The sequence below is a fragment of the Prionailurus viverrinus genome, chromosome D1 (genome assembly GCF_022837055.1).
Source record: "Prionailurus viverrinus isolate Anna chromosome D1, UM_Priviv_1.0, whole genome shotgun sequence".
In the NCBI taxonomy this organism is placed as follows: Eukaryota; Metazoa; Chordata; class Mammalia; order Carnivora; family Felidae; genus Prionailurus; species Prionailurus viverrinus.
The window spans coordinates 110,735,015-110,867,082 of record NC_062570.1 but is presented as its reverse complement, the minus strand read 5'-3'; the positions used below and the strand labels follow the sequence as shown (position 1 = coordinate 110,867,082).

The window sequence follows — 132,068 nt, the reverse complement described above, 5'->3', positions numbered from 1 at the left end:
AGGAACCTTCCCGCACGTGTGTGGGGACGGGCCAAAAGGGTCACGCACGTCAGGCGCTCAGCGCAGTACCCCGCGTGTTGGCGGCACTCAGTAGTCATGGCAACAGCGCCGTGTGCAGACAGCGGGCCCAGCGCTGCTAAGAGGACCATGTGGGCTCTATCACGGGATGCTCCCAATGGTAACGTGAGACGGGTACAGTTAGCATTCCCCTTCCACGGGTGAGGAGAGTGAGGCGTGCTGAGACGAAGCTACGTGCAGGAGGTCACAGATGGGAAGGGGCGGAACAAGCATCTGAAGGCCGGCCTTGGTCACCATATGCTCCAGTGCCTCGAAACAGGAACGCCATCACCAGTACCCCTCTGCTACTGACTTCTCGTCCTGGGCCTCGTCTTGGTCCGTGGAGGACTGACTGCTGGGCACACTTGGCAGAGATCCTCCCTTGGTTCCCGGGCCCCGGCTCTTGCAGAAATGACGTCATGGCCTCAGCAGCTCCAGCCTCAACCACCCGAGCCCTCCAAGCATGACAGGCGCAGTCTCCAGAGGATGGTTTGGAGAGACCCTTCTTTTGGACTTGGGGGACGGCCAGAGAGCGAGGCTCCAACTCTGCCCTGGTTTCGAGGGTTTTGCCCTTACCTCAAGCAGCGGGGAAGACGTCTGAAGCTTTCCGGAGCTTCCTGTCACTGTCTGTCCTCTTCCTCCAAGTTGGAGGCTGGCTCTGAGAGCAGGGTGTGGCTGGTGGGGAAGGCCACGAGAATCCCGTTTTAGGGGCCGAGACGAGCTGCCCACCCACACTGGCTCCAGGGCTTTCGCTAGGAAGACAGTGCTGGTTGCTAGTCAGGGGCTGGGACGCCAGGCCCCTGGTGAGCGGGACCCTCACCCTGTTCCCCTTGCCTCCCACCCCCCTCAGCAGGGGCCCGCAGAGGTGAGAAGTTCTCGTAGATGCTGCGCTAGATGATGTGTCTCTGGCTCAAGTAGAAAGAAGCAGCTGGTTTGGTCCAAAAAGGAAGCGATGCCCAGAAATTAATTTGAAAGATACACTGTAATGGTCTTCAGCACGGTGTGCATTAGCAAAATGTTCGGTAAAGCTACTGCCTGCCCTAACTTTAGAGGAAGCCCGCGTGCTTTCCAAGCTGACGACCCACGGAAAAGAGGTTGCAGAGCCAAAAACTAGTCATCTCTGTTGGCCGCTTTTGTGTGCGTTTGGTGAGGATTTACAAGGAAGGGATGAGCTCAGGAAAGAATTACCTTGTGTTCAAGAAGTAAGGAACGGAAGTGGAATCCGGAGATCCAGGGCCTTCCAGAGCTGATACATCTTCTATACCCTAAGTAGAAAAAGATGAGATGTAAGAAAAATCGGGGGCAACAAAAGCCCAGTAAAACTTCTCCCTTGGATAAAGTGACTCAGGACAGGACCGGACGAGGCCATGCCTCCTGTTATTATTCTGAATAGCTTCAAGATAGCCATTGAGGGGAGAAGGAATAGTAGGGAGAGTGAACCAGCAAAACAAGTTAGGTTCTAGAATTGTCTAGGAAAGGAGGAGCCAAGATAGCAGAACAGCATGGAAGTTTTTTGTGTGTCTCGCGTCCATGAAATAGAATTGTCTAGGAAAAGACTTTGGGGAGTGTGGCTACTGGCACACAGAACTGACTAGAAGCAAATGGGGTGGAAGCCAGCTAAGTCTGTGAGGGATTGTATTGCCCTTGGAACCATGAGTCGGGGCTCCCCTCCCCTCAAAAAATAAAAGTCCTTGAGACGCCTCAGTGGCTCAGTCAGTTAAGTGTCTGACTTCAGCTCGGGTCATGGTCTCACAGTTGATGAGTTTAAGCCCCGCATCGGTCTCTTCGCTACCCTGCTGACCTGCCTGCTTGAGATTCTCTCCTTTCCTCCCTCTCTGCCCCTTCCCTGCTCACGCTTTCTTTCTCTCTCAAAATAAATAAATAAAAAGAAAAGTCCGTGACAGTTTTGGGGCACCTGGGTGGCTGAGTCGGTTAAGCGTTCAACTCTTGGTTTTGGTTCAGGTCATGATCTCATGGTCCATGAGATCGAGTCCTGCATCAGGCTCTGCACTGGCAGCCCAGAGCCTGCTTGGGATTCTCTCTCTCTCCCTCTGTCTCTGCCCCTCCCCCCTGCTCTCTCTCTTTGAAAATAAATAAACATTAAAAAAATGTTCTTTAAAAAAGTCCTTGGGCCGCCTGGGTGGCTCAGTTGGTTAAGCATCCAACTTCAGCTCAGGTCATGATCTCGTGGTTCGTGGGTTCGAGCCCCCCAGTCGGGCTCTGTGCCAACAGCTCAGAGCCTGGGGCCTGTTTCAGATTCCGTGTCTCCTCTCTCTGCCCTTCCCCCACTCGCCCTCGATCTCTCTCTCAAAAATAGATAAACATTAAAAACAGATTTTTTTTTTAAATAATTAAAAAAAAGTCCTTGACAGTTTTCAGCGGGACGTCCAACCATCCATGGGCAGGAGGGAGAATGTGCAGCCCCCAAGGAGGACAGGCCTATGTCAGAGGTGGCCAGGGAGGATGGTGGCCAAGGAGGAAGTTCCCAGTGGAAGGAGCCGGACCAATGTGAGCAGGGGGCGGCTCTGCAAGGCAGAGCCAGTCGGGGAAGGAGTTTCCCTGCAGCGCCGTCTCGGCCCCACCACTGTGCGGGCAGGGCAAGGGGACAGCGGACCTGGCTTTTCAGTGCCAGGGGTCGTTGGCCCAGGAAGAGAAGAGGTTGCTGCACTGACGTCACCAGGGACGCTGGGCTTCGAGCCAGATGCAGGGACTGGGCGAGGCTCTGGGTGGTGTCCCTCGAGGAGAGCGTCCGTGGGGGCCACGTGGGAGCAGACACACCTTGCTGGTTTGGCGAACGGAAGGGCGGCTTGGGCAGGGACTACAGGATCTGCCCATCGCCCCGTTTCTTCCTCCTGAACGCCTAGAAGACCGCCAGCTCCCGGCCTCCCTTACGTAAGGGCAGTGCTGGGTGATCAGCACGGGCAGGTGGGACGTGGGCAAACATAATGAAGGCCACCTTCAGGCCTGGGCCCTTACGAACACCCCGAGTGACCTCAGGCCGCTGCCACCCGGCTGCAGATGTCCAAGACGCACGTTGGCGGTGGGGTGCCCACGCCAAGGAGGAAGGCCACCGAAACGCTCCCATGCTGCACGGATGAGATACAAGCCTTTACGGTGTCGAGTCAGGGCGGTTTTGTGCTTTATTGATTTCCTTTTCTACTCTGACCAGCACGTCTTGTTGTATCAGATACACAGCACAGCAGACCCCTGAACCACGCGGGGGTGGAGATGCACGCACGCTTTGACTCCCCGAAAACCCAGCTACGAATAGCCTACTGTGGACTGGAAGCCTTACCGATAACATGAACAGTCAATCAACACATCTTTTGGGTTGTGTATTATAGACTATGTTCTTACACAAAAGTAAGCTAGAAAGAAAAATGTTATTTTTTTAAAATGTTTATTTTTGAAGGAGAGAGAGACAGAGCCTGAGCAGGGGAGGGGCAGAGAGAGTGGGAGACAAGAATCCGAAGCAGGCTCCAGGCTCCGAGCTGTCAGCACAGAGCCTGACGCGGGGCTTGAACCCACAAACTGTGAGATCATGACCGGAGCTGAAGTTGGATGCTTGACTGACTGAGCCACCCAGGCGCCCCCAGAAAGAAAATGTTATAAAGAATATCATGGGGCGCCTGGGTGGCGCAGTCGGTTAAGCGTCCGACTTCAGCCAGGTCACGATCTCGCGGTCCGTGAGTTCGAGCCCCGCGTCGGGCTCTGGGCTGATGGCTCGGAGCCTGGAGCCTGTTTCCGATTCTGTGTCTCCCTCTCTCTCTGCCCCTCCCCCGTTCATGCTCTGTCTCTCTCTGTCCCAAAAATAAATAAACGTTGAAAAAAAAAATTTTTTTTAAAAATAAAAAAATAAAAATAAAAATAAAAAAAAAAAGAATATCATGGCGGGGGGCTGGCTGGCTCAGTTGGTTAAGCATCCAACTCTTGCTTTCAGATCAGGTCATGGTCTCATCGTTCCCCAGATTGAGCCCCGTGTCGGGCTCTGTGCTGGCAGCATGGATCCCACTTGGAACTCTGTCTCCCTCGCTCTCTGCCCCTCCCCTGCTTGCATGCGCCCCCCCCCAAATAAAAATTAAAAAATAATAATTAAAAGAATATCATAAGGTGGAGGGCTGGCTGGCTAGCTCAGCGGAGTGTGTGACTTAAAAAAAAATTTTTTTAACGTTTATTTATTTTTGACACAGAGACAGAGCATGAACGGGGGAGGGTCAGAGAGAGAGGGAGACACAGAATCCGAAGCAGGCTCCAGGCTCTGAGCTGCCAGCACAGAGCCTGACGCGGGGCTCGAACTGACAGACCGAGAGATCATGACCTGAGCCGGAAGTCAGACGCTTAACCCGCTTAACCAACAGACTGAGCCACCCAGGCACCCCAGCATGTGACTTTTTAACTGTTTATTTATTTTGAGAGAGAGAGCATGAGTGGGGAGGGGGACAGAAAGAGAGAGAGAGGGAGAGAAAGAATCCCAAGCAGGCTCTGCACTGTCAGTGCAGAGCCCGACTTGGGGTTTGAACTCACGAACTGTGAGACCATGACCTGAGCCAAAATCAAGAGTCGGATGCTTAATTGACTGAGCCACCCATGTGCCCCAGGAGCATGTGACTCTTAATCTCGGGGTCATGAGTTTGAGCGCCACGTTGGGTGTAGAAGTTATTTTTTAAAAAAGAATACCATAAGGAAGAGAGAATACATTTACAGTACTGCACTGTATTTATGGGGGAAAAATCCACGTATAAGTAGACCCACGTGGTTCAAACCTGTGCTGTTCAAGGATCCACTGTATATCACTGCCATTTCTTTTTTTTTTTTGTATTAAAAAAAATTTTTTTTTAACGTTTATTTATTTTTGAGACAGAGAGAGACACAGCATGAACGGGGGAGGGTCAGAGAGAGAGGGAGACACAGAATCTGAAACAGGCTCCAGGCTCTGAGCAGTCAGCACAGAGCCCGACGCGGGGCTCGAACTCACATACCGCGAGATCGTGACCTGAGCCGAAGTCGGACGCTTAACCGACTGAGCCACCCAGGCGCCCCAATCACTGCCATTTCTTGTATATCAGACCTCATCTTGGCCAGGCCCTCTCTGTTTTGGTGCTCCAGCCTTTAAGATGCTCCTTCAGCCTGTGCTCTCCACAGTCCCTCCCACCACGGGGCCTTTGCACATGCTATGTACGTTTGGCCAATCGGCCGTCTCACTCTCCACAATGACTGCGTCAAACCTACCCATCCTCAAACCTGTGACCTTTCACGTCCCTCCGTTCTCAGGAGACAACCTCACCGACTTCCTTCAGGGAAAACTGGAACCATCAGATGGGTACCCCCCTACCTTCCCATAGCTGCACACGCTGTTCTCCTGTTATAACACAAGAGCTGTCCCTCCTCCCACGTGCAGGTTCAGAGCCCATCCCAACCGTGTTCCATATCATCCAGCAGCAGCCCTTATACGCGCACGTATCTCTCTCCGCTGCATCCAGCTCGCAAGCCGGATCCTTTGTCTTTCCTCCCTTTGGCGGCCCACCTTCCCCAAAGGGTTGACTGCACACGTCTCCATTCCGTTCCTTATCTTCACCCGACTAGCTCTCCACTTTGCTGTGCTATGAGAGCGTCTCTCACCGGGGTCCCCTGGGACCTCCATGCTGCAGTGGGCATTATGCACCTGTGCCCAACAAGGGAAACCTCTCTGTCCCGTTTTCATGACTCAACGTTTCCTTGAGCCTCTCTAGCCACACCCCTGCCTCCGTAGAGGCGCATTTACCCTCTCTCCGGTCATCAGATTGGAAGGTCCTCATCGTGTTGTCCTGGGAGCACTCCTCTTTTCTCTTGATATGTCCTCTAGTGATCTCACCCACGCTGGGCTGTCCGGTACCAAGTGCGTGCGGGCAGTTGGCAAATCTGTGTCTCACACCTGTGCTTTCCTTTGAGCTCCAGCCTGAATATCTAACTGCCAGCTTGACTCCTCCAGTGAGTCTCAAAGGTCCTTCAAACTCAGCACGTCCAAAAGGGAACCAGGCTATTCCCCATCCCTGGTCCACCCCCCTGCCAACCTCCCTAGCTTTTCTCTGTAGTCTCTCAGTGAATGGAGTCAGCATCCGTCCAGTTGCTCGAGCTAGAAATTGTCCCAATGCTCCCCCCCACCCCCCATGACATCATCAAGGCCTATTGACTTACTTCCAAAATAGCTCTTGAATCCATTCACTTCTTTCCGTCTCCAGAGCCATCACCAGGGTCAAAGCTGCTCACACCCTGCAGCTGGACGACTAGTATGGCCGCTTGACACCCCCTTGAATCTGTTCTCCACCTGCGGCCCTGTATTCCGATACACTGTTCTGATCATGACTTCCACCTCCTTAAAACTCTTCCATGGCTGCCCACTGCTCTTCAAAAAAAGGGAGACCCTTAACAGGGTCCTCTACGACAACCCCTCCCACCACAGGGCCTTTGCACATGTAGTTCCTTCTGCCTAGAATGCTCTGGCCTCCGTTTCTTTCTTCACCCCTATCCTCTTTCAGATCTCAGCTCAGGTGCCACTTTCTCAGAGAAGCTTCCCTAGCCTCACCATTTTAAATCTGTCTGGTGATTTCTCTGATCAAGGACTGTCTCTTCACCAGATTGTAAGTTCCATGAGGACAAGGATTAGATCTATTTGTGCTCATCTTCTTATGCCTAGCGCCTGGCATATCGCTTGGCAAAGTGTTTCTAATTATTTTTTTTAATGTTTATTTATTTTTGAGAGAGACAGACCGTGAGTAGGGGAAGGGCAGAGAGAGGGGGAGACACAGAATTCGAAGCAGGCTCCGGGCTCTGAGCTGTCGGCACAGAACCGGACGCGGGGCTCGAACTCCCGAACCGTGAGATCATGACCGGAGCCGAAGTTGGATGCTTAACCAACTGAGCCACCCCAGTGCCCCAAGATGTTTCTAATTATTTAAGAAATCAAAAAAAAAAAAAAAATCTACGCGTCAGTCACATTGCAGAGCTCAAAACAAACCTTCCCAGCAGGGAGAGCTGGGGTTCCGCAGGGATCGCAGCCCTCTTGGGTGCACTGCAGTGATGACGTATTTTTTCCTCTCTCTAGTTCCAGTGGTTTTGTGTGCTTGAAGGATTGGTCCCCAGCTTCTTAGGTGGCTGGATGCCCTTGGACTGAGGAGAAGGGTTTCCATGAGTTAGATGGGTCTGTCTCACGGTGGAAAGCAGAAAGTTCTTGGTTCTCTGCCCAGGTCTCTGGAAGGAAGACCAGTCCCAAACCCAGACGTGCTTCCCAAACCCAGACGTGCTTCAGGAAGTAGATGCTGCACGGAGGGGGGCTGAAACCCGGGGCGCAGTGTGTGTGTGTGTGGGGGGGGGGGGTCCGTCCACCACCCGCTGAGGTGTGGGCGTTATTCCTGATACTTTTGCCAGATGGCGATGTTCCTTGCCTTTCTCGGAAGCAGGGAGGTCACTCAGCTGGGAAGCAGCAAGACAAGAGTTAAAGCCAGGTTTCCCTAGATCTTGGTGTGAACTTGTCCCGGACTTGCCCTGTTCACTCCTTGCCTTCACGAGCCTTGCCGAACCCATGCACCGTCTACACTAATACTTACGGTCTTCCTTAAGTCGAATGCCTTCTTTATTTAAACAAATTAATTTTCAGGAGCGCCTGGGTGGCTCAGTCGGTTAAGCGTCTGACTTTGGCTCAGGACATGATCTCACGGTTCGTGGGTTCAAACCCTCCGTCAGACTCTGTGCTGACAGCTCAGAGCCTGGAGCCTGCTTTTGATTCTGTGTCTCTGTCTCTCTCTGCCCCCCCCCCCAAAACTAAATGTTAAAAAAAAAAACAACAACAAATGAACTTTTAAAAGGAAACTTTACATCATAACCGTGAATGGGAAAAACCGTATCAATGGCGTCACTGGCCAAAACGAACAAGGTACCTATAAAAAATGCATAAAAGTTATGGATTTTTTCTAACATTTCATTCTAAAAAATTTCATATACACAGCAATGTTGAAAGAAGTCTTTTTTTTTAAATGTTTATTTTTGAGGCAGTGGGGTGGGGGGTGGCACAGAGAAGGGCACAGGGAGAGGGAGACAGAGGATCCCAAGCATGTTCTGCACCGACAGCCGATGCGGGCCTCGAACTCATGAAAGTGAGATCATGACCCGAGCCAAAGTCGGACGCTTAGCCAACTGAGCCACCCAGGTGCCCCGCGATGTCGAGAGGGTTTTACAGCGAACGCCTGTATATCCGCCACTTAGATTCTAGCATTAACTTTTTACGTACTCGGTTCATTGCCTGTCTGCCCATTTTCCCATTCCTCTCTGTCCGTTAATCCATCTACGTTCTGATTCACTTCAAAGAAAATCACAGCTATCAGAATGCTGCCCCTAAATACTGCAGGAAGCACATCATGAACTAGACATATATTTACTTGAAGTTGTTTCCTTTTGTTGTAGAATTTGCATCCAACGGAATGCCCACCCCTTAGGCGTCCATGCGCTGCATTTTGGCGGGTGCTTATGCCAAACTCCTACCAAGAAACAGGAATCACCATCACCCTAGAAAGTTCCCTCATGCTCTACCCCGGTCAGTCCCCAGGACACACCTCCCCACACCCCAGGCCACCATATCTGGTTTTTTTTTTTTTATTGTTGAGCCAAATGTGTCCCATGGGACAACTCGACCGCACTCGATCTGTCCGTTGAGTTCTTTCCAGGATTGGGCTACAGACAATTCCTTTTGTCAACAAATGCTTTTATTTCGCTTGGTGAATATCTAGAGGTAGAATTGCTGGGCCAGAGGTGGGCGAATGTCTAGCTGAAAAGCAAGTGCCAGAACGTTCTCCAGAGCAGAGGTGCCATTCTATACTCTCACGAACAACGTACGAGAGATCCAGCTGCCCCGTGTAACCTTGCCAGGATTTGGTGTCAGTCCTTCAAGATTTAGCCATTCTTCTGGCTAAGTACTGGTGCCTCACTGTGGGGTTTTATTATTATTATTATCTTTATTTAAAAAATATTTTTTTTTGTTTCTTCCTGGGAGGGCAAAAACTGGAGAAAGGCAGAGAGAGAGGGGGACAGAGGATCCGAAACGGGCTCCGCACTGACAGGCTGACAGCAGCGAGCCTGACGCGGGGCTCGAACCCATGAACCGTGAGATCCTGATCTGAGCCAAAGTCAGATGCTCAGCCCACTGAGCCACCCAGGTGCTCCTCACTGTGGGGTTTTTTAAATTTTTTTTTTTTTTCAAACGTTTATTTGTTTTTGGGATAGAGAGAGACAGAGCATGAACGGGGGAGGGGCAGAGAGAGAGGGAGACACAGAATCGGAAACTGGTTCCAGGCTCTGAGCCATCAGCCCAGAGCCTGACGCGGGGCTCGAACTCCCGGACCGCGAGATCGTGACCTGGCTGAAGTCGGACGCTTAACCGACTGCGCCACCCAGGCACCCCAACTGTGGGGTTTTTTAAAATTTCTTTTTACCATTTATTTGTTTTTGAGAGAAAGCATGCAACAGGAGAGGGGCAGAGAGAGAGGGAGACACAGAATCTGAAGCGGGCTTCAGGCTCCGAGCTGTCAGCACAGAGCCGGATGCATTTTTTTGTTTTTATAAACTGTGGGTTTTTTTTTTTCAACGTTTTTTATTTATTTTTGGGACAGAGAGAGACAGAGCATGAACGGGGGAGGGGCAGAGAGAGAGGGAGACACAGAATCGGAAACAGGCTCCAGGCTCTGAGCCATCAGCCCAGAGCCTGACGCGGGGCTCAAACTCACGGATCGCGAGATCGTGACCTGGCTGAAGTCGGACGCTTAACCGACTGCGCCACCCAGGTGCCCCTATAAACTGTGGGGTTTTAATTTGCATTTCCCTGATGATTAATGGTGTTGAATTTTTTTTTCACGTGCTCCTTGGCCCTCCATATATCTTCTTTTGTGGGGGGCCAGTTCAAGCCTTTCGCCCACATTTAAATTTGGCTGTTGTCAATTTGTTATCGAGTTGTAGGTATTCGTGATGCCTGCTCACCAGTCCTTTGTCGATATATGTTTGCAAATATTTTTTACCCAGTCTGTGAGTTGCCTGTTCATTTCCTTAAGTGTTTTTTGAAGAACCAAAGTTTTAAATTGTGATGGAGTCCAATTTGTCAGCTTCTCCTTTCATGGGTATTGCTTTTTGTGACCTGTTTCAGAAGCTTGCTTATCCCCAAGCCATGAAGGTGTATCTGTGTATCTTGAATGAATTTTTACGTGTGGCGTGAGGTAAGGTTTGAGGTCCTTTTTTTTTTACATATTGATACCCAGTTATTCCAACATCATTTATTAAAAAGGCTTCTTTTTTCAGCCTTTTTAAGCCTTTTTAAAAGGCTTGCTGTCGTATCTTTGTCCAAAACCACATCTGTAACTGTGAAAACCAACAAAACTATTTGTACATTATTTAAAAAAATTTTTTTTAATGTTTTTATTTATTTTTGAGACAGAGAGAGACACAACACGAGCAGGGGAGGGTCAGAGAGAGAGGGAGACACAGAATCCGAAGCAGGTTCCAGGATCTGAGCTGTTAGCACAGAGCCCGATGCGGGGCTCGAGCTCACGGAGCGCGAGATCGTGACCTGAGCTGAAGTCGGACGCCCAACCGACTGAGCCACCCAGGCGCCCCCACACTTTGTAAATAAAATGTTTACATGAAAAATAAATGTAGCTAAAAGTAGTCTCATTGAGTTACAAAAATTCATATTTGAAAATAAGTTCCTCACTGAGAAAAATGTGACCTGGTGAGGACTGGTCTATTGTAAAAGATTGCTTGGTTTAGAAGTATCATTTATATCTAAAATGAAAATAAAGTTCTCCATCAAAAAGCAATTCTCCTTTCAAATCTTTTTATTTATTTTTGAGTGAGAGAGCACAAGCAGGGGAGGGAGACAGAATCTGAAGGAGGCTCCGGGCCGTCAGTCCAGAGCCTAATGCAAGGCTCGAACTCACGAACCATGAGATCATGACCTGAGCCAAAGTTGGACGCTCAACCGACCGAGCCACCCAGGCGCCTCAGTAATTCTCCTTTTAAACCGTGATATTAACCAGCTTCGAGAATGCCAACAGCCCATATGTATGTAGGTGGAGAGAGCAGAAGCTTTTAACTGTCTTTTGTGATACACTTGTTTCTTGGTTTGTCGCATAAAAAATGGCTGTCCACGTCCAGGAGCGTTTGCTGTGGTGACACGTGTGTAAATCCAGCGCCGGAAAGCCCACACCGGTGATCGCCATCGCCTACGAGGCCCGTTGACCACGTGGCAGGAGGGGCACGTGGCCGCGTGGTCGGTGTCCCGGCCAGTGTCACGGGGACAGCCAAGACCACACGTCTTGTAGCTTTCTCCTGAGACTAACGACAGCGAGATGTAACTGTGTGAGGCGCGCCCCTGGGGCAGCTCACTTCCAGGGAGAGGTGGAGGCTCTCAGGCCATCCCGCTCTACCTGGGGATCGGAGGTGCAGAAAAGCCGAGCCGCTTGGCCAGGGCGGCTCCACTGGGGACCGGGAGATGTGGCGCGTAAAGCCGGGCAGCCCGGTTCCACGCCGGCCCTCCTCACCCCTCTGCGGTTTTGCCCTCTCGTAAGAACAGGGCTTGGCGTGCTGCCTGTATTTGCCGTTCCTGTCCCTCGGTCATTTCGGTTTATAAATTGTTAAAAACCTGTGTGCGCCATTGGGGAGTGTCCCCTCTGGGAACTCTGCACTGTCCCTTGGGTGCCCGCCGCCTCGATCTTGCTAAGCACCTCCCGGAAGCCACTGTGGGGGGTGCAGCGGCCACAGCACCCCGGTCTCTCTGCCGCCAGGCGGACAGCCCCCGCCTATACCACCCTAGCCTCGCTCTCCAGTTGTGACACCCGACACCACCTAGTGAGATGGCCTTCCTCGCTGCCAGCAAAGCCCTCTCGTTTAGCTTGAGGATGACCTCCCTGAAAGGTCTCTGAGAGCTATCTGAGAGATATAAACAGAGAAGGGACCTGTTCAGATCTGTGCTTTAGGTAGAGCACTGTGGCAGGGAAAAGCATTCCAGGCAGAGGGAACTGCATGGGCGAAGGAAGGAGCTGGCAGAGGGCAGGGCATGTTTGGAGAGTCTGGAAACGGCTCTTGTTTGAGGCTGGAAGCACAGGGCACCTGGGCGGTTAGACTATGATAGTAAATAAACCTCCAAATCGCAGCAGCTTTAACAAAGCGAGGTTTATTTCTCACTTGGGCCAAGTCCAGCGTGAATGGGGCAGTGTCTTCAGGGGGAGACTGGGTGATCCAGGCCCTGCCCTGTGGTCTCCACACATTGCTGGGGTTAGTGATGAGGCCTGGAAAGGAGGATGGCAGGTTTTTAAAAAAATATATATATATTTATTTTGAGAGAGAGCGAGAGAGAGCGGGGGAGGAACAGAGAGAGAGAGAGAGAGAATCCCAAGCAGGACGTGGGGCTCTATCTCACGAACCAGGAGATCATGACCTGAGCCAAAACCAAGTATTGCACCCTTTTTATTGTTTTAATTTTTTTTTTTTAATTTTTTTCCACGTTTTTATTTATTTTGGGGACAGAGAGAGACAGAGCATGAACGGGGGAGGGTCAGAGAGAGAGGGAGACACAGAATCGGAAACAGGCTCCAGGCTCCGAGCCATCAGCCCAGAGCCCAGAACTCACGGACTGCAAGATCGTGACCTGGCTGAAGTCAGACGCTTAACCGACTACGCCACCCAGGTGCCCCTGTTTTAATTTTTTAAACATTTATTTACTTTTGAGAGACAGAAAGAGACAGAACGTGAGCGGGGGAGGGGCAGAGAGAGAGAGGGAGACACAGAATCCGAAGCAGGCTCCAGGCTCCGAGCTGTCAGCACAGAGCCCCTCGTGGGGCTCGAACTCATGAACACGAGATCATGACCTGAGCCGAAGTCAGACGCTTAATGGACTGAGCCACCCAGGCGCCCCAACTGTGGTCTTTCCTGAATCCTCAGGCTCGCTGTATGACTTCTGCTGTGTGACCTCACCACTGTGACCTCATCACTCCAGCTAAGGAAACTTCTGCCCTTCGAGAAGTTAAGGGCATCTGACAGCACAGCCCTCGTAAAGACAGGGCTGCAGCTTTGAAGCCGGATCTCCGTGTATCCAGACCCCCTGCTCTCGACCCCTGCCCCGAGTCTCTTGCTGATCGCTGCCGGGAATATCTTCATCTCATTGGACGACTGGGACTGGGTTCTTATTTTCTGCTCCGTCTCATTTCATCTTTCCCGGGAGTCATGAATTTTTAAATTTTGTGCAAGATCAACCAGTGCAACCAGAGGAGACAGTAAAAGAACAGAACAGGCAGAACCAGAACAGCCATCAAATGAGCACGAGCTGGAGAGAGAATGCTCAGGTCGCCAAGGGAATTGTTGGCTTTTAGGAAAGACAGAGACAGAGAGAGAGAGAGAGAGCAGACTTAGGCCATCAGACTTGGGCCATTTCAGTTCCTGGTGGTGACTGCGTAGTGAGCAGAATACTCTAGAGCACTTCTTAAAGGGGAGGGTTTCAGGACCCCGTCCCCGGCAGCCCTCCCGTGTCCCCAGGGCAGTTCTCCTTCCGAGAGGCCACAGTCACAGCGCAGAGAAGCTGGAAACAGGCAAATAGTGGAAGCTGGGGCCCCCTGGCCTGCCCGCTGGCTCTCTGCCTGCACCCAGTCTTTGTACCCACGATCATCACAGCCCCATCTCTCGCTGTGCCCACTGTGTGGGTGCCACGCTGTGCCCCCTTCTTACTGCCCTCGGGTCATTCTCAAAATGGCCCAGGGAATAGCTAGCATCCTGCTGTCACAGAGAGGAAAGTGAGGCCCAAGGACACTGACCTTGACTGAGCTAGGATCTGAGTGCCGGTGGGTGAGGCCCCAAAGTCAGACCTAGTAGCCTCTGATCCCCAGCCTGGGCCATCCTCGGGGCTGCGGAGCCCTTGAGCGGGACGGCCCCCACCAGCCACCCTGCTACCCCCATCCTGTGGACAAGCGGGCCCTGTGGGCTTGGCCATTGCCCCCATCAGCCCTTCCTGCCATGATCCTCTTTATGCTGTGTCTCCAGCTTCAAATTACTCTACCCCAGGTCACTGAGATCCCAGTGATCCCACAGTGGGGGGCACCTGGCCTGGGTGGGGTGTGTCAGGTGGGCTCAGAAGCATCCTGATTCAGAAGCAGTGTTCCTGTCGGCAGAATGAGGGCTTTGGGGAGCTCGGTGCCACAGACCCCGTGGCCTCTGTGGCCACATCTCCGGGTCTGGGCCAGGAGAGATGGCCAGTAGGGGGTCCAGCTGGTCCCAAGGCGGGAGTGTGGGCGGAGCCGAGGCGGAGCCCCCACCGCCCTCCCCTGGAACAAGCGGAAGGACTTTGAAAGAGAATGGGCTGGGGTGCTGCTATCACACAGGGGAGGGCCTGGAGGAGGAGGTGCGGAGGTAGCTGTCATTTCCACGTCTGTTTGAAGAACGAGTTCTGAGGCCCTGAAGCCAAAGAAACAACACATCTCAAACTTAAGCAAATCTGTTCTGGCCCAGCGCCCTTTGATTCACAGGCAGCAAGACCAGAGAGGGTGATGAACTAAGGAAAGTCACACAGCACTATTTGTGCCACAGCTGGGCATCAAACCCAAGTTCTGGCAGAGGCTCAGAAAGGAGCAGGGATGCGACCTGGTCTCACCCAAGACATCAGCCTTCCTGCCCCGTCCTCTCCCACCTGAAGGGCTCAGCCCAGGCCTTCCCTGGGGGCAACACTGATCCAATCCCTCCTCCCCCACCACCCCCTGGTTTTAGTGCCAGCCCGAAGCCAGGCAACATTCCCTTTGGGGCCGCCCCAGCCTCTAGCACAGGGACTGCGAGAGCCGACTCTTGATTTCAGCTCCGGTCATGATCTCACAGTTGGTGGGGTGGAGCCCCACGTCAGGCTTGGGATTCTCTCTCCTTCTCTCTCTGCCCCTTGCCTGCTTGAATGCATGCACACATGCTCTCTCTGTCTCTGTCTCTCTCTCAAAAAAAAATTTTTTTTTAAGTTAAAACATTTAAAAATTGTGGTATGGGGCGCCTGGGTGGCGCAGTCGGTTAAGCGTCCGACTTCAGCCAGGTCACGATCTCGTGGTCCGTGAGTTCGAGCCCCGCGTCGGGCTCTGGGCTGATGGCTCAGAGCCTGGAGCCTGTTTCCGATTCTGTGTCTCCCTCTCTCTCTGCCCCTCCCCCGTTCATGCTCTGTCTCTCTCTGTCCCAAAAATAAATAAACGTTGAAAAAAAAATTAAAAAAAAAATTGTGGTAAAATATACATAACATAAAATTTACCATCTCAACCATTTTAAAGTGCACGGTTTAGGGGCGCCTGGGTGGCTCAGTCGGTTGAGCGCCCGACTTCAGCTCAGGTCGTGATCTCACGGTTCGTGAGGTCGAGCCCCGCGTCAGGATCTGTGCCGACAGCTCGGAGCCTGGAGCCCGCTTCGGATTCTGTGTCTTCCTCTCTCTCTCTGCCCCTCCCCTGCTCACACTCTGTCAATCTCTCTCTCAAAAAGTAAATAAAATAAACATATAAAAAAATGGCATTAAATACATCATAATATTCCACAACTCTCCCCACCACCCATCTTCAGAACCTTTTCATCTTCACCCTGTCGGTGCAAAGCCCAAAGGCTCGAACTCACGGACTGTGAGATCCTGACCTGAGCCGAAATCAAAAGTCGGAGGCTTAACCGACTGAGCCACCCAGGCGCCCCTTAGCACAATTTTTTCAAAAGGAGAACAAAGTCCCCTCTCCCTGCCACCCCCAGCCCCCCGCTCCGCTGCACCCCGGAGCCCTGCTTCCCACTTCTCAGTCATCGTGGCCAATTTGGATGATTTTAAGCCTTTCTTCTGTAGATTTTCACCCCGAGGCATCTAGCAGAGGCCAAGGAGCTGAGCGAGAGAGAGGGCAGGGGAGGCACGCGTCTTAGAAGAGAAAAACCGTCATCAAACCTGAAAACCCATTTTCAGATTTTGACAACAGCTTGGAGAACCTTCTAGTTCAACCCATGAGGCAAGAGCAAAGCAGCCGCCAGCATGGCCCTCAGAGGCAGGCTGTCTGCATTCAAACAGTAACTCTTCCCCCATTAGCTGGGTGACCCCGGACAAGTCACACAGGCTCTCTGGGCCTCAGTTTCTTCATTTATAAAATGCAGGTGCTGATGCTATCACTCCCACCCAGGAGCACATCTCACCGTGGCATGGTTCAAATGTGTTCATACATGCGAGGCACTTAGAACACTGCCTGATACCAAATAAAGCCCGAAAGAGAGTTTGCTATTATTGTCATCCAGATTCAGGTGAATTCAAACTTGAATGCCTTCTGGGATGGAGAACTCACTCCCCACCAGGACTACCTGTTCCCCCATTAGAAGGTTGGGTGTGTCAGGAAGTTTTTCCCTCCTTGAACTTCTCCTCCTGGTCCTGCCCTCTGAGACCTGTCATCAAGACACACGTCGATCCGGGGCGCCTGGGTGGCTCAGTCAGTTAAGCGCCCAACTCTTGATTTCTGCTCAGGTCATGATCTCACGGTTCATGAGATCGAGCCCCGCGTCGGGCTCTGTGCTGACAGTGTGGACCCCGCTTGGGCTTCTCTCTCTCCCTCTCTCTGTCCCTCCCCCCTCTCGAGTGCTCTTTCTCTCCGTCTCTCAAAATAAATAAACTTAAAAAAAAAAAGACACATGTCGATCAAAGACAAATGACACCTGCTTGGTGCTGTGCTGCCTCGTTCGCCTGAGTTAATCTTCCTTTGGGGACCCAAAGCCCACGCAGCCCAGAGCGCAGTGTGCAGATGTCTGTCCCCATTCAGGGCCTTCCCCTCATTGGTCCCAGCTAAGGAGTTCCGTGTGCCAGGGCCCCAAAATGTCCTCTAACTGGTTCCTGAGCCTCAACCTTCCAGGCTTCAGAGGGGAGGCAGCTGCTGGTGTCCAGGGCCAGCCCCAGTGTGTCTGTAGCTCTGCCTCCTCGAAGGAGGGAAACAGGGCTGAATCTTGCTGCTCAGGACCAGGCAGGCCTAGAAAGGAGAAAGAGGTGGCCCATCTGGCCGGGGCGGTCTGTCCCTTTGGGAGATCACAGAGCTCAGCCAAATGGTGGAGAGCCCACTGCTATAGTCCCAGCACCTGACAGAGAATTTCCAGCACATTCTAGCCGGCTTGGTGTGGATTCTGGGATCAAAGCTGGCTCTACCCCTTCCTGCCTACAAAGTGGGGATAATAATAACAGTTCCTGTCTTCTGGGGCCGGACTGAAGAGTGAAGAGACAACCCAGCTCTGCACCTGCACAGAAAATGCTCGATAAATGGGAACAGCATTGGGAAGATGGGCTGAGGCGGGCCCTGGATTTTCCCCACTTTAAATCTGGAAGGATCCTTTAGTCTGTTGCTTCCTCTTACAGATAGGAAGATGAAGGCGCGGGGTGCCTGAGCGCCTCAGTTTCTTAAGCGGTGAACACTCGATTTCGGCTGTGGTCGTGATCTCGTGGTTGGTGGGATCGAGCCCTGCGTGGGGCTCTGCGCTGAAAGAGAGGCGCCTCCTCGGGACGCTCTCTCTCTCTCTCTCTCTGCCCCTCCCCTGCGCATGCTCTCTCTCTGTCTCTCAAAATAAATAAATAAACTTAAAAAAGAAAAGAAAAGAAATACGGAGGACGCTCGCTGAGAGGTCCGAAAGTCGCACAGCAATTCGGTTACCACTGGGGAGCAGCACCTGGTAAACTGCCCGGAGGTTCCTGCTCCTTCTAGGCTCCGGCCCCTGCCCTCCCCGAGCGCTCCTTGCCAGGTCGGCCCCGTCTGTTCTGGAGGGCAGGGGAGGCAGGGTGGTGTGTGGCCGGGGCGATGGGGGCCCTGCACCCTCCTCAGGGCGCTCCAGGAGCCCCCTAGCCCTATGAGCCCTGCTGCACATCTTGCAGTTCCCTCTGGCGGCCGCCGGGTGTCGCCACACAGCAAAGAAACAAAAACAAAAAACAAAAAGGTCGCGGGCGCCCAGACCTAAGGGGAGTTGAGTCTGGGAGCAGACACCTCCCTGAATTCCTCCGCATCCTCTGTGGGCTCCAGCCCGGGCTGTCTCCGGCAGCTCTAGAGTTTCCCTCGCAGCGCTCTCGACTATTTCAAACCTCTCGCCACCTCCTCTGCCCCCGCCAGCTGCTAAAAGGAAAACCTGGGGCAGCCTCTCCCGGCCGAGCGCTTCCTCCCCACACAGTGCTCCGGCCACCAGGGACCCATCGCGGCTCCGAACATGCCAGTTCTACCCACCCTCGCCCTCGCGGGGCCATCCGGGTGGCGAGCCCTCCCTCCCCTCCACCTACGGCCTGCTAGACACTGCGCCTCGAGTATCTCAAGTGCTTCACAATGTACCACAACCCCATAGGCAGGTACCATTTTCCAGAAGGGGAAACTGAGGCACAAGTAACACGCATCGAATCTTAGTTATTATGTGGTAGAGCCAAGGGCTTATGCCATCAGGCGTCAGGGTCCGAGCTCTTCCTTGTAACCACTTTTCTATGCACACTTTGGGGAGGGCCACTGCATCCCTCCGTCCTGACGACGCATGGCGGTCTTCCTCTCCTTTGTGGTTCATGGGTAGAGCTCACCCGAGCCTCCGTCATCAGACTGGGAGAGCAGGGCTGTGCGCTTTCGCTTCTGGCCTCGCAGCTTCTGATCCCTGAACAGAGTTGTTCCTCTGGTGGGTCTCCCCTTGGCCCCGGGGCACCTCTGGGTCCAGGGCCTCTCTGTGGGGGTCAGGTGTGGTCACTTGAGGCTGAGTGCAGCCAGGGCACCTCCCGGGTGGGGAGGCCCCCTTTCCCTTGGCATTGTCTTCATTCACGCCTCGCTTTCCCCTAGCTGTCAGGGTGTTCTAGAGCCAATGCACCCCAGCTCGTGAGAGAGCAGAAGCCAAAACCTCCAGGAAATTTGTGAGCTGATTGCCGAACTCGGCCACTGTTAAAAATCCAATGATAGAAACTTACAATCGAATCAATTACATTAAAAACAAAGCAATACATATTCGACGTCATCACCTCCTTATTACGTTCCTACATTTGTCTGCCATTCGTGGTCTGGAGGCTACTTCGGTCTACTGGCTCTGGATGTGCAAGGCCTGTATAGTGGGGGCTGTGTAGGGGGTTGAGTATGACTTCCCATTTCCCTGCTTAGTGACATTGCCCTGGCAGTTGGAAAGCAGAAATGGGCAAATGCTACACATCAGGGCCCCCCACCCCCAGCACACCCCCAGAAATCAAGTTGTTAAACATTTGCAAGCCTGAAAGCACCTGTGGGGCAGATGGGCCGGCCCAGAGGGAGCAGGGACTTCGGAGTTGGCTGACGCCCGTCTTAATCCTTCGCCAACTCTGAGGCCTAGGCAATGTCCCTGGGCCTCACCTTTCCCATCTGCAAAACAGGCTGAGGGGCGCCTGGGTGGCTCAGTCGGTTAAGCGTCCAACTTCAGCTCAGGTCATGATCTCACAGTTTCTGATTTCGAGCCCCGCGTTGGGCTCTGTGCTGATGGCTCAGAGCCTGGAGCCTGCTTCGGATTCTGTGTCTCCCTCCCTCTCCTCCGCTCATTCTCTCTCTCTCTCTCTGTGTCTCTCAAAAAATAAACATTTAAAAATAGGCTGAGAATAGCAGCTTTGAAAAACTGAGCATCAACTGTCTTCCGGGAGCTGAATACATTAAGAGGATGGGCATCTCACAAAAGGTGACACGTCCGGTTTGAGCTCCACTCTCAGGGGCTGTGGCCTATTGGCTCTGTGATCATGGTGCCCAGTTCACAGGGTGGTTTGGGGGGGATTATCTGAGGTGACGTGTGTAAAAGAGCTTGGCACCGATCTGGCTCAAGTAATTCCCCGAGAGGCTTACGGGTGGGATCTGGACCCGCCCACGTTCGAGTCTCAATTCTTGGGTTCCTGAGATCTCTGGCCAGTCCAGGCACTGCTGTCTCGGCCTCATATTCCCCACGTGAAAAGAGGGATAATAATAGCTACCTTGAAGAGCCACTCAGAGCACTGAAGATAAAGGATGTAAAGCATCTGCCGAGGAGTGCATACCCAATAAGCGTGAGTGGTTGTTTGAGATTATCTTTAATTTCTTGTCACTCAGACAGCAACTCTGCCCAGCTCTGCCCAGGGAAGCCGGTGGTGGGGGTGGGGACCAAAGGAGGCAGGACCTTGCCTGGGCAGCGCCCCCCACCCCCCATCCTGGCCAGGTCAGCCTCTCTCAGTGGGCCCGGGGCCCTAGAAGGGCTTCCGAGGCGTGGGGACGCTGTTGCTAGGCACCGGTTGCTAGGCAACACACTGTTTCTCCTGGCCTGGCCACCTCCCAGAGGGCCTGGGCTTCTCTGGAGCAGCTCCTGCCTCCCGAAGCCTCTCTTGCCAGACCTCAGAGCCACAGCAGAGGGCAGGTGAGGGTGGGGCCAGCTGCGGTTGGGCCCCAGGAGGGCTGAGCCAACTTCCTCCAGCAAGGCCCGGGAGCCGGGGGAGAGACAAGGAGCCCGGGGCTGGGAGTGAGCTCTGGAGCCCGGGTGGCCAGGAATCCCCAGGTGGGAGGGTGTCTGTCCATTCAGTCCACAGAGGAGACCATGAGGGGATTGAGATCAGGAGCTGGCAGTCGGCCACCTATTATGAGCGAATTCTTCATCTTCTGGAAGCTCGGTTTCCTGGCTATACCCTGGGGAGATGACAACAAGGTGTGGGGAAGGTGAAACAAGTGCATATGAGTGAAGGGTTGACAACGAGGACTCTTTTCTTTGGGGTGCGGGTGTCGGTGGAGAGGGACAGGCCGAAGGGGAAGGCACTGGCTGGGTGGGGTTCGAGCTTCACCTCCATGGTCTCCGCAGCCCGGGGCCTGAGCCAGGCTCGGGGCCTTTGGGCTGCTGACCTGATGGGGCTCCTTGTGTGTCCTTCCTAGGTGCCCCCCCCTCGGGGCCCTGCCCCACAGCATCATGATGGGGAAACTCCCCTTGGGGGTTGTGTCCCCTTACGTAAAGATGAGTTCAGGAGGCTGCACGGATCCCCTGAAATTTTACGCCACCACTTACTGCACAGCCTATGGTGAGGACCCCTTTGGGCAGGAGCCCCCCCACCCCCCCTTCCCGGACCCGAGGCAGGATGGGAGGAGGCCCTCCCACTGGGAGAGGAGCAGCCTGTCCGGTCACCACTCGGAGCGACCCCAGCACGCCGAGGTTCCCCAAGGAACCTCCCAAGGACCGTGAGCCTCCCAAGGACTGTGTCCACACCTGTACTGTCGGGCTGGCTTTGCCCTGCTGCCCCCGTCCCCCTCTCCCCCCCCCCCATTCCATCCTGTGATTCTGCCACACTGACCTTGTCCCCACCTCGTCGTTTCTATTTCCTGCTGCCACGGTCTCGAAGGGCCAAGCTTTCACGGCTCCTGTCACACTTGTTCCAGCCCCTGGCTCTATGCCTTCTCCATCCCAAGGGGCCTGGGCCCCTGTGTGTGTGTGTGTGTGTGTGTGTGTGTGTGTGTGTGGAGGGGGGGGTGTTGCTGGGAGGCCCTGCTCACTGCTTTTCCACTCCGCTGACCCTTGGTCCTGTCTTCTCTCTCCCCCTCTGACAGGTCAGGAGGAGTTCAGGCCCCGCATGGGCGGTCACGAAGGCACAGGCTACAAATCAAATTACCGTCCTGTGGCCTCATACCAGGCCAATCTCGATGCCCTGGACAACCCGGCCATGGGGCACGGTCCATACAATCCCTTCTCACCCCCTGCTCCGCTGAGCCTTAGCTCTCAGGGCCATCGAAGCTCATCAGACCCACTGTAAGCTCCGTGCGCGGAGGCCCTGACCCTTGCCCGGCCTAGGTCTGGGACCCTGGGGCACTCGGGGCGCAGCGCCCAGCCTGGGGAGCAAAGGCAGGCGGACTCCTGCGGGAGGTTCGAGGGGAGTGGGAAGCTTCTAGAGATAAGCACGGCAGCCTCCATGTGGCCCTGGTGGTAATCGCTCCGGCTCCTGCCCCACCCTCAGGGAACAAGTCCGCCCCAATTTCCAGTCAGTGACTAGTCAGAGTTACCGCCCCCTGGAGGTGCCTGATGGCACATACCCGCTGCCCTGGAACATGCACCAGACCAGCTCTGGCTATTCTCGGGAGAAGCCCAGCGCGGCGACCCCTACTAAAGAGGTCAGTGCTGGGCGGGAGAGGGGGAGCCCAAGGCTGGGGTAGAGGAAGAGCCGAAGGGAAGAAAGGGTGAGGATCCCTCCGGCAGGGCGAACTGCACCACCAAGGGTTGGTCAAGGCTGAGATGACTGGGCACAGGGGAGCCACATGGGGGCTGGGAGTCGAATCACCTTTACCACCTTCGTTCATTCAACCAGTGTGTTCTGAACGTCTCTTCTATATATGAAGGCGCAAGTGCTGGGGGGGAAAAAGGCAAGGGGTGCAGCAGAAGTGAAGGGGTTGCAACGGCAAAGCAGGAGGGTCGGAAAAGAGCTTGCTATGGGGACGTGAGTCAAAGAGTCAAGGGAGGTTAGTGTGCCTCTAAATGCAGCGCTGTGAGAGATAGAGAGTTCCAGGCAGCGCAGACAGCACGTGCAAAGGCCCTGCGGTGCGAGTGTGTGATGTGACAAAGAACAGCAGGGAGGCAGATGGCTGCAGTCAAGTGAGGAGCCGAGGTCCTCGCGGGTGGCTGTCAGGCCATGGGATTCTACTCCCAGTGCAGTGGGAAGATTGCAGGGCTCTGAGCAAAGGAGGGACGTGACCCAACTTCATTATAAAGGGGCCCCTCGGGCTACAGATACTCCATAGGGGTCAAGGGCAGAATCAGAGTCGAGAAGTGACTGCCATCGCCTCACCTGGAGAGTGACTGGCCGCTTCTCCCTCCCAGGTCAGGAAGGTCCATTTCGACACCCAGGACTATGGGCCGCAGGCCATCACAGGGCTGGAACCCAGGGACATGCCCCTGCTCCACCAGCAGCAGGGCAAGGGCTCGCTGGAGTGGGAAAACTCCCGGCATGTGAGTGGGCAGCCCCCAGTAAGGGCTGTGCCCTGGGCAGAGGGGCCAGACCCACCCCCTTCCCCTCCCGGAGACATGTACCTGCTCTGACTCGCCCTGAAAGCCAGCTAAATAAAGGTGGACTCAGCATTCCTAGAAACAGTGGGGAGAGCCAAGGTCATTTGTTATTTCCAAGACAGCATCAGAGCGGTCCTCCCAGGCTTCCTTACTCGTGTCTTGGGATTTAACCCCAGGGGCCCCTTCCCTCCCCTCTCCCATGCAGACCTGTTCAGCCTTGGGTGGTGAATTGTGAAGTAAGCACCCATTTTTCTTCCCTCAGCCTCTCTCCTTGCTTTGAGCCCCCTCCTAGTCTGGGTCCCAGGGCTCTGGGCCCCCTGGTCATTCCTGGGAGTCCGGTGTGGGATGTGACAGTTGGCACTGCCACAGGGGAACCGTGTTCTCATGGTGGAATTTATGGGGCTCGGATGCCCCATCAGACACAGATTTGGGTCAGGAGCGCTGTGCTGGCCCTCCCCGCTCAGAACAGGCCACACAGGTCTACTCAGAGCACAGATAACTAAAGAGCCACCACTGCCACCAGCCGCCTCGTGGGCCCTGTTCTCTCTTACGTCCCCCCTCCGGCTCACCTTCTGTGTTCCAGGGCCCGCGCTTCTTGACTTCTGAGTACAATTCCAAGTATCTCAAGGAGACTTCAAACCAGCCAGGTAGGCACACGTCTGAGCTCATGCGTCTCTCCCACTATATTACCCTAACCTGAGCCCTAGGAGAGACACCAGGGGACCTGGATGAGCTGGCACAGGACAAAGAAGGCACCAGCGGGAGAAAAAAGGACACACAGGCAGCTTGGGGGAGACGTGCCTTAGTGCCAATCCCCCAAGGACACCTCACTCGCTTAGGAGGGCTGTTGAACCTGACCATAGCCGCCTCCTGGCCCATCAGCCCTGCCCTTCCTTCTCCTCTTCTCCTCTCCCCTCTCGCTGTCTATCTTGGACTCTGAAGTCTTCCAGATGCCCACGATTCTGTAGCTTGGGCCTCCAGACCTTTGGAGTCCGCTCTGTGCCTGCTGGCTGGGACACTGAGCCTCTGGAGGCCATGTGGGCAGGGCCAGGTGGCTGGGGTGGGGCTGGGGGCAGCACAGGGAGGATGTCTTTTGCAGATCTCTTGCAGAAGATATCAGTTGGCTCCAAGGAGGAGACTGGCTTCACCGAAGAGTCCACCAAGAACCCCATTGGCTTCCAGCCACCCTCCCAGACCGTCCCTGGGGACCCGGTAAGTCAGGCTGGTGCCCACTAGGACCTCAGGGTGACTTCTAGCTTCTTTAAAAGTGTGAGCTGCGGAACCCTTTGTTCAAACACAAGATGAACGAGTGTGGGTAAAAACCACCGCTTTGGTCCAGCCCCCCCACGGCCCCATTTTATGGATGAGGAGACTGAGGTCCAAAGAGGAGAAGGGGCAGAGAGCCAATGTTTGGACAAGAGTTCAGACCAGAGCCCTGCTGATTCCCGTTCAGCATTGTTCTCCCCAAACTCTTCCCTTTCCTCAGTTGCCCCAATGATACCCACTTGTGAGCCCTCCCCTGCACGCAGGACAAGGGGCCGCTGCTTATGTTCCTCTGGGGGCCTCTTTCCAGGTCCTCCACCCTGGCCGGAGTGTCACCAGGTCCGACTTTCTCCCCATGACCCACATTCGTGTAAGCTGAGCTGGTGGGGGTGAGGGCTGTCTGACCCACAGCCTGGGGTCCTTCTGTGGGGCCCTTAGGACACTACGTGGAAGGGTGTGGGGGGAGCAGGCACGCTGTGGCGCCAGTGGCTGCATTCCTGCCACAGGGGGATGAGTTCCTGCCTGTGCTGGCCAGAGGCTCCGAGCGGGAAACAGGCTACAGCCGAGTGAATGAGAGGTTGCTGAACCCCAGAGTGAGTGGCCTTTTGGGGGGGGAGGGGGGCTCCCTCAGAGCAGGAGCACTCTACGGGAGGAGGCAGGGAGTTCTCTTGGGCGCAGTGGCATTTGGGCACTAAAGAATGGGAAGAATCGGGATGTTTTGGACGTCCTGGTGGAGGAGTAAAGGCCTAGGAAGCCGGAAAGTGAGGCGTGTCTTTGTTTTTGTTTTTGTTTATTTTGAAAGAGAGAGAGAGAGAGGAACAGAGAGGGGGAGAGAGGGAGAGCATGAGCAGGGGCGAAGCAGAGACAGAGAGAGAGAGAATCCCAAGCAGGCTCTGCACTACCAGTGCAGAGCCCGACGCAAGGCTCGAACTCATGGCTCGTGAGCCGAAACCAAGAGTCGGATGTTCAACCGACTGAGCCACCCAGGCATCCCGAGGGGTGTCTTTCAAACCAGGAATTTGGTTTGTCTGGAGGGGGAAGGGCGAGGCCCCAGGGCCACATCTGTCTATGCTCCCTCTATCCTTGCTGCCTCGCCCTGGCCACCCGGCCACCTTTCTTGTGGCTCTGTCCTCTGCAGGTGCCCCCACCCAGCCCACGGCCTAGCAGCGTGAGCCACGGGCAATTCCAGCCCCCCCAGCGGGTGCAACAGACCAACGTTGCCCTGCTTGGCAGGGAGACTGTGGGAAACAAGGTGAGGCCGGGGTGCCCAGCCCCACTCCCGAATCTCCACCCCGTCCCGGCCTGACACGTCCCCTCTATACCTCTTGTGCAGGAGCCCACAGGGTTCAGCCTTAACAACCCCAGCTACATCCGGAGCCCCTATGACCCAGACATGGATAATCAGTACCTGATCACCTACAACCAAGGGTAAGCCCCCCTTCCCTGTGCAAATCGACGGCCGTGACGCCGACGTGCGGTTTGTAGACAGACACTGGGACAAGTCACGAGCTCACAAGTCTGTGAGGTAGACCAACACTGAATCAATGTGGGTTCCCCCAGAAGCAGCCCCGGAGCCAAGGATTTGAGTGCAAGCCTCTTACTGGGGAGTGTGGGGGAGTGGGAAAGTGGTATGGGGAGAGGAAGGCAGCCCCGAGCGAGTGTGGTATCAGCCAGATATCCCGCGGGAAGACTCCAGAAAACGGTGCACACAACCCGGGATCATCCCAGCCAAGCGGGGAGAGAGCTAGGGGGCTGATAGCTCCACACCCATCGGTCGTTAGTTAAGGGCTGTCCCCAGGGACCATACTAAGAATCCCCGGTACCTCCTTGCTCAGGCAAAGCGAGCTGTAGCAGCCCCTGGGACGCCTTCCTCTGCACTTCTCTCTGATGCAGTGCAGGCCATCGGTGCCCAGGCTGGTGGGCTCAAGGGGGCCCGGGTGGGACAATACCCCATCTGCTAAGATCCTACATCCAGTCCATGGCAGGCGGGCTCTGTGCTCCCCAGAAAGTAAGCTCTGTGCCGAGCATCAGGGAGGGCTTCCAGGAAGAAGTGGCCCTAGAGCCTTTGGGAAGGGCTCCTGGGGCCAGGACTGGATGGGGAGGGCATTACAGGGGTGGGATCAAGGAGGTGTAATTCTCTGGACAAAAGCCTCCTAGCACAACATCTGCCCTCTGTGTGTCCGCCTGTGTCCACACTGCCCCCCAATTCCTTGGTCTCCCAAGATGCCTCCCATCCTCGGGCTAACTCTCCTCTTTGGGATGTGGACTTTGAAGCTCAGAGGGGGGATGTGACGCGGGAGCCACACGGCAGAGCCGTGATCTGCTCCAGGTCCCACGGAGGGCGAGGGGGAGGGGCTGAGACTCACTCTGGGTTTTGGGGGACAACAGTGTCCCTGCAAATGCCCTCGTCCTGTAGCTCCTCTGGCAGAACCTCTGCCCCAGCCAGCTCTGCGGGGTCCTTCTCCCACCCCACCCCCCTCGGCTTTCCTGAGCTCCTGCCTGTAGTCAGGCACGCTGCCCTTCCCCAGGGGTGGTAACCACTGATTTTCCCACTTACCTGTCTGCACCCCTACTTTGTAAGCCCCAGGGCGGGGCCCACATCGTACTCCCGGCACTTTCAGAGCCTGGCCCAGTGCTCAGTGAATAGTAGCAAAACGGAAGCCAAGTGGACCCCTTGGAGAGAAACGATGGACGGACGGGGTCTCCACTCCCCACCCCTGAGGTGTTCACAGGCTGGGGAGGGAGGCGCACTTAAAGGGCCCTTTACATTCCCAAGTGCTGGCTCGGCATGGGGGGCTGCACAAAGGAGAGCCATCCAGCTCACGGCAGAGCCAGCGTCCCCCATGTGGGCAGGGGCTCAGGGAGTGCCCGGCAGAGGGCACAGCGTGGGCAAAGGTAAAGAAGCTGGAGGGATCGGAGGCAGTCTGCCCTGCTGGATTCAAGATTCCCGTCCCGGAAGCGCAGAGAGGCCGCAGAGGTGGGCAGAGGCCGACTTATAGCCAAGAACCCCCTCCCTGTGCTGCAGGTACTTTGAGAACATCCCTAAGGGTCTGGACCGAGAAGGCTGGACCCGAGGTGGCACCCAGCCCCAGAAGCCTGGAGGCTACGCCCTCAACCAGCCGGTCACCCGCATGGAGGCCACCCCCACCCCCACGGAGAGCCTACGGCGCCTGCACCCCCACGTGGGAAGGTAGCTGGCCCTCTCTCCCCCGCTTTGCCCTTTGCTGAATCCAGGCCTTTCCCCAGCTTCTGCCCTCCCTCACTCCCTCCCTCCATCCGTCTGTCTGTCTGAGAGGCCCCTTTCCTCTCTCAGGTTTGTTCACTGCCTTTCCTGGTACCCCCCTCTCCCCAGCGACCCCTCCCTCTGTGGGGGCTGCCCTCCACCCTCCTTGTTCCCATCCCCATCCCGGAGGCCAGCATCTGCTCCCTGCCTGGCTGCGTGGGGGGTGGGGACAAAGCTGAATGGACTGTGGTTCAGCCTCACTCTGACTCCTTTCGGCTCCGATCAGTTTCCCCCAAATTACATTTGTAAGACAATGGCCCAGAGTTGGTGGGCAAAGAGCGTTTGTGGCTTGGCCAACCGGGCTGAAAGCTGCCCCAGGGGAGGGGCAGGCAGAGCAGAAGGTCCCACCCGGCACCGCTCCCCCCTCCCCTGCAGAACCCTGATCGCGGAGGACCCCTTCTACCGAGCTGTGCCTCCCAGCAGCCACTTTGCCACGTCCAGCTGAGCCTGAGTCTGGGTAAGGGGCTTCCCTGCGGGGCCGGCCCCACTTCCCCAGCCCTGGGACAAGCAAGCCCTGATGGAGACCCTGTCCCAGAGTGGGGGGTGGGGGGTGGTGGGAGACTGGGGACCTCTCAGGGTGGAGGAGTGCCCAGAGCCACCCTGCAGCCGCTCAGGGGGCATCTCTGCTCCCCACAGGTTTGCCAACCCAGCTGGACAGGAGTGGATTCCCATCCCTTCCCCTGCTGGGACTCCCCTGGCTACTTTCCTAATGAAATAAAGAGGCTTGAAGCGGGCCAACATGTCTAGTCCCTGCCAGGGGAGCTGGGGAAGGATTGGGGAGGGCGCGGCCAGAGTGCTACAGTTGGGTGGCCGGGGCGGGGTCGGGGGGGGGGGGGGGCAGGCGGCAGGGCCAACTCTGGAGTCAGGGAGGTCGTGTTGGACTCACTGTGATGCTATGGACCCGGACACAGTTTCCTCTTCGGTCAAGGGGTCTCCTACAGCCTGTGCTGAGGGCTCAGTCAGTGTGGGGTGGGGGGAGGAAGCCCCAGGAGGGAGCAGGTGGGACAGAGTAGGGGGAGGCAGAGGGGGGACAGAGACGGGTCTAGGAAGAATATGTTTATAAAATGGGGCAGTGGGACCATAGTGGGGCAGGGGAATCTGAGCAGGACTTCCAGGGTCCTTCTGAGTCCCACACTGGATGGTTTAAAAGAGAAGGGAGGACTGAGGGGAAGGCAGTCATAGAGATCTCTTCCCAGAGACGGATGGAGAGAGGTCTGCAACTGGATGGACACCTGGACACTGGCACAGGAAGGAGTGGAGGCTGGTTGAAAAACCTGGTGCCTCAGGGCAGCCCTTTTGTGAGAATTAAAACGAGTGTCCCCCCCCCCCCCCCCCCCCGCCCCTCCGCCCACCACTCCTCAAGAGGGAACTTCTCTTGGGAAGTAAACGCCTTCCTTCCTCCAGAAGCTGTAGCCTAACACCGGGGCCGGCAAGGCAGAACCTGGGCTGCCTCTCAGTGCCTGTCCCCTCCGCCAGGTGCATTTGCACAGTGCACAACCATACAACTGTATGCTGTGGCCCCGCCAGCGCCATCTCCTCCTTATATAAAGGGGACTCTGGCCCAGAAAGAGTGCACGAGTGGCTTGAGGTCCCCAGGGTAGAGAGGCAGTGGCAGCCCCAGGCTTGGCTGTCCCCTGCACCTTTCAGGCTGGCCTGCGTGCAGAGGGGCAGACTCAGTGGTCTAGCAGCTGCCCCCTCCCCCACCGCTCAGTGGGTATCTGTGGAGCCATACTGCTGGCCCCCCCAGGCCTGGGTGTACCAGCAGTCTTGAGTGGCAGGCCCGGGGGGCTGTCCTCACTCGGCCTGGCTGGGGCTCCATGTGGGATGTGGGTGGCTCCAGCTGGCTCCAGCACTGGAGGAGGGGACTGGGGACAAAGAGTCTCTCAGCTACAAACCCAGCCAGACTCAGGACCCAGTGACAGCCGCCCAGACTGTGGGTGCGTCCTGCGGGTCCATGGCCTCCGGTACCGGGGGGCAAGTTACCAAATCAGGGGTTTGCCAACTGGGCTGGGTGTCCGTTGTGGCCTGGCCACGGTGAGGTCGGGGCTGGGAAAGAGATCAACCAGCCCCTCCAGCCCACGGTCTCTCTCTCACACACACACACACACACACACACACCCCGCTTCACATCTCCATTTCTTTCTTCCCCTCCAGTGTCCTTTTACAGCTCAGGTTTCCTGCTCACCCCTCCTCTGTCTGACTCAGTAAGGGATATGGTGTCGGGGGCATTGGAGACTGATGACGCGCTCTCTCCATGGCCTCCCTCTCCCATTGTCCGGCACCCAGTTTCCAGGCCGTGTGAGCTGGGGCCACCCCACGCTGTTTCCTGAGCTGGGAGCTAAGGACTCCACCCCAGAGAGGGGGCTGAGCAGCGCCCCTCTGCTCCCCTTAGCTCCTGCCTTCGCCCCCTGTGGCTTCTCTCCAAGAGCCCCATCCTGACCTCTCCGTTTGGATCCTGGACCCCAGCCCAAGAGGCTGTGTGAGGGTGGGGTGACCCAGGGCATGCGGTGGCAGAAAGCGGGTGCAAGAGGACCCAACGCCTAGCCTAGATGTTTCTGGAAGTCCTGCCCGGTACAGGGCACGGATGTCCCCATCTTCTAGATGAGGAGACAGACACAGAGGCGGTGCCATCGGCCATGGGTCACGCAGCAGCAAGATCTGTGGGTGGGGGCCTGCTGGTAAGGGCGGGAGGGGGGAGCCCGGACTGGCAGCAGCCTGGTGGGGGTGTGAGTTGCCTCCGAATCACACCCGCCTTCCTGGCCTCTGCCCACCCCGCTAGGTTTCTCAAAGCAGGCCCCGTGGGGGAGGGTGTGTGAGCCGGACCGTGAATTAAACGGGCGGCACGGCCAGTTGTGGGCGCTGTAAGGGGCAAGGCCGTGGGCAAGGACACAGTGCAGGGGCCAGCTCAAGGCTAGGGAGCCCTTCTTTGTCCTCCTCCTCAATGATGGGGCTCAACAAAGCCACAGAGGACGTCTGTCTACAGTGGAGACTCCAAAGCCCAGGACAGTGCCTGGCACATTTGCAGGTGTTCAGGAAGTATTAGAGAATGAATGAATGAATGAATGAACGACCGAGTGAATGAACACTGCCCGTCAGCGGAGCACCAGATTTGAGCTTCTGGGTGTCACTTGCCCTAGTCCCAGGAGGTCAGTCATCCAGGCTTCCTGTGTATGTACAGGCCAGCAGCTGAGACCCTGCTGTGCCTACCCCCCACCCCTTGCACGGATGCCACAGCTGTGACCTTGCAGGACCTCTGAGTTTTAAGGCTCCGGGCCTCCTCTTCTCTTTGTATGTGCCCCTTGCCCTCCCCTCAACCGTGCCCACCCTCTGACCAACCCCAGCCAAACTCCCCCGTCCTGTCTTGAGGGCCTCACATTCTAATCTTGACGCCCCCCCCCGCCCCCGCCACTGGCCCCAAGACCAGGATCGGGTCGGTGAAAACCTCTCTGTGTCCCCAGGGGAGGAGGGGTAGATACTTTCCCCGCTGTGGCCACTCAGGTTACTGAAACCCCACTGAAGTGCTGGCCTTTGCCACAGCACACCTGCTCCGTGCTGTCAGGTGACTGCGGGCACGGATAACGTGGCTTCGTTTGGGGAGGCCCCGTCCCCTTGCCCCTCCGAGACGTGAGTCTTTGGCCCGGCCGCAGCCGGCCTCAGCCCAGAGCCCTTTCTTCTCCCCGGGCCCAGGCAGGCAGCGGAGCAAAGCTGTCCTGACATGAGCTCTGGAGTCAGATGGCCTGGGTTCGTACCCAGCTCTCCGCAGCCTGCCACCCGCCGGGGAGGCCACTTGACCATTCTCAGCTGCAGTTAATAGCATTACCCACGCCGTAGGCTAAACAAAATGACAGGTATCGAGTGCTTGGCTGGCGAACAGTAGCTGGCTTGATGCTGGAGCAGAGGAACCAGAGGCCCACATAGGAGTGGGGACTTGGGACACTCACGGGGTCTGGCCGTCGTCTCGTCCCGCTTGGCCCGGGACAGGCGCCCTCAGGACCCTTGTCCAGGAGCAGCCCCCTCTCGGGTGCGTAATCCACCTGCACAGCCAGGAGGCCTAGGCCGCTCCTGTCGTGTCCCCAAGGCCAACTCCTGCCAGGCTCTCTGGCAAGCGGCCTGCCTCTTCCCTCACCTGGAAACCAGGGCTTGGGTGTTGAGGTGAGTCACTCTTAGTGGGTGCTGATTGTAGCTGCTACCAGAAGCTTCCTTCCCCTCCCCGCGGATATTCTAGAAGCCGTTCTGAGGTGTACAATGACGATGATTAACTTTATTAAGCCCCCACAGCCTGCTGGGTGCTGGGAATATTCCGTGGGCCTTCATTTTCTCAGCAAGAACACGGAGGGGCCTCCCTCGGGGGGGGGGTAGTTTGGGGGTGCAGGTGGGTGCTGTGCTGACAGCTGCGGTGTGGGGGTGTGGAGGCCCGAGGGCTGATGGGACGGCAGGATTGGGAGGAACGCTGGATGTCACGCCATCGGGCCCCACTCCTGATGCACGGGGACGTGTGTGAGGCCGCTGCCCGTCATGGCACTGTGGCAGCTGATGTTGACAGGTACCATCTGTCCGGGTCACGTGGTGACAGGAAGAGCCGCCAGCTCACAAGCTTGACAGCTGGCCAGCTGGGAAAAGGCACCTGTCTGTGGGAACTGGAGGCCCCCAGGGGGGTGGGGAAGGGGTTAGGAGGAAGCCTGTGTGGGAAGGACCGTGGGTTCGCTAAACCCAGACAGATGGAGGGCCCGAAACTCAGAATCTGATCCCCACTTTCCTCTCGGACCATCTGGAGGGCCACCCATTCTCGAGGAAATTTTCCCAACTGTCAAATACACAAGGGCAGAGGAGGAGTGGCACCCAGGAACCCACCCCCCCTTCCCCCACCTGGGGGCCTCCGTTCAAGGTCAGAAGAGAGCCTGCCGGTCTTTCGGGCCTTTGGACACTCCTTGCTTCTCACGAGGCTGCTCTGCCAAGAACGTTCTTGGAATCGTAAAGCTTCACTCCTGGAAGGACCTTTGTCATAACAGTTAACCTGGGCTAGACAGACGAGACAGCCTCCCAAGCCACGCAGCTTGGTGAGCACATACTCGGGTCTCTGCGCTCTGAACACAAGGCCTTCCCCATGGTATCACTGACCTGGGGCCCTTAAGTGGGCTGAAGTCGGGGCCTGGAAGCTTCCTAGGAGAACCGGGCATCTCCTTGGCAGCCAGCAAGGCGTGGGGCTTGGTTTTCTTTGGCTGAAGGGGGAACGTGTGAGTACGAGTGTGTGTTAACACGCGTATGTCCTCAGAGGTCCCCAGCTTAAAGGGACAGGTCAGAAGGACATCGGCCTAGCCCACCTATCCTCAGAGAGACACTGGGTGATGCTGAAGGAGCTGTGTCCAGGCAAGACTTTATGGGACTCTGGGCCCCAGCATGCCTACTGTGGCCCCAGTGACAAGGGGTGGTCCCTATGGCAAGAGCCTTGCCGCAGAAACACGTTCCCCTGGAGGGCTCTGGCACCAGGGGCAGGAGGCTTTAAAGAACACGGGCAAACGGACTCCCGAGCGTATCCAAGGCACCTGGCAGTGTGGGCACTCCTGGGCACCGCAGTGAAAACCCTGGAGTGTGGGACAGCGGACCCTCCACTGTGACCATGTGGTCCCCTTAGTGCCCCACACTGCAAGTAACAGAAACCGACTTCAGCTAATGGAAGCAGAAGACGAGTTTACTACAAGGATTTCCGAGCTCACGGAATCTTTAGGTAGACTGGAGAACAAAGCGTGGACGCTACCCAGCCAAGAACGGGGGTCAAAATCGTCCCATGAGCCCGGGCGCCCGGCGACAGCCTGCCTCCCCCTTGCCGATGCCCCCACCCAGCCTCAGAAGGGATTCTGCTCCGCAGCTCAGATTTCCGATTCCAGATCAAGGGCGGGCGCTTTTCTGTTGGGTGGCTCCGAGGTCCCGTGCCTGCACCCAGCTTGCCGAGGAAGCTGGGACAGTGAGTTCGTTTCCGGCATTTTCACCTTCCACAGGAGGAAACGGGTTCTGTTTCCTGAGTTGGTTGGGATCGTCCGACGAAGAAGAAGGCTGAGGGGTCTGGGGATTTCAAGTATCCTTCACATCCGGGTTACCAACGAGAAGGAAGCGAGCGTTTGTGCAATGCCTTAGGCACTGGGCAGGGATGCTGCTTGCCTTCAAGGACACTCTGGGAGACATGGGGAACAGAGAGATCCCCTCCCTCAACTTCCCTAATAGTCTACCAACCTGCGAGGTCGCTGATGCAAAGGCGCCCCCTGGGCTGGGGTTCCACTGTACCTGGCGCCATCTGCACAGACGGTGTGGACCTCACAGACCCCTAGTCAGGAGCTCAGAAACGCACCGTGGTGTGTCTGTAACTGAACTTAGCGAAGACGTCCATCGGTGGCCTCCAGGCCAACTTCCTCATCTCCTCTGAATTTAAACTCTGTCCATTCGGGACTCAAATCCAATCTGCCCCTCCTCCCTTTCCTGTCCTCTTTAGCAGCGTGTGGAGCTTGCTCTTGGGGGGCAGGCAGCCACCTATGTGGACTCCCCCGGAGATGTGGACCCTCCACTGTGATCTTTGTGGGTTTTGGTCAGTCCACACGTGTCCTCCCCGCACCTGCCCCGAAGCAGCTGGGACCTTCTGAGCTCTGGTTGCCAGGGTTCTGCGAACCAGCCTCCAGCGGGGCCACACATGCAGCCCCTCGAGGTCTATCAGCTGCTGTCAGCACACCAAGTCTCTCTCAGAGGTGCAGAAACTTCTAGATGCTCTCTCTCATGAGAGAGCAGTTCAAGGGTAGAGGGTTCAGGGGAGGGGCTAGCTCACCTCAATTTTGACTCTCCTGAGCCTTCTTCATCCAGACAGGGGCACTTGTGGGAAGCCTGATGCATTCTTAGGCCACACTTGGTAAGGAAATTGTGGATTCCCTCTGCCCTGGTGTCCCCTAAGTGTTCCTGGGATGGTTTCCATGCCACCCTCTGCCTCAGCCCAGAGCAAGTGAAGCCTGAGCACTTTTGCGCGATGTACCCATCCATCTGTAGGGGTGCAGCTCTGCCCTTCTCTCCCGCATACTGGTGAGCCCTTCTCTCTTTTTGGGTGGGATCTTGGCCCCTGTGATGACACATGCTGGCCCACTCCAGGGCTTCCGGCATCAACTCCCCGCTCTCCAAGTTCAAAGCCAAGCTTTTGGACCTACACAAAAGATTTCTGTCTCAAAACCCAGCTCCCGCAAGGCTATAGTCTGAACTCCGGTTTCAAAGCGTCTTTTGCAACTCAAAGGCAAGGATTTGATTCTTTGTTCTGAGTTTCCCTCCGAGAGAGCGGGAGAGCAGGGAATATAGGAAGCCAATTTAGTATCTGACAGATGGGAATGGGTGTGTGCAAATTGTCTACAGGGGAGCATTGGTTAATATCTCAGAATGACGAACCCCAGGTCTCATATTACTCACCGATGCTTCATGATAATTCTTCAAGAGGGGGTGACTGCGCCCATTCCAAGGCCGGGACTAGGGTGAGGTGAGGGAGACGTCCTCCCAGGCACAGAATTTAGAAAAGTGTCAAAAACAAAAAAAAAACCCACCTCTGCAATCCAGATAAACAATAGTGTCGTGCAATCGCTGAAAAAATAAAGGTGAATGCAAAAAAAATCACAGTGAACAAAATACCAACACTTTAAGACAGGACAAGACCTACAGATTTCTCCTCTTGCCAAAGGCTCCAATGGGGTTCATCACAGCACTGATGCTGATCCTATCTTCATTTGAAACTGTAAGGTTTTGTTCATCGTAGATTTTCTGCATTAATTTCAGATCAAGAACCATCGCATTGAACTATTATTTATGTTGATTACTGAGGGTTTTTTTGGCACCCCCTCAAATTTTGTGCCTTGCTCACCTCGCCCTAGCCCCGGGCTTCCTCCTCCAGATGTGAACATCGAGGTTCAGAGGTGGTGAGTGGCTCAGGCAGAAGAGAGGGCCTCACACGTGCTGGCCATGCAGGCACAATGCCAAAGGCACCGGGCTGGGTGTGTGGCATATCAGTGGATAAGGTCCCTGTCCTCACAGAGTTTGTATCTGGTAACAGGGGAAACACTTTCCAATCAAGTAACCCGCAGCTGATTATTTAATTACAATCGGGACAAGTACTTTGAAGGAGACACGTAGGAGCTCAAGAATCTACAGGATGGAGGCTTGACGGGCTCTGGAGGGTCCTGGAAGTACTCTCCGAGCAAGGAAAGTTGGAGCTGAAACCGTAAAGATGAGGAACGTGAGCCAAGTAGAGAAGGAAGAAGAGAAACCAGCACGTGTAGAGATCCTGGGGTAGAAAGAAGCTGGCGTGTGTGGGACACTGAGGGAGTATGCAAGTCAGTTCGGGCTGATTCTGTAACAAACAGCCCCTAAGTCCAAATGGCTACACATATTAAAAATGCGTTTCTCAGGGCGCCCGGCTGGCTCAGTTGGCTAAGCGTCTGACTCCGGATTGCGGCTCAGGTCATCATCTCACGGTTCGTGGGTTCAAGCCCCGTGTTGGACTCGGTGCTGACAGCGCCGAGCCTGCTTGGGATTCTCTGTCTCCCTCTCTCTCTGCCCCTCCCCTACTCGTGTGCATGCCCCGTCTCTTTCTCTCTCTAAGTAAATAAACTTAAAGAAACTGTATTTCTCATTTGCCTCACAGTTTAACATGGGTCACTCATCTCCAAGTGGCGGGTTGGGGATCCGGGTCTTTCCACCTTTAATACTGCAGAAACCCAAAGAATAGAGGGTTGGGTCTGGATGTGGCGTGTATCACTTCTGCCCATTTCCACGGGCCCGGTGCTCCATCCAGGGCCCCACCCCATCGGCCTGGGAGAAGTAGCGGGCTAGCCGCTCAGCGAGAAGAGGAGGAAAACAGAAGTCGTGACCCTCAGCAGCCTCTGCCACAGGGAAGGGGGCCAGGCCGGGCAAGTATTTGGCGGTCATGGTCGAGACTGGCATCTATAGTCTTAGAGCAGGAGACCCAGCTTGCCCTTGATCACGGATCCAGAAATGCATTTTTTAAAATGTTTATTTATTTATTTTTTTGAGGGGGTGGAGAGGCAGAGAGAGAGAGAGGGAGAGAGAGAATCCCCAGCAGGCTCCACACTTGTTAGCACAGGGCCCGATGCGGGGCTCGAACTCACAAACTGTGAGATCATGACTTGAGCCGAAGTTGGAAGCTTAACCGACTGAGTCATCCAGGCGCCCCACAGGAATGTATTAATGCAAGGGCAGCTGCTAGCCATGACCACTGTGGCCTCTTCCCGGAGAAGAAGCTGTCATGCCCAGAACCCCTTAGGATGGTCAGGTTCCCGTCCATGGCATGGAGGTGTGGCCTTCACTCTCTTGGCCTCTTTTGCTCCAGCTCTGGTGTCCCTGGAAGGGAAAGGAGAGAACTCTCACCTTTCAACAGACCAGGCAGCTCATTCTCAGAGCTCAAGTTCCAGGGGAATGTGATCCTCAGATCATGTCTAGCCTCTAGTTTCTAGAAGGTCTGGGGAGCAGGCTGAGTTAGCCTCATGTGTTTGGCTACCCAGTGAAGGGCTCTGGTCTAATAATGGGTCAGAGACTACCTGGAATTCGCTAATAGGCAAATCCTGAGCCCAGATCACCACCCCTGCACTTGAGGACTTCTTTGCTCTGCCCTCTTGAACTTGGTTGAGGTTCCTAGGTTTGTCCTGTGGCTTCCAGGGTGCCCCTAGCTGCTCAAACATACGGAACCCTGGGGCCATGGATCAAAGTCTCCAAGTAGGGTTTTGCTGTTTGGAGGATGGGAGCAGTCATTTGGGCAACGCTGGGGGGTTTCTCTAATTTCCCCCAACCGAGGGAGACCATGAGACACAGCAGGAGATGCCCAGACTTTGCAATAGGATGGACTGGCTTTGCCCCTTCCCGGCTGCATAACCTTGATCAAATTACTTCGCTGAATGCATTTCCTCAGCAGTCAAAGAAGGGGTGCTTGCCTGGCAAAAATTGCAGTGAAAGATCAATGAGATAGGCTACAGGTGCCAGTAAGTGATAACCATCATTCTCTTGTGGAAGAGAACCCAGGTGAGAGGTGCATCAGTTGCACAAACTCCTTCCCTCCCTCCCTCCCCACACTTTCCTTGCAGCTGCAGCCAAAGGGATCCTGTTAAAATATGTCAGATTGAGCCACTTCTCTGCTCAAAGAAACCCCCCAGTGACCTCCCATCCAGAGTCAAAGCCTTCACAAAGGCCACGGACCCAGTGAGGTCCGCCCCCTCCTCACTAGCTGTCTCTGGACTCATCTGTAACCTCGGTCCCCCTTGCTCCTCCTCCCCGGGCTCCCTGCCGCTCCAGAATGCCCCAGCGCACTCCTGCCCCAGGGTCAAGGCACAGCCACGCCCTCTGCCCAGCATGCATTTCCCCTTGACATCTGTCTGCCTGGTCTACTTCCTCTCCTTCCCATCTTTTCTCCAAGACCATCCGGTCAATGAGGTCTCCCTGGCCACTCTATTTAAAGTGGGGCCCTCGGTCCTCCTTCTGTCTCTTTCTGGCTTTATCTCCTCCACGGCCTGACCGTGGCCTGACACACCGTGAATGCAGCTTGTTGACTATCTCCACTTACAGGGATATAAGTTCTACGACGATATAAGTTCTACACCAGGGTTGTGTTTTTTTTTTTTTAATTTTTTAAAAAATGTTTATTTTTCAGAGAGAGAGGGAGCGAGCAGGGGAGGGAGACAGAGGGTCTGTCAGCTCACAGCCCGATGCAGGGCTCAATCCCACCAACTGTGAGATCATGACTTGAGTCGAAGTTGGACATGTTAACTGACTGAGCCACCCAGGTGCCCCCAAAGTCAGGGGTTTTTGTCTATAATGTTCACATTCACAGTCATCCCCAGTGCCTAGACATACACATAGGGGCTTCATGTTTGTTGAATGAATACCTGAGTGGAGGCAAGGACTCAAGTTCGGGAGGGGTGCAGACCAGAGGAGTGAGCCTGGCATGAAGGACGTCGTCAATTTCCTTTTTCTCCAAATGACGGAGTTGGACCAGAGCCCGGGAGGCCATGAGCCCGTGGGAATTGTGCACATCAATGGTGAGTTCCTGCCTCCACACATTTTTCTAGGGTAAGGATCACTAACTTCCTGCAGACATTTAACAGAGCTAAGCACCGTCCCTGCTCCACTGTTTCATGGTTTGGATTCAATAGGCTCAAATCCTTGCTTTCTAAGAACCCACGATACCTACACTCCGTGATCTTATTCTAGTCTCAGCAGCCACAGGGGTTCTGGCCCCAAAGAGGGGGACTTGGCAGGGTCAGCCTGGTGGGGAAGGGGTGCCCGTGGGTGGGAACACGGGAGGGAGACTTCTGGGTTACATATATTGCTTTTCTTCTCTTTATATGAAAGAAAATAGATGTATAGCAAGTGTGAAAAATGTGAACAATTGTCAATGCTGGATACTGGGCACAGGCGTGTTTATCACAGAGAGCTTTGTACTTTTTCTGCGTTTCAAAAATTTATTTAAAAAAACCCACAGATTTGGAGGTGGGCAGGGCAGTTATAGCTTGTGATTAGGCATAGAGAGGCTGTGTGTTTGTGTGTGTGTGTGTGTGTGCGCACATGCACGTGCAGAGGGGACAGCCAGGGTCTGAGCCCTCTCTCCCGCCCTCCCTGCTCCCCCTTCCCAGGTCTCAGTTTCCTGCCTTCCTGGGGAGCAGGGACAGGCTGAGAGGCCCCGTGCTGGGGGTGAAGCTAATTCATTAGTGACGCTCTCGACAAGGACTGGGCGCCTGCAGTGCCAGCGTGATTCATCAACATGATTGCCCCGCTGCCAGCCTGCGTGGGCCTGGAACGCCAGCACATTTTACCTTTACCCACTGAGAAGGGCCCGGTGGGAGGTGAAGGTACATGATCTACTCAGAGCAAGAAAAAGACTCGGAGCAAAAAGAGGGCTGGTCCCCTGTGCCCTTGAACCCAGGAAGCTCTGCCAGGCTGGGGCTGGGGTGCAGGAGCTCCTGTGACTCCTGCCCATGCCGGCAGAGCCCACGAGGGCTGCCTGGTGCTGGAGTGCCAGCTCTGAGCCATGTGCGGAGGGGTGGGGGCTGGCTGGGCTTCCTCCTCCACATCGAATGTTCCCGGGTTGGGGGGGGGGGACTGCTTGGGGGGTGGGGGAGGGGGGAGGTGCTCAGCCTCTTCCCCTGCATCTTGGCTGGGTTCTTTTTCCTCAGCTTTCTAGCCTCTGAGGTGTCACCTGTTCCACAGAGTTCTCCCAAAGGACAAGAGAGAGAGTTGGTGATAAAGGTCGGACTCATGGTGGCCTCTGGGTGGGGGGGATTGACTGAGAGAGGCACAGGGGAACTCGGAGTGATGGGAATATTACATGGGTGTTTACATTTGTCAGAACTCATCAGACTGGACACTCACCATCGACGCATTTCACTCTCCGTAAATTTTGTCTCCACTAAAAAAAAAAATGTTAAAAAGTTTGGGGCAACTGGGTGGCTCAGTTGGTTAAGCGTCTGATGCTTGATTTCGGCTCAGGTCATGATCTCACGGTTCATGAGTTCAAGCCCTGTGTCGGGCTCTGTGCTGAAAGCACGGAGCCTGCTTGGGATTCTCTGTCTTCCTCTCTTGCTCTCTCTCAAAAATAAATAAATAAACGTTTTTAAAAAGTTAAAAGTTTTCATTGAATACTTACTATGTGCCAGGCACCTGTGCACTTGAAGCTTACATTGCAGCTTACAAGTGGTTCTTATCCTTGCCTTGCATTGGCCACTGCTCTCTGGCCCTGGGCTGGCCTCCCCCACTGCTTGCAGTGGGGATGGGAACCCCGGTGGGTCGAAGGAGAGGTTGCTGCCTGGACATAGTCACTTACATAGTCCCACCAGCCAGGTTCAAGGGAAGAGTTAGAGGCTCCCTTGTGAGAAAACTCATTGCCAGAGGTGGGGATCATCATTGTTTCTATTTTTTTTTTTCATGTTTATTTATTTGTGAGAGAGAGACGGAGCGTGAGCAGGGGAGGGGCAGAGAGAAAGGGAGGCACAGAATCTGATGCAGGCTCCAGGCTCAAAGCTGTGAGCACAGAGCCCAAGGCAGGGTTCGAACTCACAGACCGTGAAATCATGACCTGAGCGGAAGTCGGACACTCAACCGACTGAGCCACTCAGGCGCTCCGTCATTCTTTTCTATTTATTGGTGTGATACACGATTAAGAGCACAAGTCCCAGCCACTCAGGAGCGGGGTGACCTTGGGCAAGTCCCCCAGCTCAAGTCAAATTCTCAGAGCCTCAGTTTCTCTCCTTTGCAACTGGGGTATTGAAGGGTACCTACCACCTCAGACGTGTTGCAAGGATTCTGTACAATGCCCTCAGTACAGCGCAGGGCACATGGCAGGCTCGCAGTAAATGGGAGCCGGTGTTTCTGCCAGGATCTGAACCGGAGGGAAGAAGGCAGGGGCGCACCGCTGTTGGTGGGAGCATGCGCAAGAGAGTTACAGAAGGAGTGGTCATCCTTGGTGGCGCTCGGAGGGGCTCACGTGTCCCAGTCCTCTGGCCACCGCAGCCACGCACAGACCTTGAACACAGCTGGAGGGATGCGGCAGGAGACCGGAGCGAGAGTACACGAGTACGCGAACAAGGAACCTGTTGGGCAACGAGGGCGGGGAACGGGGGCGGAGCCAAGTCCCCACAAATCCTCAGCTGTGACCCACCCCGAAAAGGGCCAGAAAGTGACACTGTGGCGAGTTACTATCCTAAAGTGACCCCAGCGGGGAGAATGGGAGCAAGCCGGCATGACCGGGCCCCTCAGTCCCTCCCCGAGAGCCACTTGGCCAGAGCCCTGGTCGCGGGCCGGGTTTCCTAGGTCCTCGGTTCCTTTTTACTTGCCGCTCTGGGTTCCACACCACCGCACGCCCAAAGACTCGCCGGGCCGAAGGTGTAGACAGCGTCGGACGTCGGGTCTGTGTTAGCACAGCGCCAGGCTTTCGCTGCGCGGACCTCGGGTTCCCTGGGCGTGCGCCGGATTCCGGGCGGGTCTCCAGGGCCGGCGCGGGGGGCGGGCCCGGGCGCCCGGACCCTACTTAGGCGGCACCTTGGCCCCGCCCGGCCCCGCCCCCTCGCCGCCTCATTGGCAGCCGCACACGCGTCGGGGGTTGCCAGGGCGACGGGTCGCGGAGCCGCCGGGAAGCGCGAACGCGAGCCAGTCGGCCTCCGGCGGAGGGAGCGGGGGAGGCCCGAGGGCGGGCGGCGGGGCGCGGCGCGCGGCGGCGGGGGCCCCGAGCGGGCGCCTCCTCCCGGCCCGGCCCGGCCCCCCCTCCCGGCGCAGAGGCAGGCCGGGGCGGGGGGCCCCCCCCGGAGCCCGCGCGGCCTCGGCCCCGTCGGGGAGGCCCGGGAGCGGCCGGGGCGGGGGCGATGCCGGGAGGCGGCGGCGGCGGCGGCGGCGGAGGCGGCCCCGGCCGGGGCCCGTGACCATGGGCATCGCCGAGTCCACGCCGGACGAGCTGCCGTCGGACGCGGAGGAGCAGCTGCGCAGCGGCGAGCAGCAGCTGGAGCTGAGCGGGAGGCGGCTGCGGCGGCTGCCCGGCGCCGTGTGTGCGCTGAGCCGCCTGCAGAAGCTGTACGTGAGCGGCACGGGGCTGCGCGAGCTGCCCGAGGAGATCGAGGAGCTGCGCGAGCTGCGCATCCTGGCGCTCGACTTCAACAAACTCGAGCGCTTGCCCGACGGCCTGTGTCGCCTGCCGCGCCTCACGCGCCTCTACCTGGGCGGCAACCGGCTGCTGGCGCTGCCCGCCGACTTCGCGCAGCTGCAGAGCCTGCGCTGCCTCTGGATCGAGGGCAACTTCCTGCGGCGCTTCCCGCGGCCGCTGCTGCGCCTGGTGGCGCTGCAGTCGCTGCAGATGGGCGACAACCGGCTGCGCGCGCTGCCCGCCGAGCTGCCGCGCATGACGGGCCTGCGCGGCCTCTGGCTCTACGGCAACCGCTTCGAGGAGTTCCCGCCCGCGCTGCTGCGCATGGGCCGCCTGCACATCCTCGACCTGGACCGCAACCGCCTGGGCGGCTTCCCCGACCTGCACCCGCTGCGCGCCCTGCGCGTCTTCTCCTACGACCACAACCCGGTCACTGGGCCCCCGCGCGTCGCCGACACCGTCTTCCTCGTGGGCGAGGGCGCGGTCGAGCGCATGGCCGAGCGTGACGAGCCCACGCCCCGGCCGCCGCCCCGGCGCCCAGCTCGGGCTTTTGAGGATGAGGAGGAAGAAGACCTACTCATAGGGGGCGGGAGCTCCCGGGCTCTGGGGACCCCCGGGGGCAGCCTCCCCGCCCTGGAAGCCGCCCCAGGACTGGGCACCTGAGCCTGTGCTCTGGGTGATGGACTTCGGCCGTTCTGGGAGGAGGGGCTCCGGGAAGGGCTGTGGGAACGGTGGTCCCCTACCTTGGGGCAGCGGAGGGACCGCTTTGGGCAATCTGTAGGGGACGGGCAGGCCTGGGGGCCATCTTCAAGTATTCCCGTTTGGTAAGGAGACTGCCGCCTGGCTGATCTCTGGGCAGTCCTCGGACGAAGTCCCGACTCAGTCAAGTTCCCTATGGCTCTGTCGGGTCTCTGACATCAGAGTCACTGACAGCACAGTAGAGATGCTGGCTTCCTCCTGGAACCAGGGTCACCGCTCGCTGCTGGCTGAGTCTGGATGCCCAGGCTGCCGCTCCAACCCCCCTCCTCCTGGAGTTTGGATCTCCTAGACCCTACCCTTTCTGGTGCAGGAGCCGCTACCTCTGGGGTGGACCACACGCCTGTGTGAGACATAACTGCCCTGGGAGAAGGGCCTGGGCCACGGGCGGGGGCTTGGGATTGGGGCGGGGGCCCAGGACAGAAGTCCTGGAAACTGGGATGGGGGCCCTAACACCGGAGCTGCCCTTACTCCTCCGCTGGGCGTCTTCTGCACATCCCTCCCTCCCCAAGCCCTCTTAAATTTGCATGGGGGAAGGGGGGCGCTTAGAGGGCAGGGTCTCCACCCCCACCTTTGATTCTGTTCTGTTCTCTAGGCATGGGCCCGGAATCTTGCTGGGAGAAGAGAGCTCTCTCTCCTTTCCCCACAGCCTGAGCCTTCCAGCTGTCAAGTTTGAAAAGAAGCCACTGTGCCTCTAGGGCCTCCTGCGCGGAAGAGAGAGGTCCTCTGCCCTGGGAGGCTGCTCCAGAACCTCTCCGACTGCCTGTACTCTCCATTCCCTTAAATGGGCACAGACAGGGTAGCTGGCACGGTGTGGGGCAAGGGACAAGCACTGTGTGCCTCCGCTCCGTCACCAGGGACAGCCTCGGGGTGAGGAGTGGGGTATCGCTCTGCAATTCCCAGGGCCGGATCTTTCCCATCCAAGCAATAATGGGAGGAGGGGGCCAGGGTCAGGGACACTCAGGGACACTGTCAGGGGCAGTGGCCCCATGTGGTAGTGTTTTCTTTAGGAAGAAAAAAAAAACTGGCTGTAAACATAAATTATATTTCTTGGAGAAAGAATGTGCGTTTCCCACATGCCTGTTTATTTATAAGCCCTGGGAGGGAGCACCGGGTCCCATCGCTGTGGGGAACCTGGGCTCCCTCCGGCACTGCCCTCTTGTCCATGTGCCCCAGCTCTGCGTCAGATTGGCTCTGGCCAACAGTTGTGTCCTGTCCGGGGAACAAGTGCTTGTCCTCGGTTACAAATAGCTCTGGCTGCTCAAGGCTGGTCTCTTGTCTCGCTCTAACTTACTCTGCCTGCCGGGCACCGTTCTCTGCCCTCTCCAGCTTAATTCTTAGGTTCCTGACTCTCAATATAATTTGAATCTCCCTCAAGCTGGGCTGACCTTTCATCTCCCGCTGGTACTAACCCCCGCCCCCGCCCCACCGTGGTTCTATTCTTCTCTCTCCCTCGCTCCATTTTCCTTTTTCTCAGTCTCCCCCTCTGTATCATTTTTTTTTTTAACTCAGCCACAGTATTTCTTTCTCCCCTCATTGTTCAGGGGGAAAAAGAAGATTTAGAGAAAAAAAAAAAATCCTGAAACCTCAAGCCTAGAGGCTCCTCTCCCGTGAGAAGCCAGGTCACCATCACCATGGCAACGGGGCTGATGTCATACAAGGCCCAAAGGTCAGGTCCGGCCCAGCAGCTCTGTTGGTCACTGGACTGGGCCCGGGTTAGGAGGAGGCTTGGGGTGAAAGAGAAGGGCCTTGAAAGGCTGGGGGTGGGGGGTGGGCCATGTCTACAGTGCCCCACGTGGTCCGAGGCGGTCAGCGGCGGGTGGGCCTCGGGGGAGCATGGCAGGGAAGCTGTGCAGGAGCTGTCCGTCCGTGTATCAGGGAGACGGGGATAAGAGCAAGAAGGCAGGCAGTGGGGACAGTAACGACAAAGGAGCAGAGGCAGTGGCAGGGCTAGGAACAGGCCCAGCCAGGGAAGGGACTTGTTCATCCGTGAGTTTCAGGCCTCCTGCCCCAGGGCTCAATCCACGCCACGGGAGATCCCCTCTGTCCTCGGCTGATGGTCAAGTTCTCGGTGTGGAATGGGTGGGACGTGCTCTTGCTCTCTCCCAGAGCCTCCCCACGGCCAGACCTGGTCGGCAGAGCAGCACAGGGTGGGGTGTGTGTGCACGTGAACCCTTTTCTTAACTTTGCTGCAGTCATGCCCTGCTTCCCACCCATCCTCAGGGGCTCAGGAAAGCAGAACACGGTGTTTGGGAACAGGGAACCCTGCCCAGGAGCCCCTCCCTGCTTCCAGTGCCACCACATTGGCTTGTTCAGCCACCTGTCCCAAAGTTTCCTTAAGACACCCGGCACTCTTGTTCTGAGGATGGACATTTATTAGCACACCTGGGTGCACCACACAGAACATGTATTCAGACAGGGATCTCTGCCCGGGGTGGGGGGGGCTTACAATCTAAACAAAACACAACACACACACATACACACACACACACGCAGGACACAGACACAGGGACCGGGGCATCTTCAAGGGACACGGAGGGTCAGGGGAGCCACAGGCTGGGGCATACAGCATGTTCAAGCGTTGTCCTTCCGTTGTCTTTGGTGGGGGAGGGAGAGGAGAGCAGGACGTGGCCCAGGATGGCCTTCCAGAAAGCAGTGGCATCCAGGAGGGACTTGCATGAGGAAGAGAACACCAGAGGACAGTGGTCCCATGCCCAGGGAGGGAGGGGCAAATTTCTTGGTGAAGGCATGGATGAAGAGGGAGCCAACAGAGTGAAGGCAGGAGAAGGCAAAAAGCCCAGGAGGAGCCCCTGATCCCAGGGCGAGGGGCTGTCCCGTCTGCCAGGCTGAGCTGTCCCTGCTTCCCGGCCCAGCTTTCCAGAGCCATTGTTCCAGAGAGATCCTGAACAGAAGTTCTGGCAAGGGGTGCTCTTGAGGCTACTTACCTGACCCTAGGGCTCCCTCTAATCTCTGGGACAGAGATCAGAAGCCAAAAGGAAAAAAAAAAAACCCACCTTTTAATGGGACACTTAAGCCAGGTTGTAAGAAATCGACGGGGCGGAAGGGGAGAAGGTGGGCAGCTTCAGGTGGGGGTACTCAGTGCCACGAAAGGAAGCAGCTAGCTGCCCACCCCAGGTGCTGGGGAGCAGGGGCGCGACGGCCAGCAGGTGGACACATGGTAACAGGTGCACTTGCCCCTTTTGTGTCTGCGACACATGTAGCACCTTCCTTCTAAAGTACCCTGAGAGCTGCCAGGCCTCAGCTTCCCCCAGGCTGTGTGTGGGGAGGAGAGGGAAGGGGTGGGGATGGTTATTGCTTTTTTTGTGAACTAAAGACCCTGGCCTTGGGGAAGGAAATAACTTGCCTGGGACCACAGTGACTGGAGAAAGAAGACACTGGGGCCCAGTGTCCTCAGACCGGGACTGGCCATGGCCTCTTTTGAGTGGGAGAGACTTTTCTAATCCTAAAGGATTAAACCAGAAAAGGATGGGGAGAAGACAAAGATCCAGCCAACACAGACCTGGATCCCTTTCCTTGTCCCAGCGAGGACTGGGAAGGGGACACTGGTCTGAAACCACAATGGCCCAGCCGGCATCAGGGGACAGTAGGGAAGGTGGAGGGCCCCGCTTGGGATTGTCTGACCTGCCTTGGAGGGTGGTGATGGTCCCCTGGGGACTGAGGGAGGCCGGGTGCTCTGGAGGACCTCAGGGAGACTCTACTCCCGACAAGCCTTGCTTCAGGCCTGACTGGGAAATATGGCTGCTCTCCTGCTTGCTGGGCAGCTGGTGGGTTCAGATTCTAGATCCGAGGACGAGCTGGAAGCTCAGGGAGGACCTCATCACCAGTGAAGCCAAATCCCGAAGGTGACAAGGGGAGACTCAGTCCCAGGCTCCCCATCCCCCTCACCCCGCTGCCTCTTCCCCTGGGAGGTGAGGTAGGGCTGGGACCCACGGAGGAAAGAGCCGAGGCCCTACTTTGTCACGATCCTTTATTAATCAGAACGGGCCCTGCTACAAAAAGCAGGGCCCATTCCCACAAAAATATGATTTTGTAAAGAGGAAATCTTGCTGGCTTAGAGGGTGCGTGTGGTGGAAAATTTTTTGTATGGTTCTTTTTTCCTTTTTTTTCTTCAGTTTTTCTTCATTTTCTCTTCACTGCAATTTTTTTTTTTTTTGTGATAGTGGGTTTTGTCTTTTTTTTTTTTTTTTTTAAATAAAACACTTGCACTCAAGGACTCAAACACAATACAAACAGCGGCCACCAACCCCACCCCTGGGGTCCCAGCCGGGCTGGGGGCTCTGGCCCCCCCCCTTGGCTTTTATTGTGGCTGTTTTCCTTGTCCCTTCCCTGGCGTCTGGCGCCAGTGGGCAGGTGCGGGGTCCTGTGGCAGGTGGAATTTGTACAGCAGTTACGTAGGGAGATGGTCACAAGGAAGGATACCTGAACAAGATAACAACCAAATCTAGGGTGCCCACAAAGACGGCAGATGACGCTCATGAAGGGACCTGGGACACAGTGGAGAAGAGATAGATGGGCCCAGGCCAGCCTCGGCTATCCCTGGAGACTCTGCAGGGGGAGGGGCAGGGGGGCCTCGCTCTCAGGCTACAGTAATAATACTTTGCTCCCGGGTAGCACCTTCACAGTCCTCCTGCCTCAACCCCCAGGTCAGGTGACGGCGGCCTCACAACCTCCCCTATGAGGTAGGTGAAGTATTATGACCATCGTTTTACAGATGGGGAAACTGAGGCCCCGGGAGTGTGGGTGATCTGCCCAAGGTCCTGGGATGGTGGCAGGGCTCCAGTGCCCTCCACCCATCCTCAAGTTCCCCCATTCCCTGTTCTCCTATAGGCCTAGCCCACCCCGTCCTCACCCCATACCACCCGCCTCCTCCCGTGCCAGCCCACCGGCCCCTGGGCCCACCACTTGCCACCCCTCCCCCGCCTCTGGGCTGCGTGTCTTGGGGGTAGGGGAAACCCAGGTGGGTCAGATTGGGAACAGACTCCGCCCAAAGATGCTCTCTGCATGTGATTGGTTAATAGCTCCATGGGTGGGGCTGGGGAAAAAAGGGATGCAGTTGCCCCGCCCACTCATTGCAGGTTGGTTCAATCCCTGAAGGCTCCAACAGGCCAGGGCACATGGGGCGGGGGCTGGCACCGAGAGGTGGAGGGGCACGGGATCTGAGGGAGGGGTCGAGGATGACAGACCCCTCGCCTCTCAAGGCTTTCCACAGCACCCTCGGATCACGTCCACACAGCCCTCAGAGTTGCTGCCCTCCCAGCGGGGGGGCTGGTCCCCAGCCTGCCCAAAAAGGACCCTGCAGTTGGGGCCGGCCCTCATTCTAAGCAAAGCTACAACACAGAAAAATTGGGACTTACAAGAAATGTGGGTGACTATTTGCTTCACATAAGTACTCCTCAATCTACAAAATGATTCACTTACTCTGTGTGATATTCCTCCAGATCCTAGTGGGAGGGGAATGCGGCCAGGGTGTGAGATTCAGTGTAATACATGTGGGCAGCTCAAGGGGAAGCCTACTGAAGGAAAATGGTTCCCCAATTCCCATGCTTTTGCCGTGCTCCGCAGGTGGGGACCCTAACCTTATCCAGAGTCTCCCCTGGGGTCAGGCCCAGCTCAGGGGAGGGGGGGGGGGGCAAGGGAGAGGGGGTGTAGAACTGTGGTCCCAGATAGCAGCCACAGATGTGGTGTCCGGGCGCCACCTGGTGGCGTGTGTCAGAAACGTCAGGCCCAGGCTCGCGGACCCCTGGACTTGAGACAGTCACCAGCTGCCTTCTATCAGTATCAGGACCCTCGTGGGGATGAGCAGGCTTAGGCAGGGATCATCTCGGAATCTGCTGTCTCCAAGGGGAAGCCAGTTTTAGTCTCTGCAGCCGCTGAGGCAGAGAAACCACAGCTTGTGTGGGGCAACCTCAGAACCTGCAGCATCCTGGACTTTTCCTGGTTTCCTGCCTGACCTGAGGGGCAGAAGCGGCTGCTGGGGAAAGAAGGTGGGGCCAGAAACTCCTGACTGCGAATGGAAGGGAGGGTCTGTGAACACGGGGGAGGAGGAGGAGGCAGAGGTTCCAACAGCGTGGGGGGGGGGGGGCGGGCACCAGGGTAGAGATAGGGAAGGAGAAGGAAACTGGGAAGCATGGAGAATATTGCCAGCTTTGGCTGGGATATGAGATCCCGGAAGGCTGAGGGTGTCTGTATGATGGTGCTGGAGAAGAGAGCTAGTGGGGGGGCTTGGGCCCTGAGAAGGAAGGGAGGTGAGTCCTGGTGGAATGTGATGCATACAGTAGGTGCCTAAAAGGTGTGAAATGATGTGCAAGAGATGAAATCGCTAGGCAGGGAGCTACTGGAGAACACTGAGCAGAGAGGGGCTCGGGGTGGAGGCGGCAGGAGGCAGCCACGTTCTCAGCCCGGCTCCACTGTCTGCCCCTCTCCCCCCCACCCACCTTTCCCCAGTCCCCCCTTCACCTGCCTCTCCTAGCCCACCCCCTGGCTCTGTGCGTAGACCTCTCTCAGCCTCCTGCCCTGCCTCACTTTATGAAACCCTGCCCTCTCTGCACTGCCGGCCCCGGGGGTGGGGACAGGGTAAGAGTGCCCCCACCCCCGTACACACACACACACACACACACACACACACACACGCACACAGTGGACACGACGCAAGGACACAGGCTGCGGCTCCAGGACCCCGGAGCGGGCTATATACTATCCTTGGCATTCAGGGCCCAGTCGGCACCTGAAACTGCCCGGGGAACGGGCCTTTCCCGGCCAGGCCGGGGCCAAACGCCCCGGCCTCCCCTCTCCTGGGCCCGCATCGGGAGCTGGGGAGGAGGCAGCTTCTCTCCACTCCAGGCACTGCCTTAAAGAAAACGGGGGACCGTGCCCACCTGGCGGGCCTCTGGAGGGATCTGCCCATCTGCCTGTCTGGTCTTCACACTCTCCCTCACTTCTTTAGTATCAGCAAGTCAGGAAGGAAAGGGGCAAAGCAGGAAAATGGCTCCCAGAGCCCCTCCCCCAGAGCTGGACAAGTGGAGGATGAGGCTGGTACTTCCTAGAAACGGGGCCCAACTGACTCCTGGGACCCCTCCATGGCCAAGCCCTCGGGGTCCTCCCCTCACCTATGGCGGGGGGCCAGGCCGGGCATTGTGCATAAAGTGGTGAGGGCATGATGGGGACCCGGGCCCTCGGCCCCCCGGGCCTCCCTTGGCCCCACTTAGGCCTTCAGCTGGTGCCACTGGGCCACCGGCTGCCGGGGACGGGCAATCATGTCTTTCCAGTGCTTCACCTCCCCGGGCCCGCTCTTCCAGGACAGGTAGATCTGGGGAGAAAGGGAAGAGCACGGTCTCAGTGACACTCTCGGAGGAGGCATCGGCCCCTGCCCCCACCGGGGCTGACACTCCATCTCCTCAATGACACCCCGCGATCATGATCTTGGGGACCAAGGGACCTCCGCCCACAGAGACAACCTCCCCTCAGAGGCTCCCTCCGGCCTCCTCCCCGCCAGCAATGACCTACTTTCCTCGTGGCACTTCCCTCGGGGAGCCTGGGCATGCCTGGCCCTTCCCAGTTAAAACTCCTGACCTGCTTTGCAGTGGGGGATGGGGGTCGAAGGTGGGGGTGGAGACGGTCTGTTCCCACGCCCTTCCCTGCCCTCCCTGTTGGCTGCTGTCGATCTCTCCTGCCTTACGAGTCCTCCTACCTCCTCACCACTTACTGCACACTGAGCCCCGGGTTCGGGGCTTTCTACACACAGATCATCCTCTCCTTACCGGTGCGGCGGGTATAGGATCCCCATTTTACAGATGGAGAAACAAAGGCGTGGAGAGTTAAGAAACTCACCCACAGTCACGGGATTTGTAAGTGGTGCGGAGGAATTTAAATCTAGGTCCTTCTGGCTCTGCACTATCAGCCCAATCCTGCAGCCTTCTGCGTTAGGGGCGGCCTCGTGGGGCCGTGCACGTGGTCCTCCAGCTGACCCCGGCCTTGTGACTGGTGGCCGGTTCGAAGCATAGGGCTCCCTGAGCTACCCAATCCTCCTTCACCTTGGTTCGGTCGACAGAAGATAGGATGGTTTCAAAAGCAGCTATAATTGGTATCTGAAGGACACCCAACTCGAAAAGGCTAAGCTTCAGAAAAGCTTAGACGTAGATGTGGCCATGTGGCCCTTGGCCCCAGCTGGTCAAGGAGGGGGCTTAGCAGGCCTCAGGCCTGCTCGGAACACACGGTCCTGCCGGGATATGGGTGACGCCGCCCTGAGAAACTGTCCCACCTGTGACCACAGGCCGGCCAGTCATGCTCCCTGGGCCATACTAGGTGGGGGGCAGGGCTCAGGTATCCTCTTGGAGGCCCCCTGCTTCCCTTAGCCCCAGGAGCTAAGTTCCTCAACCCCATCTGTCTGAGGCTTGCCTCCACCTTGGCCCCCTCCCCTGCGGGGGCCCAGGCCATCCTTTCCCATTTACCCCCATTTACCCCTGGGTCGCGCCAGGGGTAAGACCAGGTGATCCATAGTCTCTCCTCACGGACTTCTGGCATCTGTCCTTCACCTGGCCTGCCCTGATCACTGGCTTCCTGCACTGCTCCTGGTCAAAGCTCCGCGCCCAGATGCACAAACATGCCCTTAGTAGGAATGTTTCAAAAATAACTTTTATTATAATGGCAGCTAACACATACCTTCTAAGCACTGTACTAGGGGTTTCGCCTGTGAGGTTAGGACTGTCTTACTCTCATCGTGAGAGGAGGAGATGGGGCGCATGGTTGTCGAGAGGGGGGCTGGGCCCAGGAGGTCTGATTCCCAAGCCCAACCTCTCAACACTAAAACCATAAATGAACACAGGGACAGACATTTCAAAGTAGAGAAACAGAAGGGTTTGTGTCACGGAATCACATCCTGGAAAAACCGAAGGCCTGGCATGGATTTTTTGGTTAGTAGATGATGAGAAGAGGTCACTTTCTACAAGGAGGATACCCGCATATCTCAGGCAATTCTCACACCATTGGGGGAAGTGCCATAGGGTTGGTACTATTAGCTCCATTTTACAAATGGGGACACTTCGGGCGCCTGGGTGGCTCGGTCCTGTTGAGCGTCTGACTCTTGGTTTTAGCTCAGGTCATGATCTCACGTTTTTTTTGAGTTCGAGCCCCACATCGGGCACTGCTCTGGCAGCCCGGAGTCCTCTCCCTCTCTCTCTCTCCCTCTCTGTCTGCTCCTCCCCCACTTGCACTGTCTCTCTCTCCAAATAAATCAATAAACTTTTTTTAAAAAATGAGGACACCACAGGTAAAGAGAGACAAGTGACTCGCCCAAGGTCACACAGCTTTCAGTAGCAGATGAGGTGGCAACTGAAGCCAGGTATTTGGAGTCTCGCTGCAGCTCTTGACATTGGCCCGCATAGCTTGCCCTCTGAAGATGGGACCTGGGTGACATTGCTCGGAGGTCCTTACCTTGCCCGAGGCTCCTGTCCAGCAAATCCTCTTTTGGGGATCCAGGGTGCTTCTTTCTCCCACTTCCTCCTTTCCCTGCCCTCCCAGCGGTCTGTCCTGAGCTGATGAACCCACAGTAGGACACTTAAGGGAGATTTTGTCCTAGCCTCTCATTTTCAGATGAAATGGAGGCCCAGAGAGGGGAAGAGACTGGCCCTTCTCTCTCCTGCTGCTCAGCCCTGAGCTCACCTACTACCCCTGCTCCTTCTTGTGAGGACAGGTGCGTCACCCTTCCCACGAGGCCCCTACCTTGCCAATAACGTCATTGCGGCTAAGCTTGTCCTTGTCCATGACAGTGATGATGATGGTTGTCTCCCTCAGTTTCTCAGTGGGGATATCAAAGGCAAAAGACTCATTGAAGATGGGGTTCAGGTTCCTCTTCATCGTCACTGTCTTCTTCTTCTCTACCCGCTTGTCCTTGTACATCAGCCACACCTTCACGTAGGGGTCTGGCAGATGGGTAGGAGAAGGGTCAGATGGGCAGTGTGGGGGGCTCCCCAGGATCCCCCTCCTTCTCCAAGTGTGGAAACTGGGGCAGGAGGGGCTGTAAGCTTTCCCCAGAAGGTGAGGAAAGCCCTAAGCAACAAGGAGAGGGATCTGGGGACCAGCGGATGGGTGAACTGGAAGGGACCTCAGCCATCACCCAGGGCCCTATTGTGAACACAAAGGAGCAAACCCAACCCCACAGAGGCCGAGCCCCACAGTAGTGTCCGAGCTGAGGCTGGAGCCCAGGTCTCCCACCGCAGTGCTCCCCTGCTCTCTGATTCTGGTAAGGGGAGAGTCCAAGATGATGCTGACCCCAGGGGTGCTCCAGAGGGGGCCACCTAGGGCTCTAGGGTAGAGGAGTTGAGACCAGAGGTGGGGTAGGACGGTCAGGGGTGAGTGCCACAACTCAGACCCTGCTTTCCACATCCAGCATGACCCTCACGTCCCCACAACTCCCCAGTCCATCCACCCTCTATGATGAGAGGCCCCAGCACCTGATGTGCCCCCGATGTCCATGGCTTTGAGGTTCCGGGCTTTGATGATGTTCACGATGATGGAGTTGGCAGAGGGGTTGTAGCAGAGAGACAAGAGCAGCTCCCCTCGGCTCCCCTGGGAGGGATAAGGTGGGGGGGGTGAGCCTGGGCTTTGGAGACGGTTGTCCCCCAGCCTTGCCTCAGCTCCTCTGCGAGGGAGAACAGGAGGGCTTGGGGACTAGGGGAGAGGGGACAGTTAGAGAACTCTGGCTGGCTGGGGTGCTGACCCACCCCCATCTGTCACCTCTGTCACACCTGGTATCCCTTCATCTGGCAGTTCTGGGCGCCCCCCCCCCCATGAGCCCCCACTCCCTGAGCAGAGTCCAGGTTCTTTGTCACAGCTCAGGCAATTCCGCCCAGCGCGGTGCACCAGCTCTGAGACTGCCGCCCTGCGCACTGGCTGCACCTCCCCCACCGCCCTCCTGACATGCCAGGGGACCAGGACCAGATCTGCCAGCCCTGACCTGCCAGCCCCCAAGCCAGGGACCCACAAGTGGGGCCTTACACTCCCATCGCTGCATGGCTTCAGATCCTTCCAGAAGGTCTGCATCTGGGTCAGGTCCACCTTGTTGAGAGGGATGGACACCTCTCCAATGGGGTCATTGCGGCTAAAGCGGTCGTAGTCCAGGACCTGGAGGTAGAGGACCCTCTGCACCACCTTCTCGTAGGGAAAACCTGGGGGACAGACAGCCTGGGTGAAGAGTGAGACAGAGGGGCCACACAGGGCCTGGGCAGGGTGATGCTCTGGGGCAGGGAGGCCCCGGGAGGAAGAGGGCCGGCCCCGTGCGGTCCCGCTGCCGCCCCACTGAGGCACGGCAGGCAGCAGCCGAATTCAGACCTTCCCGCAGCATTAGCAAGAACTGTCCCCGTCACATCTGTCTCCCTTGACAGTTCTCCAAGGTGGACGGCATCTCGTACGTTTCACAGAAGAGGAGACTGAGCCGCGGATGGCTTAAATTACTTGCCCCAAGTCTCCCAGCTGATAGAGAGCAGAACGGGGACCACTGACCCACTCGTTTGTCACATGGCTGTCTTGGTGGCCGGGCAGCGGCCCCTTTCTCTCTGGGAAGCCCTGCCACTGCCGATCATCCCGAGACAAGCCTGGGCAGGTGGCCCTGTCGGAGGTGGCCACGGCCACCAGAAGCCAAGCCCCAGGAGGACTCGAGGTGGAGGAAGCGGCAAAGACACAGAGACAGGAGTGGATGCTTGTCCTAGGACGCGCGCTTCCCCCCTGCTTCCTTCCAGGGCATCGGCCTGTCCTTCGCTGTTCCTCAACAGATCCTGCGGCTGTCCCCTTCTCCTCCCTCATCCCAGCCGCTGGCACATTTTGCCTAGAGAGCCGCGAGAGTTTCCAAACCGCCCTCCCCACTTGCACGCCTTCTCCTACCGTCCATTGTCAACACAGCAGAGCGATCCCTTAAAAATAGAAATCACATCATGACACTCTCTTGCTTAAAGCCTTTCAGTGGCTCCCAGGGCACTTAGAGTAAAAGCTGTGTGCCCTGCCTTGGCTTCAAGTCCTTCTGCACAGCCTGGCCCGCTGACCTCTCTCTGCCCCTCTTGTGAGCACTCTTGGCCAGCGATGGGCTCTCACCGCACCAGCCTCCTTCCCAGCTTTTCAGCACCCGGCTTCCTGGTGGCGCCTCCATGACCCGCCCTGGCCTTTCCTCTTCCTGAACAGGTCACCGCTTTCCTTCCTGACATCCCAGACGGGGTCGGATCCCCTGCTCCACGTTCTAGCAATTTCTTTTCACGTCACACACCCCGGGGGCTGTCACAGAGACGTATCTGTTTCCTTGAGTCTGACTCCCACTAGGCGAGGATTTCCAGGAAGGCATCGCTGCCCTCACCCGCTGGATCCCAGCATCTAACGCTGTTTCTGGCACGTAGTAGGCACTCGATAAGTATTTGTTTAAGTGGATCAATAATTGGAAGAATGAATGAATGCCAGCGAAATGGCCTGACCGAGCTGCTGGAGTGTGCCGGGGTGCAGCGGGAGATAAGACCAGAGGGAGAGCCAGGGGAGGGAGCCTGAGTGGGATGGAAAGGGATGGTAAGAGGCCTTGGGGAAGGACTGAAGCTGGAGTCATTGGACCGAGGAGGCTTGGTCAGAGGAGGGGCCGGCCTGGGAGGCGCAGGGGGTCTAGGTCAGCCTGGAGGCCTGAGGTGGTGAGGGCCTGAACTAGGGTGTGAGCAGGAAGGAGAGAGGACACTTAACACCTCAGCCCGACTGGTGGAGAAGATGAAGGGAAAGAAAGAGCCCTGGAGGACTCTGGCACGTTCGGCCAGACGCTAGAAGCAGAAATGCCTCTGAGAGGAGCGATGTGCTGGAAGGGGAAATCCTATGTTCCCCAAATCCCCAGCCTCTGAATTTCTTCAGGGCTTCCTCCTCAGACCGAAGGGGGCTCTGTCTTGCTCATCTGGGAGTCCCCCCTACGCACTTCCCCCCGCCAGGGACCTGCCCAGGGGACCTTCGGCATCTATCCAGGTGAAACGCATGAGGACAAGTGTTCTAGAAACGGTGGCGGCTCCAGGAGGTCGCCGCACCGGAGTCAGCCTCTTCAACAGCAGAGGAGGAAGACTCTTATTGGGCAAACTCCTATTCATCCATCAAAACCCATCCTGAATGGCCCCCACTCTGGGAAATGTCTTCCAACACTACCAAGGGGAGCTCGCAGTGGGTTCCTACAGCATCTGCCCTGCAGCGTATGCCTTCATTATCTACACGTCTGTGTCTTCCATTAGATCAGGAATGCCTTGAGGGCCAATGGTGCCTTGCCCTTTTCTGCACCCCCCAGTGCCGAGAACAGCGCCCAGCCCATCGCTGAGTCTAGATAAATGTTGCAGAAGAGACCAGTGGGTCGAAGATATGCTCATAAACCTCGCCCCGTCAGCTGGCTACATGCACCTGCAGAGCGGAGCCTCTCCCCGGCCCCCACACCGCACTGGGGAGGAGAAGGGTCCAGAAACACACGAGCACCCACTAGCTCACCCTCAACGATTTATCTGAGGTGAGTTGGCTGCCACCTTGCGGAACGGGTGGGGCGTCAAATGGCTGGGACACCAGGCAGGGAAGATTCCTCGGGGCACACACTGAAAATTCCAGAGCGCCAAGGCACCTGGCAGTTGGAGTTGTAGGGATCTATTCTCACTGGTTGAGCCGTGTCAGGAAAGGGCAATGGCTTCTCTAAGTGGAGTCCAGGCACCAAAAAAGGGCTGGGACGGAAATCACTCCCTGATCTCGCACCCAGCTTCCTGGTTACCTCGCATCCTCAGAGATAAGAGATAAAGCCGGCCTTCAGAGAGAGTCTGCAGGAGAGACATTTGTCTCAGTGCTCTCTAGGAGCCAGGGGCATGGCTCACAGCTGTTGCTTCCGTGTATCTGGATGCGGTGGGGGCGGGAGGAAGTACAGGGGAAGGGCTCGGAGAAGGGGAGCGGACAGAGTGTATTTAACAAACTGCGCTCATGGGTTCTCTGGATATGGTGCCTGCCTTCGCAATTCACTGATTTGTCTCCAACCCTCACTGGGATTATCTTTGTCTTAGAGACGAAGAAACCACGACACAGAGACGTTCGGGAACGTGCCCCTGGTCACACGGCTAGGAAGTGGCGGAGCCGGGTTTGGAACAAACGGGGGGGGGGGGGGGGGGGCCCGCACAGCCCGTGCTCTCAACCGCTAACCTATGACTGCTCCCGGTGCTCCGCCCCTGGGTCCTGTGGACGCCGCCCTGCCTGCCTGCCCTCCTCACTCAGGATGAGCCCTGTGTCTGAGCTGAAAGCCCAGGAGGTGGTCTAGTTCGGTTCCAGGCCAGGCCCAGGAGGTGGTCTAGTTCGGTTCCGGGCCTCTGGCCGTGGTGCGGCTCCCACGGGCCCTGTAACCTGATCCCAGCTAGACGCGAAAGGCGGCGGGTTCCCTGGGCTCAAACACGTGCCTGCGTGGGCGGGTGCACGCAGGTGTGGATGCGCGCGTGGGTGCCCCAGTCTGTACCCGTGCAGCTGAGCCGGCCGTGGTGGAGGGGAAGAGGGGACTCTGGGTGGGGGTGGGGTGCGGCCCCAGCCTCACCTTCAAAGAGGAAGGTCTCATTCCAGTGGGGGTTCAGGTTCTTCCGCTTCACCTTGGTCTCCAGCTTGTGCTTCTTGTCCGGCAGCAGGTAGATCTTGACAAAGGGGTCGCTGGTGCCGCTGAAGTCCTTGGCTGGCAGCTCCTGGGCCTTCATGATCTTCACAGTGAGTGTGGACTCCTGGAAGTTGTAGCCGACACTGAACTGGATCCGGCCCAGGTTCTCCCGGCTGCAGCCCTCGTGCGCCTCGTCCTCCTCGGAGCCTGGGGACAGCTGGGGGTGGGGGAGGGGCCGGCGGGGTTAGGAAGTCTCCCTGTGCCCGAGGCCACATCCCCGCTGCCAAGAGCTGGCTCTCCCTCTGGGCACAACGTGGGGCTGGTGGTGATCTACCTCACGTTCACATCTGGGCCAGGACGCTCCGGTCCCGCGGGGAGGGGGGGGGGGAGGGGGGGGCAGAGCCGGGACAGCCCCCATCCCCCGGAACCCCAGAGCAGGGCGCACCCCACCCCCTGGCCTCCCCTGGAAGCCCTGGGTCCCCCGAGCATCCCCTTCCTGCCTTCCGCCCTTCCACAGCTCTGCGGGGCTCACAGAACAGATCAGGGAGACCACTCCCATCTCAAAAGAGTTGGCCAAGCTATTTCTTTGGAAGGTGACTCCCTGGGGTTCTGAGAGTGATGTGATTTACACAATGAGAGAGGCGAGTTGTCAGGAGCCACATCTAATCTGTGTAAGGCATAAATTCATGTAGAGATGCTAAAAATACAGGTTCCCAGGCCCCGTCCCCAGAGAGCCCGATTTGATGGGGCTGGCGAGGGCCCGGGTGGCAGCATTGTTTTAAAAGCTCCTCAGCTGTCTGTACCGCACCCCGGGGGCTGAGGGCCACTGGAAGGAAGGGCTCCACCTGCATTCGGTCCCACTCTAGGGGTGGGGCCCGCAACAGACATACACGTGGAGGGTGGCGTGGGTGTCCCCTTCCCACGCTGATGTTGAAAACCTAGGAAGTAATTTGGGGGAGGGTCTCCCAGCCAAGTCTTCTCGGCTGTGGCTGCTCACTGGGAATACGTGGGGAGGTTTCCCAGCTTCCCGGGTCTCACTCCAGACCCAGGGGTCCAAGGGGCCCAGCCATCCCTCTCTCTGAAAGCTCTTCCGGTGACTGGAGGAGAGCCAGAGTCGGTGCTCATGGTACCACATTTAGGCCAAAACTGCTGGCCCATTTTCTCTCCCCACTTCCCCTGCAGAAGTCTTCCGTGTGCCCTGTCCTTCCTCCAGGCTCTGAGATACCAAATAATACAGATAATAAGAATATATATAGTGTGTACCTACCATGGCAGAAGACTCTTACATCACCTTCTTACTGAATCCTGCCAACAGTCGGGCGAGGCACTTATCACCACTCTCTAGCTGAGGAGACCGGCTCAGAGAGGTTAAGTCACACGGCCAAGATTGCACAGCAGTATGGACCCTCTCTGACCTCAAAGCCCATTCTTTCCACCAAGGCGGCCTCACGTCCCAGGGCAATTTCGAGAACCTCCCCTCCCCCTTCAAGCCCGTGAGGACTCACCCGCCCCAGGTGAGAAGATTTGAATCACACGAAGAACAGTAACTCGCCCTGTGCTCCCTGCCCTGTACTCATTTACTCCCTACGACCTCTGAGTGAGGCAGGCACTACCATTACCAGCTTGGTTTGGAGCACAGAGAGGTGATCAGCGTGCCTCAAGTCACCCCTGAGTCAACAGGGAGTTGAAACTCAAAGCCAGGTCAGCACCCAGCCATCACGGGTGTCCTTCTGGCTCCCCTCACTCTGACACTCAGATCCAGCATCCGGGGCCTCATCGGCCGCACCCTGGTCCCGTCTGGAGCTGGAAGGCGGGCTGAGCAGCCTCCCCTGCTCCTCCTCGCCGTGGAAGAGGGTCCCTCCAGCTCCTACCCGTTGGCCGGATCCAGGGGCCCTGCAGGCCCACTGAGAACGTGGCTTCCCTCCCCAGGTCCGGTGTGCCCCTGCACTCCCTCCCTGTGCCGGTACCAGCCTCACTGCCCGTGAACCTTAGATTCTGCATCTGCAGAATGGGACCATAGCAGGTATCCCGCGGGGCTCCTGGGAGGGTTCGGTGGGTTCCCGTCCTACTCTGCAGTCTGGCCCTGGCCGCTGCCAGCCCTGGGGCCGAGAGCCCGGGGCCTCACGTGAGTAGGTAGGGCCAGCAAAGACCTCTTGCCCCTCCTGTTCCTTCTGTAGTTTGGGTGGAGTCCCTGGTGACCGGAGCCCAGGTGGCCCCAGCCCCAACTGTGGTCCCTCTGGTCACTTGGCTCTTGGTTCCCAAATAGGGGGTGGGAGGCCCAGACTGGGCCTCACTCCGTGCCCACTCCCGGCTTTCCAAAACTACAGTCCTAAGCCCTAATTAACCAGCCGGGGCAGCCCGAGGAGCTGTTTCCACGGCAACCAGACTGGCCACCCCTGCCGTGGCCCTAGGGGAGATGTTGCCTGAGCCCCTGCCCCAGTAGAAACAAGCATCAAAAAGCATACCAGAGCCGGGGTGACTCAGACAGGGGTGTGGCCTGGTGTGCCCTCTAACCCCTTGCCCTCAGTCCCTTCCTTGGGCCAGCAGTGGGGGCCTAACTCCTGACCCCAAGCTTCTGCCAGCCAGGGGCCTGCTTACCTTCATCATTAATGACCATGACCCTGCTCTGGGCTAGGGTTGGGCAATTAGACCTTGCCTGCCCACCTCTGAGCTCAGGGCTCAGCCGGAGCCTGCCCTGTGAGAGGGCCCTCAGGCCTGCACTGTCTTCCTCGGCCTAATGCTGTCAGCTCCTCCCTGGGGGCAGCAAGCATCAGGCAGCGAGCTGGCTGGGAACGGGCCGTCCCTTCTGGGATCCTGATTGTCAGGAAGCTGTAACCCATTAGGGGGCTGTGCAGGGAGGCAGGATGGGCCGGGGCAGGGCCCATCCAGGGGTCAGTATGGCTGGGCCCATCCATGTGGGTGGGGAAGACGGACAAGAGGGCAGAGGAGGGCCAGGCGTGCAGGGGCCTAGGTGTCGTGGCCCAAGGGAGACCAGATCTGGAGCAGAGAAAATCTGATGCCCTAATCTAGATCCAAGAGAAACGCAGACTCCAGGCTCCACCTCAGGCCTGCTGACCGGGAGTCGGTATTTTTTTAAGTTTTGTTTATCGAAGTAATCTCTACACCCAACATGGGGCTCGAACTCATGACCCTGAGATCAAGAGTCGCACGCTCTTCTGCCTGAGCCAGCGAGGCGCACCTGTGGGAATCCGCATTTTAGCAAGATCTCCCAGTGATTCGTGTGCATGTTACAATGTGAGAAGCTCCCGGGCTAGAAAGGGGCACTGGGGGTGGATGGTTAGAGCTGGCCGGAGTGCTATGGGGGCGAAGGGTGGGGCCTGGGGCTCTGGGGGCTCAGGCAGGTGGCAGCTGTGGCACCAGGCCACGGGCAAGGGAACTCTGACCTGGATGGTGTCAGCACTGGCAAGGGCTTGAGAGCCCGCACACCCGCTTCTCCCTGTCTACAGGAGGGACCGGGGAGGAGACTCAGGTCTGGGGAACGGGAATGACTTGTCCCAGGTCAAGTCCAGTAGGAACACAGGAGGCACCGGCTTCCCAACTTGATGCCCTAAGCCTCCTTGGGATTTCGGAGCTGCCAAACTTCGACTGCCACCTGCAAACCTCTGGCTGCCGTATCACAGTGTCCCGGCCCTGTGGCGGCCCTCCTGGGGCACTTTGGGGAGCACGAGTGGGGCCGATGGCTGTGCCTTGCTGCTGCCGCCACCAGGGGGCGCAACGTGGAGCTGCAACCTCCGTCTTGGTGAAAATGCCCTGGAACCACGGGGCTGGGATCCCGGTGGAGTGGGGTGTGCACAGAAGGCCCTCACCACAGTTGTTCCTTCGTAGGAATCATGATCAGGGGGGCTCCTACTCTCCTGTTATCTTGGGGCCTCAGCTGGCCCCCAGCAATGGGGGCGGGGGGGGAGGGTCCCAAGAATGGGGGTATGAGACCCACCCCATTGGAAGCTCTGCCTCACACCTCCACTCAGTGGGGCGCCAGTCCAAGAGAGGGGACGCATTCTGCCCCAAGCCTTTCCTCGGACGATCATAAAAATATCTCACATGAGTAGGTTTTCTTAGGCCCCCACTCAACCCAGAAAGAGACCGGAGAAAGACGGGCGTTCTTATTCTCATTTGACCAATGAGTAAACTGAGGCACAGAGAGCCTGTTTCGATGAAAGAGCTCAGAAAAGAACCCAAGCCTCACTCACTCAGTCACCATGCCGTCAGATAACTCCCATGCCGTCACCAATTGCCACACACGTCCCCTCCCCTGCCTTGCCCTGCCCCCCCCCCCCCCAATCCAGCTCCTGCCTGGGGCCCAGGCCTCCTGCCCTTCTCACCATGAGCATCTCACTGGTGAGGGAGTTGACGAGGTCCGAGACGGAGGAGCGTGGCTCGGTCCGGCGGTCAGACTCATCGTGCGGTGTCTGGCCGGGCACTGGGGCTGTGTTCACCGCCTTCCCTCCTGCAGGCAACCTGGGGGTGGGGGGAATCTGAATGAGCACGGGTCGGGAGGTGGGCTGGGCTGGGCACCTTGGCCTGGGTGGCGGCGGGACCTTCTCTGAGACCCAAGCAGCTGCCACTCCTGTGGGTCAGCAAGAGTTAGGCTCTTGTCCATGGGGAGGCCTGGTTTCCCCCTAAACCAGCGCTCAGGGCCCATTCCCCTCACCTCAGCGTAATTCGGCGTGGCTGGCCCCGTGGGTGCTGTTTTGGTGGGTATTCCCACTCTTCCTGCTCCCCCCGAAAATCCCCCCCCCCATCTGGTCACTGCTTGCATGGTGGTATCTGAGCGTGCGCCCCTCCCCAGAGGCCCCTGTCGTCCCTGCTGGCTCCAACCCAGCAGGGGAGGCTCCCGTGGCGGCACATCCATGTTACCCCTCTGCGTCACTACCCTCTGCAAACACGCCCAGAGTGCTGGCTCCCAGAGGCCCCACCTGTGTTTGTTCGGGCTGAGAACACAGGTGCCCTTCAGACTGACCAGGTGAGGTCAGGCCCACTGTCCACACAGCTCTGGCCAGCAGAACCTTCTACGATGACAGCAGTGTTCTATTTCTGCACTGTCCATATGTGGCTACCGAGCATTGGAAGTGGCCAGTGCGACTGTGAACAGAATGTTCAGCTTTGTTCGGCTCAAACTAATTTAGATTTAAACAGCCACCTGGTGGATAGGGCGAGTCTCCACCCCCTTGCTCCCCAGTCTCCACTCCTCTCTCGCTCAGAGGACTGTGCAGGGGAGAAGGCTCTCACCCAGGGTCAGAGAGAGATGGGGCACCACCGGGAAGCCCCGGATCGGACCACTCCACGGGAGGCCCTGTGTGCAACCCCGACTCCATGCTGATCCCGGAAAGCTGGGTAGTGAGCCCAGGCCCCATCCAGCTGGGGCTCAGAAAGGGGACACTAAAAGCCTGCCCAGGGACCAGGCTGGAACACCTCATGAGGAGGAGAGGTGGGGCAGGCAGCGAGGGAAAGACAGAAAGACTGGCGGCGTAGGGCTCAGGACAGGCTACAATAGAACAGCTCGGAGAGTCCCAGAGCCACAGACACACGGGCTAGACACGGACACCCTTGGTATGAACCAGCTGTCAGCACATAGTTGGCCACGACGGGCAGACAGACATGCACGGAATATGCCAGGCCCCGGAGGGAAGATCCCCGGACCCAACAGCAAGGTGCGCACGTGCGTGCACGCACACACACACACACACACACACACACACACACGAGCGCACACAAGCCCCACAGACACCCAGGGGACCAGGGAGAGAATGGCACAGCAACAAGGCAGGTCAACCAGAGCCGTGAGATGCCACACACAGCAGCAATGTGCACACTTAGATCCCGAGAGGAAACATTCGGGGAGACCAAGGCATGCCAAGGTGTGCGTGTGAATTGGGACAAACTGAAACAGAAAAAGCAGGGAGCCGTTTCGGGGACAGACACCCAGAGGATCAGACGCACACGCACCAGCTGGGAGAACCCGGCCTCGCCTCGACGGCATGAAACACCCCCCACCCCGCCACGCCCGGGGCCGCACCCCGGGGTCCCTCCCAGAGGTGCGGCCGTAGCCACGCACGTGCGCGCGTGCACACAGGGACACACACTCGCGGACACGTGCGCACGCAGACAGGCGCGGGGAGGAAGAGGACACTGAAATAGCTGGAGAGGTAAAGTCAGGTTAAAAATAGAGTGGGACAGGAGGAGAGCGCCAGATTGACTGCTGAAGGTATGAGAAAGTCGGAGTTATTCTGGCCACACCACAGCATCAGCACAGCTGCAAAGCAGCCTGGGTAGATGGTCAGCGCCACGGAAGCTCTCGGAGGTCACAGGACAGAGAGAGACAGAGAGACAAGTGCACAGAGAGGCAGAGGGAGAGGCGGAGGGGCCCGTCACCGGCCCAGGGACATCCCTGTGAGGAGCAGATGGGAGGAAGGAGAGGAGAGAGAGAGAGAGAGAGAGAGAGAGAGAGAGAGAGAGAGACAGAGAGGCCAAGAAAGGTTAGTCGGAGACTAGTGAAGGAGGCTGCAGGGTGGACAAGGGGACGAGCGAGGCGGCCGAGAGGAGAGGCAGAGAGGAGGCGGGGGACACACACCGGGACAGAGGAAACATGGTGGTTTGGGGGCGAGGAGAGCGATGGGGGTGGCCCAGTCCCCGCCCAGCCCCGCGCCCCACTCAGGTGGGGGTGGGGCCACGGTGGAAACCATTTGGATCCCGAGGAGCAGTGGAAGGGATGGCAGAGAGCATGATGGGATGGATGCAGGGAAGGATGGGTGAAGGCAGCAGGGCATGGGAGCCTGGGGTGGTCCTGGCCTCCTTCCTTCCCTCCCTCCGGGCTTCCAAGAGCATTCTGTTCTTGGGACCTACGGTGCTGAGGCCCAGAAGCTGGGAGATCCTGAATGGGGGGCTTCCAGGCCACCAAGGATCCTGGGAGGGAGGTAGTGACCAACCTTCCCATCTCCGTGTCGCTTGCTAGATGCACCCCTACCTTGCTTCAAGGGACTTGGAATGGCTGCGCTTCCTGCCGGGGCCCCTCTGCCTCCCAGGAACCCACTGCCGACAGACCCACCCTTCACCCCAGACATCCAGCCAAGGGGTCAGCTGAGTGGGGAAGGGAAGGGTCGGGGGCAGAGGGGCAGACTCTGGGTCTGGAGGCAGAAGGTGAAGAGGAAGAGGCAGCTGACCTGAGCCTCCCATTCCAAGGTCCAAAGGGCCAGGAATCCAGACAAGTGGAGCCCTAAGGCGCTGGGTGGCCCATGGGTGGTGCCAATGCCAATGCCAAGCTTGGGGACGGGGAGAGTGCCGGGAAGGAAGCGCTCTGTTCTGGATACCCTGGCGGGGCCCTATCACCCGGGAAACGCCCCCCCCCCCCCGGAGGCCGTGAGATGGAAGGGGTGGGTGTGACCAGGTGGGAATGGCCCGTGTCCACCCGGAAAGTCAGGCAGGGTGGGGGCGAGGGCCCAGGGCCTCCACCTCTACACGCACCTTTCCCAGGAAGGCAGGGACAGCTGATGCAATGATCAGAAGGGATGGGCGTGTTAGACCTACATGGCAAAGAGGTAAAAATAGGCTGTGGGTGGAAATGGAGGCAGCTAATGAACGCATGGGTGATGTGAAATCTCGTTTCCAGCCTGCGTCTGCTCCCTCACGCTTTACACCTTTCCCCAGCAAGGAGCTCGGTTCGCCGCAGGCTTCCAGGCCCCTCCTGCGGCCTCTCATCCGTGCCCCCTGGCCCTCTCCCCTTGGCACTCTGGCCTGCCCGCGGCCCAGCCCAGGACTTCTGTGGCGCCAGGTGGCAGGCTCTGTTCCTCCCGCTCCCCAGGACATGGGCTCGAGGGTTGACACCATCTGTGCCACTGAGGGAAAGAACCGGTTCCGCTCTCCCCTCCCACTCTCTGGGGGTTTCTGGCTGTGTCCACCATAGACATGCAACAGGAAAAAATGAAATGAGAGGACTGGTCTCCAGAAGTCACCGGAGGGACAGGCAGTCAGCTGTCTAACACTTGGCCTACCCTTCTGTAACCCACAGGCCCCCTGGTGGCAGCCGGGGACAGGTCCTTCCTGACCTAAGGGCCTCCAGGACCGTCAGGATCCCCGTCGGTTGACAGGATCAGACGGGTGCCCTCCCCCCACCCCCAGTCCGAAGGTCTGCTCCCTTGTTAGAAGCTTAGCATGTCCAAGCTGGAAGGGGTCACCCTATCCGCTCCTTTATTCAACAGACGAGGAAGCAGAGGCTCAGACAGGGGCAGCAACTTGCCCAAGTTTGCAGAGCAAGGCTCTGGCACCACCAGAGCCAGAAGGGCCGGCATGCTGGCGGTCAGCCCGCACACTGTCCTGCAGGCCTTTGGTCTGACGAGAAGCGGACCTGACCAAGGTGATGAGCCCTCCCTTCACGACTGCAGGTGTGGGGCTGGCCCAGCCCAAGGCCAGGTGATAGGAGGCAGCCAGACCAGGTGCAGGATCACCCCACCGTTGTGACGCTGCCCGAGCCCCGGGACCTCTGAACCCCGTCTCCTTCCCCACGAGTGCCCCGTGAGACAGCAGGCACCACGAGATGCTTCCCTGAGCTCCTGATGGCCAAGACTGTGGACGGCTAGAGGCCCAGCCCTCTGCTCGGCCTGTGCGGTGGCCATACGGGCAACTCCTGGGGACCAGCGGCAGGGCGCCTGGTAACAGGGAGCCTGACCGGCGCCTGCTGGCTGCTCTCGGCCCCTCAGCCCATTTCCTCCTCCTGCTCCCTCAGGTTCAGGGCTGCCTTTCCAGTTCTTTCTGGTCACCAGGCCTCTCCCATGCCCCAGACCCTCCCCACCAGGGGCTTCTCTTCATTCAGCCAAGCAGCTCGGCCACACCTCTGTAGCACCCCTGCGGCAGGGCGGGGGGTGGGGTGCTACCGTCACCCCAGCGGGATCTCCAGGCAAGAGGGGGGTTGGGGTGGCGGGGATGAGGGAGAACAGGCTGGTGCCCCTTCCCTGCATCCCCCCCGCCCCCCAACCACCAGAGAAACGGGGATTTCGGGGTGCGGGGTAGGGCAGAGATGAAGGATGAGGGGAGGCAAGCAGGGAGATGGGGCAGAAAGGCTGGCTTGCTCCGGGCGAGGGCAAGCGTGCCCAGGGAGCAGGCTTGATCCAGAATGGTCCCAGGACAGCCACACTGGCCTTGGACCCCAGGGACACCCGGGGGTGGGGGGGGGTGGCGCGTGTGAGGGCACCAGCTGGGGAGGGGGCAGTCCTCCCGCTCCAGGATCGCTGAGGGTGCCACCGCCTCGTCCAGCAGCCGGGCCAGGGCTGGTGGAGGCAGGTGGCCTCTCCACGCCTCCGTCTTTGCCGCTGCCGCCGCAGGCCCTTGCCTGTGCTCGTACCTCTTGTCCCCCTGAGCGTTCTGGTTCTGCTGGGTTCCTGGGTTTTGCAGGTCAGGGATATTGGCAAAGTCATCCTGTTCCGAAAGCCCTAAGACCAAGGATAGCACCACCATCCTGCCTTCCCTGCCCGAGGTGGGCAGCCCACCGGCCGGGAGGAAACGAGGAGGCCCCGTGGGTGGGGGCGGGGAGGGGGAAAGAGAGAGACAGAGACAGAGACAGAGACAAAGAGAGAGAAGAAAAAAGCGTAAGAAACTGGCCCTGCAGGAGAGAAACCACACTTTAGCACTGTCAACAGTTGTAGAGCAGAGTCGGGGGGAGTCAGGGAGGGAGGGAGGGGATGAGGGGAGGTGTCCGCGGCCCCCAGACCCAGCCTGCCTTGGGAGCGTAGCAAGGTTCTCTGGAGAGAATTGGGGAAGGGGCTGGGCAGAGGCCTGCTGGAAGGCTAGGGGAGGAGAGCACAGGCCCTGGGGGCACGCAGACGGCCAAGGTTAATTCATCGCCAGCGGAACAGAGGTCAGAGGCTACTTGCTCTGGCCATCTGGGCCCCTGGGAGAAGAGGGAGGGGCTCCATTTCCATCTTGCTTTGAGACTGTGCAGGCAGGTTTAGGCTCCCAGGTGAGAGGTTCTTAGAAAGCTTGGAAATCCAATGGGCACTGCACCCTGTACTTAGGGAAGCCCCTCGTAAAGACATCTCTGGGTCATGGTCAGCCAGATGTCCTTGATACTGGGAAGGGTCCCTGGACACACGGCCCATCAGAGGAGAATGGAGGTCCCTTCTGGCATACGGTGCGCTGGCCATCACGGGCCTTCTCTTGAGTACCCCCCTTCCTGGAGATCCGGCGAATAACCGCCAAGTCTTTTGGGTCCAGTTCTGGGGCCTTTCCCTGGAGAAGCAGTCCAGAAGTCACCAAAAAACAAAGGTGGAGAGAGAGAACGTGCAGGAACCTGGCAAGGTCTGGAGAAGTCCTGCAGACTCGTGTGTGTCGGGAGGAAGGTCTGGAAGAGGCTGTGACCATCCTGCTTTGAGGGAGGCTCAGTCCAGGCGGAGCTGCTATGCGGACAGCAGCATGGGGCCAGTGGTCAAGGTGTGACAATTTTCGTATGGGGCACTCTCAGAGAACCCCTGGGTAACTAACTGTGGGGTCACCCTGCAGTTTCCAGGGCCAAAAAAATGACCTGTTGCCCCTCAAAGCCATCGGAGTTCACGGGCATTTTCTGTAGTTCATCCAGCGCTGGGTCTCTCATCCAAACAAAGAAAGAGGGGAATCTCAGAAGGGGCAGGCAGGAAAGCATGTCTCAGGAAGGGCCAAGGGGAAGCTGGTAAGCCGGATGGAATGTTCTGGAAGGGGGAGGGGGATCCTGGGTCAGGAAGTCTGCCCCTTCAACCACAGTCGGAGAGGGCAAGGTTTAGATAAGAAGGGCCAGCTGTGGTTATTTCCCAGAGGGTGGTCAGAAAGGGAACTGGAGTAGGAGAGGGGTGGCCCTTCAGGGTGGGGGGTGGCATTGGGGGGGGGGTGGGAGATGGCCGTAAGGGCCGAGGGAGGGAGGGAGGGGAGCTACGTGGTTGCACTGTCCTTCCAAAGATGTCCAGGCATCTTTGTCCTGGGCCTGTCACTCCAAGGCTGACCCTCGTGCGGGCATCTAACTTTCGGGGAACAACTCCACTTCCCTCAGGGCAAATCCTCCTTTTCTTCTCTGCCCACCGGTACTGTTTCAGAGTTGGTAAAATTCCATTTGGCTGCTCGGGAGCTGGTGGAGCTGGGGGAAGGAGAACCCAGCGAAAACAACATGTTTTTCCCCCGGTTAATGCATTTTTCAGATACTCCTTTTCGCTCTTCTGAAAAACAAAACGGCTCCTCTGCATAAATTCCCAATTTGTCATTCTCTCCAGCAACACAGGCTGCAAGGGTGAGAACGAGGGACAAGAGGAGGGTCTGGGGAGAAGCTGGTGGTACTGGGGGCGGGGGGGGGGGGGAGTTCACACCCATTAAGCAGGAGGAACGGCCACCCTCCCCGCGAGAGGGGGTGGGGTCCTGGGAGGCCTGGCCAGCCCTCCCGCCCTGACTCTCTACCTGGAAGGCAGCATTTGGGGCAAGAAAAGGGCCTCAGAAGCACACCAGCGAAACTGGAAGGCAGGGGTCAGAGGTGGGCAAAGTACAGCTGGTGGCCTGTCTTCCTACAGCCCACAAGCTAAGAATGGCTTGTGCGTGTTTAAAGTGTTGCTTTAAAAAATGTGATCGAGACCACGTGTCCCACAAAGCCTAAAATATTTATAATCTGGCCCTTTACAGAAAAAAATTTGCCGACCCCTGCTGTGAGGAATGACAAGAGGCGGAGGTGCGGAGCTGGGTGAGCTCCAGAGGTGGCAGGAGAGGGGCCCATAAAGCCAGAGGCGGGCAGAGGAGTGTGGACAAAGGATGCTGGTGTCTGAGCTCCGGCTCATCAAATCCCAGTTGGCCGGGGGCTCAGAGGGCAGGGAAGAGTTGGTACACAGAGGCTTTCCTGCAGCCGCGTCCTTTCTTCCCAGGGCCTGGGGACGGCCCCTGCCCCGGTGTGATGGCTGCTAGAACAGGAGGCAGGGTAATGGCTGTGCAAAGAGCAGTCTGAGCTCAGGAGGAGCCGAGGGGTGCGGGGCCCGCGGGCTCCCGGTTCTGTTCAAGCCACAGCGGAACCAATTCCCTCCACTCTCCTAATTCGCACCAGTGCCACCGCATCCGTCCGGAAACAAACCACCACCTGGAAGCCAGGAGGCTCTGCTGGGCATCTTGTCGCCTGCAGGCACCAGCTGGATCCCCAAGGGTCCTTGGATGGGGGAGAGCCCCAGCAGAGGCACTGCCTGGATTTGCCGAGTAGAGTCACAGGCAGCACGCGCTCCCGGGCCGGGGCCACAGGCCACTTGCACGGATATGGGAAGCTGGCGAGGCAGGGCCTCTTCTGTCGGGGTGCCTCTGCCGCGACCAGTACTCCTGTCTGCCCTGGAGGCCTGGAGTCTCAGCTGGAGAGGCAGGATGCTTGGAGGGACCTGCCCTGCTTGTCTTCAGAATCCCCACATCTTGCCAATGAGCTGGGCTTTGACCTTGGCCTTCCCTTTCCTCCTCCCTTTCTCCTCTCCCAGGCTTAGTGCTGGTCTCTTGCTCCATGAAAAGTGCTCCCAGGAAGACCTGGGTGATGGGAATAATCCCCAGAGCCTGGAAGGAAGGTCATGTTAGGCCGGAGGACTAAAGCCCAGGTCTGCCCTGGGCTCTGAGAGTCCAGATGCCCAGAGTGATGGCAGAGAGAGGGAGCCCTGGGTGGGGGCCCTACCTGTGAGGGGGGTTCGGGGCAGCACGTGGTTGGGGGGAATGAGGGATGGCTAAGATACCCACGGTGTGTGGTTACTTCCCAGACCCGTACACTTGAAAGGCTCTGATTGAGAAAGTACGGTTTCCAAAGCTTTGGGGGGAACATCTGAGGCTTGTCCTCAGGGGTCACTCTGGGAGCTGGAGGACAGGTGGCTGTAGAAGGTCAGAGAGGCAGAGGACAGGGCTGATGGCAGGGACAGAGGAAGTGAGAGGGAGGGAGGAAGTGTGGGGCGGGAAGGTGAGCGGAGTCGGAGTCGGGTTACAGGGAGGAGGTGATCTGGAGGTTTGGAGGCAGGGCCGGTCCCCAGGTTTGGGGGGAGGGGAGGAGGCTGGCAGGGAGGCCAGGAGCAGCCTGGGACTAGCGGGAAGAGGAGGCCGACCTGGTGGCATTGTCTAGTGTCCCCACTGACTTTTACTGGGGGTGGGGAGACCTTCTCCAAGCCCCGGGAAGGGAACGAAGTCGTGGGGGGAGCTGCGGTCTCCAGAGGGGTGGCTCAGATAAGAATCCTTCCACGGGGATGGGGGGCGGTGGGGGGCCGGGGTGGGGGGTGTGGTTCGGGCAGGAGCCTCCAGCCACAAGAGGCTGGGGAGGGGTCGGCCAAGTCTGCTCCCGCAACCCTGGCCACGGAAGGCCAGGGAGGCTCCCAAGGAGACGAGGGGAAAGAGGCTGGGTCGGGAGGTGGGGGCCGGCCCGCTCAGGGGGGGCACTTACAGGAAGGATTTCATGTCCAAGCCTCGGTTTCGAATCTGCCCCACCACGTGGTCCCAGCTGCCCGGGTTGGAGCGGCTGCGGCCGCCGCCGGCCGCCCGGTACTTGGAGCCGGCCGAGGCGCCCTGCCGGGCCTGGCCCCTGCCGTAGGCCCGGGGGTTGGGGCCCGGTGCCGAGCCCGTGTGGGCCTGCAGCTGGCCCAGGCTCTGGCTGGTGGTGGGCTGGCTGGGCTGCCGGCCCCGCTGGTGCTGGCTTAGCGGCTGTTGTAGGCTCTGCTGCCGCATCAGGGTGCGGGGTCGCTGGCATTTCGGCTCTCCCGTGGAGCTGGGGATAGACTCAAGGGTAGTGGCCGTGGACAGGGTGGAGTCCTCGAAACTTGGGGCGGGCGGAGGAGAGGAGAGAAAGGAGAAGCAGGTGAAGGGATCACAGTGGAGGAGAGAGAAGCCGAGGGTCAGGACTAGGAGGCCCCGGTGCAGGGCGCGCGCTGGCGGACCTCGCCAGGCCTCCGTCACGGTGGTCGCCGCTGCCGTTGCCGCCGCCGCCTCACCCGGGGGGGGGGGGGCCACCAAACCCCGAGCCCGCCCTGAGGTGCCCAGGTCGGCCCGGCCCAGCCCACCCTCCGGCCTCGGCTCGGCTGGCGCCCCGAACACCTCCTTGTCTGAGTGGCCGCGGGAGCTGTGGAGGCTGGAGGCCGCGTGGTGAAGGCGGCCCCAGGGCCCTGTGCCTGCCGTGTAGGAGGGAGCTGCTGCGGTCTCTCTGGGGGACCCCAGGAAAGTCTGCCTCTGTGATCTAAGCAAGGCTGGCCTTTGGAGGCATGAGGAAACCCAGGCCGGCGCAGGGCTGGCCTAGTAAAGTGGGGCAAGTCTGGGAGAGCCAGCGATTTGTATGTTTGGTCCATGGAGGCTGGGGACTGTCCCCGGACTCCCAGACCTCCGCGTTACGGCCAGGGCCGTCGGTGCAGATCTTTGCCCTCCTTCCAGACCTCCTCGTTTCTAGGTTCAGCATCCTTTCCTGATATCTTGGGAATGCCTCCCAGTCAGAGGAGGGGACCCAGGAAAGGAGCAGAGAGCCGGGAGCCCCTTCTCCGGCCACTGTTGTGATGGAAAACTGGGTGACCGTGCATTTGCAAGAGGCCACCCTCCTAACGGGCCCACCGGCATCCCTGAAAAGTGCCAGTAAGGGGGCGAGGACAGACAGGGAACAGGACCCGGCTGATTAGAGGTAGTATGAGGTCAGAGTGACCCGGGTTCAAGCCCCATCTCCGCTGCTTCCTGACCGTGGGACTTTGGAAAAGTGAGCCCACCTCTCAGTTTCTTCATAAAACCCAGGTGAAAAGTAATCCTTGAGCTGCTTCTGCCCCAGGGTTGCCACGAGGACCTGATGAGGTCTGGCCCAGGGACATGCGTATTAGCTAATGCTCCCCGTGCCAGTGGCACCCACAAACATCGCAGGAGATGGGGGTAGGAAGGGTTAGAGACACACACCCCCACCAGCCTCCCCAGCAACCTGTCTCCTTGGTCCCCAGGCCAGAGATTTCAGCACCTCCGACCGGCAGGGCCAGAGCTCAGAGGTCCCAACCTCCTTCTCTGTCCTCTCCCTCCATTTCCCAAACCAGTGGTCTAGGGCAGGGGTTGGCAAACTATAGCCTGGGGGCCGCATCCGGTCCACCACCTGTCTTTGTAAATAAAGTTTTACTGGAACGCGCTGTCATTAATTCACATCCTATCTATGGCTGTGACAGGCTTGAGTAGTCCTAAAAGGCACTATGTGACTTGCAAAGCCTAAGTATTTCCTATCTGGCCCTTTACAGAGAAAGCTTGCCGACTCCTGGTCTAGGACCACAGGGCAGCTGTGTCCCCTTGGGCGAGGCGGGGGGGGGGGGGGGGGCTGCCTGAGGGAGGGGCCCCAGGGCCTTGGAACCACTTTCACCACTGCAGCCAGACCTCAGCTTTGCTCATCCCGAGCCTACCCTGGGAACCAAAGCACAATAGTTAGGCTGCCCCTGTGGGCTGAGAGAGAGAACAAGAGAGAAAGAGAAAGAAAGAGAGAGAGAGAGAGAGAGAGAGAAAGAGAGAGAGAGAGAGAGGCAAAACATAGCTTTGGCTGGGGTCCTGGAGAGGGCAGCAGTCTTGCCTGGCTCAGGTCTGGAGTGGGGGCCACCACCAGGGACAGGCCCAGGCCTGGCCGGCCAGGTAGGCCCACAGCTCCCTGGGGTCAGGCTGAGGCAGGGGAGGACGATCCTCGGACGGCCTCCTCCTCCTCCTTGCTGGCCTCATTTTGATTTCCTATCACATCCAAAATTAGTCCAATTTACAACCTCTCAGTCACAGGAAGCTAAACTTGGTGCCTCCAGGCCCAGAGCCAGCGATGGCACGAAGGCTTCAGCCGGCCTGGAGTCTGTGGCCGGAGCAGGCTGGGGAGGGCGGGGTGCTGGGCTTGGATCTCTGAGGGGGGGTGTGGGGCCGCCTCCCTCGGAGACCTTCCCGAGGCTCCACGTCAGGGCAGAAATCCACCTGTGTCCCCTCAGGCCGACAAGCAAATATGGTCTCAACACGGGGGCTGTCAGTGGTCCCAAAGGCGGGAGTCACAGGCCTTCTGAAGAGAACCAGGAGGAGCCTGATTGGAGGGAACAGGACAGCCCACAGCTACGGAAGGGTCAGGGCTGCTGGTCTTCTAAGTGAGAGGCTGCTCCCTTTAGCTGGGAAGGAGGCAATTGTAACAGCCGAAAAGGGAACCTGAGTCCCAGTGGACGAGAAGGGTCACAGTTCAAAGGATTTAGAGCCTGAAAGGGCTCAGCTCTGGGGAAATGGAAGGTTCTACCAGCCAGATGAGAATAAGGCTGCCCCATGGTGGAGGAGGAGAGACCACCCTCTGCTGAGAACGGGGGGGGAGGGGGGGCAGCCCTATGTCCATGGCCCACGAGAGGCACTGTCTCGTTCGGCAAGCTCAGAGAGCTCTTAAAAAGGAAACGGCCCTCTGTCCGACGTCCAGACCACCCTCGTCAGAAAAGAGAAGCTCGCTGGGGCTCAGCAACCCAACCGCCAGGAACACACAACCCAACCGCTGACAGTGGGACGGCTCGCTGCCCAAGACTGGGACAGCCAGTGGGGATGGCCGAGGTGAGGATGAACCGATAGCGACGGCCCAGCTGCTCGTGGTGGCCTCGCAGGACGGATGGTGTCATGGTGCAAGCAAGAGTGGGGCAAGCCGATGGAGGCGCCGGATGGTCAAAATGGAATGGCTCAGCCGCTGGGTCTAGAGCCATCTGCTGGCTGCAAGAGGGAAGGCGCGGTGGCAGGTGAGCGGCACACACAGGCTGAGAGTGGGCCAGCTCCCCGGGGGATGGGATGGTCCGATGGCTGAGCAACCGAGGTGGCCCGCAGAGGGATGAACTGACGGCTGAGATGGGGCGGCCAGTCAAAGAGGATGGGATGACCCCAGGATTGAAATGAAGCTGCCGTGGGGGCAGGAAATGGAATGACTTGGTCACTGGCAAGGAAAGAGACCGATGAGGGCGGCAGCAGCCGGAGGCCGAGATGCGACACCGTGTGGCTGTTAGTTGCGCCCGATGGCAAGGATGACGGGCGTCTCATGAAGGGATGGAATGAGCCAGGGGCCGAGGACGGCACCTCTGGGGGCAGCAGCGGGCGTGCCAGGGGGTCCCGCTGTCCACCCTGGACGGGGGCAGGCCCGAGCTCACGGCTCCGGCGGCCATGGGGCCATCACTCACTTGGACAAGTTGAGCTTCCCTGCGGCCAGGTGGCTCTGCACCGTCCGCCAGCGGCCTCTCCCCGCCTTGCCGCCGCTGCCCGGCTCGCTGGGGGCGGCCCCGCCGCTTCTCAAGGCGTCCTCTCCGGGTGGCGGCGCCGGTGCCGGCTTCTCCCCCAGCCGGCCTTCCCGCTCCACCGCCAGCCCCGCCGCAGCGGCCACTTTGGCGCCCGACAGGAGGGTGCCACTGGAGGCACGCAGGAGGCAGCCGGGCCAGAGGGGCACCGGGGGTGGCGGTGGGGGAGAGAGGGCAGGCCACACGTGGGGGTGGGGGGGGTGGGGTGGAAGAGGAAGAAAAACAACGACAGATAAAAGGAAGAGAGAGACAGCGAGAGAGGAGGAGAGAGAGACAGACGGACAAGAGACAGACAGAGAGAGAGAGAGAGACATCAGCACTGCAAATGGGTTAACAGCAGAGCCTGCAGAGAGGAGAGAGGGGACCGGGCGGGCGGGGGGTCGGAGAACAACGCACCACGACAACGGAGGGGGGGCCCCTCCCCACCGCCTGGGGCAGGGGCGGCGGGGGTGGGGGGAGGGCAGCCACCTCCAAGTCTATCCCACAGGACAACGAAGGGTTAACGACGGAGGAAGAGCGGGCTGTCCAGGCCAGGAGGCCCCAAGGCAGGGAGAAAGAGAAAGCCGTGTTAGTCAGAGTTCATCACCACCACCACCGTCACCGCCATCACCGCCATCACCGCCACCGCCACCACGACCACGACCACCGACCACCGACCACCGACCACCGACCACCGAGCAGCCAGGGCAGCAGCACACAGCGGGGAGGAGAAAGCGAGCCACACCGAGAGGGAGGGACCGAACGGGCAACCCCATCCTGACTGCACAGAGGGGTGGGGTGGGGGGCCCCGGGGGGGGGGGCTGCGGAGGGGCTCTTCTGCGTGGCTGGCCCTGGGGGAGGGGACGGGAGAGGGGCAGGCGGGCGAGGGGAGGCAGGAGGGGTTGCTCGTCTCCATGGTCAGCCTGCCCATGGGTGCGTGGGTGGGGAAGTCCGGGGAGAGGAGCAGGAGGGGCGGTGAGGGCCGGGAGGGGGAGGAGGGCGTGCGCGGATACTCGGTACATATGATCAAACCAGGTAAAGTCACTCACTTGAGGGACAGTCGTGGGTCGCCATAAGGGGCGTAGGGTGAAATGTTTAGAATAAACTCCTTGGGAGGATAGGAGCTCCATTTCTGCTGCACTGTGCTCTCATTGTTATTCCAAAAGTCTCTGTCTAGATCGCTGGAGGGGCAGAGAGAGAGGGGAGAAAACAGGGAGATACAAGAAGAAACAAGAGCTGCAAGTCCTGCGGGGGCAGAGGGGGGACCGGGGCCCCGGGGGCCGGGTGCACAGAGTGGAGGGGGCCAGGGTCTGCTCCTGCGGGAGGAAGAGAGGCGGCCGGCACACACACGCACGCGCCCGCACACGCGCACACACTCGAGGGCCGGGAGAAGCCGCGCAGAAAGGAGGCGAGCTGCAGGCAGGCACCACTGGAGCCTCGCACCCGGGAAGCTGGTGGGAGAGAGAAAGATGTTGAGAGAGGAGGGGAGGAGAGCGGGCGGGGGACAGGCCTGGGGCGGGATGGCGAGGGCAGCGGGAGAAGGAGAGGGTACCGGTTTCTGGCTGGAAAGAGCGGAAAGGTAGATCAGACCCTGCCGCCAACTGGCTGGGTGGCCCCCCTCCCCGCCCCCCCACCTGGCCTCGGCCTCCCTGCCTGCCAAACCCAGAAGGCTGGCTGTAACCGCTGGGCTGTCAGCTCTCCCAGGGGAGACCTGAGGTTCTCCCCTCTTCCATCCACCTCCACTGAGCCACTCCTGGGGCAGGCCGGGCGCCCGGCCCCGTCTTTCTCCTCCTCCCATTGGCCTGAGGTCCCCCAGCCTCCTTTGCTCTCTCCCCTCCTAGGACACGGCCTTTCCGTGAAGGAGCTGCACTCTGCACTCACTGCAGACGTGGTGGTTGGGTCGCCCCCTCCGCCCCCAGAAATGAGAAGCACCTCCAGGCCCCTGACCTTGCTGAGGGTGTGACCAAAGTCACCAGGAGCCCTTCAGGTCCAATGTTTTGGGGCCCGTGGTGGCGGGGAGCCTGCTCTTCTCTGTGGGGGCTGATGGGCACGCTCGACCTCGGGCCCTTGACACGTACCTGACCTGCCAGCCACGGCAGCCTCTCCCTGTGCCCCTGTCCCTTTCCAAGGTGGAGTCTGGAAGGGACCCTCGGCCCCAGTCTTCCCACCCCCTCCTGCTCTGAGACAAGTCATACCAACGAAGCAGATATGCTGGAAGCACAGAGAATGTGGGGACTTCCGTTGGGGGCGGGCTGCAGAAACCTCAGCCGTCAGAAGGCACAGCCTGGAGATCCCAGGAGCCAAGGACAAGGGGCTCCATCAGCTTGTCTGTCAGGCTCCTGGGGCCCCGAGGAGCAGGCCTGGGAGCACAGGGAGAGGAAAGGCAGAAGAAACAGGCCAGAGGAACATTCCGGAAGGGAGCCATGCCTGAGACCTCAGAAGTGCATCTAGGGGAAGGGGCCCCAGGGAGGGCTGTGAGGCATGGGCCCGGCTTGTGTTGGGGCTGTGCCATTGCTCAAGGCCAAGGCAAGGGCCCTGCTGGGGGCGGGGGAGGGCACTGTGGGGGAGGCACACCCTCTGGAGATGGAGCAAACTTGTTCTTGGGGGACCTGCTTCTCCCCCCCACAACCGCTGGAGCTTCACCTTGACCTTGACCTTGGTTCTCAGCCTTAGACTTGGGAACAAAGGAGAGAAGCTGAGCTGCCACCACAGGCCCAGAGGAGATGGTGGTTCCGGCCCAAGGGGGGTGTGGACAGCACATGTCTGTCCAGAATGCACCCTGGAAATGTCTCACAAGGACTGCCTACACGGGGTTCAAAGCCAAAGTCCTGAGCCAGTTTGTGAGTAGGGCAGTGGAGGCTAGGGTGGGAGAGGCAGGACAGGACCTCAGCACTGGGAGGCCCGTCCCTGGGGAGGATCCCTCAGCAGAAGACCCTTTCCCTGCCAGAGACATCCTTTGGTCCCCCTCCTCCAGCATAACAGAGATGGAACAGTTGGAAGGCCTCCCTCCCCCGCCCCCTCCAGATCTCCAAAATCGAGGGCCATCCAATCCTAGGTCCTGGAGAGAAAGAGCCACCAGGGTCATCACTGCAAGGCTGGTCTCCCACCCTCTGTTCCAAGGAGCTTCAGGGTCCCTCATGTTGTCTGTTGCGATACTGGAAAAGAGGATCTTTAATTTTAAAAGTTTGGGAAACACAGGTTCCTCTACTGCAGGACTTCTCAGAGCCTTTAATGTGTCAATGAATACCAGTATCTCCAAGAGGGAGATACAGTGTGCAGTGTTTCCCAAACTTAGTTGGTCATGGAACCCATGAAACCTCAATGATTCATAGGGTGACTATTAATCATTGACGGAGTGCTTTGAGGAACACAGTTTGGGAAGCACTGCTGAAGAATGCAACTTCCCGGGATCCTTGACAAAAGATCCCTTTGGAAGAGGTCCTAAGCCCAGGAGGAGATCGTGCAGTGGGTGAGCCTTACTTCCTGCCACTGTACTGGCTTTGGGCCCTGGCAAGAGGTAAAGGCCTAGGAACCTAAGGGCATGTAGACATGAACCGGTGGTGCTTTTGTTCCTCTGAGGCAGAGGCTGTGACAGCTCAGCAGGGTGGGAGGGGGCAGGGGCTGCAGGGCTACAGAGAAGTGGGGGACCCACTGCTGCCCCCACTTGGTCTCAGAGCACTCATGGATGCTGTCCCAGCCTGCGGAGCCTGCTGTCTGCCCTCCTCCTTGCTGGGCATCCCGTCTCCTCTCACAGGCCCTTTCCACGACTATCCAGAACACATACAACCCCAGGTTATGGTCACCTGGCAGAGACAGGCCCCCTGGCCCAGCTGCAAACTGGGTTAGGGGCCTGGTCTGGAGGCGGCGGAGGTGCTGGGCTGGCCCCACGTGGTCCCTCTCTGCCTTCGGGAAGCCTGGGGCCTGGGCTCTGCCACAGCCCTTGAGACCTGCTAGCTCTTGGCTTTGAAGACTGGAGAGTGCGCAACCAGACCCAGCTTCAAAGGCTCCCCGAGGCCTCCTCCTGAGCCTCCTCCCACCCCCAACCTCGGCAGACCCACCCTGCCACTTGCCCACCTCCCCCGCCCCCCCCCCCCCCAACCACCAGACACACACCCACCGGAAGCTTCTGTGAAGGCCCCAAACAGGGTCAGAGCTAGAGATGAAAACAGAGGAGGAACAGGGAGGGAGCCCTCAGGAGCAGGGGAGAGGGAGAAGGGAGTGGGAAGAGAAGAAGGGAGAAGGATGGACAGGAAGGGGGACAGACTAGGCAGTGGGAAGGGGGCAGGAGAGAAGGTGTGGGGCAGGGCTGGTGGGGGCTCTGAGTTAAAGGGAGGCAGGGTGGGGCGGCTCTCCTTCAGGCCAAGCCCCTTGCTGGCAGGCTCGGCCCTCGCCAGGCTAGAATGGAGGGGCACCCAGCCCTCCCTCAGCCTGACAGCCCCCCCAGTGAAGGCCTGCGTTCAGCAGAGAAGGCTCTCGAGAGAACCCTCCCGCTCCGAGCCTCTGGCCAGGTGGGGAGGTTGGCGGGGGGCTTCCCTTTGTGTGTCCCAGCAACCCTGGCCAAGGCAGTCCGGGGAAGGCAAGCCTGCCTACTTGAAGAGGGATCTCAGAGCGGGAAGTCTGGGTGCTTCAGAGGCAGCAAGACAGGCCTTGGGGGCCAGGAGTGACAGAGAAGGGAAGAGTCCCCATTGCTCTGCTTCCCGAAGTGGCCCAGCACTGAGGTCTGCCCACCTTCCAAGTCACCCTCAGGGTACTGCTGAGGTCTTCAATGAGAGCCTGAGCACCCCAGGAGAGGGGATCCCAGCCCAGGGGCTGCGGGAGGAGTTCGGATATGCAGGGGAGCTAGGAGGGGGGTGGGGATGGTGTGTGATGTGGAGGAACCAGCAACCAGGGTTGAGGGAAGAGGCAGACAGTGCTGGGAGTGAGCAGCCGGAAGATGGGGCTGGGGTCCTTGGAACGCTGTGAAGGTCTGAGGGACACAGGCAGAAAGGGTGGAGCCCTGGGGCCACCCTGAGGTGCTAGAAGTGTGTGGGGGCCGGCGGGGGGGCAGGGAGAGAGAATGGCCCCAACGCGTGAGGGGGAAACTGAATGCATGTGGCCAGCTCTGGGGAGGGGGGAGGCTACTCCCACTTGGGCTGCCTGGGTGCTCCCACCCCAAACTCGAAGCCTGGCACCTACTTGATGGCCTTCTTCTCACTGCGCCCACGCCCTGAGTCTGGCGTGCCCACGGTCTCCAAGGAGTTCTTGTAGCGTTTGCCCTGTGGAGACAGCACCAGGGTCACTCCTGGGAGACAGGACTGCACCCTCCCTGCCTCCCCAGAATGGGCCTGGGTAGGGGAGTGGGCTGGGCCCGGGCCGGGCCGTGGCAACAAGATCTGAGGCCAAGGTGTGAAGGCGTCACCACGGTACCTGCTCCCCGGTTGGTAACTCCTTGGCCCCATAAGGCTCTAGGACCGACTCCGCTCCTTGACTGACACCCCATCCCTGACCCCCAGGGATGGGGCCCCTCCTGTCTGCCTGTCTCCTGGGGCTCTGGCCCGGCTCCCAGAAACACATCTCCCTCTGCCACGGACAGACGGCTCTCAGGCGCCTGGCCACGTCACCGCTCCCAGATGGTGGGGGTGGCATCCTGCAGGGCAAGGTTGGCAGTGGCCAGTGACGTGAACGGCGGGGGCGGGGAGAGGGCCTCGTGCCCAGTCGTGCCCAGGACAGTGCCCAGCACTGTCTGGGGGCTCCTTGGGGTCCTCCTGCCTCAGGCAGTAAGGCAGAGTGGGGCTGGAGCGCTCTCCTTTATAGGAAGGCAGCTTTGGGAAGAAAGGCAGCCCCCCAGCTCTGAGGCTGGGGCAGCCGACCAGCACCCCAGAGTTCCTCACGCCTGCCTGAGCCGGGGGGAAGGGCACGGCCGGCCGTCCAGGCGCTCTGGGTCCCCTGGCTCCAGGAAGGGCCATGGCTGAGCTGGGGACTGGGCCTGCTGCCGGGAAGGTGAGTGCCATTCACCTTCTCGGTTTGGGTTTCTAAATTTAGCTCATGCAGTGCCCAGCACCATTAACATTCCTGACTGTCACCAAGCGTCCTCACGTGCACCAATGGGCCATGGGCCTGGGGCGGGCCCAGGGCCGATGCGGGCAGTGGGGTGGCAGCACACACACACACACACACACACACACACACACACACACTCTGACACGTGCACACACATTTCCCCAACATCCCACATGTGCACCGACACCACAGCCACAACACTCGATGACTCCGCCCGCCCGAAAGCAAAATGAAAGCCGCACCACGGTGCTCCCCGTGCTCCCCCGACACTCCTGCCAGCCGCAGCCCCTGCCAGGGCACGGGAGCCGCCCATTTGGGGAGCTGGGCAGAGGTAGCAGAACCCCCCAGAATGGTGTAGGGAAGGGGGTGGGTCCTCATTCCATCTCCAGCACCCCCAGGTCTCAGGGGCGACTGGGTCCTGGTCCCAGCAATGCCACACCTTCCCCACATCACCCCGGTTGAAGCTCCTTGCCCCCTCTGACCTCCTTTTCCTCCTTTCTGAAAAGGTGTGCTGTCTCCAGATGAGCCCCGGGTCCCGCATCCTTCCAGGTTCTCATCGCAGAAATTACTACTTCTCTCCTGGCTTTACTTTAGCTCCCACCCCGGGGGAACACAGCCCAAAATGGCAGGGACCGTTTGGTCTCTAGTACTCAGTATGGAAGCTGGTACCCAGCAGTTCTCAAAAAATGATCACACGGGAGCGCCCCACCCCCACCCCCGCAGTGCCCCACCTGCCCTGGGGACTCAGCCCCAGCTGTTGCCTCTGAGCCAAAACTTTAAGAGTTAAAAAAAGCAGAGGTATTGGATCCTCTGAGTCTACAAAAGCTGCCCTCTCTCAGCTCCAGCTCTGCTCTGTCCCATCATTACCCAGAAGTTCAAATCCCGAACAATGCCCAGTCTGGACTGGGAAGATCAGGGCCTGGGGTTGTTCCATGCTGGCCAAGGGCCCTTCTCTGGGCAGGACACAGGGAAGAGCCCCATCCCCAGCATTCCCCCACACTTCAGGCAGTGTGGCCCAGGGAGGACCCTCCAACCCCACCCCTCACTCCCTCTCCGGTCTCTCCCTGGCCTCGGCTGGAGAACCTGCCTCAGTCAGCTGCCCCTCCCCCAGGCCAGGCCTGGCTGGGGTGGGCTGTCCCCAGTTCATCCAGGGCCTGCCCCTCTTTCTCCCACAGCTCAGAGAACTTTCCCCTCTGGCTGCAATGATCACTCTGCAGCAGGAGCCGTGGGACTATGGGGGACAGGAACGTGGGCAGGACTTGACTTGGGGGGCAGGGGGATGTTAATGGGGCAACGATAGGAAACCCAGGCAGCGTCCAGGAGACACTGGGTGGCTCCAGAGGAACCCAATACCATCAGCCTGCTTCTCAGGGAGGGGGTTGGCCAGGCTGATCTGGAAAAAGCCAGCTGGAGATTAAGGAAGTTATTAATGTTTGGAAATGGGATCTGGGCTGTCAGGGTATCACATCACTGCTGCTGGGGGGACAGGCGGGCAAGGAGAGCCCAGTAACTGTGCAGGGAGCGTTTTAAAGCCCCTTCCATAAAGCACAGAGACAGTCCAGGCAGAAAGCTCCCAGGTCCCTCTGATGTGGGGGGCCGGGGGAGGGGTTGTGGCAGGGTTGGGGGCTGGGCAGCTCGGGGGAGAAAGTCAAAAGGGACAGACAGATTGTGGCTTGGACCCCTGGAGAAGTTCCTGGCTGGAGGCTGGGAGGAGGGGCTGGGGCTGTAAGATGCCTGAGGGGCTTCCCGCACTGACAGCCCCCCACCTGCTACAAAAAGCTGTCATCTTCGGATGCTGGTCCCCAGGTGAGTGGGGTGGGGGTGAGGCTCTCACCACAGCGCGCGCGCACACACACACACACACACACACACACACACACACACTGCAGCACTTACCACAAGAGGCCGGGACAGTGGGGACGAAGCAAGCTTCAGCTCACTCCGGTGGGGATCTGATGAGAAGCACATCCCATCATGCAGAGGTGAACACAGACATACACACACACACACTGCACCAATACCCTCAAAGTCGACGCACTCAGCACAAAGCCCCCCACTCAAGGTCACCCGCAGGGCCTGCTCATACACTTTCCTCTGCCTTCAAACACATACAGATGGATGGACAGCCCGACAGGCCGACAGGCCCCACAAGATGCACAGGACTGCAGTGTGTGCGTGCTCAGCCACTCCCACGGCCTCTGAGGACACTCGCATACGTAGGCACGTGGCCAAGCCCCCTCCTCCACCTCCCCAGATGCAGACACGGGAGATCCAGGGACAATGCAGGCAGCCAGCCTGTCTCCACATACCTGCGCTCCCACACCCGGAGTGGGCCCAGGTTACACATACGCTCATACTTGGGGCACAAGGGGGCCTTCTCCATGGCTCCTCCCCAGAGGAAGGAGCCACCTGAAGCTGAATATCCCAGGATGGAGAGCCGTGTTCCCAGTTCCTGAGTGTGCCTTTCCTGAAGGAGACCTGCTGGGTTATGGGCCTCTTGGGTCCTTCCCAGAGGTATCTGCCCCCTTTCCTTCCATAGGATTGGGGCTTGAAGCGCCTACCTACACAGTGCCCACGGCCACAGCCCTCCTCGCCTCGTCCTTAAGGCCCCTCTGTGACCAGGCAGTAACACCTGGCCTCCACTCCCACCGTGCACAATCTAGGAAATGGAGGTACCTGCCAGGGACCCTTCTTCACCTAAGCCCAGGAAAGTCCCCACATCTGGGACACCTCTGGGTCCACCTTTAGGAGTGCCCCACCGCACCCCCCCAAAGTCCCCACTGCACTTCTGGGTTGGGACAGCAGGACTGGGGTAGGGGAGGAGGAGGGGAAGCGGGGTGGTGGTGAGGGGGGGTCTAGCCTTGCAGCCACTTCTGGGGAACTGGTGGCTGCAGGCGGGTAGACGGCTCAGCCCGGCTCCCCCTCCCGGGGCCTTCGGGTGATGAATGTCCCTCCTGATGGTCTCGTTACTTATTGATGGCCTAATCCTGCTCGTTAATTCCCCAGCCCTCGTTAAAAATGAAAAGAAGCCGTTTGTGCTTGTACAAACCCCAAGAACCAGGATGGATGTGCGGGAGCTGGGGGTGGGGCGGGGCGGGAAGCGCCTCCTCATTGGCCAGGAGACAGGGCTCGGCCACGCCCAGCCCTGGGGAGGTGGGGCAGTGGGCGGCGGGGAGTGGGGCGGGAGGCGCTGGGGTTGGAGGGAGCCTAGATTCTCCGTCGGCGTCTGCGAGGAAGCGTAAGGTTCTTTATGCCGCAGGTGGGGCGTGTGTGCGTGTAGTCGCGAGCGTGTGGAACGCCTGAGACCCACGTCTGTCCACAAACGTGTCCCTAGGTGTGTGGTTCTGGGTATACACCCAGACAGATGGGGCCAACATCCAGGCAAACGCAGTGCGTGCATGCGTGTGAAATTCTGCGGAAACGTGCCTGACGACGACGTGGGCAAGTGGATCATCTGCGCGCACCCTTGGGCGGGTTCACGAGCCAGTAGTTGTGGGGGGTGGGGTGCAGGGCCAGGCCCCAACCCCCGGGCCCTGAGGAGCCTCACCAGTTTGCGCTGACACCAGTGGCAGAGGCCGCAGAGGACGACAGTGACGCTAAGGCTGACGGTGATGATGGCAGAGACCAGCAGGACATCGCGGGTGGGCGCCCCTGGGGAGGACACACACAGGTCAGACCCTCATTGGCCAGGGCCAGCCACGCTCCCTTGGCTCAGGGCCCCCCAGAACAGTCACCCGGTCCTTCCATTTGGCCCCCCACTGGGAGTTCTGAGTCTCAAGTTCTATTCCCAGCGAGATCTTGCTGGCTGACCTTAGGAAGTTCCTTCTTTTCTCTGTGCCTCAGTTTCCTCATCTGTAAAATGGGGGAATTGTGCAGGTTGAAGTTCCTCCCAGGCCCTCCCTGCATGGGCTCTGCTGAGTCCAGAGGATCCACACCATCCCCCAAACTTGACATCTCAAAGGGAGAGGCCAAGTGTGTCCCCCAACCCAGCCAGGCCTCAGTGGACACTTCCAACCCCCCTAAAAAAGCCACTGCTTCTGCACAACCTTCCTGCCCAGCACCCTTCCATCCCCTCCAACACTGAGCCACAATGCCAGCCGACTTTGCCCAAAGGACGATGACTAGTTCCTACAGTCTCTCTCAGGCCACCTGCCCCACGGGCACCAACAGACCCTCAGAAGTATCTGGCCCAAACTCAACAGCGACATGTGTAGTCAAAGAGGGAATTTCTGGAACTCTCAGACCAGCCCTCACTCCCTTTAGCTCAGCTTTCCTTGGGCTGGAAGCCCACCCAAGTGGCCTCTGTACACATTGACCAAGCCTCAGCCTCAGGTCCCACCCTGTAGGTTCCAGTCCCACCTGAGACTGGCTCCTGTCTTAAATGCTCACAGGGGCCACCCAGCAGCTTCCATTCCAAGACCTCCGGGGTCTCATACTTCAGGAGTGGCAATGGTGATACACCTGCCCTGGGAGGAAGATCCCAGGTTTCTGTGCAAATCCCACCACTTGCTAGCTGTGGCTTTGGACGAGTCGCATAACCACTGAGTTTTCTCCTGTGGAAATGTGGATTAAACCTCCTCCCTGCCTTCTCCCAGGTGGTTGCAAACACGAGCCCAAACCAAATGCAAGGAAAGCAAAATTTCACCAGAAATTCTCATGTGGGGGAGTGAGTCGAAAGAGAGCAGCATAGATCACACGTGCACTGTAAATATGTGTGCACTAGGATGCATCCTAAAGACAAGTAGACACTGTTTATTTACAGAGGAGCCTGCGTGGGCTTTTCGGTGCCAACGATGGTGGTAATTAAGAGTTGACGGTATCTGTCTGGTCCTGCTTCCTGCGGTTTTAACTTCTGGGCTCCCAGTCTCTCTTGCTTGGCTGTGGGGCCTCATGGGGAAGGGCCCAGCAGTTCTCCCGGCTCTCAGGGGCCTCGGGGCTCCCTCCTGCCACCACTCTAGTGCTCTAGGCAGCCAGTTTAGCACTTGGTCTCCCTAGAATACTGCTTGGGCCCTGACTCTCCCTTCTCAACTTCCTGAACCTCCCAGCTGTGGGAAAAGGCCACCTTGATCTGGTCCCCACCTGTCCACCTGCCAGGCCAACTAAGCTTCCTCCTGTCCGGGGGTCCACAGGCTCGGTCCCCAGGAAGTCCCTGCACCCAGTTCACTGTCAACCTCAGGGCACACAGTACCCAGGAGCTCTGACCTGGACAACCAGCAGGCACCAAGGAACTGGTCCTGCCCTTCCCAGCCCGGGGTGGAGGACCACAGCTCTGCCAGACTGGAGGGGTCACATCTGCCAAAGTTCTCAGGCCAAATGGCAGGCCTCCGTCTTTAACCTCCAGGCTTCTGAGGGAAGGGGGGCGAGACAAGTGGGGACAGTGGCAGCCATAGTAACCATAGGTCTTGCCACCAAAGTCCCAGGAAAGGGGCCTGCGCTTTCCCCAGCTCCATAGGAACTTTCCCTGCCCTGCTGGAAGGGTCTGGGAAAGCAGGTGACCTTATACCTTCCTCTGCTGAACTTGCTTTTATTTTTATTGAAAAAAAAATTTTTTTTAACGTTTATTCATCTTTGAGAGACAGAGAGAGACAGAGCATGAGCGGGGAAGGGGCAGAGAGAGGGAGACCCAAAGCAGGCTCCAGGCTCCGAGCTGTCAGCACAGAGCCCGACGCAGGGCTCCAACTCACAAACTGCGAGATCATGACCTGAGCCGGAGTCGGACGCTCAACTGACTGAGCCACCCAGGTGCCCCTGAACTCGCTTTTAAATAAAATAAATTCCATTCTTGGACGGAGCGTTCTTCAGCCACTATCCATTAAGAATCTATCATGAGGGGCGGGGCGCCTGGGTGGCTCAATCAGTTGAGCATCAGACTCTTGGTTTTGGCTCAGGTCATGATCTCACAGATCATGAGTTCCAGCCCTGAATCGGGCTCTGTGCTGACAGTGCAGAGCCTGCTTGGGTTTCTCCCTCTCTCTCTCTCTCTCTCTCTCCCCTTCCCCACCCCTCTCAAAATAAATAAACTTAAAAAAAAAAAAAAGAATTCAGCTAATTATTTCTTAGCATGTCAGGTGCCCCAGAAGCAGTGAGTGGCAGAACAGACAGCCTGGGGCTCCAGACTCCAAAGTACCCAAGAAAAGACCCAAGTGTGAGTGAAGCTTCTGCCTCTTAATAGCTGAGTGGCCTTGGACAAGGGTCTTAAACACTCAGTGTCTTCAAGTAAAGATCAAATGGTGCCCACCCGTGGGGTTAGTGTTAGCACTCAACAGATAGGTATTATTATTAAGGTTGATGGTGTTTGTTTTCTCTCCGGTGTAAACAGAGGGCTCTGGGAGCACAAATGAGGAAGTGACCGCTGGACTAGGGAGCTATCTGGGGAGGCTTCCGCGAGAAGGGGTATTCGGTGTGGTCTGGTGGATGGCTGTGAGGTGAGGTAGGATATTCCAGGCATAGGAGGCAGCAAGAGCCAAGGGGAGAAGGGATAAAGAGGAGTCAAGCACGTTGTATGAGGAACTGGACTAGGTCAGTGGGGCCTTGATGGGGAAGGGGCTTGTCTGTCAGGCTGAGGGGCCTGCTGTGTTTCGCAGGCCATGGGAGCCATGGAAGGTTTTTGAGCAGGATCAGAGGGGGTGTTAGCAAGCTCTTGCTGTGGCAGCTGTGGTGCTGTGGTAGGAGGCCCGTTCCAGCTGGGCTCCTCGGCTCTAACACGCTCTTCATGCACCCCGCCCCCCCTCCATACATCTTGGCCGTGGGGCGATTCTCAAAGGCGCCTACCTCCTCTCTCTGCCAAAAAAGGGCTGTCTCAAAACTGTTTCTCGACCCCTGCTGTAGGAAGAGGGCGCCTGAGGACAAAGCCTATCAATCCCAGAAGCCAGGGAGCACACACTTGGAACAGTCCCCAGAGACCCAGGGAGGGCCCATCTTAAACAATTAGCATTCTGGGGGCATCCAGAAGGAGCACTGGGCTTGGAGTCTAGGAAAACGAGTCTGAGGCCGTTCTGGCCACTAGCCAGATGTGGCCATGAGCAAGGCGATCAACCTCTCGGACGTCAATGCCTTCATCTGTGAAAGAGCTGCCCCTTCCTCTGATGACGACACAGGTGTCCTAGGTGCTCCCCGCGGGGTAACAGCTCAGCCCTTCAAACAACTTTAGTAAACATTACGGTTGTCCCCATTTTGCAGATGGGGAAACTGAGACACAAGAGGGTCAAGAACCTTGTCCGAGGTCATTCTGGTAGCAGGTCGGGGACCCAGGATTCAAACCCGGGCAGCCCAGTTCAAAGGCTACCCTCTTTGCTTTGGGTGCCCCTTGGAACTCTTAGGGTTCCCAGGAATTTCTCTGGGGCTACGGAGGCGGATGCTGAGCCGACGAGGCCATGGTCTCTCAAGCCCTCTTCAACAAGGCAGCACCATCTCCCTGGTTCACATCTTGGTTTTTGTAGAAAGTTCCATTTGAAGAAAGAGATGGGTTGCTAAGGAAGAGCTGACCCCCCTAGATCGGGGAGCCTAGGATCCTCGACAGCACAGGGTGGATGCTGTCATCTTACAGGCAACGAGTCTGACCCCTCCCCCGCCCAGGCCCCCAGCTTCCCCCAGAGAGCCCTCGGAGCCAGGGTGGAACAAATGCGTGTCACTGCAAATTGCATTGATGCTGTGACCGAAAGTGACATGGTGTCCTCAGCCAGCAAGTGACATTGCCATCAAGGGGTGCTGGCGTGGGTTCTTGCCTGCCAGCCGGAGCGAACCCATTCCCACAGCATGGAGCTACTCTGTTGGGGGCTGGAAGGGGCCTCGGCCATCATGGAGTCTGGCCCCCCGCAATGCGCAAACCCTCTGGGCAGCCCTGTGGGTGACAGGAAGGAGGCAGGCCCTCCACAAACAGGCATCGTTAGGGAGGGTTGCTGTGTCTCGTGCTGAGCAGAATCTGTCTCCCCAGAACTCCCCCTCCCAGGCCCCCCTCGTTCCCCAGCTTGCCCTCCAGAGCTGCTGGGAACCAGCCGGCTCCCTCTGCCACATGACAGGCCTCCAAATCCTTGCCGACAGCTCTCATGTCCCCTTCCGGTCTTCTCCAGGCAAAGCCGCTCTGGCCCTTCTAACCCTTCCTCCGATGACATACATGGTTTCAAGTCCCCTTAGCGTCAGCATATTAACATTTGGGGAAAGAAAATATTGCAGCCCTCGTCAGCCTTTGACAGGGCCGGGTTCCACAACCTACCCTTGGACAGAGGAGACATCTTGGGTCCCGGGGCTGAGACACAGACAAGGGCAGACAGATGACATCAGGAGGCCCGGGCGGCAGGGTGAGCCAGGCTTCCCGGGTCCGATCCCCGAGGTGTCTTGGGAGTGAGGTGTAAGCTCAGGTTTGTTGCTGCCTCTCTGCCCAGGCCTGTGGCGGGCACGTCAGCTGACTAGAGCTCAGAACTAAAGATGATCCGGCAGGGTCCTGTGGATGGGGCCTGTGTTCCTGGCCACGCCACCAGCCAAGGAGCTCTCAGGGTAAAGCCTGTGTGCTCGAGAAGGCAGCCCGCCTCTGAGCGTGGATGAGACGCTCATGCGTGGTCTTCCCCTCTAGAATGTCAGCTCCTTGAGGGTAGGGCTTGCTCTCTGTTCGCTACTGTCTTCCCAGAACCAAGGAGGGAGCTGGGCCTACAGCAGGTGCTTGGCAAATGCTTGTTCAAAGAATGGGTGAGTAAGAACCTCAGGCCTCTAAGAATAATAATTACAGAGGCTACCATTTATTAAGCACCCACTCTGTCCCGGACTACAGGGTCCACAAAGGCAAGGGCTGTATCTGCTCTGCTCATTCCGGGTATTCTGTGACAGGCTGACATATGGGAAGTACTCAGTAAATATTGTCAAATGTTCAGTGCTTGCATGGTATCCCGCTCGTCACCCACACAAGATGGGAAGGAAGAGATGGGAGAGACTGCAGGACGGAGTTTGAGCCTCTCTCTTTTACACACACACACACACACACACACACACACACACACCAGGACCTCCTTCATTCTTCCTCCATGCCACCTTTGCCTGACAGTTCCTGCTTTTTCTATACCTAGATGAAAAGCACCTCTTCCAGGAAGCCTTCCATAATATCCCCAGTGGGAATTAATTTCTCCTGCCTCTGAGCTGCCATCACCCTGCGCCTGCGCCCTTCTTTTCGGGTGCAGTGATTAAGCGCCAGCGCTCTGGAGCCAGACTCTCTGGGTTCAACTCCTGGCTCTTATTCTTCCGCGATGTGTGACCTAAACTTTGCGTGCCTTTGTTTCCCCATCTGTAAATGGGGGCTAAAAACAGTACGGGCCTCATAGGACAATTGTGAGGTTTAAAGGAATTAGCACACATGATGCGCTTAGCACAGTGCCGGACACAAAATAAGTAGGCAATAAATGCTAGCTATTATCATAGCATTACCACGTCGGCCCTATATTACAGACGTCTGGGCCACGGAGCTGGCGCTCAACGAGTGTTGAATAAAATACTGAAGTAGATACACATCTAGTTTTTCCCCACGGGACAGCAGAGGCCAGGGGTCACGTCTTACTCAATTCTGGGCACCCCAATCCCTGCCCCAGGGCTCGACCACGACCAAGAGCATCAGTGAATCCCTATGGCAGGAAGGGGGAGGGCGGAGGCCAGTGGGGGGTGGGGGGGGCAACAGCTGGGAGCCAGGCTGGGTTTCAGGTATGAACTGCAGACCTGAGCCCGTCTCTTGCCAGAGCTCTGCCCCCACTCCCAACTCCTTCTCATCTCCTCAGTAAGCCATAATTTATGGATGAACAGAATCAAACAGGACTGCTGGCTGCTGGGATGCCCTGGGGAGCTGCCGGAGAGGGAATGGACTTCTGAGGGCAGGCTCACCAGCTGCCCGGGGGGTGGGGAGAACAGGAGGGGACCCAGAGGGGGAGGAGGTACACACACACACAGGTCACAGACATGGACACCCACAGCTCGTACACACACATGCACACGCCTCAGAGACACTCTTGACACAGACAGCCGTGCAGCCCACACCCCACACATGTGCATGCAGGTGCGCGCGCGTGCACACACACACGCACACACACAGAAGCCACAGAGGCTCACCCCTTGCACAGATACCCGTGCTCATTCACACACGTGCAAAAATACACACCTGTGCACGGATACCCATGTACACACAAATACACACACATGCACTAGCCGTGGAGACTCACCCCTTGCATGGACACCTGTGCTCACGCTCACACACACCGATGGCCTGGCCACAAGCAGATGTCCAGCCCACTCTGCCATCATGTGGCCTAGGTGTTCACGCACTTCCTCTGGCCTGCGATTCTCTCCCCTGCCCATTATTCGTCTACTCAAATTCTGTCTGTCCTTTTGTTTTTAAAAATTTTTTTTTAATGTTTATTTTTGAGAGAGAGAGAGAGACAGAGCGTGAGCAGGGGAGGGGCAGACAGAGGGAGAGACACAGAATCTGAAGCAGGCTCCAGGCTCCGAGCTGTCAGCACAGAGCCCAACACAGGGCTCCAGTTCATGGACCATGAGATCGTGACCTGAGCTGAAGTCGGAGGCTTCACCGACCGAGCCATCCCCCCGCGTCTGTCCTGAGGCAGAGCAGCAGGACAGGGAATAGACCTGGAGGCAGATGACCTGGATTCAAGTCACACCTTTGCCCCTGGCTGGTGACCCCAGGTAAAGCCCATTTTGGGACCTCAGAGGTTCACCTTCAAGCGATGAGAACAGACCCTGCCTTCTCATGCTGGGGTCCTGTCGACATAAAATAACAGCTCACGTGAATTGGGCATGCACCTTTTGTGGCAGACAGGAAGCTTACACATGCCATCCCACGTCATCTCCACAACCTGGTACCATTGTTGGCCCCATGTCACAGAGGAAGAAACAGGTATGGAGAACTAAGGCAAAGTGAGCCTGACCTTTACCGCAGCTGCAGAGACTGCCCTCTGAGCGCAAGGGTGTGACAGCCTCCCACAAGGGGCTACAGCGTGACCTAGCCACACCTAACTTTTCTGCTTCCTTCCAGAAGGCTAACCTCTTTCACTCTTGAGGCTTTGTGGCACGAGCTCTTTGCTCTGCCTAGAATACCTTCCTTCCATCTTCTACCATTAGTATCCCTAGACCAAGATGGTCTTCGTTCCCTCCCACATGCCTTTCTGCCTCCCCTGTAACTATGACAATTCATCATTGTGGGTTAATAATTAGCACTTGGTCTCCACCCCACCCCCACCCCCAACTGGGAACACCTGGAGGGCTGAGACCCCCCACCCCCACCCCCACCACTCATCTCTGTAGCCCGAGGTTTGGTACCTGGGAGAGGCTGGGTAAGTAAGTGACAAACAGATGCATGAAGTTATTCAAGGCCCCAGGTAAGCCAGCCTCTTCCGGGAAGCCCTTCCTTATGGCCAGGGATTCACAGCAGTCTCGTCATTTTCCAAGCTTGAATTAACTGATCTTCTGTCCGATGCTCTTTCCTTGGGGGTTGGAGCCAATGGGGTAAGATCGTGTCTCCCCATCGCCTGGGGTCTCCCACAGCCCTCAGCCCAGGATATGACACAGGGAAGCTGCTGGACATGCTGAAATCTGTGCACACAGACTCTTTCCCCCACACTTTGCTTGCTCTTGCATTCTCGGCTGGTGACACGCACACTCTCCATATCCAGGCCTTCCGGCATTGTCCCCACACCCTCCCAACCTAGACTGCTTCCCTCTTTGGGGATCCCCAGATCCCAGGCCCTTGCTCTCCTGACCAAATACCTTTCATCCCAGCACCGATGTGTGCTCCACACTGAATCATGTTTACAGTCTTTAGGACCCCTCTGGAGGTAAATACTCTCATGCTCGCCTCATAAAGAGAGAAACTGAGGCTCAGAAGGGTTAAATACTTGCCCAAGGGCACAGAGCAGCAGAGAGGTAAAGCCAGGGATGCACCTAGAGTCTGTAAACCTCAAACCCTACAGCTCGTTCTCTCTCTTGTTCCACCCGAGGGGAGCTGAGCCTTGAACCTAGTCACTCTGAGGACAGAGCCAAGAGAAGAAAGAAATTGAGTGAACACAAAATAAAAAAGCGGTCAGGGAGAGGAATTTCCCCCCAGAGTTTTACCAAAGAGAGCCCTGCCTGAGTTACTCCTCCTGGTGCTTCAGAGACTCACTTCACACACACCCTTCCCGGGGACCCTTTTTCCCTCCATTGGCCCAGCCCGCAGCCTTAGTAAAGCACCCTCATTAGAGAGAGGTTCAGTCCCCCTAAACGTCCCCAAACAGTCTGGGGGGTGGGCCCCTGGGGTTAGACACAGATGGGCAGGAAACAGAGAAGGGTGGGGTAGCCCAGGACGCACCCGGCCCGGCCCGGCCTGGCCCGGGTCTCTGATACTGCCTAGGGCACAACCACTATTCCCGAGATAAAGCCGAGTGATGTTGGGGGTGGTTGGGGCTACATCTGCCAGCGCCTTCCTATCCTAATCCTGCCTCCTCCCACCTGATTCTGCACTACTTCCGACACATCATGCCCCGGCGCCTCCCTCCTATCCTTTGGTGGCTGCGTGATGACGTTAGAGGTGGAAAGCAGTGAAAACTGGAGTCACAGGTTTTCAAAGGAAGCACCCTTCCACGTGCCTACTGAGCAGATAGAGATGGGGGGAGGTGAGGGGGGGCATTTACAAGTGCAGAGCCTGCCATCCCTAGGGACATTTGGGCACGGGAAGGGGGGACATTTTCAGTACCTTTCCCACCTTCCTTTCCTCCTCCCGACCCAACACACAGACACACAGACACACAGACACACAGACACACAGACACACACACACACACACACACACACACAAAGTCAGAAGAAGGCAGAGTTGGGCAGAAAGCAACAGAAAACCAGTGAGCAAAATTCTGAACCTTAAACTGCCAGGCTCCGGGCTGCCTGTCATGCCAAATTTTCTGCCCTCTCTCTACTCTAAAGCTCCCCCTCCAGGCTACCCACCTTGGGAAAAAGAAAACAAGATGGGTAGGTAGAAGGAAGAAAGAAAAAGGAGGAGAAAGAGAGTCTGGCATTCATTTCCCAGGAAAGCTGGTCCTCCACCCTACCCCCATGCCCTCCGGACAGTCTCCCTGAGCGTCCTTCAGAAATCCAAGGAGACGCCCACAACCCCTCAGGCTTCACCTGGGGCCAGAGCAAGGCTGGTGAAAGAGGAGGCCCAAGGGGAATTGTTTTGGAAAGTTACAAGTAGCTGAAAATAGGGGCTTAGCACGAGCAAGCCTCCTCAACCTTGACTGTAATAAAAACAGATAATGCGTGAGTGAGCTAGGGAGAGAGCTCTGGCAGGGGCCGCAGAGGCCGGCTGGATGCAGACGGTTTAGAATTCAGAGGAGATGCCAAGTGAGTAAACAGCGAATGAAGGATTGTCCGGATGGGCCAGGAGCCATTCCAGCAAGAAATTGGACGGGGACATGTCAGGATCCACAAGCACTTTGACTCCTCATCAAGGGAGCAGGGCCTGGTGAGCTACAAAGGCCTCATCCATGCATTCTCTATGCCTTCTCTACCTTGGTTCTCTCTTCCAGCAGACAACATGGCTTTGGTAATAATGTCTCCCATTTCTTCAGTGCAGAAGAGTTTACAAAGTGCTCCAGAGTTTACCTAGGGGGTCACATCTCTTGCCATATTTAGTGGTGATGGGGTATCCTCTGCCTGGTGACCCCTCCCCTCAGTCACCCCCACCTCCCACAATTCCTGGCTTACGGAAGCCTGGTGTACCTGGCTTCAGTCTTCAGCCTCAAAAGATGGGGAGGGGGAGAAAGACCATCTGCAGACTCCAGAGAGCTGCTGAGTCTGGAAGTCATCAGGGTCAAAGCCATTCAGGATGAACATGACCAGGTGCCAGCTCTGAGTTAGCCTAGAATCAGTCACCCTCCCCACCCACCCTGATCCCAAAGCCGAAGAGCCACCTGGGCAGCCGTGAAAATGATCATGTCCATCAGTGTAGCAGGAGCCCAACAAACGAGGAGCTCAGGTGGAGGGCTTCTCCACCAGGAGTGTGGAGCAGGGGCAGGATCAGGGACGTGTGATGATTAGGTGCAGGCCCTGACCACTAGTTACTCCTATGAATAATGCATTGTTGTGCCTTGGCCTAAGTCAGCATCTTATTGTTATTAATAATACACGGCTGCAAAGAAGCTGAGGTTGGAATGGTGCGCTCTATTTTATTTGAGGATCTCAGAGCACTTAAGAGTTCCTCTCGCTGATGACTCAATTCCAGCTCCCCAAGTCTCATCCTTCCTTACAGGCCAGGGCACCTGTCCTGCCCCGACACCCTTCCACCTGATGCTGGGAGCCATGAAAACCTCAGGGGCTAGGAATCTTCCATCCTGGGATTCAGATTCTTGATTGGGGTTTTGGTGGGGGAAAGGGCACACTTAATAGTTGCCAGCTCAAGGGTTCTTAAGGATAGAACCGAATGTGAAGCTGCTCCCGGGGATGTTTAGGAAGGAGGGAGAGATCTAGTGGAAATCCAGGTGGGGAGAAATGGTTGGAGAGAGACCATTGGGGCTCTGAATCCAGTTCTGCCACCCACTGTATCGCTGTGGGTGTGTGGCCTTAGGCAACTAACTCAACTCTCTGGTCCTAAGTCTCCTCGTTAGAACATAGGGTGACTGAGATTCCCTCTGGGAGGTGCCATTCTGCCATATTCTGGGCTATCATTTGCACCACAAATATTAGGAAGGAGCCACTGAGTGCGCCGCCCTGGGATCTGTCCACGGTGCTGAAGCAGGGGGGCGGGTCGCAGCACTCCTGTCCTTGGTGCTGAAACCCGTTTCTGTCCTTTGACAGCTCCCTCCTCCAGGCTGCCCTTTGCATTGCCCCTAACGAGCAGGATCCAAAGAACCGGAGCTGTTTCCAGGACTGCAGCATAGTGATTCCACTTTCCTCTGCCAATCGCTCCCCGATCAGCCATGAGCTGAAGCCACGGAAGCGACCAGGCTACTTCAAGAGCTCCCTTTCCCCAGTGAGGTCCTCAGATACTGAGGACCCAGTTAGCAGTCCGACTCATGACCAAAAAAAAAAAAAAAAAAGCCTCTCCGGTAAGGTAAATGCCATATCCCATTCCCTCAAGTGGGGCCCGCCGAACTGCCTCCTGGCGGCTGGTGCGGGTACTGCGCTTAGAGCAGAAACAGAATGTCCCCCGCGGTGGCAACTGGGCGGGTGAAGGAGTGGCAGACAGTCCCCGTCGCCGTCCCCTCAGCCATTCCGGGAAAATATGGCGCTCTGTGCTTGCAGCGCTGCCTAATAACCTGCACGTTCCAGACAGTCCGACCGCGTTTAGGCCGCCTTGGGGCACCATACTGCCTGGTTCATAGCAAAGACTCAACCCAGTGGTCAACCCGGACCACGCTAAACTTCCTGCTCCCTCTTCCCAGAAGGGTGGGGTAGATCAGTTTAAACAAACACTTTTCCTCCCTGCAGTAGAGCCAAACCTACCAAAAGGAACACAAAGGGTTGTAATAGGCCTCCCTGAGGGCAAAGGCTCCCTACCTCACACCCACCCAGATGAGAAACTTGCCTAAAGCCCTTCTCTAGGAGAAAGTGGGAGTCAGGGAAGAAGGCCACAGCTTCACCCCACTCCTGTTCCCTACGCCACAGGTTGGGCCTCTTTGATAAGCAGATCTGCTTGGTGTTTCTAGGGACTGCTTTATTTTAGCCCCACTGGGTGTAGAAATTCCCCTCTTTCCAAAAACAAACAGCAAAACAAATAAAACCACCTTAAGACAATACCCCAAATCACAGCTTCTCTGGGTCCAGGTAGGGAGTAAAGATAACAGTCTTCAATTACAGTAGATACAGATAATATAATTTATTGAGCACTTACTATAGGCCAAGAACTGCTAAGAGCTCTGCAGACTTCATCTCCTTTAAAACTACAACCCCTCCCCGGGAGGAAGCATGATGATCAGCATTCTACAGATGAGGAAAGTGGGGTCCAGAGAGGTGAGGTGACCACTCAGGGTGGTGCAGCTGGCGTGTGTTGAGACTGCCATAGAAAACCCCATTGTCTGCCCTTAATCTTTCAGTTCCGCAGGATCCACCTCACCATCCTTCCATGTTCTGGAAACCTCACTGCTCCACCCCTCCACATCCTCACATCTCCTATGAGGGCAGACTGGAGGAACACAGTAACACCTCACACTCCCACAGCACTTTACAGCCCGCGAAGTGCTTTCATAGCCATTGTCCGAATCAACCCTCATGATACCGAGGCATTTTTCTGATTTTACAGGACAGAAAACTAAGGCACAAAGAAATAAGTGACTTGCCCTCAGTCACACAAGGAGTAGTGGAACCAAACTCAGATGACAATGGTGGTACTCCCAGCCCAGGGCTCTCTCCCTATTTCTGCAAGGCTGGGGTCCTGGGGGCAAGCCAGGGAAGGGATCCAGGGGCTTCCCGAGACCCTGACCTCGGCTGCTTCTCTTCTCCTGGTCCCCAGGGGCCATCAGTTGGCTCTGCTTTACATTGGAATCTCAGAGTCTCATTCTAAATGAAATTTTTTTCTCCAGGCAATTACTTCCTACTAATTAGGAGGCAAGGCTGCCAGTCCCTGGGCCCTGGGCTGACCCCCTTTCTGAACTCACAGGGGTGGGGGGTTATTGAGGTACTGAATAGCAGCACCAGCCACAGAAACTGCCTGGCTCAGCCCCATCAGCCCCATCATCTGAAGGAGGCTGGGAAACTTTTGAGGGCAGGGGAGATGGTGGAGGAGTACGGAGCACCAAGGAACTGGAAGAATGGAGGCAGAGGTGGGGACACTGGGGAAGGAGGGACTGTGAAGTGGGAGAGAGCCAGGGGACAAGAAATGAAGGGGCCTAGACATGCCCCTGCAGAGTAAGAGAAAGACCTAGGCTCAGGAGCAGCAGGGGCAGCCAGGAAGATCGAGAGAAACAGGGACATTTCTTCCATGTTGTAGGAAGGAAAAAGGAGGAATCTCAGGAAACTGAGAGACAGAGGAGGGGGGAGAGATCTCCCCTCTGCAGAGGGAGAGGAAGGAAGGAGGCACCCTGGAAAATGGTCAACATTACTAAATTGGAGGAGGAAAGAGAGAAGGAGATACTGGGAGACTCCAGGAAGGAGAAGGAGAGAGGAAGGACAGGGAGGAAGGAGGAATTGCTGAAGGAAAGCCCGGGGGAGACAGGGAGGAGAGCGGGGGAGGACGGCTGGAGTGGCAGCTCCCAGGGCCCCAAGAAGGGCTCTCTCTAGTCATCGTCCTTGAGCCTCCCCAATGTCAGTGCCCAGCCAGTCGGGCCCACATGCCCTCCTACGCAGCCACAGGTGCGGGCTGGCATGATGGCAGGCCACCAGTCGGCTCAGGCCCCAGATGCTCCGCTCACTCAGGGAAGCCTGCCGACCTCTCTTCCTGTCAACCTGCCACCCCCTCCAGTGAGCTGAGCCAGGGACTCTCCTGGGTCACACAGCAACATGACCAGGAGGATCTGGGACTATGGGGTCCAGCCTTTCTAATTTACAGAAGGAAAAAGCCAGGACCCGAGAGGAAATGGTGCTTATCCAAGTTCATATACCAAGTGGGTGATGAGGCCAGATGTAGAGGGCTCAGGGGCTAAGTCCCAGTGGTGGGTCCTGTTCCTTTCTGGGCAAAACCAGTAACAGGAGGCAGAGACGGGTCTTGGATGCTTGCAAACTGCCCCTGAGCAGTCTAAGCCCTGTGAAGTATGGAAGGGAGTAAGGGTAGTCAGAGGCTGAGAGAGAAGCAATTTTCCACCATTTTTTAGGAGTTTATTTATTTTGAGAGACAGTGAGTGAGTGAGCAAGCAAACACAAGCGGGGCGGGGGCAGAGAGGGAAAGAGAGAATCCCAAGCAGGCTCTGTGCTGTGAAGCCCGAACCGGGCTTAAACCATGAGATTATGACCTGGGCCGAAATCAAGAGTCAGCCACTTAACTGACGGAGCCAGCCGGGCGTCCCAGGAAGTCACCATCTATGGAGCACTGGGTGGGAGCATTCTGCATGGGTTATAATTGCAGCTAACATTACCGAGCATTTATTAGGCACAATGTTCCAGTCACTTAAAGCATTGCATGCAGGATCTCATTTTCTTCCCACAATAACCCCATAAAGTATGTATTACTGTTATTCCATTATAGGGAAGAAACTGAGACTCGGGAAGGCTGAGTAATTGGCCAAGTCCACAGGCTAATCAGAGGCATGTTTCTAAATCAGGCGTCTAACCACTGCCCTGAGGACCCATCCACCCTGGCATTATCTGAAGATGCTCAGATCCCCAAGTTCCCATGATCCAGCCCAGCCCTGGCAGAATCTAGGCCCCAGATGCCAATGTGGTTACAGTTCTGTGTTGTAGGGACTTCTTGTGGTCCAAAGCGGGGGCGGTCTCATGAAGTTAAATTTGAACAAGCCCCGTCCTAAGGCACTGGAGTCTGGGTTCTAACTCTGGCTCTGCCACTCACTTACTGTGTGACTTTGGGCAGGTCACTTGCCCTCTCTGGACTTGGCGCTCCCACCTGTGTCACTGAAGGGGAGAACCCGATAATAAGAGCTAGTATGTGCATGGTGCTGACTCGGTGACAGGCACAGTTCCAGCCAGTTTATATACATCAACTCATCATATCCTCCCAACAGCCCTCCGAAGTAGGTGCTGTTATCACCTCCACTCTACAGACGGAGAAATGAAGCACTGAAAGGTTAAGTGACTTGCCCGAGGTCACACAGCCAACCAGTACATGGCAGAACTGGGATTTGAGCCCCATTACTTACAATTTCTTTTAATTAATTAACGTATGCACTATCCATAACCTCCAACCCCCCAACGTGGGGCTTGAACTCACGACCCCAAGATCAAGAGCTGCGTGCTCTATCGAGCCACACAGGCACCCCATGAACCCCATTATTTCCCTGATGAGCCTCCCAGCTCCTGCCTAGGGCCCCAGAGAGGCCTTCCCATGTTCCTGTGCCCGGGCATACATGCCATCATGTTTCCACACGGAAGCACACACACCCTCATGTGTCTGCCGGATGCAACACGTGTTTGCTGATGCTTCTCCACCTGCGCCTGGGCTTTCGCCCAGTTTCTGTCTGGACTCGCTACATCCGCCCGGTCATACGTGTCCATGAGCTTTTTGGGACCTAGATCAGGCCAGCTCCAGCGGGCCCCCACGCATGCACACACACGTGCCCCCCTTTCCGGGCACTGGCTGCCTCGTGGCGGTGGGGGAGGGGGGCCTGTGCCAGGCTTTCGCACACAGCCACGTGGCAGTGACGCGGGCCGCCACACCCCTTCTCCTCTGCCCCCCTCCAGTGCCTGGGTGGCTCGCACATCACACTGCACGCCTGCCAGCACCCCCATCCACGCTGCCCTCCTCACGCCTCTCCCCTAACAGAAGCAGGCACCTTCTCCAGGAAGGAAGCAGGCACAGGCCCAGCCTGGCTCCCACGGCCTAAAGATGCCAGCCAACTCAGGGGTGGAGAGGGAGAAAGAGCCATCGACCAGAGGCTCTGAAGGGCCTGGGTGCCACGGTTCCTGTCTGAGACTAAGCCCTCCCTTGGGTCTGAGGGCCGGAGCTCTCAAGACCCAGAAATGGGGTCAGGTGGGGGATGTAGGGCATCCCTGCCCATCACGTCTGACTAGGGCTCTCGAGCCGTGAGGGCTGCTCTGGCCAAGTTAGCATTGTTGCACCCCCCTCAGCACCCCAGCCTGGTCCCTGCTCTCTCCTCCCCCTGCCCAAGCATCTCGGAGTTCTGGGTATTTTTAGGCCTCAGCTGACAGGCTGTGAAATCGCTTCCTTCGCACCTCCCCAACCAGGCGGGGGCTGGAGAGGGAGGAATGGGGCCGGGGGGGGGGGGCCACACACAGCCGATTCATCAGGCTCCTCCAGGGCTGGCAGGTGCCAAGCAGCGAGTGAGGGGTTCCTCCCTTTCTCCTCAGAGCCTCCCCTTGACTGAGAGGAACCTTCCACTGAGCCTGCCGAGAGGGAGAGGAGACAGGGTGGGAAGGGAGCTGCGCCCCACTCCAGGGACCTGAGAACAAAGGCTTTAGGGGATGCCACAAGCACTGAAGGAGGCACTGGGGACCCCTCTGTGTCCCAACACCAGTTCCCAGCACTCCCTTCCAAGTGATGGGCCGAGAGACGGGCTGGCTTGGATCCTAGTGGGATTAGGGGGGCACCGGGCAGTGCAGCCTGATGGTCAAGACCCAGCCTTTGGAGTGAAGCTGACACCCCTGCTCTACTGAGTGACCTTGTGGGACACTTCAGGTCCCCGGTGGGTCCTCTCTGGGCCTCAGCGTCCTCATCTGGACACAAGTGGCAATGCTGTCTCCCTCGCAGGACTGCTGTGAAGAAGAAATGCAAGGCTGAACATGGAGAACGAGGGGGTCTGTGGACCCGCCAGGCCCTGCTGGGAGATTCTGTCTCGCCACCTTCCCCGACCTGCAGCCCTGCCCAACCACTCCTCTGGGCTGCCTTCCTCGCCGTGGCCCCTGAGGGATCATCCTGGCATCATGCTCTTCGGTGCCCACCTGACCCTCACCCCCAGGGAACAAGTCCCCAGCTAAGGTGGGTAGGCAGTGTAGACCATCCCCGCCTCCCTGCTTCCTGCTGTAGGGGGCACGTTACACATCTTGTGTGCACATGGACCCAAATACCAACACGCGTGTGCGACTCAGCGCCGGCTATGAGGGCGTTTGCCCTGGGACGAGGCCCCAGGGAAGTGGGAAGGCGTACCCAAGTCCTGCTGTGAATGGGCCCCTGTGCCAGGGGCCGTGGGCACGGAGAGGGAGGTGCCTGCCTAGTTGCCGTGGAGATAGGTTGGCTCTGGTGGGGCTCTGGAGCTCAGGCCTGGCAGCGTGAGCTGTGCGGCTCTCCCAGGGACTGGCCCAGAGGCCTGTGGTGTGGGGTGCGGTTCACATCCAACCCCCAGGAGCATTTGCCGTGTCCCCTGGGCCCTGGACTGGCCCACCTTGGCTCTATGTCCCTCTCTGGAAAGCTTTTTCTGATGCCCCAGATCCCTAGGGAAGTCCCCTGGCAGTGCCCATCTGCACCTGTTGGCACCTGGTGTCCCCTTGACGGCCCATTACCTGCCACAAGCTTTCCAAGGGTAGGGCCCCAGGCCAGCTGAATGCTGCAGACCTCCTGGCGTGGTGCCTCAGACTCAGCCCTGTGCAGGGGAGAGACCCAGGAGGGGCCGGGCAAAGGTGGGAACAGATATGTTAACCTGCCACTCTGGCTCCATACACCTGCCTGGCTCCAGGCCTCCCACCCTCCACACTGCTGCAGAGTTAAAAGTTCTTTAATAGAGATCTGCTTGAAAGTCGTCCATGGCTCTCCATTGCCCTAATTAAAAAAAAAAAAACAAAACCCAGTTTTCCTATTTCAGAATGCCAGGACCTTCACAATCTGGCCCAACCTACCTTTCCCAAGCCTCAACTCCGGCTAGTGTCCCCTAACAGCTTCCCTTCTGGCCACGTCCAAGCACTCAGTGCTGCTTCAACTGAACGAGACCCCACTTCCGGGCCACTGCATGTGCTGTCCCCCGCCACACCGAATGCCTCACCCCTACTGCTCACGTGGCAAACTCTTAGCCTTTCTTCAAAACCCAAGGCCCCGGACTAAAGCTCATGCTCTTTGGGTCTGCTGGTGTTTGCTGGAACCCCAAGCCAACTTCTCACTGCAAGCTCCCCCTTTCCAGAGTCATCTGTGGATAGAAGAGCTAACACAGGTCATGTTCTTAGAACGGCACCTGGCCCGTAGTGATCACTCAACACATCTTTGCTGTTCTGAAGGTAGCTGACTGACACTGCTTCAGTGGAACCCCCGCCCCCCGACTCCTCCTCCACCAGGGCTGAAGCAGGCATGTCCTCCCTGGAGCTTCCGGAACCCCCATCCCAGACATCAATCACTTGGTGCAGGATAATGACAAGATAACAGCTGTCATTGGCTGAGTGTTTACTATGTGCTGAGCTCTCTGCGAAAGATGTTTCCCGCCTTACCTAGCCTCACCCTCCAACCCTCGGGGAAATAAGAATCATCATCATACCCATTTAACAGAGAAAGAAACTGAAGCCAGAATAGTGGAGTAACGGGCTCCAGGGACAGCGCAGCAAGTGTCTCTGCCAGGATTCAGAGATAGCTGTTTGACCCCAGAGACCTCGCTTAAGCAAGCCACCCCCTGCTGCACGTGCACAGAGTGCCTAGCAAATACTAGGCACTCCTGCTGTTATTATTGTGCTATTGTTATTATCAAGGGAGGGCGCAGGACGTGCTGGGTGACCTGAGAGGGGCTTCCTTACGCTGGACCCCCTATAAAGCATGAAACCCCATACCTGGAGAAAGAAAGTGAGGGCTCAGAGGGGCCCTTGGGCAGCCAGGGACGGGGGTCAGGATGGCGAGGAGGTGTGCACGACCTGGGAAACCCGAGGGGGTACTGGATTGAGCAAAGGCTCAAGGGGGCTGTCGGGGGCCCAGGCTGAGCGAGGGGGAGAAGGCCTGCCGAGTGCTGGCTGAGCTGGCCACCGCTCTCTGGCCCCGCTGACACCACCCGTGGTAATGAGACGGATCCAATTTGTACCCAGGGCCCCGCCGGGAGCAGCTGCCGCGGCAGGGTTTGAAGTAATTTAATTGGACACATTAGCCACAGAGCTCTCTTCTCTGCTCCCCCCCATGCGGGGCCTCACGCAGGCACCCCTTGTGGTCTCCCATACCCCACACCACCCCATCCTGGCTGGGGGCAGGCTTCACACTTCATCAACCAGCACTGTGAGACCCCTACCTACTAGGGCTGACCCCCCCGCCCCCGCCCCCGCCCGGTGGCACACCTGCTCTCTCATTCCTCGGGCTCCTGAGGGTTCTGGAACCAGAGAGTTGGCTGGGCTCTCTGTAAGCCCCAAGGTCTCCCCTTTCTCTGATGCAAGTAGCAACTGTGGGAGCCCCCTGGGGCCGGGGCTCAGACCTCTCCCTCCTGTTTCCTCTGATGGATACAACAGGTCACCCCCTGTCCCCCCAAGCCTGCCCAAGAGCCGCCAGCTTCCTGCGGCTTCCAAGAAGGGCATCAAAGGAGCCAGGACCACTACCAAGATGGGGGTGGGGGCAGCCTCCTCGCAGGGCTCGTTAGGAGGGGCGCGTACACATGCAGGGAATCGGATGTAGTACACACAGGTGCGCGTGCGCGCACGTGCCCTTGGCCAGACCCGCATGCTGTCGTGAAAATGCTCGTATCTGTACCCACCAAAGCTCCAACACCCCACACCGATGCACGTCGCACAGCCAGGTGAGGCCCTCCCTGCTCCCAGGAGTTGGAAGCCTCAGAGCCAGCAGGTGGAAGGGTGTGGCAGGGGGCAGGCGGGGCCCCTGGAGGGCACAGGCCCTGCCTGCCTGGGTATATATAGGGCCAAGGGAGGCGCCCTCCTCAGCGCTCTCCGTCACAACTCCCCGTGCACCTCAAGGCACCTAACTACAAATACACTCATTAGCTGCTGTTTACAGCCCGCCCGGCACTCAGACGAGCGAGCGCAGCTATTACCCAGTCCAGCTGGCACCCGCACCCGCACGTAGGTACACACGGCACAGTGCTTTCCCCCGCCGGCCCCGCCCTCGCTTTCCACCCGCGCTGTGGCCCCACACGTTCAATGACAAGAATACATCAATTCCCCAAACATCCCGGCTCCTGATCCAAGCGCCCCGCCCAGCCCCACAGGGGACGCACCCCTTCCTAGGGGGCCCTCCAGGTGGGAGCTGTTACAGAGCCCCCCAGAGCAGGCCCGACGACCGCCAGCCCACCTCCCAAACCAACGGGGTCCAGGATTCCAGGCGCACGCTCTGGGCACCATCCAGCCCCTTCCACAGGTCCCAAGCTGTCTGCCAACTCCGTTCCAACCCTTGGGGAATTCTGCTGGGTGAGACCAAAGCCATGCCCTCCAGACATGAGTTGGACGGGGGCCCAGCAAGGCTGCCACCCCCACTGCCTGGACGGTCAGGCACCTCTGTGTCCGTGGAACTGGCACCACCGGCTGGGGTTCCCTTGCAAGGCAGGCGGGCACCCGGGCCGGACCTGGCACGGGCTGGCTCCGGCACCTGGCCAGACCAGTGACCGCCACGACAGAGAGAGCTGACCTCACCGGCCTCATGTGCCACCTGCTGGGTGCTGCCCACGGAGCAGAGCTGCCCACACCCACCTGGGATGCACTGGTGCCTCTGAGGAGACGGTCCCAAAGACTCCCTTCCAGCCAAGAGTCCCTGGCTCAGGACTGGGCCTCCTGCCCCCCTCACTGCTCCTCTCCCTGCTCACTCCCCTGGGGGAAGCAGTTATTGAAAATGGTCCATCAGATTCAATAAGGATTCAAAGTCCCTCAGAGAATAGAGAGTGGGCGGGCAGTGGGGGTGGGAGAAAAGGAGGGGTGCCACAGGGAAGGAACCGCCCACTCCTCCCCTGCCTTTCCCTCAAGGCCTCCTGCTGGGCTGGGCTGGACGGGGTGCGGGGTGCGGAGGGGCACAGCCCTTCCCTGGTCCTCTATATTGCCTTCCGTGCGCCTTGGGCCCAAGCTCGGGGTCGGCAAGGGGCAGGGCCCAGGTTCCTAGGGCCTGACACCCACCTGTTCCCCTGCCTTCCAGCTGTCCCTCACCTGTCACCTGCTGGCCTGCGTGTTCCCACCCCAATCCAGCCTGCTGTAGCCTCTCTTCCCCAACCGGGAGGGGCTTTGCAGCTATCTCCCTCCCCACCAGCCCCCAGTTCTTGAGTACCCAGTCCCATTGGTCAAGCTATTCCCACAGGGTCAGCAGACAGCATGACCCAAGGCCCAGGAGGGTCCTGTCTCCATAGTAACACACAGTTTGGGGGCACTAGGCCCACAGAAGCCATCCCACCCACCCAGGGTTTCAGATCTGCCCAGCCCCAGGCCCCCACTCCCGGTCACGGCCTCTTGGGAGATCATTTGCTCTTTAGTCCTAGCCTGGGGCCCAAGCCTGGGGCGGTCTGGGCCTGTGCAGATGGGGCCGGTGGTGGGTGGGGGGGGGGGGGGGGGAGGTGTGGTGTGGAGGGGTGGAGGGGTAGATAGGGGTGGGGCTAGAGTTTGACAGCAAAATGGTCAGAGTCAGGCCTCATCGGACTTTGCCACACCCCAACCCTGGTCCCTAATCCTGGTGGCCCTTTCAGCTATAACCCTAACTCCTGCCCCATGAATCACCCAATGGCCTCTGCCCTTAACTTGTGCCCAGTGGGTGGAGAGTTGGCCTGGACAATCTCACAGATCCTTCTGCCTTGAGAGAGGATACCCACCATGCCAAGGCCCACTGCCCCATGCGTTGTGTCCCCTACACTCCCTAAGAATGACCTTTGTGGCAGAGTTGCTGTGGAGGCCAGGGCCTACTAACAGGTGGGCCAGACAAGACTTGGAGTATTGCTACCCCCAGGGACAAGCTCGAAGGGCAGGCAGCCTCAGGATCGGACTTCTCTCCCAGCCCTGCTGCACTGGCCCAGACTTTCCCTCTCTGGCCTTGTGCGCTCACTCACTGCAAGGTCACCTCTCCCTCCCTTCCTCCCTCCCTGAAGCCGCCTGGCCTGCCCACTGCAACGCTGACCCCTGCAGGCCTGCTGAGGCCCTGCCCGGCCTGGGGCCTGGGTCCAAGGGACACAGGGAGGCCAGACCAGGCCAGCTTCGGGATGAACACAGGATGATGGTTGAGGGCAGGGAGAGGGCCGCATGCCTTGGGGAGGGCACAGAGAGGGGACAGAGAGGAGGTTGCAGGCACGGCTGGGGGAGGGTGGACAGAGTTTGGAGCAGAAGCCCATGGGATGTGTGGGAAGGGGGCTGGTCTTCGTTCTTCACTGGGCTCTGGCTTTTTCCCACAGTCCCTTGCTTCTGCAGAGACAGATCCCAGAAGTGCCTGGGGCCCTGGGCCCAAGTAGGTAGGGAACTCCCGGGAAGGGTCTCAGTGGCAGGGTGAATCCTGTGGAGACCAGAGTGAGCTGGCTAAGGGAGGGGGTACCTCGGGGACACTCTGGAACCAGCCTGGGAAGTGGGAGAACATAGGAGACTGAAAATGGTAAAAAGGTTGGGCCACAGGTGTTCCTGGGAGTGGGAAGAGAGGATCGGACAGACAAGGTACTGGCCCCTGGGGCACCAGAAGGAGGGGCCTGAGTCACACAGGAATTAATTTGCATATCTCACTCCCACCAGGTGCCAGCCAAAGGGGAGGTGGGGGACAGAAATGGGGGACCCAGAGCCCTCCCTGGGGGAGCAGAGTCTGGAGGGGCCTGAGGGAAGCTGGGGGTAGAGGGGAGATGTAGTCTGGCAGGAGGTGTAGGGATTCTAGGAGGTGGGCAGGGATGCCAGGGGGTACAAAGGCTAGACTGATGACTCGGGCCCCTCAGAGAGCCCCAGGGGACCAGGATCATAGGCAGATTCTGCCCTCTCCAGCCCATTTCTGGCCCCATCAGACCAACAGCCACACCAGAGAGATGTGAACCTCAACCCAGCCTGTTTCCCAGTCAGTGCTATCCCCGCCCCTGGCACTGGAGGGTCCTGAACCTGCATCTGGGCACCACAGGTCTCCACCCCCGGGGGGAGGCCTGTTTGAGGAGGGGGAAGAGGGAGAGGCCTGGGGGCTGCCAGCGTGCCAGGGGCAGCGCTAGGTTCCAGGCCCTTCGCCCAGAAGATGCCAAGCACGTCAAGTTGGCCTCCATGGAGGGGATAGAGGTACTTGGGGAGTGGTGATGTCATGGTGCCCAGGCGTGGGTGGAAAGAGGGAGGAGGGAGAGGGGATGAGGGCACAGACCCAGGCCATTGGGTTCCTCCCAGGAAAGGGGAGGCCGCCAGCATGGCAGAGTGAGGGGGCAGGGAGTGTCCTCACTGTACCCCCCCCTTCCATTCTTATACCCTAGAGCTGGCCTCTGAACTAAGCTACTGGTTCCTTCGAGGGTGATCCAGGCAAGAGAATGCCTCTGCCCTTGGTCCAAGCACTGGAAGCTGGCAGCCTCTTGGGGGAAGATGCCAGGGTCGGTGACCTGGGTTCAGACAGATGAAGGGAAGGGTCTCCAAAGGCCATGTCCCTTCAGCCATCACCTCGAGGACACTCATAGGTGGGCATGAGGTTCCAGAGAGGGAGACTGAGTCTCTCTCACCCTTACACCCAAGTGCTGAGTGAGTGCAATGCCTGGCACCCAGTAGGTCCTGCTCAGAGGACTCACTGGGCTGCAGTGATCTGATGGTGGTGAGAGCCCGAGTCCTCAGGAGGCAGGGACAGGCTGAGGCTGCCCCTAGAGGGAGAACAAATGTGGGGCTGGGACAAGAGTGGACAAAGCTAGTGTCCACCAGGCTGCCTTCAAAAGCCTTGGGGCTCTGGGCCCCTTCTGCGAAGGGCCTTAGAGCTGTCCCTTCCCCCAGGACCCCCAACTCTGGGAGGTCAGACAGTAAGCCTGGAGGCTCCTCATTTGGGAGCAAGTCCTGGGCTCGGGTGTCTGGCTTTTAGCATCACAGAGAAACCCAGAAGCAGAGACCCTCCCTCCCCCCCCCCCCCAGGCCGCCACCACCGCCTCCCGCTGCCAGAGCTGGCAGACTGGTGGGGTGCTGGGTCTGGGGTGGGGCACCCCAGGTGGGCGCTGAGACAGCCTGGGCAGGAGCTGCAGGGGACCTGCCTACAGGTGGGCACCGTGTGAGGAGGCGTCAGGAGCCAAGGAGGAAACGGCAGAGCAATTTCCCCAGGAAGGAGGAAAGATTCCTCGGCTTGGCTTTGAGGATGCCAAGCAGACGTGGGCTCCCGGGCCACTCCCCGGGCTCCCTCGGGAGAAAGGCAAAGGAGCCGGCCTCTCTCCCTCCCTCCCCTGACAGGACCGGAGTGAGTTTGGGGTTCTTTGCTTACCCCCCCCCCCAAGCCCTGGAGCACATTCCCCTGGCACCCCCAATCTCGCCAATCTCTGCTCTCTTTCCCTTCAGGTACTCCTATCTCCTTCCTCCACACTCCTGCGGTTCCCCACCCTCCCTCTCCGAAGCCCCCCTCCCCTGCTGCTGCACCAGATTCCCACTTGCCCCCTGGCACCCTCTCAATTCACAGTTGGCACCGCCGATGTCAGTCTGCTCCTCGGTGCCCACAACCTTGGCCCAAAGCTGCCTGGGATCCTCCTCCCGGGGTCCCCCAGCCCCGGCACCCGGGGGCACTGGTGCTGGGGACCCGGGGGTGCCTCTTGAGGGTACTGCCCGGTTCCCGCGGGGGCAGTGGCTCCTCGCTCCGCCACACATGTTGTCCTTGGGCTGCTGGGGGGTGAGGGAGGGGGGGAGGTCCTTGTGGGGACACTGCGAAGCCGGCGCCGGGCATCAAGCCTGGCAGCGCCCGGACTGCGGGGGCCGGGGTCCGAGCCGCTGCAGCTCAAGCCCGCGCCCCCGGGGCTGGGATGACCCCGTGGAGGGGGGTGGGGGGGAGGGAGTCTGTGCGGCTCCCGGGCCGGGGCTCCGAGACGGCGCCCGGCGCTGCCGCCGTCCTGCCTGCCGGTGCGGGGCGCCCCAGCCCGCGCGGGGCCGCGCTTACCTGGGCTGGCCGCCTCCGGGTCCCGGTACATGGTCCCCTCGTCGCCGGCTCCCTCCGGGCTCCTCAGAGCCTCCCGCGGCCGCGCGCTGCTCCGCCGCCGCTGCAGGGCATGGGGCCGGACGACCCCCGGGGGCGGGTCCGAGGGCGGGGGCCTCGCGGGCTGCACCGAGCCGCGGAGCTGGGGAGCGGGGGCCGCCCGCCAGCCCTCCCGCCCGCCCGCCGAGCACGCTGCCGCCGCCGCCGCCGCCGCCGCCGCCGCCGAGCCGAGCCTCCTCCCTCCGGCCTGCGCGCCGCGTGTGCGCGCCGGAGCGTGTGTGAGTGTGTACGAGGCCGTGTGTATGTGTGTGTGTGAGCGCGTGTGTGAGCGCGCCCCGGGCACCGCCGGCGCCGCCCGCCCGCTGCCGAGCGCCGCTGCCACCGCCACCGCTGCCGCCTGCGCCCGCTGCTGCCCGCTGCCGGCCGCGCCGCCGCACTGCAGCCCGCGCCCGCCGCCGCCCGGAGCCGCCCCGAGGGCACCAAGGCCGCCCCGCGCGCCCCGCCCGCGGCCCCCGCGGGGAGGGCGCGGAGCCCTCGGGTGGGTCCTGCGAGCTTGCGGGACCCGCCGCACTGGCGCGACCAGCCCGGCCGGCGCGCCCCCGAAGGCAGCGGCTTCGAATCCGGCAGGGCGGGGTAGCCGGCCGCCTCCTCCGAGGTGCCCTTTGACTCCGTTCCAAAAGGCGTGGAAACCCACTCCGGGTTTTCCGCTTGGTGGCGGCTCGAGGGCGTCAGCTCGGGACTCGACACCGCGGCGGGCCCGGGAAGCCGGGCTGGTGTGCGCGAAAACCAGGAGTGGATTTTTTTTTTTTTTTTTTTTTTTTTTTTTTTTTTTTGCCAGCGCTGAGCCTGGGTCCGCCACGCTGGCCATCCCCTGAATTTGAACACAGTTGGGGCAGGGAGGACCAGAATCGCCACCCCCACTGGCAGACTGGACCTAGTGACCCTCTTCACTCAACCTAGCCGCAAAAAAGGAAGAAAACAGACATTTCAGCCGTCCATCCATCCCTCTCCTGTGCTGCTCCTTCACTTGGCCCCCTTTCCCTTTCCTGGATCCCAGCACTTCAAGGCAAGAAAGAATTCCCTCCTTCCAACCCTGGGGGCTCTCTTGGCTCTCTTGGCTCTCTCAGCTCCTCTGTCAGTTCAGCCCAGTGGGAATCAGGTGAACCCTAGAATGGCAAGTGTTTGATTCTGGGGCAGAGAGGAGAAGGGGCCCTTCTCCCCCAAAGTTTCAAAGCCTGGAACTGAACTATGGGTGGTTTCAGGTACAGAGACCTCCCTGCACACTCATACACACCTAATCAACCACACCACCGCCTCCCCCCTACACACACATGCACAGGCACACAAACACCGGAGATACAGACATTGAAGCATTGCACAGTAAGGGGCCCGCCCCTACCCTAAACTGAAGGGGTTAGGCAGGAGGGCAAAGCATCTCCCCTTCCCCCTGGCCCAGCTACAGCATCCTGCCCTCCTTTCCACTGTGAATGAAATTCAAAGGTGAGCTAAAATCAAGATTCCTCATCCCACCCGGACAAATGCACTTAACTGACTTTATACTGCACAGCTCACAACTAGCCACACCTCCACCTTCCCAGAGCACAAGTAGGCAGCCAGCACCCACAGGGCCAAACCTGTCTCAATCTCCCCCAGTACTCTCTCTCTCTCTCTCTCTCTCTCTCTCTCTCTCTCTCTCTCTCGTGCGCGCGCGCACACACACACACACACACCCCATACCCTTGAACTTGTATGGAGCCTATTATACACACATTCACTCACCTCCACCCACAGCTTTTCCGTTGAGAAACAGATAAGGAAATTCCCCCAAGCAAACCTCCATGAAGAGTGTTCCGGTGGAGAACAGATTTCCTTGGATTGAATGTTCTAATTAAAAATGGAAGGGGAAAAAAAAAAGGTATCCGAAGATCTTAGCCCATAATTAGTCCCTGGCCAGAAATCTCAGCCCTCGTCCCCTGCTCAAGGGCCATTGTGTTTCATATACCCTGCAGCCGTCCTTACCTACATGCAGCCAAGAATCCGGTATATATCCACATACTCCTTTTTGGCAAATCCCAGAAAGCCAAGCCAACAGGCTGGGACTCCGGGGTCTCCAGTCTTGACTTGTTCCTGCTCCCCCACCCCCCTCCCACAGGTGCCCCTCTCAGCGCTCTAGCTGGTAAAGACCAAATAGCCCACTTCTTCCCACCCCTACCTCATGTCGTCAACGGGCACCACATAGCAAGGTTCCTGCCCAGGAATCTGCCCACCTATCGACCTGAGAGTCCAGATGGCAACAGCAGAATTCATCACTGCAACTCAACAGATCTTTGTAAGCATTTAGAATCATGGAGCTTTTCAGAGTTGGCGGGGACGGAACCTCTGAGAGGCCACCACTCGGGCGACAGATGGTGGAGACAAAGTCTCTATAGGGGAAAGAACTGGCCAGGCAGCCAAGGGCCCAGAGCTAGCAGCCCAGGGAGCTGGCAGGAGAACCGAGAGGAGACCCTTGGTGCTGGCTCCAGCCTTTTGCCAACCACTATGAGATTCACCAGCAGGCCTAGTGCTTGCTCCCATCTGAGAGCTTACAGTCTGTCCCTTTCAAACATAAAAATCCCAATCTCATTCGCTCCCAGGAGGTATTAGACAGCCACTGTTCCAGAACGTCAGAGATGGACAGTCCCTCAGACATACTGGATAAATCTCATGAGATACGGCGGTGGAAACTGAGGCTCTGGGACATTGGGAATCTCAGCGGGGTTGTATATTTCCTGCCTGCATCACTGACACAGGGAAAGCTCTGAAGACGCCCTTTCTCTGGGCCTCATTCGCTCTGTCTAGGGCATGCAGAATCATGGGGGAAGAGAAAGAATACAGACTTATGTGGCCCTGCTATTCATAGCTGTGTGGCCGGAGGCAGACTACCTGTCGCCACTCACTGGTCCTCAGTTTCCTCATCCACACGGCGGAGAGAAAAACACCACCTATACCCTTCAATTGTCACAAAGATGAAATGGTACCGGGAAGGCACTTAAAATGATACTCGGAACATAGAAACTTATTCTTGGTAGATATTGAACACACTCCTCAGGGCCATGTTTTGCCTGTCAAGGAAGTTCCTCCAGATGTCTGACCTCGAACCGTTCTGCTGCATTTGAAGGCTGCTCTCTCCTGCTGGAGCGTGAATCAGAGCCAAGCCAACTGTGAGTCCCTGTTTCCTGAGCACTCACAGAGGACTGGGCACAGGCAGGAAATGAAGTGTGCGGCGTGAGCGGGCCCTGTGAGAAAAGAGATCAGAGGGTGGGAATCAGTCCTCTTCTGCCCTCAGGTCAGGTCCCTCAAAGGTGAGGGCCCGGGCCTCTGGTTTTCTGCCTCTCCCCTACCCCTTCCCCCCAGTAGAGGGGGGCCCAGAGACAGCCTCTCGTTCTGTGACGCTGTGCTGTGCGGCTTCTTTGTCCCCGGGTTCCGTGACGTGGCAGGAAATGCTTGCAGCCCCTGGTTCCCCCAAGGAATGCCACACTGAGTACAGTGGGCCCCTCAGGCCTATTTCCGATCTGGTGTGGTCATTAGGGCCCAGATGTCCCGGGTCGACCTCGGCTTCAGCTTCCGGAGCAGCACGAGCCGGGAGGGACGTTCTGTCCCTCAGGAGCAGAGACCAGGCCCGCACCCTCCTCAACAGGGCCCCCCGAGGCCGCCCGGCTCTGTTGCTAGGCCGCGGCTGGAGGCAGGGCGCCTGGGTTCCCCTCAGGTCTCTCTACCTGACATGGTCGCTGCTGCGGCTGTCTCCCCACAGCTTCTGTCCCCCCTACCCTACCCCCTGCGCCACGGGCTGAATTATTAATAAAAATGCTGAGGAAGCTGTTTGTACAGCTCCCATGACAGAACAAACACACCTCTCTCCTTACCACCAGCCGTGTGGCGAGAGGCTCGGGCTGGGCATTTGCCTGATTCAGGACGGACGGGCTGAGACCAGAGCCAGAGGGCAGCTTTGAAGGGCAGCAAGCAGAGCCCGCTGATGTGAGAGAGCAGCAGCGAGGATGAGCTCTTCGGCCCTGTCCCTGCTGTGTCTCCCCCTCCCTCCTCTGCCGAGGGCAAGAGTCTGGAGAGGGCAGAAGCGCGAAACGCACAGACATCACCTTCCCCGGGAAGGACCTGGCCACAGAGTCCTAGAAGGCAGCCCTGGCCATTTCTACGGCCACCTCGTCCCAATGGAGACTGAATCGATGCTCGCTGAGCAGTCACCTCTTGTCCCCAGACCCGGGGAACCACGGAATCTCGGACGCTTAGCCAAGGCTGCGTCCCACGTGTCACGCTTCTGCCGGCCTCTGCTATGGAGGCATCCACCATCCAGGGAAGCATCCCAGACTTCAACTCTGGACTTGCCTCTGCCACCACCTGGGTGTTTGGCTTTGGCCAGTGACTCGACCACTCTGGGCCTCAATTTTCTCATCCATAAAACATGGCTATAAATGCACCACATAGGTATGGAGAATATACTGGGGAGATAGGGGCTGGGTGTCTTTCTTGGCTCCCTTGCAGCAAGGCACCTGGCACCTCCCAGGCACCGAGGACTCTGCCCTAAGCTGACCTTCCATAGCCCTGAGTACCCATTCCATATCCTAGGGTCATGTTGCCAGAAACCCCTTCTGTGCTCCCAACCCCACCCACATCCTTTCTCCCAGAAACCTCCTCCCCATCTGGATTCTGTCCCTAAGTCTCTCTCTCTCTCTCTCCATTGTCACCCTGCCACCCCCCCCACCCCCACCCCCATGTGCTTGGCTCAGCCCCTCAAACTCCAAAAGATGAAAGCTGGTGCCCCTTCTCCTTGCCAGCTGCTGCGTGGGATAGTCCCAGGCTCAGTCAGAATCTTGGCCTTAGGCCTCTGTTTTGAGATACCCCCCACCTCTCTTGGTCTGGGGCAACACTGGGCCCTCGATATAGACTGAGAGCCATGAGAGCCAGTGAGATGCCCTTATCAGGATGCATTGTAGAAGCACCTTGGCTTGCCAATTTCAAGCTGAGTGCCCTGGGGTAAGCCACTCAATCCTTCTGAGCCCCAGTTTACTGGTCTGTACTACAAGCAGTTTGGTTTTTTGTCTTGATTTCACCTTGGACTCCTTTGGGAATCTCCTAAACTCCAGGGACCTCTCCTCCCTAGACAAATGCATATTCAAATATAGACACATTTTGCCCCCGTAATTGGGCGGGAGGGGGTCCTACAGGTTTCAGATTCAAATCTCTGGCTCAGAGGCCTACGAGGTTGCTTCCAATTCCAACAGTGTGCCCAGGCGTCTGCCCTGCTCCTCTGCCCACAGTGATTCTTGGGTCACGGTGGGGGTGGGCTGGTGGTCTATCCCCACCATTTCTCCCTCCTGTCTCATTGGCCCCCTCCCCCAGCACTTGCTGTGGCTGGAACCAGCTTGCCGGCGGTTCAGACCGGCCTTTCAGTACCTCTTGGAGGCTACCGAACAGGCTTCACCTACCTGCCTTTCAAGGTATTTAAAGGTTCTTTGACCAAATGCTTTTTGATCCTCCGCTGATGGGAACCAAGCAAGCGGAGGCTCTCACCAATGGCCCCCCTCCCTCCATATATTAGTGACTAAGAGCTCTTTTGATATTGCAGAAGCCTTCTGTGGTTTGTTCAAAGCCGTGGGCCTTGTGGCCACCTCCCCTGGAGACCCAAGCCGGTCAGCTCCAGCCGCCACCGCCCACCCCCAGCGGTGGCCTAGTTAATAGGGGCCTCCCAGCGCTAGACGGCTCCCGCCTGTAACTGTGAGACCCCAGACCTGAGCCCAGCTGGTAGAGGGGCCGTTTCAGTAAAGCCCCGCTCCTCCCAGGGGGCCCTCGCCCGGTTCAGGTAAGATAGGATCAGAGTTAGGGGTCTCCCAGACCCTGGGGAAACACGCCTCTTCTTCCCGCCCAACTTGGGCTGCACAGAAGGGCATGCGACCCACGGGATTGATTAACCTGTCTCCAGGGTCCAGTAAATGTGATCCCTTAGCCTGAAGCTGAGAAGGGGAAACTGAGGCTTTGAGAAGTCCCAGGTCCAGGCCTCTAAGCCGGCACCCACCGACCCGAGAGCTTCGCCGGCTCTGCAAGCCCCCTTTCACAGCCAGCGTCACTGTGTCCCCTGCGCTCCCGCTCCTGCAGGGCCGAGCAGAAGGCCCTGACGTGGGCCCCAGCTGCAGCCTCCGTGCGGGGCGGGGACGAGGCATTGGGTTCAGGGCCGCCACTGCCCCACGACGACGGGCGCCCCCAGCGCCGCGGCGGCGGTTCTCGCCAACTTGGACGGACCCACCCATAGCGCCTGGAGTCTCCCGCGGGGCGGGGGCCGGGGCGGAGATGCGCGTGCGCGGAGGGGGCGCCGCGGAGCCCGCGTGAGCTGGTGAATTACCGAGTGCGGGAGAGGACGCGTCCGCCCCCGCCCCAGAGGAGGAGGCGCCGGTGCTCCCAGGTCGGGGGGGCCATGACACGCCCCGAAGGAGCCCCAACACTGGACTGAGGCCCCAACCCGGCGCCCCAGCTAGAGTTGAAGACTGCAGTGGAGGTGGGGTCCTGTTTCTCAGCACCCAGAGAGCTGTGACCACCCCTGTTCCAGGATGCCTGGCTCTGCACTTGGGAGGATAACAGGAGAGAGCTGGGCGAGTTCAGGTCCCCTGGCTCCCTCCCTCTTAAAGGCTCCTTGGGCTGCTGGGCTTTTGGGGCCGGCCAGACCAAGCACCAGAATCCAATCCTGGCCTTGTCATCATTATAATAGCGGCAGCCACCATTTATTGAACTCTGAGGGCTTGACAGGCCCAAGTGCCAAGTGCATAATAAGCATTACCCCACTTGGTAGTCACAGCAATCCCATGACGAAGTCTGGTTGTGATCCCCTCCCAAAGGTGAAGAGGCTGAGAATCAGAGGGGGTATGGCCTCCCTGAGGTCACAAAACAGAGGGGTGGGGGCAGCTGGGAGTCCCACGCAGCTCTGACCAGTTCTAGAGTCTAAGCCTTCCACCACTAGGCTCACTTTCTTTCACCTCAGAGCTTTCTGGAGGCTGGGCAGGCCCCAGCTTCTGCCCTTCAGCCCAGTTTGGTCCAGCTCATGGGAGATAAGGGCTGGAGCAGAGGTGGGGCAGCACTGGAAAAGAGTGGGACCACCCCCCAATTCTCTGGCTGCTCCATTTCCTCCTGGATCCTCTCTCTTAGCCCCCCCCCCCCCCCGCCCAACTGTGCACGTCCCCCAAGGCTTTGTCCTCAGCTGTCATCTTCTTTCTCATCCCACACTCTCTCCTGTGTGAGCTCATCCACTCGAATCGCTGCAGCCTAACTCCCGGCTCTATGTCTGGGGCCCTGACCTCCCTTCCAGGCTGGCATCTGCCTTCCTGATGCATCCCCTCCCCTCCCTCCACGCCTTGCCCCATGGAGTAAATTCATTACCTGCTTTAGAGCGGCTCCTCCCTGGGACCACTCAATACCAACCCAGTGACCTCCCTCCCTCATCATGCTGCTTGCTCCTGAGCTCTCCGCAGGCCAGCCCTCCCTCCCCCCTAAGGCCTTTGATGGCTCCCCTCAGCCTGTGGAGTCTCGTACAGGAAACTTTGCCTGAAGCAGAGTCCTCCCCAAAATGAGGACCCTGCCCTCCTCGTCCTTCCCTGCCTCCTCCTGATGCCCTGCTTCAATTAAAAACCATTCCTGAATTTCTGCCATGTGGTCCCACCCTTCAGAGCTTCATCTCAAAGGCCACTTCTTCCAAGGAGCTGTCCCTGATTCTCCCAGGTGAGTTTGAACTCTCCTTTCCTGCAGCCTCAGCACTACTTGGATGGAATTGTCCACTTTAGTCGTATTTGTATACCTCTCCAATCCTGCTCTCTGCCCACCTCTCTCACATATGCAATGGCCTGGGAGTTCCTTTAAAGGTAAGGGTGGTCCATCACTATTCTCAACTTCATTCGTTTTTGAAAAACTGATCCATTTAGTGAACTGAGTAGCTACTACGTGCTAGGTACTGCATGTACAGGACCTCTCTGCTCTGGGCTCCTCCTCTGGGTGACTGGCATACAGTGGGACAAGGGCACTGATGGAGGGATGCTCAGGGCACATTCCGGGATAACTTTGCCCTGGGCAAGCATTTCCTCAGGCTCCTGAATGCCAGGCCCTGGCCCCGGGTACGATGGGGGAATGCAAGCAGGAGTAAGACCAAGCCCTGCCCTCCAGGATTGTAGATCCATAGAAACAATATGATATGTGTCCAAATATGGCTCTGACCAAAGTGCTATGAAATCATAAGAGACGGAATAATGACTTTGGCCCTGGGGAAATCTAGAAGTTTCTCGAATGCCTAGTACTTGCACCAAGTCGGAGCTTCTTAAATCTTTGCTGAATTTAACTGGGTGGGAGAAGGGGCTATAGCGGAGACTGAAGAAGACAAGGAAAGTTACAAGGAGGGAAAGGCAATGACAGAGCATTTTCATAACACTTGCAGAAAGTGGCCTTGCCGCCCACCCCAGAGGGATGTCTTGTGGATGAATGAGATCATGAGTGTGCAGTGTTCTGAACTCTTGGGAAGAAAGGATCTCTCTCTCTATGTATATATATATATCACTGACATTATTAGTCTATTCCTGTCCGACCAGTAAGTCGTTCTTTCCAGGGAGCCTGTATCCCCCTGGGAAAATCAGGTGTACCCTAGGACAGCTTGATTCTCTCTTTGGGTCTCAGTTTCCCCATGGAACGAGGTGGTCCTGAATGTCTCTGGCTCCTCCAGGCAGCTGCTCTGTGGGACAGCTGTGCCTGCCCAGGAGATGCCCTCTGTCTTACCCTGCCCAGCACACCCTGGGCTGAGCACAGGAATCCGTATGATGTCACAAAGGCCGCTCCCAGTCTTGTCTTGCGAGTTAAACAAGGGCATGCAGAAAATGAGACAAGTGTGGACTTTTTGCCCTGAATGTCCCCCCTGTCAATCTTGGGGTAGAGGCTGCGGGCCTGCATGCTGTGTGGGCCCCCGTGTGTGGACCCCTCCATCCAGGTCCAGGGTCTGGGTTCCCCTGGGCAGGACCGAGCCTTCTCCAAAGCCTCACGGGCTTCTCCCTTTATGGCCAGAGTGTTGGGGTACAAAATGCCCCCCATGAACAGGGATGGGGACTGTCATAGGGGAGACAGAAACATCTACCAAAAACCTCCTTTACCCCCTTGCCTGTGTGCTTCCTGCTCGTTCACTGTGCTTGGCTACTATGTGTCTCTACCCCTTCCTATAAATCAGACACCCTGGCCGTGTCCCTGCCTCCCCTCTTCTTCTTACCTGGCACACGTAATTGGTGACCAGGCCTGGCCTCCCCCCTCCCCGGCTATCTCTCCAGTCCTTCTCAACACCCCTGCCCTCATCCACGTCCTCTTGTGTCTCACCAGCTTCCTCCCTGGGTCCCCTCCTCTGCCTCCTGCTGGCTCCCCTCCCATCCACTGTCCTGTGCACCAAAGCGCAGGTGCAAGCAGGTACGACCATGTCGTCGTCCAGCTCGAAGCCCAAAGCAGTGGGTCCCCACCGCTCTTGGGGAAAAGTTCCTCTCCTGTCTGGCAGGCAGGGCCATCTTGACCTCCCCAGAGAGGTGAAGTGATCTGTGAGGAAGAGTTAGGGAAAGGATGGTGTTGGGGACACATTTCAGAGAGAGGGATGGGCGAGTGCAGAGGTGGGAGAGGTAATGATGCCCGGTGTGGGAAAAGTCTGAAACCTGACTGGGGCGGGTGTTCCCGGGGCATCGGGCACACCTACTGTGTGCCAGGCGCTGCCCTCATGCTGGGCCTACAGCAGTGACCAAAACAAAGATCTCGTGGGGGAGCTGGTGTCTAACAGGGGGAGAGAGGCAATGGTAAGTAAATGTCATACGACGTTAGGAAATGATGAGTGTGGTAGGGAAAACCGAGGGTGGGGAGAAGTGAGGGTTATCAGGAATGCTGGGGATGGATTGAGGAGGTGACGTGTGGGCAAAGACTTGAGGGAAATGAGAGATTTAGTCTTGTGGCTACACGGGAAGCAGTATAGGAATAGGAAATAGTCAGTGCAAAGGCCCTGGGGTACAGCTGTGCTTAGAGGATTTGAAGCACAGCCAGGAGGCTTGTGGGGCTGGAGCAGAGTGAATGAGGCAGTAAGGAACTGGAGAGGAGGTCCGGAGAGAAAGGGGGAGTGGGGAGAGCAGGTCACCGCAGGAACTGTGGAAGACGGGAAGCTTCTGGAATATCTGGCGAGGTGGAGGGACATGAGCTGACTCCTACTCTCAAAGGATCACGCCGGCTGTGTGTTGAGGGAGCAGGCGCGGGGAGACCAGTCAGGAGGCTGTCGCAATGATCCACGTGAGAATCAATGGCAACTCAGACCAAGGTAGATGCCGTGGGGGTGGTGGGTTCTGGATCTATTTTGAAGGCAGGACCGACAGGATTTCCTGATGGATTGGATGTGGGTCATGAGAAAAAGGGAGGAGGCAACCTCACCCCCAAGGTTTGGGCCCGAGCAATGGAAGGATAGGATTGCCATCACCCGGAATGGGCAGCTGCCATTAGAGCAACACTCTTTCTGTCTTCTTTTCATTATTGTGCACCCAGAGAGAACCTTTGTAGACATTTTTCCAACGGTCATCGCCTCTGTAATTCTCACACCGGAATTCAAGTGATAGCATGATGCTATAAAGCATATGCGTTTATGGGCTTTGGCCCTTTGGAGGGTCACAGACCGTTGCAGCATCGAAACGTTTTCGTTCCCCGAGAACTAATTTCACCCCCTCGGGGGCGATGGCGGCCCCGCAGAGGGTGTGTGGTTCCAGCGAGCGGCCTGCAGGAGAGGAGCTCAGGTTGGAGCTGTCTGCTCCAAGGAGGAGGCGTCGAAGCCACAGCTGGGTGTTCGAGGCCCAGGCTGCAGGTATGGGTTTGGCCGTCATGGGCATACAGCCTCTGCTTGAAGCAGTGAGCCCAGAGATGGCCGGTAGTGAGTACAGACAGAGACGAGGACCAGGCTGGGGGCTGGGAGAAGAGAAGGAGCCAGCAGAGGAGACCACGAAGGAAGGCGCGGAGAGGTTGGAGAGAACCAAGTAAGCACTGCCAGAGGCCTGGGAGCCAAGGGGAAAGAGTCGTTTACGGGGGAGGGGGCGCCAAACTGTGTCAAACGCGGTGGGGAGGCCACTGGAGATCTTGATGGAGTGTGGGAGGAGGGGGTGAAAGCCGGATTGGAGTGGTTTCAGCGGAACAGGAGGAGGGGAGCAGTGACAGCTCTGAGGAGCGTCCCTGCAGAGGAGGACAGGGTCTGGGTGGGAGCTGCTGGGGAGGTGGGATCACGACAGGTTTGAGTGAACCGGGGAGGGAGAGCAGTGAGCTGGTTCTCTGGTGGGAACGCTGGGCTGGAGGGTAGAACTGAAGCAGTGGAGGCCGAGGGAGCTCGGGGAGACCTGCTGGAGGGGTGTCCTTGAGCGGAGCAGAGGGCTGGGCTCGGGCGCCCGTGCCCGGCGCCCGGTGGAGGTGGCGGCGTGGGTGAGCACGGCTCTTAGGGCCGGGGAGGCAGAGCGCGTGGGCGCAGATGCTGGCGGGGGTGGATGTGCCCGCGGATCCAGAAGCGCTTCTGCGAGACTGGATTGCGTTCGGAGGGTAGGAAACAAGGTCAACCGCTGAGAGCGAGGGTGGGGGAGGCGGGGGTGTGGCGAGATCGTGAGAAATAGTCACCCACGAGAGCAGGGTGGTGGGCGCGAAGGGGTCTCCAGCAGAACACCTTCCTGCCCCAGCCCAGGACTGGGTCAGCCGCCTAACTTCTGCGCTCCCAGGGCTCCCCCACCCCGCCGGGTTCTGGGTGTCCACCACTCTGTTTGCCCCGAGAGAGGACCTCTTCTTTCCCTCAGCATTTCCGTTCCCAGGCAGGCAGCCAGTGTTTGAATTCTCCACGGCTCACCTGCTGGGTAACCTTGGGTGAGTGTTTTAATGTCCCCGTGCCTCAGTTTCCACATCTGCGAAATGGGGACAATGGTAGGAGTGTGCCCTCCGTGCTGTTGCTCTCTTGCACCTGTTGCCTGGCACGGATGACGGCTCGGGAAGTGAAGAGTGAAGGCGAGGATGAAGGGAAGGGAGTTTGCTCCCGGGCCCTGCACACCGAGGAGTGGGGTGAAGAGGGCTAACATCAGATCTGCGTCCTGGCTGACGGAAGACTCTGTCTCCCCAGCGCCAGTGCTCAGCTCCCACCACGTATCTGGGGACCCTGACATAGCTCTCGGGTGGGCGGTGGCCAACTGGGGACAGACTCACCAGTGCGGCCCAGGACAGTTCCTAACTCAGCCCAGGGCCAGGACTGGTGCAGGGAGGAAGGGAGGGAAGGGCTGGAGTTGGCATCTCTTACCCCGGCCCCACCCTCGGGACTTCCTCCCCAGCCTGGCCCTTCCTGTTTTCTTCCCTGGGCCCTGGAGGCCATTTCCTCCAAGGAATTAGGGCAGGATGTTGCTATCCCTTTCCGGAGCCCAGAGCTTTCTGCACTCGCAAACTTCCAGATCTGGGCCATTGGGACCCCCGAGAAAACAGTCTGCTGGCTAGCCCCTTCCCTGAAGCTGTGACTCCAGGGGCTCTGCTGGGGACATTCAGTGTGAGGGTGTGTGTGTGTGTGTGTGTGTGTGTGTGTTTGTGTATGTAGGGGTAGGAGGATCCATGGGGGGCAAATGTTGCCTTGTATTCCTCCAGTGGGCTGGCAACACACCACGGAAAGACCGTGGGCTGGGAGCTGGCACCCCTAGGAGGGGGCTCACAGCCCTGGCATGGGCACCAGCTCTGCCATGACCAGCTGGGGCCTCTTGTTCCTGGAACCTCACTCATCCCCCACCCTCTGCAACCTGGAGGTAGCAATAAAGACTCCCTTATACGGGGCCTGCCAGGAGCAAGCGCTAATGGCCAGAGTGGGCTCTGTGGATTGTTACGAGATCTACAATGTTCCTTGCGGTACCCACATGCCTGGCAGAAGGAGTGGGGAGGGAGCTGTTAAGTGCCAGGTGGCATTCAGGCTGGAGTGGGGGTGGGGGCTGATGAAGGGCTCAGCGAGGCCCTAACCCTGCCCTTCAGCCCCTCAATGAACTAGCCAGCACCTGCCATCAGCTGGGTTCTCAGGCCTGGCTGCCCTGATCACTCCTGTGCCCTGCAAGCAGGCAGCTTGAGAGAGCCCTGCCTCCAGGAGCCTCACAGAAGCTGGCTGTTGCCCCCTTCCCGTGCCTCATAACCTGCCCTGCCCCTCAGCTCCTCCCTCCGGCTACCCCGGAAGGGAAAGGTCAGTGTTGCCAGGCAGGGTCCGGGAGCAGTTCCTGGAGCTGCGGGACTTCGGTCACCACTGAGCAATGCCCTCCCAGTGCTGCCAGGAGAAACCAAACAGAAAGGGCTTGGGACGTGCCTAAGGATGCACAGCCATTCTTTCTGGGACAATAGCTGCCTCCCTCCACAACAGCTAGACAACCCCCCCCCCCCGGGCTGCCCCTCAGGAGACTATGGAATTAAAGAAGTCACCCCTTTCTTCTCCTGCCAGGGACGCCGAGCCAGAACTAGTATGGCACAGAGTGACGACGAACGTTTCCTTTTGGTGAGCACCTGCTATGTGTCAGGCGGTGTTCTGGGGGCTAGGAGCACAGTGCTCAATGAGGCCAAGTCTACCCTCGTGGGGCTCGTGGTACTGCATTCAATCCTTTTATCACCCCACGTGGTCAGTATTTGCAGGCGGAGAAACTGAGGCTCAGAGAGACTAGGGAGTGAAGTGAGGTCCTATGGTCAGTGAGTGTCAGAGCAGCGATCCGAGCCCAGATCTGTCAGACTCCATCCACAGCCCGATCTCTTCACCCTGTTAAACCAGGAAGAGACTGGACGGGAGTCAGAAGGTGGGCATTAGCTACTCCCTGGGGTCTGGGCTTTAGGACAGTTTTCCCTGCATTGGGCCTCAGTTCCCTCATCCATAGGTGATCCGGAAAGTTCATTCCAGTATTTCTGCAATTTTCAAATGTCAAAAGACCTAGCAGTCTGTCCGCCCAGACGATCCAGGCAGGGATTCCTTTTCTCCCCATCGCCGCACCCTGGTTGGTAGGACAGGAGCCCAGCTCCTCCATGAACAAACCTTTGCGGCATAAGGGAGAAATACAAGCCTTGATCAGGCTTGGACCCTGACCTCGGCTTTGCCACGGTCCTCAAGGTGACCCTGTTTTCCATCCCCATCGCCTTGACTCTGCCTCTTGTAACTTGTGTTCCCTTGGGGAAGCCCAAGCCCCTCTCTGGGCCTCAGTTTCCACGTTTATTGGAGGAAACCATTTCTGATGTGCCCCTGACTCTGCCCATCCGATTCTAAAAGCTTGTCGAGCCCTTCATGGGGGCCCAGCCCTTTCTGGGAATGGAGTCAGGCTCAGCCTGTCTGCTGGCCGTGAACTCTACGCCTGCCCCACGCTCTCCCCATAAACCAGAAAGGGAAGAATGACCTGTCTCAAACTGGTCCTAGGGTTCCCCTGTCACCCCCCCGTCCCCCTTGTCCCCACACCTAGGCCCTGAGTCCCCAGCCCCACCACGAGGGATGTCTCCTCCACCTCCTCCCCCCCAGCTAGTCCTGGGGTGGAGAAGACACGAGGCAGGCAGCCAGAAGATCACGACAGGTAGGGCTGGATGGTAGCGAGGGCTCCACAGAGACCACGCTCAGCAGAATGGCATGTCTCATCGTGGGCACGCCTGCCAGGTGGTGGGAGGACCATTTCTTTTCTTTTTTTATCCCCATCCAAAGTGGCTGGGAGGGAGGGGGGCCCAGGAGGAGAGACTCCTGAGATGAGACACAAGGATCTATGACCTAGGCTCAGACCGGGGCGGGGCACCAGCACCCAGGGCACCTCCCATCCTCCCTGCAGACCCAGGCCCTAGTCCTTTCCTTCAGGCCTCTCATAATATTAACCTTGTTGGCTTGAGTGCCCCACCCCATTTACCAGATGAGGCAGCTGAGGCTCAAAATGGAGAAATGACTGGCAGATAAGGGGGCATGGGGTCAGGCCTCCTGGGAGTCCTCTGTCCTCTTCAGGCATGGATAAGTGTTTGGAAAGCTCACCCATCGGAAGGAAATGATCTCCCCTCCTTTTAGTAGAGGGATGGGAAAGAGGAGGCAGTAGGGAAGAGCAAAGAGGCTAGCCCAACTATGGAAAGTTCCCAGAATTCACTGTGCTTCCTCTGCACTCCAGACCTCTGCCTGGGCTGCTCCCGCTTCCTAGAACTCTTTCCTCCACCTGACTACATCCTACTGACCCTTCAAGTCATGGTCAGACGTTGCCTCCTCCAGGAAGCCCTCCTGGCTTTTCCACTGGACAGGGAAGCCAGGTCACGATGTTACAGAGAGCCACTTCCGGGTGAGACCAGAAGGGGCAAGCATCGTGCTCAAGGTAACACAGCCAAGCGGCGGCTCCTCGCCAGGGCTCTGTGCCATCCGTTGCCCTGCTCCCCCCACCTGGCAGCCTCCCGGCTCTGGCCAAATAACCCGCCCCAGGCCCCGGGGACGCAGCGCCAGAGGGAGGTAACAATAAAAGCTTATCAAACAGCATGTAGGAGGCAGCCACAGATTTCAGAGGCTAAGTAATCTGTGTCTAATGTTCACTTAGCAGAGCGTGAGCCTCTGAAATGTCAGCGCTCGCGGTCTGACCCTGCAGTGGCCGGAGCTTTTGAAGCTGAGGGAAACGGAGTCATCCTGCGTTCCTAGAGCTTTCTACCCGGGCTGCGGTGCAGGTGGGGGAGTTTTCAGGTGCCAGACCATCCTGGTGGCCCCAGCTGGCTGTACCCAGGGAAGTGAAGCATCTTTCTTGGTCCCGGAGAGGCTGTTACAGATGGGGAGACAGAGGAGGCTGGCCGCGGGAACCCACCGCTGAGTGATTTCAGAGCCTGGTTTTTACCTGTGAGCCTCTGCTGCTGCCTAGTGCCCTGGTGCCCCTCCCCCAAGGGGCATAGGAGAGGGGTCCTGCACTCTTCCAGCATCCCCCTCCCCCCATGATCATGGAAAGGATGCCCCGCATGGGCCACCTTGGGCCCAGCCTCACCTCTGAGCCCACATGCAGGAGGCCCGCCTCTGTCATCTCCCTGTTCTATCTCAGACAGATCCTCAGCCCTCCTGGACCTCAGTTTCCCCATCTGTCAAGGAGCTGGAAAGCTCTCCAAGATTCCATGGTTCTACAGTATCTTACGAATGATGAATAAGGCAGTTGCTTCACAGCCTCCCCGCTCTGCTCTGCTTTCCCTGTTTTCCACAGCTCGGGGTCTTTGTTTTGTTCCGGGAGTGAGGTCTGCCGGCAGCCGGAGTAGTGCCTGTGGTATAGTAGGTGCTCAGTAAATATCGGTGGCCTTTACGCTCCCAGCGGGTACCGTGCTGCAGGTCCCCTCCCGATTAATACCTGCCCCCCACCCCCCATGTGTCTCCTGGGGGCTGCGCTGCAGACCGATAGGCACGTGTTGATATGCAAATCTGGAAGCCTCCCCTGTTTCTCTTCCACCTTCTCCTTTCCATAGTGGGTGCGTGGGAGCTAGCCATGTTCTTCTTTTAGATCCCCCCCGGCGCGGCTAGGACTAGTGCCAGGGCCTTGATGGTACAGCCAGTGCTCTCGGCTGTTTACACTCTGCCCGTGACTCACCCACAACAGCCCAGAGAAGGCTCTGCCCAGGCTGGGCCCAGGCGTGGGGAGGCAAGAGAGACCGTGGTCTGAAAAGCCCACCGGGATCCTGGAACGAGGACGGAGGGCCGAAAGGCGGCCCAGAATCGTCCTGGCCCCCCGGGGGAGCAGGCACGGGGGCCAAAGACGGCTGGGCCAGGTTTGAGAAGATCTGTTACGGCTCACGCCCGCCAACCCTTTATCCAGGCCTCGTCTGGGCGCCCTGGGCTGGGAGCTGAGAGACCTGAGATACATCAGCCCTGGTCTCCACCTTCAGCAGCTAGGAGGTGGATCTAGAAGGCAGTGGGTATTATGGGTGGTGATGGAGACAGCCACGGGATGACGTGGCGGTGGGGGGCGGGGCAGATTGAGGTTGTCATTCATTCAGTGGGCTGAGACTTTACTGAGGAAGGGCTTTCCTGGCGAAGGGAACAGCACATGCGAAGACACAGAGACGGTGCTCCAACAGCAGGAAAAGGTCGCATGCCGGCCCCGCCCTCCTGCTCCGGGACCTCGGGCCTCGCCCACCCTTCTCAGACAGCTTCATCTGTGAGAGTGGAGGCGGCGTTGCTTGGGTGCGTGGTTAGGGATTGCCCTGTGAGTTTTCCGTGGGCCTCCCCAGCTCTGACAGCGATTCTGTGGGAGCAAGGGTTACAGACAGGGCGGGGCGCCCGGGTGGCTCAGTCTGTTGAGCATCTGACTTCGGCTCAGGTCATGATCTCGCACTCATGAGTTCGAGTCCCACATCTGGCTCTGCGCTGACAGCTCAGAACCTGGGAGCCTGCTTCCGATTCTGTCTCCCTTGCTCTCCGCCCCTCCCCCACTCACACTCTGTCTCTCTCAAAATAAATAAGCATAATAGTTTAAAAAAAAAAAAAGAGCTACAGGCAGGGCAGGGCTCTGGGTGACAGTGAGGTCCTGGTGGCTGGGCAGGCAGGACAAACAGGGCTGTCTGTTTAGGCAAGGAGGGGAAGCCGGAGGAGGACACTACCAGCCAATGAGACTGTCTCTCCTGGCCCAGTGTTTGCTGATGGAATAAGGGAGTCGGGCGTGCCAACAGTGGGGAAGGAGGTGGCCTTGAACTGCACACACGTGGGCTTTCGCTCAAGCTGGTCCCCTAGAGCACCATGCCGGGCCTGGGCTGGCAGAGCCCCTGGAGATCAGTATACCCATTAACGGAGGTGCTCAGAGAATGCAGTCCAGGCTGGGGCTCTAGCCCTCTTCCCTAGGCTCTGGCTCAGCCTAAGGAAAGGGACGGTGGGGGGTGGGGGTGGGGGAGTGGCCATCCCTCTCTGAGAGGGGAGAGAGCCCCTGGAGCCAGCTCCTCGCTCCCTGGGGGCGGTCCTGCCCCATGGGTTTAGTCTTGATTCTGCCACAAACTTGGTGGGTCACCGTGGATCGGCCTCTTCTCTCTCTCTCTCTCTCTCTCTCTCTCTCTCTCTCTCGACTTCAACCTTCCTCTGAAAGTGAGAGACAGGAAGAGAAGCACGTTGGCCGCTTCCCAACAGGACCCCCACCCTTGCTTCAGCCGGAGAGTTCCGCTTTGAGCAGTTGGCCTGACGAGTCCCTCATGCACCGAACGACTGCTGAGTGCCCACTCTGTGCCAGCTGGGTATAAAGGCAGGCGAGACCGCCGGGTCTTCCAGCCTCGATGAGTTCCCTCTTTAGAAGGGGAGCCCCTGATTTCCGGAGCCTGCGCTGGGGCCACGTGTGTCTCCGTGGCTCTGCGGGGAGGCTCCCCAGTCACCCAAACCGTGGTTCACCCTTGCTAGCCATGTGGTCTTATGTAACCTTTTGTGCTTTGGGTCCCTCACCCGTGGACCGGGGACGAGGAGAACCCCCCGACCTGCGAGACCAGCTGGCATGGAGCCTTCCGAGGGTGCATGGTGGGTGCTGCATAGGCCTTGCTGGCTGTTATTACCGTCCCTGAGGATCCCGGTTCTAGGAAGGGGCAGCCACAGAGAAAAGAGTCCCGCGATTCAGGCCAGGGGAGGAGAGGGGGATGAAGAACCCCCAAACTGGCAGGAAGCCCAGGGTTGGGTAGAAGTAAAGAGTGCTGGAGGCAGGGTCTCTGTCCCTCATCTCTCCTCACTGTACCCCGTCCACACCCCTGAGAAGTCAGCAGTTTAACTGTCCTCTGATGGATCCCCGCCCCCACCCCAACACACACACACACACACAGGCCTCGTGAGAGAAAAATACCTTCAATGCTCTGTGTCTGGTTGGCTAGAGAAGCAGGGAGAGAGCCAATCATTCCAGCACGCAGATGGGAACACTGAGGTTCAAGTGTCAGGGAAACAAGTCAGTTAACATCCATCGGGGCCGAGGAGAGACCCCCGGCCTGGACCCCTGCCTCATTTGTGGGGAGCAGTGAGGCTCAAAGTGCCCTGACACTGGGCCAGGTGTATGTATCTCAGCCCCACCCTGCCCTTCCAGGGGCCCCAGCCACCCTGGGCACACCCTCTGCGGTGCCTGCCTCCCCTGGGGGGGAGCAGACGGTGCCGGGCCTGCCGGGAAGCGGTCGTCCCGGAGCCCAGCTGCTGCACAGATGCGAGCTGGGGATAGGGGCAGAGGAGTCAGGGTGAGAAAGGCAGCGACCCTTGGCAGCTCAGGTCTGAGTCACCGGCCGGCGGCCCGGGAGTGGTAATGAGCGGATTAGAGTCATTATAGCCGAATGACTGGGAGCGCATTTGTTCACCCGGGGCAACCGCCAGCCCCAGCAAGGGCTACTCAGCGCATTGCTGCCCCGGCCCGCCTTGCCCATCGCCGTCGCGCCAACCTGCCCCCTCCCTCCCCCCAACCTCAACTCCCAGGCAGCTTCTGCGGCCTCCACGTGCCTCATTAGAGCCTCCTAGACATGCCCGCCTCACACTCCCTAGACATCACCCCTCTCCCCCTTTTCTTGGGCTTGGCAGGGGGGGCCCTGGAGCCGGAACTTGGAGACCTGTTAAGGGGGCACAGTCATTCCTGCCCAGGGAAACTGGCATAAAACCCCCCTGTAATAACAAATAAGATACTGAGTCTTAGTGCTTAAGATGTGCTAACAGGCATTGCTCTAAGTGCTGGCCATGTTTGGTTTTTTAAGTTTATGGATTTTGAGAGAGAGAGAGAGAGGGGGAGGGACGGGGGGGACAGAGGATCTGAAGTGGGCTCTGTGCTGACAGCAGAGAGCCCGATGTGGGGCTCGAACTCATGAATCACGAGATCACGACCAGAGGCAAAGCTGGATGCTCAACCGACTGAGCCACCCAGGTGAGTGCTGGATGTGCCTTTTTTTTTTTAATGTTTTATTTGAGAGAGAGAGAGAGAGAGAGCATGGGGGAGGGGCAGAGAGAGATGGAGACACAGAATCTGAAGCAGGCTCCAGGCCCCGAGCCGTCAGCACAGAGCCTGACTTGGGGCTCAAACTCCCGGACCACGAGATCATGACCTGAGCCGAAGTCAGAGGCTCAACCGACTGAGCCACCCAGGCGCCCCAAGACATGTCTTAATTCACTTTGTTTCATGACAGCCCTGTGAGGTACGCTATTGTCATCCCCATTTCTAGATGAGATGACTTCGGCCCAGGGGGATTAAGTAACGGGCTCAAGGTCACACAGCTTGTGAGCAGAGCAGCTGGGCTTCTGTCCCACCTCCTTACTCCAGAGCCCCCCCAACCACCAAGTTCTGCCTGTCACTGCCCCTTCCCCGGGGGCCTCTCTGCCTGGGTGGGTGCCCCACTGCCACCCCATTCGTCTCCTTTAGGAGTCATCCTCTGGGAAGACGCTTCTCATCATGCCTGTCCCCGGTGAGAAACCTCCCATGGGGACCCAATAGGCTTCCACCGTGGTATTTGAACCCCATCCTTCCTGACTTAGCCTTCCAGAACCCTCCATTCCTCATGCTCACCTCGGCCCCCACGCGGTGGAGCCTCAGCTCACATCTCATTTCAGAACGGTCCCACCTGGGGCTTTTGTGGGGGCTGTGCCCTCTTCCGGGAATGCTCGTTCCTGTGGGGTCTCCTGGCTCCAATGCCACCTGGCCTGTGTGCCCGAGCTGAGCGGGACACACAGCACCCTCAGCGGGGCAGCGGGGGCAGTCACAGAAAAGAGTAGGGGCTCTGGGGGCAGGTATGTGACTTCAGGACAAGCCACCGTCTCTCTGAGCCTCAGTTTCTGCAACAGGAATACTCCTAGCTTCTCATGAAGTTTAACCATCAGGTGTGTGAAGGTCCCTAACCACCTGTTGTGACAGACGTGGGGAGACCCCTGCTCCATCTGTGAAGCCCAGCGGAGACTCTGGTGTTGGCAATGCAGGGAAAGCCTTTGCCCGAGGCCCTTGTCCCTAGGAAGTCACTTACCCTCGGTGCCTCTTTGCTTTGGTCCCATCACTAATAACAGGGCCAGCAAGAAGTTTCTGTCCATCAGGCAGCCTCCAGTGACCAGTCCTGGCAGAGCGCCAGCCCTCCCCCCCCCCCCCCCCATCTCTGGGAGCCCAGCACCAACCATCTCCCACTCTGGGAAGGGGTGGGCGGCACCCTCCCTCCTCCACATTGCTGCCGCCTCGAAGAGTCAGAATCCGGGGAGACGGTCTCCTGGCAGCGGAGTTCCCGCTGCCCGCCCCGCACGGGTGTTTGTGATGCTGCCACGCCCGGGGGTGCAGGCGCTCCAGCATCAGGGCTGACTAGGTCCTGGGAGGGGGCAGGGAGGGGGTCCAGCCGGGGACGCTGGAGACGGCCGGCCCCTGGTGCCTTCTTGCCAGGAGGCAGGTGCCAGCAGGGCGTTTGGGCACGGTCCTGGCTGCCCCTGGTCTGTTCCATTGTGAGAGAGGAGTACACGCGGGTGCCCAAACGTTTCGGGTGCCAGCAAGGCCAGAATCCCCAGGGGACGGCTGGGCATTTGACAGTGGCTGTTGGGAGGATATAAATGTTCAGTCCCTCCTCGCAAGAGGGGCAGTGGTGACCTCCACCCCCGGACTGTCCTGCACCTGTAGACACCCCCCCCCCCCCCACTGACCCCTCTGTGCCAGTCTCTGCTGAACGTGGGCAAACGCAAGCAGAGCAGACCTGCCCTCTGGGATTTCACACCAGTTTCGGGGCCCTGGTCGCTTCTCAGTCCCAACCTTTTCCTCCTGGGTTTGGTCCCAGGCCTGACCCCTCCCAGCTCCTCGCGGGGGTCCCACCTCACCACCCAGACCGCCGGGCCCAGCCCCCGAGGTTCCCAAGTCACCATCCCTCCCCCCACCAGAAAACACAAAGCTAAGAGCTCGTCCTAAGCTCAGTCTCACGCAGGTCGTCCTAAGCTCAGTCTCACGCAGGAGGGTCTAATGGGAAAATGGACGTATGAAAAATAATTTACAAATATACACTCTAAAAATAAACTTACATTTTTATTTTGAATGGCTAACACGTTCACATGATTCAGAGGGTAAAAGTCAAAAAGGACAGGGGCGCTTGAGTGGCTCAGCTGGTTAAGCATGTCCGACTCTTGGTTTCAGCTCAGGTCATGACTCACAGTTTGAGTTCGAGCCCCGTGTCAGGCTCTGTGCTGGCAGCTCAGAGCCCCTTGAGGATTCCTTCTCTCCCCCTCTGTCTGCCCCTCTCTGCACTCTCTCTCTCTCTCTCTCTCTTTCTGTCTCAAAATAAACATTAAAAATGCTTTAAATTCAAAACGGATGTAGTGTGAAAAGTCACTTCTGCACTGAGCCCTGGCCACCCCCCTTCCCCCCCTCCAGACAGCATTGGTGACGGCCTCGTGAGGTCTTCCAGAGATTTCAGTGGCTAAACCATCACCTCCGTTCCTGCTTTCGTTCGCCAGCCTTTTAAAATGCATATACACGCTGCGCTCTATCTGGCCGCCTTCCCTGAAAAATACATCTTGGTTATTGTTTTATGTCAGTTGAAAAGCAGCTCCTCATTCTTATTTCATGGCTGTGTGTTACTTCGTTGTATGCAGGGGCCACAAGTTACTTAACCAATCTCCTATTGGT

At 58.1% G+C, this 132,068-nt stretch overlaps 3 protein-coding genes and 2 long non-coding RNA genes across 14 annotated transcripts; 4 read left to right on the top strand and 1 right to left on the bottom strand.

Annotated features, from left to right (window-relative positions):
* Nucleotides 1-20,352: 20,352 nt before the first annotated feature.
* Nucleotides 20,353-28,341, top strand: PPP1R32 (protein phosphatase 1 regulatory subunit 32). 2 transcript variants are annotated; one of them, XM_047878866.1, is made up of 14 exons: nucleotides 20,353-20,442; nucleotides 20,949-21,091; nucleotides 21,615-21,813; nucleotides 22,019-22,172; nucleotides 22,876-23,004; nucleotides 23,645-23,708; nucleotides 24,161-24,273; nucleotides 24,635-24,694; nucleotides 24,831-24,917; nucleotides 25,463-25,576; nucleotides 25,658-25,752; nucleotides 27,350-27,514; nucleotides 27,983-28,064; nucleotides 28,244-28,341. In XM_047878866.1, exons 2-13 carry the CDS (start codon nucleotides 20,983-20,985, stop codon nucleotides 28,050-28,052), a joined length of 1,359 nt encoding a protein of 452 aa, XP_047734822.1. In that variant the 5' UTR covers nucleotides 20,353-20,442; nucleotides 20,949-20,982; the 3' UTR covers nucleotides 28,053-28,064; nucleotides 28,244-28,341. The 2 variants fall into 2 exon arrangements, with proteins under 2 accessions (XP_047734822.1, XP_047734823.1); XM_047878867.1 differs by lacking the exon at nucleotides 24,831-24,917.
* An 11,749-nt stretch (nucleotides 28,342-40,090) lies between these two features.
* On the bottom strand, nucleotides 40,091-109,633 carry SYT7 (synaptotagmin 7). 8 transcript variants are annotated; one of them, XR_007156391.1, is made up of 14 exons: nucleotides 109,429-109,633; nucleotides 84,457-84,560; nucleotides 80,046-80,125; nucleotides 75,920-76,051; nucleotides 74,778-75,002; nucleotides 71,051-71,422; nucleotides 66,998-67,120; nucleotides 61,986-62,121; nucleotides 57,589-57,859; nucleotides 54,030-54,199; nucleotides 53,486-53,600; nucleotides 52,755-52,954; nucleotides 49,560-50,343; nucleotides 40,091-40,101 (listed from the first exon to the last, which is right to left on the bottom strand). XR_007156391.1 is itself a non-coding variant. In XM_047878642.1 (13 exons), the coding sequence occupies exons 1-13, from the start codon at nucleotides 109,457-109,459 to the stop codon at nucleotides 50,239-50,241; spliced, it is 2,064 nt and encodes a 687-aa protein (XP_047734598.1). In that variant the 5' UTR covers nucleotides 109,460-109,633; the 3' UTR covers nucleotides 49,520-50,238. The 8 variants fall into 8 exon arrangements, 7 of the variants coding, with proteins under 7 accessions (XP_047734598.1, XP_047734601.1, XP_047734600.1 ...); XM_047878642.1 differs by lacking the exon at nucleotides 40,091-40,101 and having other exon boundaries at nucleotides 49,520-50,343; XM_047878645.1 differs by lacking the exons at nucleotides 40,091-40,101; nucleotides 74,778-75,002 and having other exon boundaries at nucleotides 49,520-50,343.
* Nucleotides 42,008-44,078, top strand: LRRC10B (leucine rich repeat containing 10B). 2 transcript variants are annotated; one of them, XM_047878651.1, is made up of 2 exons: nucleotides 42,008-43,363; nucleotides 43,666-44,078. In XM_047878651.1, exon 1 carries the CDS (start codon nucleotides 42,045-42,047, stop codon nucleotides 42,921-42,923), a length of 879 nt encoding a protein of 292 aa, XP_047734607.1. In that variant the 5' UTR covers nucleotides 42,008-42,044; the 3' UTR covers nucleotides 42,924-43,363; nucleotides 43,666-44,078. The 2 variants fall into 2 exon arrangements, with proteins under 2 accessions (XP_047734607.1, XP_047734606.1); XM_047878650.1 differs by having other exon boundaries at nucleotides 43,612-44,078.
* Nucleotides 92,176-102,794, top strand: LOC125176796 (uncharacterized). The gene is made up of 3 exons (XR_007156392.1): nucleotides 92,176-92,230; nucleotides 101,242-101,469; nucleotides 102,602-102,794. It is a non-coding gene; the product is annotated as an uncharacterized LOC125176796 (long non-coding RNA).
* A 6,845-nt stretch (nucleotides 109,634-116,478) lies between the features above and the next one.
* Nucleotides 116,479-124,966, top strand: LOC125146940 (uncharacterized). The gene is made up of 4 exons (XR_007144934.1): nucleotides 116,479-116,573; nucleotides 117,171-117,222; nucleotides 122,975-123,028; nucleotides 124,650-124,966. It is a non-coding gene; the product is annotated as an uncharacterized LOC125146940 (long non-coding RNA).
* Nucleotides 124,967-132,068: the final 7,102 nt, after the last annotated feature.

Excerpts from the sequence above, each read along its gene's own strand:
- PPP1R32 (XM_047878866.1), top strand. The coding sequence starts at position 20,983 with ATGATGGGGAAACTCCCCTTGGGGGTTGTGTCCCCTTACGTAAAGATG. Across the intron at positions 21,814-22,018 it reads CGAAGCTCATCAGACCCACT|GGAACAAGTCCGCCCCAATT; the intron begins GTAAGCTCCGTG and ends CCCCACCCTCAG. Across the intron at positions 27,515-27,982 it reads CTGCACCCCCACGTGGGAAG|AACCCTGATCGCGGAGGACC; the intron begins GTAGCTGGCCCT and ends CCTCCCCTGCAG.
- LRRC10B (XM_047878651.1), top strand. The coding sequence starts at position 42,045 with ATGGGCATCGCCGAGTCCACGCCGGACGAGCTGCCGTCGGACGCGGAG.
- SYT7 (XM_047878642.1), bottom strand. The coding sequence starts at position 109,459 with ATGTACCGGGACCCGGAGGCGGCCAGCCCAG. Across the intron at positions 84,561-109,428 it reads CCCGGAGGCGGCCAGCCCAG|GGGCGCCCACCCGCGATGTC; the intron begins GTAAGCGCGGCC and ends TGTCCTCCCCAG. Across the intron at positions 50,344-52,754 it reads GCAATGACGTTATTGGCAAG|ATCTACCTGTCCTGGAAGAG; the intron begins GTAGGGGCCTCG and ends CTTTCTCCCCAG.